This window comes from Dendropsophus ebraccatus, chromosome 2 (assembly GCF_027789765.1).
Source record: "Dendropsophus ebraccatus isolate aDenEbr1 chromosome 2, aDenEbr1.pat, whole genome shotgun sequence".
Classification (NCBI taxonomy): Eukaryota; Metazoa; Chordata; class Amphibia; order Anura; family Hylidae; genus Dendropsophus; species Dendropsophus ebraccatus.
In genome coordinates, this window is record NC_091455.1 from 28674368 (window position 1) to 28806227 (window position 131860).

The 131860-nt window shown below is 43.1% G+C and overlaps 1 protein-coding gene across 3 annotated transcripts; it reads left to right on the forward strand.

Annotated features, from left to right (window-relative positions):
- The first annotated feature begins 2395 nt into the window (after positions 1-2395).
- Positions 2396-105534, forward strand: RSPO2 (R-spondin 2). 3 transcript variants are annotated; one of them, XM_069959858.1, is made up of 6 exons: positions 2396-2450; positions 20540-20772; positions 74009-74197; positions 80768-80911; positions 81035-81223; positions 104722-105534. In XM_069959858.1, exons 2-6 carry the CDS (start codon positions 20679-20681, stop codon positions 104832-104834), a joined length of 729 nt encoding a protein of 242 aa, XP_069815959.1. In that variant the 5' UTR covers positions 2396-2450; positions 20540-20678; the 3' UTR covers positions 104835-105534. The 3 variants fall into 3 exon arrangements, with proteins under 3 accessions (XP_069815959.1, XP_069815960.1, XP_069815958.1); XM_069959859.1 differs by lacking the exon at positions 2396-2450 and adding an exon at positions 16302-16359; XM_069959857.1 differs by lacking the exon at positions 2396-2450 and adding an exon at positions 19308-20256.
- The last annotated feature ends 26326 nt before the right edge of the window (positions 105535-131860 follow it).

The following is a 131860-nucleotide window of genomic DNA, read 5'->3' on the forward strand; positions in this document are numbered from 1 at the left end:
AGGAGACATCAGGTGTTCTCATAAATACAAAATCCAGACCACATTTATATTCGAACCAAGGATCCAGATGCTGCAGTTATAAGCTCTGAAAAGCCAGTAGAAGAATTTCACCCGATGTAGTGTGAAGAGATGTTTGTGCCTCCTTTAACATTCAAGGAGGCTGTCGGGAACATCCTGTGCTTAAAAAAAGCATCTGGAATGGCAAGAAGCCATCTTGGATAGGAGACTGGATCTGTTTTAGATAGATATGAAAGAAATTAATATTGTAGATTGGTACAGATAAACAAGCAGGCAGTTCCTCGGGAGGTTTCTTTTTGCTAAGTTTTGTGATTTGGGATGAGGGAGGCGGACAGAACTTTATGTACAAACAGTGGGTTCTAGGCCGGACCTGTCAAAGTATATACTCCAAAAATGTGGCAGGGAGGACGTCTGACCCATTGAATTGCAAAGAATTTCTCAGTGGGCCTTAAAAAGGTCAAGAAGTTGTAGAGATGCCCATACACAAAGGGGGAGATTTATTAAGAGTGGCGTACTCGGACACCAGTCTCAAATAAAGCCCCGCCTCCATTTCCTCAGATTTAGGATAACAGGCGTGGCCCTTTTGTCCATGCCGAACATTCATGAATGGGGGGTCATCTTCAAAAGCCTTGAAATTTGCCTTGGAGTAACCAAAGTGGACTATAGGCTCTGTCAGTAGGGAGGGGTCTTCTGCTCAGAAAACAGAACTGCTTTGTACGAGAGGAATCCTGAATAACAGAATCCCACTCCAATGGATCTAGCATGTCCGTCCATTAGTAAAATATGTGTGCCTAGTTGTGGTCTACCCTGACTGAAAAATGGCGCAGTCCCACGCAGCGACCCCCATCGCAACAACAATGGCGCCAGAGGGAGGAGCAACCCAGGCGCCCAGCAACCCCATGTGGCGGCCGTTGTTGTGGCAGCATGGTGTCTGGGGTGGTGTAGGTGCTGAAAAGCAAAAGCATCAGTGATAAGTATATGGATGTGCTACCATGCCTGTTTTTTCTCCTTATAATATTATTTTTTACCATCCTGTGTAGTACATATGTATCACCTGTTAGTGTCACTGTAGCTACTGTGATTGATTGACACAAGGCAAAAACTCTAGTGAAATGATTGACTGGACTAAAGAGATGAGCAAACTTTTAAAACTTCACTTCGTTAGGGTTTGCCGAACTTTGAAGAAAAGTTTTGGTGCTTCTGGACCAAACCTCAAATGAACCCCACTAAAACAGCTAAACGATTGCCGGCGTTTAGCTGTTATATTGTGGTTCAGCAAGTTTGCTCATCAATACTTACCTGTCTGTGCTCCCCTGTTGCCCCTCCCTTTACTTTCTGGCTGAGACGAGAGTGACAGCCAGCACAGTCAATTACTGGCCTCCGGGCAGTCAGTTCCTTCTCAGTCAGTCACTGATTGACTGAGTGGGCTGTCACTCTTGTCTCGACAGTGACAGCCTGCTCAACCAATCACTGGTGCTGTCCCATCTTAGTCAGTGATTGGCTGAGCGAACTGGGGGCAGCTGCGAGAGGGGGACACTGGAGAGCTGTAGGAGGATACAGGGGGAGCATGGACAGGTGAGCATACCATTTTTTTTCTTTTCTATGTGTATTAAATTGTGCGGCACAGGGTTCATTATTAACTTTGCAAATGGATTGTTTTGGTACTTTTGCAAAGTTCGTAATGAATCTCAGTTTGTGAAGTTTAGTTCGCTCATCTCTACTGATATCTACCAATGCAAGGGGTATACCCAAAAACTCATGATAATTTCATACAATGTATTGGTTCTAAATGGACTTGTGTGTAAAGGTCCGTGTGGACAAAAAAAGTTATGTATATGGAGGCTGTAAGGTGGCACATATCAATATGACATCGCCATGAAAAGCATTCTTCCTTCACACCTCTGCTCCTAGGACAGGGATGGGGAACCTTCGGCCCTCCAGCTGTTGCAAAACTACAATTTCCATCATGCCTGGACAGCCAAAGCTAAAGCTTTAGCTCCTAGCAGATAATACCTAAACAATATGGCGGGTGTTAGAGCAAGCTTGTGTATTACCATCAGGGCCGGGACAAAGGGTAGGCCAGGGTAGGCGATGGCCTAGGGCGCCATCTAGTGGTGAGTTACAGGGGGCGCAATTTCAATCTCCAAAAAAAAAAAAATTACTACAGGCTCCTGTACTCCTGGTGGCCTCAGAGTGCTGCCTCCCTGCTCACCTTCAGCATCCTCATGTCCTCCCACTCTCTCCCCTCCTGGGCAGGCAGTGTGAATATCCCCTCACCCCGAGCAGGATCATTGCTCTGCCCTGAAGATGGCCTGCAAGGACCTGCTAGGACCTTTCACCCGGACTACATAGGGCTCCGCCCCCTCCTCACCATGTGACCTCCTCCCTATCTGACTGCTGGAGGCCGTGCCGACTGCTGGGGCTGCTGTCTGGTGAGTTCACTGACTGACTCTCATCATCCTGTAGGTGTAGGGAGGCTGGGAGTGCTGGGAGAGGGAGGTCACCTAGGTCACAGGGCTGCCCCATATAACACTGCCCCATATCCCTGCACTGCTCCTCTATACACAGCACTTCCCATATTGTTCCCCAACCTGAGGGTCACCAGCTGCTCCAAAACTACAACAGTCACAGCATGATGGGAGTTGTAGTCCTGCCACAGCTTGGGACCCAGAGGTCGGTGAACACGTATAAGCTATGTATTATGTACAGACTAATCCTCCTGACACTGGTGCTTTATATCCTTATTGTATTGGGTCCTTGTACTGGGTCAGGCAGGATCAGTATATGATGTGTATATGGGGCTGTGACTGTGCTGTCATGGTATAGGGGAGGTGTATGGGGCAGGATCAGTATATGATGTGTATATGGGGCTGTGACTGTGCTGTCATGGTATAGGGGAGGTGTATGGGGCAGGATCAGTATATGATGTGTATATGTGACTGTGCTGTCATGGTATAGGGGAGGTGTATGTGGCAGGATCAGTATATGATGTGTATATGGCGCTGTGCTGTCATGGTATAGGGGAGGTGTATGTGGCAGGATCAGTATATGATGTGTATATGTGACTGTGCAGTCATGGTATAGGGGAGGTGTATGTGGCAGGATCAGTATATGCATACCTCCCAACTTTTGCAAAGAGCAAAGAGGGACATGTGCGCCGCGGTCCCCATAGCCACGCCCCCATAGCCACGCCCCCATAGCAAACCTCCATAGCCACGCCCCCATAGCAACCCTCCATAGCCACTCCCCTACAGTCACCACATGCTGCTGACTGAATAGTGCCCTATACAGTATCCAATCCCCCATTATAGTGCCCCACATAGTATACAATCCCCCATTATAGTGCCCCACATAGTAGCCAATCCCCCCATATAATGCCCCACATAGTAGCCAATCCCCCCATATAGTGCCCCACATAGTAGCCAATCCCCCCATATAGTGCCCCACATAGTAGCCAATCCCCATATAGTGCCCCACATAGTAGCCAATCCCCTCATATATGCCCCACATAGTAGCCAATGCCCCCATATAGTGCCCCACATAGTAGCCAATGCCCCCATATAGTGCCCCACATAGTAGCCAATGCCCCCATATAGTGCCCCACATAGTAGCCAATGCCCCCATATAGTGCCCCACTTATTATCCAATCCCCCATATAGTGCCCCACATAGTAGCCAATGCCCCCATATAGTGCCCCACATAGTAGCCAATCCCCCATATATGCCCACATAGTAGCCAATCCCCCCATATATGCCCCACATAGTATCCAATCCCCCATATATTAGCCAATCCCCATATAGTGCCCCACATAGTAGCCAATCCCCATATAGTGCCCCACATAGTAGCCAATCCTCCATATATGCCCCACATAGTAGCCAATGCACCCATATAGTGCCCCACATAGTAGCCAATCCCCCATATATGCCCCACATAGTAGCCAATCCCCCCATATAGTGCCCCACATAGTAGCCAATCCCCCATATAGTGCCCCACATATTATCCAATCCCCCCATATAGTAGCCAATCCCCCATATATGCCCCACATAGTAGCCAATGCCCCCATATAGTGCCCCACATAGTAGCTAATGCCCCCATATAGTGCCCCACATAGTAGCCAATGCCCCCATATAGTAGCCAATCCCCCATATAGTGCCCCACATAGTAGCCAATCCCCCCATATAGTGCCCCACATAGTAGCCAATCCCCCATATAGTGCCCCACAGAGTAGCAAATACCCCCCATTTGTGTGGCCCCAGCAGAAAAAACAATAAACCAGTAACTCACCTGTCCTCCGGTCCCAGCAGCTCCTCTCCCGGCAGAGCGCGCACTACCGTCATCCTCCGGGGCGGGCAGCGGGGTATACAGACACTGTGCCGGAAGTGATTCATATAGAGGCTGCAGGTCACTTCCGGTACAGTCAGTGTCTCTGTACCCCGCTGCCCGCCCCGGAGGATGACGGGAGTGCGCGCTCTGCCGGGAGAGGAGCTGATGGGACCGGAGGACAGGTGAGTTACTGGTTTATTGTTTTTTTCGCTGGGGCCACATATAATGCGGGACACTGGGGGCCGTTCCGGGACCGCGGGACAGCACCCCGAAAACGGGACTGTCCCGCGAAATCCGGGACGGTTGGGAGGTATGGTATATGATGTGTATATGGCGCTGTGACTGTGCTGTCATGGTATAGGGGAGGTGTATGTGGCAGGATCAGTATATGATGTGTATATGGCACTGTGCTGTCATGGTATAGGGGAGGTGTATGTGGCAGGATCAGTATATGATGTGTATATAGCACTGTGACTGTGCGGTCATGGTATAGGGGAGGTGTATGTGGCAGGATCAGTATATGATGTGTATTTGGCGCTGTGACTGTGCGGTCATGGTATAGGGGAGGTGTATGTGGCAGGATCAGTATATGATGTGTATATGGCGCTGTGACTGTGCTGTCATGGTATAGGGGAGGTGCAGTGGCGTAGCCACCGTGGTCGCGGGGGTCGCCGCCGCGACCGGGCCCGCCACAAGGGGGGCCCGCGGGGCCCCCCGATCAATCACTCTTGTGACCGCAAGCATTGTTTTGCTTGCGGTCACAAGAGTTTGGCTCCGTCTTTCCCCGGCTGCTGCGCGGCTGCCGGGGGTGTCGCGTCTTACCCCCGGCAGCGCGCGCATCCCAGAACTCCCTGCGCGCCTTGGGCCCTGACTTCCGGTTTCCGGCGCGCAGGGAGTTCTGGGATGCGCGCGCTGCCGGGGATAAGACGCGACACCCCCGGCAGCCGCGCAGCAGCCGGGGACAGACCAGGAGGAGTGAGAATCAACGTGGGAGCGCGATGTCAGGTGAGTTAAGTTTTTTTTTTTTTTTATCAGCCTGTACGGGTGGGGGGAAAGGAGGGGGCCATCTATGAGGGTGGGGGGAAAGAGGGGGCCATTTATGAGGGTGGGGGGAAAGAGGGGGGCCATCTATGAGGGTGGGGGGAAAGAGGGGCAATCTATGAGGGTGGGGGGAAGGAGGGGGCCATCTATGAGGGTGGGGGGAAGGAGGGGGCCATCTATGAGGGTGGGGGGAAGGAGGGGGCCATCTATGAGGGTGGGGGGAAGGAGGGGGCCATCTATGAGGGTGGGGGGAAAGAGGAGCAATCTATGAGGGTGGGGGGAAGGAGGGGGCCATCTATGAGGGTGGGGGGAAAGAGGGGCCATCTATGAGGGTGGGGGGAAAGAGGGGGGCCATCTATGAGGGTGGGGGGGGGAAGGGGACCATCTATAAGGGAGGGGGGAAAGAGGGGGGCCATCTATGAGGGTGGGGGGGGAAGGGGACCATCTATAAGGGAGGGAGGAAGGGGACCATCTATAAGGGAGGGAGGAAGGGGACCATCTATAAAGGGGGGGAAAGGGGACCATCTATAAGGGAGGGGGGGAAGGGGACCATCTATAAGGGAGGGGGGAAGGGGACCATCTATAAGGGAGGGGGGGAAGGGGACCATCTATAAGGGAGGGGGGGGAGGGGACCATCTATAAGGGAGGGGGGGGGAAGGGGACCATCTATAAGGGAGGGGGGGGGGAAGGGGACCATCTATAAGGGAGGGTGGGGGGAGAGGGGGCCATCTATAAGGGAGGGTGGGGGGAGAGGGGACCATCCATAAGGGAGGGTGAGGAGAGAGGGGGCCACCTATAAGGGAGGGGGTATAGGGGGCCATCTATAAGGGAGGGGGTAGAGGGGGCCATCTATAAGGGAGGGGGTAGAGGGGGCCATCTATAAGGGAGGGGGCCATCTATTTGGGGGGGCAACATAGGGGGAGAGGGAATACACAGAGGGGGGCATATATTATTAGGAGGTCACAGAGTCAGGGCTACCCACTAAATGAGGGTGTAAAGGGGACAGTACAGATGTGCAGTGTGTAGAGAGATGGAGATGGTGTCAGAGTGTGGAGCCTAATATGTCTGTCTGGCAGATTCTGTGGATTCGTGGCTCGGAGAAGTTCTCATAATGGCCCAGGACAGATGGAGAAGATGATGAAAAGGAAAGAACTCCGATCAGAAAAGACGTCTCCTGTGAGTCACCTGATATAACTGCACTGTAATGTATATGGTGTATAGAGCCTGTGTAGAGCTGGGGCCACCTCTATATGACTGGATGAGGTGATTTAGTGTACTGGATTTCGTCAGTAACAATATGGTGGTGATGGTAGTGGTTGTGGTGTGGCGGTAATGTTTCCTCCCTATATACTGGTATTACTGGTAATATTGGTCTCAGTATACAGGATTTGGTCGGTAACAGTATGGCGGTAATAGGTAATATCTGTCTTGGTGTGTGTGTGTATATATATATATATATATATATATATATATATATATACATACAGTGGTACCTGGGTTTAAGAGTAACTTCGTTTAAGAGCGTTTTGGTTTAAGAGCTCACAGTTTTTCAAAATTGTGACTTGGTTTAAGAACATTGCTTTGGTTTAAGAACTTCCTGTATTGGGTGGGAGCGCGAGTGGAGAAGGGGCATGGCCTGCATAGCGGGGTCTACAGCACTGTACTCTAAACACCTTCCAAATCATAGCAGATCCCCTTCAGGCTGGGGCTTACATCAGGGGACAGGACTGTGGGGGGGGGTAATCTCTCCATAGCTGTAACCCCTCTCTCCCCGGACAGAGAGTGCTGCATGTATGTGCCCACATCTGTACTGCTCATTCCTTCATGCTCCCTGCAGTCTCTGTCAGCCCTTGTGTTTCCCATCCTCTCCATTACTGTACAGTACAGAATAATAAATATATTTGGGGTGCGGAACCAATTGTCTGCATTTACATGATTTCTTATAGGAAAATTTGCTTTGGTTTAAGAGTGGATTTGGATTACAAGCACGGTCCTGGAACGAATTATGCTCATAATCCAAGGCACCACTGTGTGTATATATATATATATATATATATATATATATATATATACACACACACACACACAACAATAGCATCACTTGGTCGTGAAAGGAGGGGGGGGGGGGCCCAAGTTGGCCTCTCGCACCAGGGCCCAGGAGACATTAGCTACGCCCCTGGGGAGGTGTATGTGGCAGGATCAGTATATGATGTGTATATGGCACTGTGGCTGTCATGGTATAGGGGAGGTGTATGTGGTAGGATCAGTATATGATGTGTATATGGCGCTGTGCTGTCATGGTATAGGGAGGTGTATGTGGCAGGATCAGTATATGATGTGTATATGGCGCTGTGACTGTGATGTCATGGTATAGGGGAGGTGTATGTGGCAGGATCAGTATATGATGTGTATATGGCGCTGTGACTGTGCTGTCATGGTATAGGGAGGTGTATGTGGCAGGATCAGTATATGATGTGTATATGGCGCTGTGCTGTCATGGTATAGGGGAGGTGTATGTGGCAGGATCAGTATATGATGTGTATATGGCGCTGTGACTGTGATGTCATGGTATAGGGGAGGTGTATGTGGCAGGATCAGTATATGATGTGTATATGGAGCTGTGACTGTGCTGTCATGGTATAGGGGAGGTGTATGTGGTAGGATCAGTATATGATGTGTATATGTGACTGTGCTGTCATGGTATAGGGGAGGTGTATGTGGCAGGATCAGTATATGATGTGTATATGTGACTGTGCTGTCATGGTATAGGGGAGGTGTATGTGGCAGGATCAGTATATGATGTGTATATGTGACTGCTGTCATGGTATAGGGGAGGTGTATGTGGCAGGATCAGTTTATGATGTTTATATGGCGCTGTGCTGTCATGGTATAGGGGAGGTGTATGTGGTAGGATCAGTATATGATGTGTATATGGCGCTGTGCTGTCATGGTATAGGGGAGGTGTATGTGGCAGGATCAGTATATGATGTGTATATGGCGCTGTGACTGTGCTGTCATGGTATAGGGGAGGTGTATGTGGCAGGATCAGTATATGATGTGTATATGGCGCTGTGGCTGTGCTGTCATGGTATAGGGGAGGTGTATGTGGGAGGATCAGTATATGATGTGTATATGTGACTGTGCTGTCATGGTATAGGGGAGGTGTATGTGGTAGGATCAGTATATGATGTGTATATGGCGCTGTGACTGTGCTATCATGGTATAGGGGAGGTGTATGTGGCAGGATCAGTATATGATGTGTATATGGGGCTGTGACTGTGCTATCATGGTATAGGGGAGGTGTATGTGGCAGGATCAGTATATGGCGGCTCCTGTGCTGCATCATTTTCTCTGTTACTGAAGTCTGTAACGCTGTATATTCCTGTTATACCTATAGCACAATGTACGCCATCATTATACCCGAGGGGCCTGGTGTGTGACACCACTACATTCAGGTGGCATGCTGTGTTACAGTCAGGGGGTACAGTATACATGGTCCTGTTACAGTCAGGGGGTACAGTATACACGGTCCTGTTACATTCAGGGGGTACAGTATACATGGTCCTGTTACAGTCAGGGGGTACAGTATACATGGTCCTGATACATTCAGGGGGTACAGTATACATGGTCCTGTTACATTCAGGGGGTACAGTATACATGGTCCTGTTACATTCAGAGAGTGCAGTATACATGGTCCTGTTACATTCAGGGGGTACAGTATACATGGTCCTGTTACATTCAGGGGGTACAGTATACATGGTCCTGTTACATTCAGGGGGTACAGTATACATGGTCCTGTTACGGTCAGGGGGTACAGTATACAGGGTCCTGTTACATTCAGGGGGTACAGTATACATGGTCCTGTTACAGTCAGGGGGTACAGTATACACGGTCCTGTTACAGTCAGGGGGTACAGTATACATGGTCCTGTTACATTCAGGGGGTACGGTATACATGGTCCTGTTACAGTCAGGGGGTACAGTATACACGGTCCTGTTACAGTCAGGGGGTACAGTATACATGGTCCTGTTACATTCAGGGGGTACGGTATACATGGTCCTGTTACAGTCAGGGGGTACAGTATACACGGTCCTGTTACAGTCAGGGGGTACAGTATACATGGTCCTATTACATTCAGGGGGTACAGTATACATGGTCCTGTTACAGTCAGGGGGTACAGTATACATGGTCCTGTTACAGTCAGGGGGTACAGTATACATGGTCCTGTTACAGTAAGGGGTACAGTATACATGGTCCTGTTACAGTCAGGGGGTACAGTATACATGGTCCTGTTACAGTCAGGGGGTACAGTATACACGGTCCTGTTAAAGTCAGGGGGTACAGTATACATGGTCCTGTTACAGTCAGGGGGTACAGTATACATGGTCCTGTTACAGTAAGGGGGTACAGTATACATGGTCCTGTTACAGTCAGGGGGTACAGTATACATGGTCCTGTTACAGTCAGGGGGTACAGTATACACGGTCCTGTTACAGTCAGGGGGTACAGTATACATGGTCCTGTTACAGTAAGGGGTACAGTATACATGGTCCTGTTACAGTAAGGGGTACAGTATACACGGTCCTGTTACAGTCAGGGGGTACAGTATACATGACCCCCACATACAGTATAGCCTCATTTGTCTTCTCTGCCTAGGGCACCAAAACTCCTTGTCCCGGCCCTGATTACCATGAGGAGGTGCAGAGGCCCATAGCACTCATAAAGATGTTGTGTTACTTTTCAAGCCCCTTTTTACCTATAGCGGAAGATATATCAGACCTTGTTCAGAAGAACAGTGGACCAGCTGTTCATAGTAACCAATCAGATTCCAGCTTTCATTTTTAAAAACGAAAGCTGGAATCTGACTGGTTGCTATGGGCAACCACTCCACTGTTCACAGTGGTAAAAAGGGACTTAAAATGCATGCAAGTGTTTTCCTAACATCTTATCTCTATCAGATTCTTCAATAGAATTTTTTCATTTTTGAATGAAGTGAAACAGAAAAGTGCTGGTAAAAAACACAAAAACAAAAGAAAACATTATATACTATAGGGGAGATTTATCAACCATGGTGTAAAGTGAAACTGGCTCAGCCGCCCCTAGCAACCAATCAGATTCCACCTTTCATTTTCCAAAAAGTCTGTGAGAAATAAAATGTGGAATCTGATTGGTTGCTAGGGGCAACTGAGCCAGTTTCACTTTACACCATGTTTGATAAATCTCTCACATTATGTGTATGTGTGAACTGGGTCTTACACAGTTCTGTACACATGACTTCCAATGCATTTCTAGAAAAAAAAAAAAGATTGTAAAAAAAAAAAAAGTATTAAAAAATATACAGGATATTAATTGAAGAATTGGATGTAAAACTTCCCAGTGAGATCATATTGTATATGACAGTATATCTGCATGTCGCACACTTCCTGTCTGACAGCCCTGATATATAGAAGTAATAGGATTTAACACTCACAGTGTGTCAGCCTTACACGTAGCTATTACACGGGGAGGTGATGACGTACAGATCCTCTCAGGATCAGCCGCCTGTCACACAATCTCCTTGATACTAGACCCTCTAGTGGCTATAACATTACTCACAGCTATAGCAGTCTCCCGGCAGCCGCTCCTTCCTTGTGTAACAGCAGATTCCTTCCAAGATGTGAGAAAGTGACATTGTACAACTTGGTCATGTTTTACTCAGACGTCTGGGTTATTATTATTATTATTATTATTATTATTATTATTATATTAATTACAGGTCGTATCAGCTGAATTTATTATAATACTACTATAGTAAAGCCCCTTTATCTGTGTCCTGTTATTGGAGGGAATTTATCGATGATTTTCTGTGTAGGTTTTGGTGAAATTTTTTTTAATTTTTGCTAAACTTTTAGACTTTACTAGTGTTTTGTGCAAAAATTCACTTTTTCACTCCAGTTTTTTTTTTTTTTTAATAAAAGTATTCATCCCCATAGTATTCCCATAGTCTTATATTGGGAGAAACCTACCCCCGACCTCCCCAATCTTAGAAATTCCTATCAGTCATTAAGAGGAGCAGCTAATAATGCAATGGAGCGCGTGATCCGCCACTGGAACCAGGGAGGTAAGTGGTCGTCTTTTATTTCAGCCACCTCCTCAACGGTCCCCCCAAAAAAGTGCCCCCACGCTGGATAACCCCTTTAAGCGGACTTGCCGAACTGTTTGGGTCCTATAACATTCTCCGAACTAAAATGCTCGGTATTTGACTTCTGGAGGCTGGAGAAATTGTACGCTGCTCTAGGGAGTCTTGGAAAACATGGATACAGCCATAGGCCATCTTCACATTATGTATAACACCGGCCGTTCTGTGACCCGGCCAGATCACAGAACCACCAGTGTTACTGAAGATCATCCCAGCTAGTACTACAGTACCAGACGGATCATCTTCATTCCCCGCATCCGAATTCACTGCTGCACACAATGGAGCGTGCGGCCGGAGCCACACGCTCCATTGTGTGAACTGATATGTCTGTGCGGCCGCTATTCAATGAATAGCGGGCGCAGAAAACTGACATGTCAGTTTTTCGCGTGGCCGGATAAAATCCTGTCAGGAGCGTATATTATGTGTATACACTCTGACCGGCATTCCATTCATTCGCAGACAATGTATGGTTTGTATAAATCACGTCCGTTGTTGCAAATTGCTGTGATTTGTACAAACCATATGTTGTGTGAACATGGCCATACGCTGTATCTATGTTTCCTGGCAGCCTTATGGCGACATCCAACTCCTCCAGCCACCAGAAGTCAAATGTCGAGTTGTTGGGTTTAGAGCAGTGCTTCTCAATTCCAGTCCTCAGGCCTCACCAACAGGTCATGTTTTAAGGATATCCCATACAAAGAACATAATGATAATACCTGATGCACTGAGTATAATTATATCACCTATGGAATACTAAGGAAATCCTCAAAACACGATCTGTTGGTGAGGCCCGAGGACTAAAATTGAGAAGCACTGGTTTAGAGAATGTTGCCGAACCCAAACAGTTCATCACGTCCACTCAACACTTATTGTATCTAATGAAATCAGTGTGGTTGTGTTGTGACCGGCAGATAAATTGTCTCATCTCTAGTCACAACAATCACTTTTATTGGTACAATATAGCGGTATGACATGGCAATATTCGGCCAGACAATCGTTATTGTGGACAAAATCTCCATATTGCTGTAGCCTCAGAAAAATTACAAACTTACTATTTAAAACACAAAATATATGCAGCTCAAGTCATGCAAGTCAGTTTTTGGCACATTTTCACTAGTAAATCTTCTCATTGGGGGGACATTTATGAAACTGAAGGACGGGCATACGCCAGGGAGAGGGTGCAGATCTTATTTTAGTATTTACCACAATATGAATTTTTTTGGCAACCATGGTACCATAATATTTTTTTTCTTCTTGCTCAAGTACAGAATGTTCTAGGTATTTGGGTATGGTGGTTCCACTACAAGACTCTGTAAATGAAACATAAAAAGCAGCCCCCCCCCCCTAGTCCCAAAAATGCTAGTAATATCTATGGAATTCATATAATATGCATGGAAAGTTGCAGAAAAACAACTATGTGTGAAGGAGGCTTAAAGGGTTTTATGACATGTCAATCAGGTCAGACATAAACCTGAGAACAGTAGGAGTTTTGACCTTAAGCAGCTGTTCTGATCATGGTTGACAATTCTGAGCAGTCACTTCTATTGAAATGAATGGAAATGTAAGAGTAAGGCCTCATTCACACCTTCCTTAGGGCACCCGTAAATGTGGACCTGCAATTATAAACGGCGCTATGGACCCATTTATTTGAATGGCCCCGTTCACATGTTACGGGGCCGTGATCTGTATGTCTGTTGAGTAACTAGTGTCTATTGAATGGGTCCATGAATTGCAGCTATCCGTAGTGTGGTCCGTCATAGTGGGCGTACTGCGGAATGTGCGAATGAGGCCTGAGGGGTGTAATAGAGAGCCAGTACAGCCTCATATGAACCCCCAGTCTCCTAGATTAACAATCTGACTTTTATCACACATCTAAATATTACCTCTAATGTATACTGCTCTACAACCCCACCACATGGAACAAAATACTTAACTATGATAGATAGATAGATAGATAGATAGATAGATAGATAGATAGATAGATAGGAGATAGATAGATAGATAGATAGATAGGAGATAGATAGATAGATAGATAGATAGATAGATAGATAGGAGATAGATAGATAGATAGATAGATAGGAGATAGATAGATAGATAGATAGATAGGAGATAGATAGATAGGAGATAGATAGATAGATAGATAGATAGATAGATAGATAGATAGGAGATAGATAGATAGATAGATAGATAGATAAATTCAAAAATATCGCAGCACACCTCAATTGCAATTGAAAAAAGTGGTTTATTCACCCATGTAAGGAAATGCAACGTTTCAGCTCAAGCGATATGAGCCTTTCTCAAGCAGTGAACACACACCCCTCGGTGGGGGGATTTTATACACAGCAAGCCAGTAAACAATTAGTGATAATAAAGTGCAAAAATAGTGCAAAATTATACATATCGTGTATATAAGCGCATCCTGCGTTAATATATCATTGTCATCTATTATATGTCAAATTACAAACTCAGTGTATAATCAGTGTATGCTGGCACCCCTATACTATATATCCGAAGTGCTGCTTTTTTCTTTGTTTATTAGATAGATAGATAGATAGATAGATAGATAGATAGATAGATAGATAGATAGATAGATAGGAGATAGATAGATAGATAGATAGATAGGATATAGATGGATAGGAGATATTGTACATAGATGTGAGAAAGAGATATCATCTGTCTTTAATCTATCTCCTCTCTATCTTCTTGTATCTATTACTCTTCCTCTTCTATCTATCTCCTATCAGATAGATAGATAGATAGATAGATAGATAGATAGGAGATAGATAGATAGATAGATAGATAGATAGATAGATAGATAGATAGGAGATAGATAGATAGATAGATAGATAGATAGATAGATAGATAGATAGATAGGAGATAGATAGATAGATAGATAGATAGGATATAGATGGATAGGAGATATTGTACATAGATGTGAGAAAGAGATATCATCTGTCTTTAATCTATCTCCTCTCTATCTTCTTGTATCTATTACTCTTCCTCTTCTATCTATCTCCTATCAGATAGATAGATAGATAGATAGATAGATAGATAGATAGATAGATAGGAGATAGATAGATAGATAGATAGATAGATAGATAGATTATCTATCTAACAATCTATCAATCAGGTTTGGGGCTCTGCTATTAGAAGACATAGCCAACAGCTAGTCTCATAGGCAGACATGGCTTTTTCGGGCGATATATAGGATAGCGGGTTGCACACTAGTAGCAGGGTGGATAAATGATTGAGTCTTTTGTGCTGCAGGTGCATAAAGTGCTTGTTTATTGTACAGAGATTCAATTAGCTTCACAGACCATAATACAGTCTTTTGCCTGACGTTTCGGTGTTGTCTACACCTTTGTCAGGGGTCTGTGTTCTGTGTATCCATGTGAATCCTGGCGTAGTGGGGCGGCACTGTACATGGCTGTTCCTGCAGTCTGAGCTGCTAGTGGCCGGCGATCTGGGTCGCAAGATTAGCTTTTTCGGGCCCTATTATTCACACTCATTCGACAGATTATCGCTCCATGCAATAAAGACAATAATCAGCTGATTAAATGATCATCGGCTAATCATTGTGTTGTTTATTTCAGCCTATAGGGGGCACAGAAAGTGCACATGGGGTTTGGTGATGCTCCTTTGAGACCACCAACACTACCGCTGACCATATCATACTTCTGGGGTCCCCGTTACATAGTTTCCCACTTTGTGTGATCCCACTTTGTGTGATCCCACTTTGTGTGACTCCCCCTGATGTACTATACGGAAGGGGAAACTCTTTAATCCGGCATTAAGTGAAGTAAAGTTTCTCCCCCTCTTTAAGAAGTCCTCTTTGCATCTTCTCGGGGATGAGGTAAGATCCAATTTTACATAGTGATATCACCTAATCAATTCTGGACAAATGCTGACTGCATCACTGGAGCGATCAAAATCTAATGTTCTGTAATATATCTAATATATTTAACTACTCCAGAACAAACCCCTTCAGCTTCCAAATGAGCCTCCTTTCTCCTGCGCAGCGTCCATTAGATTTCCTCTCAGTGGCCCGGGATTGAGGAAACAAGCAGATTACACCACCCCGAGCCTTTGTCATGCTCTATAAACTTAATTCATTAACATCCACCTCTTAAAGAAGTCCCCGAATGCTCCTTAAAGGCTGAGATGTTGATGTGGCGGCCATGGTTTCCTTACTTATTTACCTACCAGTGTCTGCCGCTTTGTCTTGCAGGGAGGTTGCTATTTTCATGTTAATCAAATTATACAACCAGACACAATCTGCAGCTCATTTACATCAGAAAAATAGCCACTTAAAGGCTTTGCCTATGTAAACAGCGCCCCCTCCTCCTCAACAGGGGGGTCCGGGATCCTCAATGCCATGGTCATGCTGAGAATTGTAGTACTACCCCCACTGCAAGGACCTGGAAATACTAATTTATTACTTGTCTGCCTCTATAACTTTCTCTTAAAGGGGTTAGCCAGCGAAAATCTTTTTCTTTTAAATCAACTGATAAGAGAAAGTTATACAGATTTATAATTTACTTCTATTAAAAAATCTCAAGCCTTCCCATACTTATTAGCTACTATATGTCCTGCAGGAAATGTTTTATTTTCAGTCTGACACAATGCTCTCTGCTGCCATCTCTGGATGAGACAGGAACTCTGTCTCGGTTTTCTGTGAATCCCCATAGAAAACCTCTTCTGCTCTGGACAGTTCCTGTCTCGGCCAGAGATGTCAGCAGAGAGCACTGTCAGACTGAAAACCAAACACCATTTCCTGCAGGACATATAGTAACTAATAAGTATGGGAAGGCTTGAGATTTTTTAATAGAAGTAAATTACAAATCTATATAACCTTCTGACACAAGTTAATTTGAAAGAAAAAGATTTTCGCTGGACAACCCCTTTAAAGGGGTCATCTTGTCATAGTCAGAAGTCATCCGTATAGCCACAAGTGGAACAGAATGGAGTGGAGACTTTTCTCAGGGGTTGTTGAACAAACCACTGCCCCAATGCTCAGAAAGTCATTGTATGCAAAGATATATATGATTGTAATGTCTATGTACCTAATGATCGATATGATTGTAATGTCTGGGTACCTAATGATCGATACGAGCAGAATGTTATGGTGCATTTACACAGACAGATTTAGCTGGCAGATTTTTGAAGCCAAAGCCAGGAACAGAGTATAAACAGAGAACAGGTCATACAGGAAAGACTGAGATTTTCCTGGCTTTCCTGGCTTTGGCTTTAAAAATCTGTCAGATAAATCTGTCTGTGTAAACGCACCATTATTGTATCTAATGATTGATGCGCTTAAAATGTCATTTGTGTCCGATGATCAATATGATTCTAATATTATTGTATCTAATTATTGATACGCTTGAAATGTCAGTGCCCAATGATCGTGAAGATTGCAGTTTTATTGTATGTAATGATTGATATGATTGTCGCATCATTGTATGTATAGCGATAGGATTATAATGTCAGGAGATATATCAAAAATGGTGTACAGTGAAACTGGCTCAGTTGCCCCTAGCAACCAATCAGATTCCACCTTTCATTTTCCAAAGAGTCTGTGAGGAATGAAAGGTGGAATCTGATTGGTTGCTAGGGGCAACTGAGCCAGTTTCACTTTACACCATGTTTGATAAATCTCCCCCATAATGTCTCTAATGGTTGATATGTGATTACTTGATTGTAATGTCGTTGTTTCTAGAGATGAGCAAATATACAGTAATAACGAAGCAAAGTGCTTCCCTATCTTGACAATCCACTCCATCAGCCTGTTTCCATTTATCTCACTGCCGTTCCGTGCCGCCCCTCCCCGGGTGCTTGGAAAAGCTAGATCCAGTCCTGGGAAACTTCTCCCAGTTAGTTCCCAGGACTAGATTTAGCTCTTCCCATCACCTGGGGAGGGGCGGCACGGAGCGGCAGTCAGTTATTGTGCATTTTCACGCACAGATTTATCTGACAGATTTTTGAAGCCAAAGCCAGGAACAGACTATAAACAGAGAACAGGTCATAAAGGAAAGACTGAGATTTCTCCTCTTTTACAATGCATTCCTGGCTTTGGCTTAAAAAATCTGTCAGATAAATCTGTGCGTGTAAACGCACCATAAGGCAGCGAGATGAGAAGCGGATTGCAGAGATAGGGAAGCGCTTCACTTCATTATTACTGTAAATTCGTATCTAGTCGTATCTAATGATGGAGAAGATCAAAACTTTTAGTGCCAGCGACCAACCAGTGTCCTAATGTGATGATAATAAACTCTTGTACATGGATGTCCAGAGATTGGCGGGGCATGCTGAAACTTCTAGTGCCACAATAATTAGGGGGGAACACATGCTGCCCACCATCTTACTCCCATACCAGCAGGCACTGATAGGGTTACTATATGCTGCGGTATCAGAGAGAGGCAGACACTGGTACAATCTAGTACACATTAGCTCAAACCACAAAGGCTGAGGGATTCTATAACAGGCAGCTAGCCTGCATGGATGCAAGGCATGCTGGGACTTGTAGTCCTTAACTGGTGATGATCAGACTTGTTAGGACCTTTAGTCCAAAGCAAGCAATTAAAGGGTTAAACAAACCGCAGTTATAAGGTAAAGCCATAAAAGCAGTCCTTGCATGACACATCAATGGCCATGGGAAGCGATGCAGCACAGGGCGTGCTGGGACATTTAGTTCTTACTAAGTCATTTGAGGGTTAAAGTATACCATGGGGCCATAGACATGACTTATGGATGGGCATGGGAAGCAATGGAGTCCTATCAGGACAGACAGATGGACATAGGGCATGCTGGGACCTGCAGTCCTGTTTTTATGTGAATTTTCCGTATACCATACAGGTATAGTTGGGTAGACATAGAAACACCTATAGCAGGGGTAGGGAACCTTGGCTCTCCAGCTGTTATAAAACTACAACTCCCATCATGCATGGACAGCCAAAGCTAAAGATTTGGCTGTCCAAGCATGATGGGAGTTGTAGTTTTGCAACAGCTGGAGAGCCAAGGTTCCCTACTCCTGGCATATAGGATGGGGCAGGACATGCTGTCCATTTAGACCTTATCAAGCAATTAGAGGGTTAAAATAAAGTGCAATGATGATATAGAGCCATGGGCATGGGAGGAATGGATGGGCATGGGAGGAATGGATGGGCATGGGAGGCAAGGCAGTAGTATCAGGACAGACAGATGGGCATGGGAAGCAAGGGCTAGGAACTTTAGTCCTTACCAAGCAATTAAAGGGTTAAAATAAAGTGCACTTATAATATAGAGCCATAGACAAGGGAGGAATGGATAGGCATGGAAAGCAAGCTAGGACCTTTAAAGGGTTAAAATAAACTCTGTAATTTCAACATAGAAGCATAGATAGACCTGGTGTAGGATGGACAAAGGGCATGCTGAGACCTGTAGTACAACACGGAGACAGGGCAGATGAGTATTTTATCCCAGGGGTTTATAGGGTTAAAACATGCAGATATGACATGACTTGTGCCAGGATAGGTGGGCTGCTCACAGACAGGTTGTGCTGGGACATTTAGTACTACATTGTCAGTGGAGCCCTGAACTCTGCCTGATGCCAGCAGCTATAGGGTTAATGTAGAAATGCAGGAGCAGATTGGTGAGAAGTTGTGCGGAGCAGTGGAGATGTGTAGGTGAGCATGCTGTGTGCACAGTGTGCTGGACTCAGGGAGGGGAGGAGGGGAGCAGGAGGAGGATCACTCTGCAGGGCATTGCTTTATTTAGGACTCCTGGATGCTGTGTGTGCGGAGGACCAGAGGACTACATACACTCCTGGAGCATCAGCCTGCAGACCACCAGCTCCTCCACAGCCTGCAGCACCAGGACAAGACTGGAGCCTGTGCTGAGGACCAACACTCATCCCTGACTGATCCCACACCACCTATCCCTGACCTGATCCCACACACCACTCATCCCTGACCTGATCCCACACCACCTATCCCTGACCTGATCCCACACACCACTCATCCCTGACCTGATCCCACACCACCTATCCCTGACCTGATCCCACACACCACTCATCCCTGACTGATCCCACACCACCTATCCCTGGCTGATCCCACACCACCTATCCCTGACTGATCCCACACCACCTATCCCTGACCTGGTCCCACACACCACTCATCCCTGACTGATCCCACACCACCTATCCCTGACCTGGTCCCACACACCACTCATCCCTGACTGATCCCACACCACCTATCCCTGACCCCACACACCACCTATCCCTGACCTGATCCCACACACCACTCATCCCTGACCTGATCCCACTCATCCCTGACTGATCCCACACCACCTAACCCTGACCTGATCCCACACACCACCTAACCCTGACCTGATCCCACTCACCACCTATACCTGACCTGATCCCACACATCCCTGCCTGGTCCCACACCACCTATCCCTGACCTGATCCCGCACACCACTCACCCCTGACTGATCCCACTCACCACCTATCCCTGACCTGATTATACACCACCTCAGCTCTGCTACTCTGGATGGGAATGGTCAAGATCCCAATGAGGTTCACCCCAGCAAGCCTCATAGCCAGGATTCCTCCTTACTAAACCAAGCACTGGATCCCAGCTGATCTGCAAACTTTCAGCACCCTCCAACTTACCTGATTGGGATCTGATGTGGAGATAATTGACCCCCCCTGACACAAGAAGGTGAGTTGAGACTTTTCCTTTAGTGCAAATGTCGCAGGTGCTAATCCATTTACCTGGCTGTGATCACACCTTTGTAATAGATCTGAAAAGAATATACTTGCAATTAAAAACCTTAAAGGTGTGAACACACCCTAATGGGCTCCTCTCTAGTCAGGAAAACAGAGGCTGGGAATAGACTTATTTATTTAGTAATTTTTTTTTTTTAGAACTTTTTTTTTTTTTATAAAAAAATAAAATTATATATATAATTAATAATAATATATTATTCATTTTGTATTTACAGGCTGTACCGGTTAATCCTGGAGATGGAAGTTTGGATGAGGGACTGGACCCTGTGCCCACTTCTCAGTGTCTAAAATCTTCACCTTGAGGACTAATCTATTGTATTTATTAGTATTTTTTTGCTTTGATCACCTGCACAAATGCAATTCAGACTCTTCTCATTTGTTCTTATCATCCTGAACTGTGTGGATTACAGCCACTGCCAAGCCAACCGCTGGAGAAGGAGCAAAAGAGGTCAGTGCTGGGGGCAGCATTGGGGATGGGGGGTGAGCACTTGATCTAACATGGTTATGTGATAATAGACAGACAGACTCTCAAGCTGTTGCAAAACTACAACCCCCATCATGCCCTGACTTAACAGCTCAGCTCTGCTACATCGGCATTTTTATATAGGACCGTAGAGTTGTCCAGCTGTTGCAAAACTACAACCCCCATCATGCCCTGACAGCCTTCGGCTGTCACGGCATGATGGGGCTTGTAGTTTTGCAAGCCTGGACAACTCTGCAGTCCTATATAAAATTGCTGATGTAGCAGAGCTGAGCTGTTAAGTCTACACATCTGGCACAGTGTTAGATGATGCCATCTGTAATACACTTGTAGGTATGTCGATAGTGAACGCTGTGTCCTTAGAGGAAAGTGCATTTCTCTGTTGGGACAATAGGCGGAGTAATGCTATACGGTAACATGGTTTATAGTGGGAATGCACTTGTATCACTGCTCTTTCCTGATATTGTACAAGTTGCTATTCAGATCATTGCAATATTGTATTTTATGCAAGATTACAGGTGGGTTGTATAAATATATATATTTTTGGCTTCTTCGTCATTTGAGGAATCCTGTATACCTTCATAGGGGATGTAATATTTTCTTATAGACCAAACATAAAATATAATGTCCATCATATATATATATTATAGCCTGATATACACAACACATGCGAGTAGCTGAGCTTGCTTGTTTTGGGCTGTGTTCACATGTTTGTGTAAAATTGAAAAAACAAACAACAAAGCGTGACACGGCATTAGATGTTTTAAGGGGTTTGCCAGCAGTCCCATGTAAAAACATAAATGGCATCCCAGTAAGTTTTGACAAGTGGCATACTTGGCTCTGCTACATCCGAATGAGTATTATTTATTTATTATTGTGGGATGAGGGAAACCATATCCCATGTAGAGACCACAGAATGCATCCAGTCTTGATCTCTGGGAAAATGTAGTATTTTCTCTCTCTCTACCAAACCCCATTAGATCATACATGTGCGAGTATGAAAAACCTGGTGCGTATTAACTACAGGTGGTTGTATGTGGGGGGTTATAGATTGTGGGGGGTGCGCACAGCCAGTGATGGGGTTACAGATAAAGGCTGGGTTCACACTATGTATATTTGAGGCTGTATTTGTGAGGCTGTATAGCAACCAAAACCAGGAGTGGATTGAAAACACAGAAAGGCTCTGTTCACATAATGTTGTAATTGAGTGGATGGCCATCATTTAATGGCAAATATTTGCTGTTATTTTAAAACAACGGCTGTGGTATTGAAATAATGGCCGTTATTTACTGTTATATGGCGGACATCCACTCAATTTCAACATTGTGTGAACAGATCCTTTCTGTGTTTTCAATCCACTCCTGGTTTTGGTTGCTATGAGGACCTGACATGAGGACCAAATACAGCCTCAAATATACATAGTGTGAACCCAGCCATATAGCGTATTCATAGAGATAAGGGGGCAGACTTGGTTCCTGTGATCATGATTGATCTGGAAAACTAGGGAGCCCTGTCCTTTCATTCTTGGAGGAGAGCCGGACGCATACATTTGTTTTCCATTTACAATGAACAGGAGACTAAGGGTGCGTTTACACAGAAAGACTTATCTGACAGATTTTGGAAGCCAAAGCCAGGAATGGATTTGAAAAGAGGATAGATTCCAGTCTTTCCTTTATGACCTGATCCCTGTTTATAGTCTGTTCCTGGTTTTGGCTTCAAAGATCTGTCAGATAATTCTGTCTGTGTAAACGCACCATTAGAAAGAGCAAAGTTATGTGGTTGGATGTTTCCTAATTCCCATGAACTTAATGGAAAAGTGCTTGAGACTGATACCAGGCATCACCGTCTTCAGCGTTGGGGAGGATCTTCGAGGTTTTGCTCCCACCAATGGGACCATTGTGCCATATTTTATGCTATAGAAGTATATTATAGTAAGCTCTTTTCAACATGGGGTTAATTGTCAGTGCAACTGGTAAGTTCTTCCTGGAAACCAATCAGACCTGTTGGATTGTTGTAGATTTTTGGATCAGTCAGCTCACTGGTTGTAGACTATTCACCATCTAAGAAAAATTCTGTAGCTAAATCCAATGAGAGTCCACATAGTCCATTGTTTTTTATCACCCAAAACTGGCCCCAGTTGCCCTTTGGGGTTTCATTGTGTCTTCTCTATCTCTATGGATCTAGTTCTTTACTCTTTAACCCTTTGTCTTGTTCTTCTTGCTAACCCTAGAATACGCAATATTCTAAGAAACCCCACTGGCTATTCCTAGAACTAGTGCTGAAGTTCTTGGCTCTTGTATGGAGCTCACAGACTCACAGCTTCAACTGAGGGGAATAAAAACCCTCCAAAAACTCAAATTCATAGAAGTAACATGATCCAATATTGCATTGCTGTGGTTATTAGGAGAGACCCCGGAGTGCTCTCCTAGTGGTGGTCCCCATTAGTACGTGTAGATTGCCTGGACTGGTGGCCAATACAGTCATTTTCGATTATTGTGTTACTATTCTTTTTCCCGTCTTGCGATAGTCACCTGCTAAATCTAATAAACTGAAATGAATGCAAGTTCCTCTATTGGGTTTCTGTGGTTGGCTTCTTGGACGACGGTAGTAAAAAGTGTTAAGGCACTACTAATAAATCCTGCATAAAACTCTTCGTCAGGTTGGGACCATGTCAAGGAGTTGGCTATAATATCGTATTTGAGTTTAACTGTTTGCATCATGGATGTAATACCCAGGACCCCACCTGGTTCTCCCGAATTGCCTATGGGTCACCTAAGTTTGGAATACATTCTCCTCTAAAAAGTGATGGTAGCACGTGTGCCTCTTGACTGTAGATGGCGTATGGAAATAGTATAAAAATAAAATATCTGCTTGGGTGGTCATTGTTACTGATCTCTCACGAGTGAAGTGTTCCTGGGTTGGAGAAGCAGCGTGTTCGCGTGGTGTTCCTGACAAACTCGACGTGAGCCCGCTGCTGGGAATATTGTTGCAGGGAATGGGGTCATTAATCTCAATGACCAAAGCCCCTGCCGGTCAGAGGAGCAGGGCTTCAGATCTCTATGCTATACACCTCCCTTATCCCGATAGCAGAACAAGCATTTTATCCACTGGTCCATAGACCTAGATGGTTGGGGATAGACTATTGTAGTAGCAGGATGGTGGACTTGGATATATTTAGCTAGAGATAAGGATGTGGTAGAAGAACATTCTCAAAGGGCTTGTCCAGTTTAGAAAATCCATTATTGTATATTCTTTTAGAAAATAATTGGGTGGATCCTCTGTCCAGCATCCCCATCTCTTAGCTAGAAAGGACAGTGGTTACAAAGAGCGTCTCTTGCTCTGGAGGACCTGTCCTGTCCTGCATTACACAGACAACTCATTGACTTGAATGGACACGGTGTAGTGTTTAATTTCTCCTGTGGGGGTGCTGCAGGGAAACTGAACACCTACTACCAGGTTCACCACAGATTACAGGAGGTCCTAATAGGGAGGGGAGTTATGTGTTCAGCATATTGTCAAAGTAGCCTTCTGACAAGTGGAGATTGTCCCCTTCAAATGCCATGTATCACCTAAGTTTTCTTGTAAGGATTAGAATCAGATACTAAAACATGATCTTTCCTTCTAATCAGTTTTTATTTTCTGACTGTAATTTTTTATTTTACTTTTTATACATTGTTATGGGGGCTGCCATCTTGCCTGAGCTGTTTTTAACAGCATTTGGTGGCATGCTGTACAGCAAGACTCATGGACATAGATGAGAATAGACGGAGTCTGTCTCCTAGAGATGAATGTAAAACATTACTGAGCGCACTCTGTGACCTTTAAAGAGGTCATTCCATATGAAGTTGCTATTGTCTCCTCTATCTACTGGTGTCACATGTTGCTGCAATGCTGCACATATCACTTTAGAGCAGCCTCCTCTTATTACCACAGACACAATAGGAAGTCTCAGCTTCGTTTTAGCCTCAATGGTGAGAATGAAAACTGCAAGTTTCAGAATTATTTTTTAAGAAAAATGGGGGGAGGGAAATTGCGTTTTGATAGCACAGCTATACCTCCTGAGTCACCTACAGAATACACATGGGTAGTCTTGCAACTGTAGACGGAGCACAGGCTCCTTATTATAGGAGCAGTGAAGGTGATCTGGTATTCTTGAGATCTAGTCCGTCTCGATAGACCTCGCTCCTATGTAAACGTCACTCTTGGCGTAAGACCATGACTAATTCGATCGATACTAACATATGTTAACACCCAATAAATGGAGATGCTAAATATTTCCAGCATGGGAAGAGTTAATAGATCGAAGCTCCTCCTTCAAATTTCACAGCCAATAACCATAAACTCATCTCTCGGAAGTCACCAGGGAGAACAAATTGAAGAATTGTTGAACAAAGCAAGGTATGTTCTCTATACGGGTCCGTCCATAAGCGACAATAAACCTTTTGTCTTGGGAATAGCCTACAAGGAATCCAAACCCAGCTAGGCATCAATATGGATATATCTTAAAGGGTTTATTTGGTTACAGTGTTATAATCTGATAGGATTGTATAGAGAATAACTGTGTGTTTATTCTGCATGGGAATTCTTTGTTCCTTTCCTCCATTAAAGTCTCTCTTGCAGCTTTTAAGCCTCGGTTCTGACTCTACGTTGAGTCTCGTAGATTTTTTTTTTTTTGGCTAATGTGTTCAGTCTGCTGGCTTTGAGCTGCAATGGAACAATGATTTACAATATTAATAATGGAGCTGCGTAAGATTTTGTAATGTCTTGTGCTGTGTAGGTTGTAATAATGCAGCATCAGTTGACTCTTTGGGGTTTTGGCGATGAAGTAAAACCATTAGGTTGCTAATCTTTCTGGCAGGGACGAATGCTTTAAATAATGATGTCTGAGGTTTATAGGGTGAAGCAGAGATCAGTGGTTGTTATATCGGGGGGGGGACAGCTTCTGGGGATCTCGATACATTGTGGTCACATGATGTGCTATGAATCGGTTGAGGAAACTTTCTAGAGCAGTGTTTCTCAACTCCAGTCCTCAAGACCACCAACGGGTACAACGAACAGCTGTTACTGGTGCACTGACTATAATCATATCACCTGTGAAATCCTCAAAACATGACCTGTTGGTTTGGTGGGTCATTCGGCATTTAGTACCATTGGCTGACAGTTTAATTCAACCCTAAGGAGTCCTGGAAAACATGGATATAGCCATAGGCATCCAACTTCGTCAACCACCGGTATTCAAATGCCAAACGATTGCTCTCGAGCATGCTTAAGTTGCGCTCATCTCTATTTGATAGGTTTCCATGTTTGGTCTTACCACTACTTGTATGATGGAAGTCTTTGCAGTCTAGACAACCTATAAGTAGGAACTATTATCTCTACCATTGGGTAACAATCTTCAGTTTATTATTCCCTTCCAACTGAGATTTGCAAACTCAGAAAATTAGGGACCTGTGCTGAAACACAACCCTCCATGGCCACCAGCTGATCTCAGAGGAGGAGAACAACCAGTTCTGGGACTAGATTATTGCTTTGCGTGTAGCCAAAAGGAGTCCTAGTTTAGAAGTTACCAGACATCAGTTCTATCCACTTTCCTTTACCCATATGGTTCTACAGTCTAGTGACCTTGGTCTTGTTCTGACAATAATTTGGTTTACAAGCCCTCCTATATGAGACTTAGAGGGGTTATCGAGCGCATACAAAACAAGACCACTTTCTTCCAGAGACAACATGACTCTTGTCTCTAATTCAGGTGTGGTTTGAAATTAAGCTCCATAAATGTTATAGAGTAGAAAAACCCACAACCAAACTGGAAACAAGAGTGGGACTGTCTCTAGAAGAAAGTGGCCATGTTCTTGTAGTGATGGATAACCCCTTTAAAACTCATGGTTAGGATTGGGTGTTAAATATTTGTAGAGGGATTTTTTTCAACAGGAAAACTTTTTGCCCAGGGTTGCTGTTATGAATAAGGATCTCCTAGTATTACCGGAGGCTGACTAAGTTGGATGCAGCCCTAGGGAGTCCTGGAAAACATGGGTACAGCCATAGGCCGTAGGCTGTATCCATGTTTTTTAGGACTCTCTAGGGCTGCATCCAACTTCACCTATTGACATTCAAATGCCGAATGTTCTGACTCTAGTATGCTTCAGTTCCAATCATCTCTAGTATTATACTTTGTATCTGAGTGTGCATGGATACTTCTATTGGTAAGGAGGATGGTAACACCCAGTTGTCAATTTATTCATATCTTTCCTGTGGGTATAAGTGTTTTTTTTTTTTTTTTGCCCCATGGGAAATATGTGAAGTTACTGTTGCCCCATTAGATATATATGTAGTTCCTAGAACAGACATGTCAATATAGCAGTCATGTCATGTCATTGGGGCAATCCTATGTGGCTTCTTCTAGCCCTGTAGGCTTTCATTGATTGACGAGAGTGTCGCTGTTTCTGGAAAAAAGCTGGTTTTTCTAAGAGTCCTATTCCTCTAAGTGTGTTTTTTTTTTTTTTTTTTTTTTACATTTTACATTTAACAATAAACTATCTTACACCACCGCTATGGAGAATGTCCTGAAATTGTTCACCCAATTACACATAAGGATGATTGTTACTTATGATCGTTCTTGTGGTCGTCCTGTTGTTGCTACTGTGACCGAACGTCTTATTACACCAAATGTTCTATTAAGCGACCAACGATTTCTCGTTGGTCGTTTAATCGTTGTCTGCTATTACACAAAACTATTATTATTCAATTGTGAACGGTCTAATGATTTTTCGAATGATAATCCTCCCGTGAAATAGCCTAGATTCAGGCTTTTTCTGGACTTCTAATAGAAGGGCTATGGTATTGGGTATATTTGATAAATAGAATACACTGTTCTTTCCATAGGAAACCCTAGGACTTGGACTAAAGAGGAACATATTATTCCAGTTGGTTTTAACTAGTCGATATGATCCATACAAGGCCAGCCAAAAACTCCATCACACAGTTTTGATAAACAAGACCCTATGTGCTTATTTCTTTAAGAGAAAACCAAAAATGTGGGTTGCCGGTCCAAAATGTTCTAATCTAACGTGTCCCAATGAAAGGAGCTCTTACACAGTTGTTTTCTATATGGTGTTATATGTCGACTTTTTACCCTGCATCTGGATATGAACTTTTTATATATATTATTATTTTTTTTTTTTTCCAGAAAGCATGTTCAATATGTCTTTCAACCAACATCTAATTGTAGGACTGTTATTGCTAACAAGATCATTACATACCTGCGCTTTAAACTTTATTTATTTTTTTTCGGGCTTACCATAAACCTTGCACTACTTACACGTACCGACCTCTCGTAAAATGCCCCAGCAAAATGGTTTAAACTTTTAAGGTCTTGTAAATTTTTGAGTAACTAAAACATTAGATTATAAAGTGGGTTTTATTTTGAAGTTGTTCCAACAGATGTTTTCTAGAATTCTTAACTTTTTTTTTTTTTTCTTCTTTTTCCCTGGCTTGAATTTGATTGCAAATGCTTAAAAGTGACCTGACAATCTGTGCCAACAAAGGGTATACTGTGTCTTTAATTAAATGTGGAACTACTTAAAGTGCTGGCTAGACGGTGAAGGGTGATAGATGCTTTAGTGCCCAGCTTAAGTATTTGTATTGTGAGTGAGAGAAATGAATAGAGATCTAACCCAACTTGTGTGAATTGTCCCATTTACAATAACCTAAGCTGGTTTTAATTGATCTCCTACCACACTGAACAAGTGGATTAACCACAGGAGCATGGGTTGAATCTGCTCAATGGTGGACATTTGATTACTTGCGAAAAGCCCCTCAATATTTATGGTAAGCACATTCACTGGTGGATATACACTGTCAACATTTTCTCTTCTCATTTTGTGTAAATCCCCCTACTTGGTTTCCTTCCTTTCATAGGAGTTATTAGAAACTTTTTCTTTGACGGACCTTTAGGGAATAAAAGTATTCCAACGGAAGACAATTTAATTTTGTAGGGATTGTAGCCATTGTGACTGTGATCAAAACATTTTACTTGTTTTCGATCTTGGGCATAGAATAGATATAACTTGTAAAGTGCAATAATTCTTCTTCTTCTCCCCCACCCCCCAACAACATTGAGGGATCAGTCCGAGTATTTTGAAAATCCAGCAACTGGAAAGGCAGGGGGGAATTTTATAACAAGTACGCACTTAACTTTCCCAGTGCCCGCAGTGAGTAGCGGAACCCCTGCCGGAAGGCATCTTCCCCCGATTTGTGATGACGTCATGACTCGCGCTGGGGGGGGGGAGGGGATTGCTTGTCCCAGCTGACTGGATGAGCAGCCAGTCCATCAGCTGGGCCATGATGTGTACACCCCGGAGATCCTGGAGCTCCGTGGGGGTCCCAAGGTCGGTCCTGCCATTTGGTTTATATTTGTTATCAGGTTCACCTCCCGCCCCTGCCGGCTGCCGGATTTTCAAAATGCCTAGACTTCTTTTTTTAGGGCTATATTCAGCTTTCTAGGTTCACAATTTTCAGATAATTTGGAGCCTTTTCTATAGAAATGTGTTTTCTCTGTTATATGGACACAAAATACTTATAGCCAAGAAATGTTTATTTCAAAATGGGACATGTTTTAGGTAGTTTATGGCACAAAATAAGTATATGCTATGGGCACATAAAAGGACGTGAAATTTAAAGAGGTTTTTGGAGCCAACACTTGTCGCTCTGCACAATTTAGGACTGAAAGCAATGTGCCATTCAGTAACATGATGCTGCCACTATACTGTGAAGTTTAACTTTCATTAAAGTGTATGGGAGCTGAGCTGCAGTAATCTGGTGCCACCACTCTACAATGAATAGCACATGGCTACTGGTTAACTGTGTAGTGCAGGCTGACGATCAGGCTAGATCATCAAAAATACAACCACCTTTTAGGCCATAAAATAGCCATTTTTATGGCCTAGAAAATAGCCCAATTTGCTGTGGGCGAATATTCACCAACATAACCGTAGAGTGAGCAGTGTAACACCAGACACCACTGGACGCCCTAACTGAACACACAGGGAACTAATATACTATGATACGGACACAAAAAAGACCTCTAAAACTGGTCTCATAAAGCTCATCACAAACTTCTTTTTTTCTAGTACTGTTAATTGAGTTAAAAAATGTAGGGTAATTTAGGACAAACTATATGTCCAAATTTGTCAACTACAATCTACAAATGAGCTAGCAATATAGCTTGGAACTTGTCTTTGTGAAGTAATGCTGAACTTATCATTGACAGCATAAAAGAAAACCAGGTCCCCAGCATTTGTTTCATTTTAAAGTTATCATTTTTGAGAGTGGTTCCTTTGTTCTGTCCTGGAAACCTACTAGCTCCAGGGTTACCAGCTATGGTTTCTTGACGTCACATCATGACTGGTATAGATTCACCATTATTTTTATTTTAGAGATTAGTGAACTTGCCGAAACCCCCTCGCACAAACCCAAATGATCGGGATCCGAATACTGATCATTCGAGTTCCTGTGGACCCAAACTTTCGGCAAGTTTGCTTATCTCTAATACTTTTATTTTTATAAAGAAGACTTAGAGCATTGGAGCCATGTGAAAGCATTGAAATGCTTGGTGTGTGGCAGGTGCTCTCACATAGTTAGGGCCCTATTACATGGAGAGACAATCGGCTGAACCAGGTCAATTCAGCCGATTATCACTCCGTGTAACAGAGGCAACGATCAACTGGTGAAACAATCATCGGTTGATCGTTTCTTTAGGTCCAGACCAAAAATTATTGGATGTCGGGCGTGCATCACTATGTGTAATAGCAATGCGCGTCCGACGTCCTGCTAGCTTTGGGTCGCTCCTGGCACTGTCTGAAGTGACAAACCATTCAGCCAATCACTAGGCAGCACCGCGGATTTACTGATTGGCCTGTGATATCATACAGTGCCAGGAGCGGGCCCCAGCTACCGGGGAGTCAGGGAGCATGGAGAGGTATGTAAAAGTTTATTTTATTACAAGGGTTGCACGGACATTGCTAACTATGTCCCTGCAGTCCTCGATGCCCGATAAACGGCAGTGTATGGGCTCAGTAAACGAGTGCAAGGCCAGCATACTGACAAATCCATGTTTTTTGTGACAATGGCCTGCTCTGATTTACATTTAGATCATTTTTTTTCCATTATGTTTGGTGTTTCCAAAAATGTGGACATGTTTAATACCCTCAGATTGGTCTACTTTGTTGATCTATAACTTGTAGTCAAATTATCTTGGTTTTATAATGCAAACTGGGATTGCAGGAGCTGAAATGGGTAATGTCAGGATTGCTCCCTTGGCTTGATAAACTTGTCCACATGTTTCTGGACATGTTATAATTACACTATAAAGCATGAAGGCTGTGGGTCACATTCTGAAACTAAAAGGTTGTCTTGCCCATGGCTATATGGAATCATAGTACCCCTGTGTAGTCTTATTGTCATGGGCAGGTCTTTGCGGTGTCAAAAATGAAAACATCCTTTCTCCTGAAGTAGGTTGGCTTCGCCTTATTTTGACTCCTTTAGGGATAACTTTACTTTCTCCTTTTTAAAGTATTCCAGCGTGGGGTTGCAGGTGTTATTCCCAGAGTCAGCTGGGATCGATCTTATCAGCTTGGATGCTTTGGCTTTCCAGGCATCATGGGAATTTTAGTTTTGCCATAGTTGAAGGCTGAAGGTTCCCCATCCCTGACCTACATGGAGGCACAGTCCTTGAACACTTTTCTGTTCCACCAAGCATAAACATCAACAGGTAGTACCGGTGGTGGAGTGCTGACCGTTGCAAAGTTAGCAGGTGTTCTGAGCAAGTTTCTGATGTTATACATCCTTACGGTGACAGAAATCACACCGATTGGCTCCTGGGGGCAGAAGTGTTCCAGAACAGACCAGAGGTCCACTAACATTTCAGATCGCATAGAGGTCCTTGACAAACTGTTGCCTTCTTGGACTAAAGGAACATAGCTGGCATTTATCTTCAATACTGCAGAAGTGAGTTGTCACTCAGGCCAAGAAGAAGTTGGTACACTGGGTGGTTATTGAAGATCCTTGCAGGAACCGAACTTGCAAGGCCTACTCTTGACTTCAAACTGGTCCAGGACACACTTAGCAATGTATAAATTATTGAAACCATGATGCCTCACCTGCACAAGCTGTGTGGCAATTCACACCGTTCCTAAAGAATCTAAAACCTGATAGACTGGTGCACACTGATGCCATCTGTCTATGGAGATGTGCAAAACTTGAGCACGCTAACGTTCTGCATTTGATTACCAGGGGCTGAAGAAGTTGGATGCTGCCTGGAAAACATGGATACAGCAATAGGCCATTGGCTGTATCCATTCTTTCAAGGGCTCCCCATGGCTGCATCCAACTTCTTCAGCCACTGCTAATCAATTGCAGAAAGTTAGAGTTTGCGTGAGGTTTGGTCATCTCTATCTGCTCATCTGCAGTTGTGCAGCTCATGTAAAATGCTTGGGACGGTGCAGACACTTATCCTTAGTTGCAGCCTCCATGATGACGTGCTTACCAGCATTCTGTGCTTATCTTGTAAAGGACAGGTCTGTGAGAAGTGGAACCTAGGAAGGACATAACATGACATTTGTGTAGAGTGAATATAAAACATTCCTAGAATCCTGCCGCTCGCTCTACAACATCTGCTAATGTTTAAATAATCACTGTGGGGCATCGGCCGCAAAAAAAATTCTCTGGCGTTCTCGGCTCTATTACATGATCTCAGCTGTGGTATAATAGAATTTTCTTAATGAAATAAAAAACTTGGCTTAAGTCCTGTCTTTAACTCAGTAGAAATCAATTGCATCCAGGCTGAAATGGAAATCAGATCGATCATTTCACTTCATTTAATGTTTTACTTTAAAACCAATTTAACAAGATGCATAAATGGCTTTCAGATCCCGCGTTAATGTCTCGGTAGACAGAGTGGCCCGTGTAATAAACAGTCCAATCACAGACTCTTTTATTAAGTTGTAGAGCGGAGGCTGTACCAATTAGCTTCAGTAAAACCCTGAATTACTGCACATTATTATGGAAAGCCCTCCTAAGTTTTCTATGGAAGAGAAACCTAGTTTGAATCCCTTGTAGTTAGGTGGATGCATGGAACCGAGAAGAAAAACAAATAAAGAGAAAAAAATAGTTAAAAACCTACTTTTTGTCAGTGTACAAGACAAGAAATCTGGGTTCAATCTTTGTTGCCCCTATCATTAGTTGGTGATGGTTTGAGGGTCGTGGCTAAAGGGGTGTAGCCAAACGGTTCTGCCTTCTGCTTACATCTGCCAATAGAACTTTGAACATGAACCAAGAAGTTTGGTTGGTTCATGTGTGTCCAAACCAAACCTTAAATGTACCACTAAAATGGCTAAATAAGTGCTGCCTTTAGGTGTTTTAGTATGGTTCAGCACATTCGCTCTTTAATACTTGGCTGTCTGTGCTCTACCGGTGTCCTCCTTCTTTGGTCTCCGATGTCTCCCAAAGCATCCTCAGCCAATAGCTGACTAAGATGGGACAGTGCTACGGCCAGTCATTGGTTGAGCGGGCTGTCACTCCCAAGACAATATTGACAGCTTTCTAAGCCAATCACTGGCTGCTGTGCTGTCCCGTCTCAGCCGGTGATTGCCTGGGCAGGCTGGAGACACCAGAAACCGGTAGTAGAATACCAGGGCAGCTCGGACAGGTGAGCTTACACCCCCCTTTTTTTTTTTAATGTGTGTTAAATTTTGCAGTTGCCATCTTTACAAACTCATTACAAACTTTTCTAAAAATTCAGTTCAGTACCAAACCGAAAAAGATCTTAATGAATCTCTGCTTGTCAGGTTTGGTTCGCCCATCTCTGTGCCCTAGCGCTTACTCAGGTAGTCTTGCAACATAGACATTCCAAGATGAGAGGGGATGGGTACATGTTGCGAGCATGGCGCATGCTTGTGACTGGCAGCTGCCCCCTCTCATCTCGAAAGGTATACCTGCCAAGACAAGCAAAGAGAGATGAAGCAAATGCTAGGAAGAAGATCCGGTTAAACCTTTCTGGCTTCCCAGACAACCCCATTAACTTTTTTATTTTATTTTATATAATGCCACTTATTTATGTGTCATTTTTGGGGCTATAGAGCCAGTTACTAGTTTTTTTTTTTTAAATTCTAGTATCAAGTCACATTAGTTTCCACTTGCAAAAGTTAATATTGCAGTATACATGTCCGCCAAGTCCATTTACAAAGTCAGAACATGGACCCATATTTACTATGCCTGATGTGCTAGAATTTTGCAACCAAACTGTGTGAACAACGTCCACCACTACCTGGTGTAAACTAGAACTCGGTAGTGCAGACTTTGACTAGACAGTCTCCAGATTTATTAATCAGCCTGAGCCATTGTAATAAATCTGGCCCATCTGAAGTCCGTCCAAGTTTGTACTGTCTAAGAACGAGACAGTTTTAATAAATTCCTGTAAAGTCAAAATTTTTACATGTTATTCACAATGCCTGACAGCTAATGGTACACATAATGTTGGATTGTTCTGTGAAAGATGGGTTTTCAGCATTTCCAATGGAGCATTGGAAGCCTCTGTTAATGTGCTGCCCGGCTCGCTCGCAGGGCTGTCTGTTTGCTCGGGCCCCTCTCAGCTGATTTACTGCACAGTGACTGCTACGGTTTGCAAGTCGGAATGTTTGCTTGCTCTCAGAAGCCACAGCGGAGGATCTGTCCAGAGATATATAGTCCAAATGGGTGTAAGCTAAACCCTGTCTTTGCTATATATAGTCATGCAAACATCAATTTATATAGATTTTTTTTTTTTCTATCTTCTGCATAGATTTACATTGCATGTCTTCATATTAAAGTGTTTCTGAAAAGACCATTTGGCTTCAGGGCCTTTCATCTGATTCTATGTATAATATGACAAGGAGAAATCTATACGCCAGACGTTTTCCTCACACCTCGAAAGTTGGCCTCTTGTAGAGGTATTGGGTTTATTTTTAGGGGGTAGTAAAAATGGAAGAATTCTGAATGTGTGTGTCTTTAAAGTGTTAATACTGCATGGCTACTGAGGACCTTCCTTTTTTTTTTTTTTTTTTTTGGGTTGGGGGGGGGGGGGGGGTGATGTGTGAAGGACCCCTCAACTTTGCTTACACCAAATCTGTTTTCACTGTCACTTTTAGAGTCTATATAGGATGGATGACAACTTCACGTTTTTGTTATTTTTTTTTTTTTTTTTTTTAAATCTCCTCAGCATCTAAGATAAGTGAGAAGTACCTCTGTGCCCAGGGCTGTTGGCAGTTCTTCCTTTTGTGGTGGCCTCATGGGTTGCACTAGCCCTGTAACCCTCTTGTAGTCTGATACTCTCTTGTACCTTTTAATAGAGATGAGCAAATCGTTCATCCAAATGAAGCAGATCACTTTGTTTGATTAACGCTCCGCTCATCATGCCGCCAGCCTTTCAGCGCTTCTCCGCTCCCTGCTGCTGGGGAGAGGCTGGATCCAATCCTGGGAAACTGGGAGAGGTTTCCCAGGATTGGATCCAGCTTTTCCTGGCATCATGGGAGTAGTGACAGGGAGCGGAGCAACTCTGAAAGGCCGGTGGCATGATGAGGGGAGACTGGACCTGGATTTCAAGTAAGGATAGCTTTATTTTAAAGCATGATAAAAAAAGAGATTTGTTATTTACTTCTATTACACAACTTAAAATCTTTCAGTACTGTATTTCCTGCAGGAAGTGGTGTATTCTTTCCAGTCTGGAGGGCAGGAGAGGTTTTCTATGGGGATTTGCTCCTGCTCTGGACAGTTCCTGACATGGACAGAGATGGCAGCAGAGAGCACTGTGTCAGACTGTAGAGAATACACCACTTCCTGCAGGACATACAGCAGTCAAAGTAAATTACAAATTTCTTGCACGCTCTGACACCTGTTGATTTAAGAAAAAAAAATCCCTGGAGTACCTCTCTAATTTTAAACATTTTTTTTATACCGAATTCCATGTTGATTGGATTTGGACAGTTATAACGACAATGACACTTAAGCTTCTCTCAAGGTGATTGATGTAATAAAGAGTTGAAGCATAGAAGTTGTGTTGACTTGTATCCGAAGCATAAAAAGGTAGCTACATAGGATCTATCTACCTTCTCTATTTGATTGTCAGGAAGTGTTATGTTTTGTCCCTTTTTTTTTTTTTTTTTTTTTAGAAGAATTTTTTTTTTTTGTGTGTATGATTTTGGTTATTTGGGGCACTTCAAAAAGATTTTGTCCAAAGTGACACCCCACATAAGGCCAACCCTATTGGCCAGTAAGACTGAAATTTTGCCATATTGGAAAGGGTCATGCTTTTGCTTTGACGGGAGGCTTCAGCCAGCAATGTCTACTCCATATGGCTACTTTGAAGTCCCAATCACCCTTAAACTATGTAATTTGTGTAGATTGTTTTGTTTCTAAGGGGAAAAATCCTAAATGGGTGCCTAGATGTAACCAACTTTCTTATGAGTGCTGGCAGGTAAATGGTGTTAAGTGGGACAGCATGTTCTCAATAGCTCTTATTACACAGTTGAGACAAACTATTGCGTTATGTCTATGGCTGGCACTCTCGAATAAATGTTCTTGCAAGTGTTGGCGGAACAACTGGTCATGCACCAGCAGACTTTTCTCTACCCACTTTAACGGGTTGGTCAGATCTGCCTTTTTCCGGAAACCACACCACGTCTGTCTATGGACTTTCACTGGACAATCAGTTCAGCGGTCCAGGGTGAAATTCTCTACCATAGACAGTCTATAGATGGACATGGTGCAGTTTCTGGACCACCTTTTAAAGTGGATATCAGAGCATATAAAATTCCTTAAAGGGATGTCTTTTCCAAGATCTCCTTAGTTCTCTTAGTTGGCTGAATATAGACTTTCCAACAAGAGTTTTTTTTGGCTGCAACAGAGCAGAGGAGAAGGGTCCCTGCCATAGTTAACGTGGTCGAAATAATACATTGTGAAGGGCTCGAGACTTAAGCCTGCCACTGTGGAAAGTAAATGGCAGCTGGACAAACATTGTTGTTGTGAGTTAATACCGAAAGCCTAAAGTGTCTTTCTTTTTCTTCTCGCATGTAATTAATCTTGATTATTGTTGTATGGCTGGATTTTCCCACAAACAAGATCCCTACAACCAATTACAGTCGGATACTACTGCTGTGGCAGATAAAGCATGGGTTTTATTTGCTTCCAGATGTACGTTACAAGATTTTATTAGAAGTGTGTGTGTTTCCAGCCAAGAGCCAGAGCAGGTTTGGAAACCCATGTGTTGCTCTCTAATGACGTCATGAAAACAGGACTCCTAATCTACAGCTTGGATATTTATAAAGTAGCAAACAATTATTTTTTGAATTTAACTTTAAAGACTGCTCTTGAGGGTTTTACTACTTGTGAAGAGCGCCAACTGGCATAGGGTGCAAATTATCAACCAGAAACCGCTCATGCCACCTGTAGGTAGCTACCCTATAAGTCAATTTTCCACCCATCTAGGATCCTCTCGAAACCTGACTAGGGATTTTTCCAAGCCAAAAACCCTATCTGTAGGCAACTTTTTTTTGTTTTTGTGGGGGTGGTTGTACCCATTGTTGCTACATAGCAGAATACTTGGTCGGTAAAAAAAACAATGACTTATCTGCCTTAAAGGAACTTCTAATTTTTATTGGAGGCAGCCATTACCCTCTGTACTCATACAGGACAAAAAAATTGATCCTCAAAACCTTTCTGCAGATGGCTTTCTCTTGGCTTTCAATGCTATTTAATAGGTATGACATTTACTTAGGCCTTATTCACATGTCCTGTAAAGTTGTTCTTAATTGCGGATCCGCATGTCAACTTGTAACACAATGATTTATATTGGGCTATTCACAGTCCATTTTAATTTTGATCCGTAATTCGTTCCGTTAAAAAAAAACAAAAAAACCCAAAAACAAACATGTCCTAGTGTGGATTGTTTCTGTGGTATGGTTTACCAATAGAAGTCTATAGGATCCGTATTTTTTACGAACGTCAGGGATGTCACATACGTGTCATCTGTAAAAAAACACTGATCACATCTATGCAAACTAGTACCGTTCACGTGATACGGAAACAGATGCAATTACAGATGATTTTCTACTGATCACAGAGAAAAAATAGCGGGAGGTTTTGCGGCCCAGAAAAATCACTGTGAAACGTGTGAATGAGGCCTTACAAAGTAACTACCTGTAGCAAAACTGGTTTTCCCTCTAATTTATTTGCACTTGATGGTGGATGAAGAAGAATGTTTGTAGGTAAAAATCTGGAGCAACATTATTTACACTTTTATTCAACCTCCGACCTCTTGTGATTGGGGAGGGGTCTGACTGCAGCCCACCAGTAACTAGAAGAAAAAGACAGAGGCCGTCGGCTGTTAGCTTTGTCCCTTTTTGTACAGATGACTAGCAGTAATACACTTTTTTTGATTTTATAATTTTTTTTCCCCTTTTTCTTTTTTTTCTTAACTTTTTAAGGAAAGTTCCCAGAACAATTTATGTACACATTGTGCCATACCGAGCATAGGGGATAAACGGAATCTACCATAGGAATGAATGTATGCAGATAGCGGGAGGGAAGTCATTAATGACAAATGTCTGTTTGCTTTACTGGGGAAATGCAATTAAACTACTCAGTGTAGAGCGAGCGTGTCTCAGGAAATGAGTAAGGTAGTGTTGGTATAATAGAGATGACAGAGATATGAATCTGAATTGCTGCTATCACTCTAATAGGCTCTCCTGATTATTGGTCTATGATTACTGTTGTTTAGTCTGGCATTATGTGTCACTGGCAAGAGGAAAATGTACACACTGCTGTATTCAAAGCTTCTTTTTGGGGAAATGAGGAGGGGGTTAATAGTCTGTGCTCTATGTAAAATTTTTAATTATAAGGCTGGGTTCACACTACGTATATATCAGTCAGTATTGTGGTCCTCATAGCAACCAAAACCAGGAGTGGATTGAAAACACAGAAAGGCTCTGTTCACACAATGTTGAAATTGAGTGGATGGCCGTCATTTAATGGCAAATATTTGCTGTTATCTTAAAACAACGGCTGTTTTATTGAAATAATGGCAGTTATTTACTGTTATATGGCGGCCATCCACTCAATTTCAACATTGTGTGAACAGAGCCTTTCTGTGTTTTCAATCCACTCCTGGTTTTGGTTGCTATGAGGACCTGACATGAGGACCAAATACTGCCTGAAATATACTGTGTGTGAACCCAGCCTAAAGGTTGTATGCTTCTGATGATCCCTTCTGTTAAAAGAGAAGTCCAGGCAGATCTCCTTTTTTTTTTTCCATGGGAGTAGGAAGATAAAAGAAGTAACATCCTCTGACCTCCCTGCTCCAGCGTTGGTTGCCGCATACTGCCAATCCGGTCCCTGGCCGTTCCTGGTCTGCGTGGGGTCCTGAGAAGTGACGTGTTAGGTCCGCTCAGCGTCTGAGGCGGGACACCGCTGTAGCTGCTGACTGGATGAGCGGACCTAAAAGGAAGGACCTGGAGAATTGGGCCAAGTACTAGATCAGCAGTATACGGCTACCAGCGCTGGAGCCGGGGAGGCAAGAGCATGTTGTTTCTTTTATCCTCCCCTTCTCAGACACTTGTGAAAAAGAGGTCTGCTTGGACACCTTCTTTATATTTTCACTCATTTATAATATAGGGTTACAGGAACATAGGAGATGGGGGTGAATACCACTGAAGTCCTAGAAGTTGGACATAGCAATGTTGGACATTTGGTGATAATGGCCATAGAGTTCATGTAATAGGGCAAAGATCTAGGGCAATTTATTCTTATTGTTATATTTGAGTCGGGAAGGAAGCAATTGGCCTCTGTCTCATGAGGGTTTTGCCTTACTCTGGATCAACACATTAGTGTTATAGGTTCACCTTGATGGACCCTTGTCTCTTATTAATGATGAGGTTATAATTCTGGATGATGTGTCTGGCCGTAGATAAAAGAATGGTAAGAGTATGTTTACAGAACCTTGTCTTTTGGCCATTTTTGGCTGACCAACATTTGCAGGCCAAAAATGTGGCAGAAAAGAGTTGTATGGACATAGCCTAAAGCAAGTCCAGGATCACTGACTGATTACTTACACTTACACTTCTACTTCGACTTTCGGCGGATAGCGGAATGCGCCAGCCTATAGAATGGTGTCTATAGAGCCGCGGAAAGGCACGCGGACATACTGCGGAACTCCGCTGAGTTTATCCGCGAGAATTCCGTAGTGTGAACCCACCCTTAGCGGGCAATTGCTCAGATGGCCCATGACATTGCAGCTGGAAGAGCAGCGTATGTGACATACCCAGTTTCCAGCTGAAGATGACAGCCGGCGGCTGTCAGTAGGAGCCAGGAGCGGCGCAATGGAGACGTAGGGGTGGGTGAGTTTACTTGTTTGTTATTTTCTCACGCCCCTTGCCTGTCTGCCATTTTTATTTTCTTGGGGCTTTAAGCCAACATTGTTTAATGTCATACAAAGCATGAGGCCTCTTAAACTATTGTCTTGTTATTAGTAATCATTTTGCTAGGTATCTTGCCATGTCGACCTGCATTATCTCTTCCATCAGTGATGTCAACTCTGGAATACAATCATTTCCCAGCATTTAGGGTGAAGTTTCTAGTCTTTTTGATATTTCCCCAATAGCCAAATAAACATTTAGTCTCTGTTGGGTCTCCATATATTTCACATTATACAAACCTAGATTTACTAGGCTGGCCTCCTCTAAAGATATTGAGTAGGTTGAAAAACACTGACTAAGAGGGTTCCTCTCCAACTCAAGGCAAGTACCACCCAAGTGATGAGATATTCCTACAGAGTACCCCCAAGGAAGTGATCAGTGGTAAATGTTGATTAAATAAGGCCATTGGTAGCTGTCTACTTCCCGTCACAAAAAAGTAAATAAACGTTAAGTAAGAACTTGGTGGAAGTTCTTGGATCATAATTTGTTGTAATTTCATATTACATTATTTTTTTTCTTCTGGCTTAGTACCTTGCAGTATCCCTCCGCTTCTCATTTTCCAGTCATTCTTGCTTAATTGTTTTTAATCCAAACGTCTCTTATCTTGATCGCCCGATAATGATTTCATCTGTTTATTTTACCTGGCTCCCAGTTGGAGTTTGTGTACATTGAGGCTATGTAAGTATCTATAAAACTACAAGTTATCTCTATCCATCAAGGCTGTTATTTCAGGCAATTAATTGTTCCCAGAAAAACCATGTTCAGCAAGAACAGGAATGACTGCTCTTAAATAGAAACTTTATATGCTTTCTCAGAAGGATGACTCTTGGGTTGTATAATCTTGGAGAGGGGGCCAGAAAGATAATGACTGCTATGATACCATTTCAATCTACCCTTGGACCTGAACTAATCCCTAATTGTGTCAAATACATTATGTCACATTGATACATTCGTTGTATGCATAGTTTGCCCCATTTTTATCATCTTGTAAAGTCAACCTGGGACATTAAGAAATTTTCCCACAAACCATTAAGATTCTGTGTGGATTCTATGTTTTTATAAGAAACAGATGAAATGGTAGCCAATTATTTTTTGGGATACATAGATACTATTAGAACCGCTTCCCCCCAGCTGCCTGACGTACAACAACTAAGGAGCAGCATTGCCATTGTCAAGTGCCTTGCCATTTTAGCAAAAGCAGTCTACTTCATGTACACCAATGATGTCACCAAAAATCCTCAGTCCTCGGCTTAACCGCCATGACACTCCTAGATAAAATTACCATTAATTCATACTTTGGGATAGCCACGAAAGCTCAGCCTGTTCAAAATCTATCAGTTAAAAATGGTCCACCATCACTTCTCTGCATCTTTCACCAGTTTTGCCAATTGCAACATCAAAGCTGTGACTGGTTACACCTAAGTCCACTTTCATTTAGAATTTTCTTAAGGCCTAAATATAAAGTTTCATACTAAAATCACATTCATTAAAAAAAATAAAATTTCCAACTCTTAAAGTATCATTCTCTAGCACTCAGGCGATGGAACAACCCCCTGTGGAAGAAACCATGTAGAGAACCATGGCTGATGTATTGCCTGTAACTGACAAAGTGCCTTAACCTTTTTCAAGGTATTTTTTTTATTTAACTGCACTATAGAGAAAATGCAGATAAGTAAAGTCTTCAATAATACATAATCAATGTAAACAGGGTAATCTGTCAAATAACAAATCTGATAAACAGTTGCACTTTAAGGTAATGTAACTTCCATTTCCTCTAGTAAGAGGAAAGTAAATTACACCTTTTCACACAGCCCCCGCCTCTAAAAGAGTGACCACGTATAGGCCATAACTCCTACTGTAGCTCTAAGTCATGTCTGCCTTCTTTTCATACTCTGTTTTTTTTATTATGCATAGGAACACTAATAATCTGCATTCACATGTGTTGCAGGAGGTAAAAGTCTCTATTAAAGCAGCGGAGACTAAAATAACTGCAAGCATTGCCAATCTGCTGCTCTCTAAAGCCAGAAAGAAACCATTGGGCATTAAATAAAAACCTGAACTTTGAGGAAGGGAAAACTCAAGTTCACATGTGACTAATTCACATGTGGGTTTTGCTTTGCAAAGAGTGAATCCAAGGCAAAATTCTATAGGTTATGTGCTACATATAGAACTTACAGGGAATGTCCTAGATCCGGTCCTGATAAATTCAACTTGTCACTTGCACTGTATATAATTACAACAATGTAGCCTATAGTGAAAGCGATAACATTTTATTCGATCCACCTTACCCCAATTCTGGTAACTATTAGGTAGCGAAATATCCTATATCCAGCTTTCGGCTTGGTATATCCTTACCTCCACATATCCCCTTTAGTCTAATCTGGTTTGTCTTCACATTTTTCATTCCTAAAATGAACGCTCGGGAGTGTAATTTGATGTTCAGTTACTGAAATGCATTAGTTTCTGCTACTTAAACCTATCTAGAAGGCTTAAGGACTGGAGGAAGGAAAATATTTGAGGAGATCAGCGGTACGCTGTAGAATAGAAGCATCGTCACCTGAAAAGGATTACTGCACGCTAAAGCCTGACCTGAGCAAAGCTCTCCGTCTACGGTTTGTCTTGTGTCCAGATCAGTTGCCGCTCAGTTTTCCACAAGCTTAAGAGTCTCAGATGTAGCCCCCTTATCGATTGCATCAGTTGGTAAACAGTTTCTGTAAGTCTCTTGGCCTCATTCAGATCTCCTATTGCAAATACTAGCTGGACCTCATGGACCTTTTAGCCTAAGGTTAACTTATGCTTCTATAGGAGGGAATTTGATATTTGTTCGTTCTCTGATATCGGTCTATTGTAGGAACCGCTCGTTATCAGATGGAATAATCCAATAATGGAGTGGGTAGAGCCAATGTACTGAGGTTGGGGAACGTCCCTGGTCTATTATGTCAGCTGGAGCCATTATGTAGAAAGATATTTGTTAACTGGAAAAGTGCATTTAGAACAATGGTCAAACACTAGGATTATTAAAGGGGTAGTGCGGCGCTGAAAAATTATTCACAGAATAACACACATTACAAAGTTATACAACTTTGTAATGTATGTTATGTCTCCGAATCGCCCCCTTCCAGTGTCCCACCACCCCCGCCCGTGTACCCTGAAGTGTTGGTGCATTATACATTACCTGATCCGTGTCGCGCATGTCCTCCATCTTGTGCCAAATGTCATCTTTGGCCGGCTGGCCGAATTGCTGCCGCCGTCCTCCCTCCGCCGCGTCATAACTGTGCTCAGCCGCGATTGGCTGGGCACAGTTATGCTCAGCCAGTCGCGGCTGAGCACAGTTATGACGCCGCGGAGGGAGGAAGGCGGCAGCGATTCGGCCAGCCGAAGATGACGTTTGACACAAGATGGAGGACATGCGCGACATGGATCAGGTAATGTATAATGCACCAACACTTCCGGGTACACGGGCGGGGGTGGTGGGACACTGGAAGGGGGCGATTCACAGACATAACATACATTACAAAGTTGTATAACTTTGTAATGTGTTTTATTCTGTGAATAATTTTTAGCGCTGCACTACCCCTTTTAAGGTTCATGATAAAATCCATAGCGTGATTGACCAGGCTTATTGCACATAGGGACACAGTGCATGAGGTAAGAGTACGGGTACTATTACATGGTCCGACGGGGGCCTGATAACTGTAAACTAGCGCCAATCTGCTACATGGGCCTTTTACATGCCCTGATAACTGTTTAACAAGGGCTGCATGGACATGGACCGATGTCCTTGCAGCCCTTGCTTAAACTGCATAAATTACCTATCCATGGTCCAGAGCACCTCTTGCGGTCCGCTTTTCCCCTGGTCCTGCGCGCTGCAGCTTCAGAGCTACCTTTCTTAGCTGACAGGCCGCTCAGCCAATCACTGGCCATGGCGGTCCTGGCCAGTGATTGGCTGACTGCTAAGACTGGCCGCTCTGAAGCTTCAGCACGTGGGACCCGGGGAGAAGTAGAGTGCAGGAGGAGCCCTGGACTTTGGATAGGTACACCGTCAGACACACGTAGCGATGCGCAGTCGGTGCCCGACAATTATAGGTTCAAACCTATATCCATGAACAGCCAATGATCGTTGTCATTGGCTGATTGTCGTGTTTATCACACAAAATGATAATCGTCTGGATTGGGCTGATTTATTGTTTTGTGTAATAGGGCCCTATCACTTCCTATACTGTATGGGGGAGGGATAAGATAATAAAATATTTGCTTAGACAGCACACATGGTGCGAGACACATCATAAGTAATACGTATAGTGTTCCTTCAGTACAGGCGTCAGCTCTTACGTAAATCTCTGCTGACGAAGACTGAGCTCATGTGTGGCTGCTAATAGCAGAAGGAGCAGCAGTCGAGCATTGGGCAGTGACATTGATTGTTGTTGTAATAAAGTTGGACAATATTGGTGTTATAATGGGACTTATTTTGAGGGTTGATGTGAAATGGCAGCATAGATAGAGAAGAGCAAATGAGAAGTTTTCTGAGAACATAATGCATGGGTCACCTGTCACTCTCTCTAAAAACAAAGCAAAAAATTATTATTTTTTTTTTTAAGTAAGATAGAATGAGGAGGAAAAAAAGTGCATGACTTTTAGCATTTTTCCCGTTCTGTGTGCAATCATGTAGACTGACTTTGGGAGTTATGTCTTGGTCACATGGCACAGCTGGGAGAGTACATGCTTAGAGTGTACTTTTTCCGACACATTCTAGCAATTGCTTGGGGTCCGAACACACACTCTCAAAGATTTTAAAAAAAACTTGTCACAGATGAATGCCAAAAGTTGGGTTAGGGTCTAGAACAGTGTTTCTTAACTCCAGTCCTCAAGACCCACCAACAAGTCATGTTTTGAGCATTTCACAGGTGATATAATTATAGTCAGTGCACCAGTAATTGCCACAACTGTTCGTTGTATGGGATATCCGCAAAACATGACCAGTTGGTGGTGGGACTGGAGTTGAGAAACACCGGTCTAGAACAAGCTGGGAGATGCATTTAATGCAGAAGACAGACTCTATACTCTATGGAGCCTATCTCCTGCAGGCGAAAAGAACTACTCCCCAGTCTTTCTCGGTGAGGGTCTTGGCCCCCAAACAAAACTTTTTACTCTCTATGACTTGTCAAAAGTAACGCTTCACTAACAGGCAAGGCGAGAATTGTTTTGCACACTTCTATAACAATAAATTGAATGTTCTCAGTAGTTTGTTTAAAGGGAATCGGTCTTCGGTTTTAAGCTAACAAAAATGCTGAAAGTCCCATAAAGAGGCTGGGGTCTTACATGACCAAGATAAACAATGTTTTATGTCCTGGCTGCAAGAAATGTCAGAGGTGAGCTCTGCTTTCACAAAATGAAAGCTTCTTCATATCTGATAACTCTAGAAGACCAGTAGAGCTGTCAATCATAGTGGAGGGAGGGACTGAGATATTGCTCTATGCACAGATAAGCCCACCTCCTTGACACTTATGCCTATGATAACCAAGGCATAAAACTACTACTTCCACTACTCTTCCTGACATTCTTTTTGGACTTTCAGCAGTTTTGGTGGCCTAAATTCTGAGGACTAAGATATTCTCCTCTAGATTTTCCATGATCGACAGCAGTGACGGCTTATGGTAAGCTGTTAGTAAGTTGGCAACAAAAATATCAGTCAAAAACATCATGGGACACTGTTGACAAGCAGTGTCGGACATATCCACAATCAACATTTCTATAAGAAGCTTACACTGTATTGTTTACATCAGCTTAAAGGAGAAGTCCAGGTTCAGCCACCTCCTCAAAAGAGTCGGAGAGGAGGTGGCTGAACATAAGTGTGCACCTACCTCCCCAGCTCCAGGGCTGGGATACATAGTCCTTTTCTCCAGTTCTGGTCCCCTGGCTGCTTCCTGGTCTTAGTGGGGACATTGGTCAGGACCGCTCAGCTACCCCTGGCTTTTTAAAAAAAAAAAAAAAAAAAAAAGAAAGAGCCTAGACTTTATTTATTTTTTAGACTAAAATACAAAAAGTTGACTATGTGAAAACCGTCAGAAGAATACCATATGGTTTTTGTCACAAGGTCCTTTGAGCCGAGCTGTGACACTTTTGGGATTACCATTTTCGTAAAATATATGGACATCCAGCGTCAAACGCACTGATTGATTTTGGTAAACGCTCATCAGGTGCAAAAATAGATATAGATGCAATGAGTCTTCTCTGTAACAAAGTAGAGTTCATAGCTGTCTGAAGTGTGTGTCAAAATCCATATGTTGGGAACATGAGGTATGACTTGTAATGTGTATGACACATGATGTGAATTACATTAGTACATGGCATTTGACAGCTGCGGGGAACACATATAGCTGATTTGTTGTCCTCTAGTGCTTGATAAATCTCACCCTTTGACTTCCAGACAGGAGACCTTTTACGTTGAAATACTACAGTTGTTTTATAGCCTTTTTGTATGTGTTTTTCACCGTGTCTTGGGATGGTTATAGGGGTTTTGATGGGTCTGTGAATCGAGCTAAGCAGTATAACATACAAACGTAAAACAGATGTTAAGGGGAATATTGTAGTTTGCAGATATTTACATATATATCTCGAGATCTTCTGGGCTTTTGCGATAAGTTGATGTTTAGAAAGTGGGTTTGAGGAGGAAAGGAATGAAGATGATGACTAATGAACTTGAAGGCAAGAGTATATGAATAACACAGATGTGCTTTACCCAATCTGTCATTGGGGAAGTTTTTATGGCTGTTTCTTTGTGGGGTGACTTTTTTTTACTTTTGCAGGAAAAGATCTTATGGGAATATAATTGGTGACTATTGTCTATCACTGAGCTACTGTGCCACCAAAAACACTATTCATGAGTGTTTATTGAGCACCTATGTGCTGTTATGATGTATCTTTTATAGATCACTTTTTGGCTATGTTCACACACTGTATTATTTGGCCTGTTAATGGCCGCCTTTTAGGACAGACAGCATTTTGAGGCCAAGTAACAGCCATGATCTCATAATGATGGCTATTATTGATGGGAATTGTATTTATGCAACAGCTGGAAGACTGACTGTTCCCCATGCCTGATTTATACAATCCTTGCCATCATTATAAAATAACGGCCATTATTTGGGTTCGAAATGCTGTCCGTCCTAAAAGACTGCCATCAAACGGCCCAAAAATACAGTGTGTGAACATAGTAGAGGAGCTTTTCGATCATAACGGGGGAAAAAAATAAAACTGGCTCCTGTTAATCACGAGAATGCCCCTTCTCCAAATCTGGATATCATGTTTGAGGAAAAGACTATGGTATTGGTGCTACAACCTTCTGTTCACCATTAGGGTATGTGCACACTAAGAAATTCAGGGGGATTACCCGCCGCGGATTCCGCCACTCGCCCCCTCCCGCGCTTCTCTGTCTGTGCCATAGACTCCATTCTATGCACAGGCAGATTCTGATAGAATGATAGGATGGAGTCTATGGCACAGGCGGAGATGCACGTGGGCGAGCTGCAGAATCCGCGGCTAGTGATCCGCCCGGGTTTTGTAGTGTGCACATACCGATACAGTGGTTCAGATACATTATGTCCCTGCTAGAGATGAGTGCAACTCAAGCATGCTCGAATTTATTTGAAAACATGGATCTAGCCTATGGCCTATGTCTGTATCCACAGCCCTACAGCTACATCCAACTATATCCACCGATAATCAAAGTTGTGCTCTTTCTTGTATCTTTTATAGAAAAACACTTTACAGATGGAGTCAGCCAGCCTACACCATGAATAGTTTGGTATGCTTAAATAATTGCAAGTCTTCTTAATATAAGGCTATTATGTTCCCACTGCGGCCGTAGTTTTGAGGACAATGCCTTATTTGCAATGGGATCCCAGCCGGAGCGTACACACATTGTATACGCTCCGGTCGGGATCCTATGTGGCGCCGGAAAAAACTGACCATGAATTCCGGCCGCAGAAAGCCCTGTCAGTTCACACAGTGAAGCAAGCGGCTCCGGCGGCTTGCTTCACTGTGGGCTATGGGAAGCTCTGATGCGGGCGCGTGCTGATGCCGGGGTCACGGAATGGACGATCTGATACGTAATGTGAACATAGCCTAAAGCTGCAAAAAACAAAAAAATTCCCAGTGTGTGCATGTGCGCGCGCAGTGTCTAACTCAATCAATGACTTTGCTGGACATGAAAAATTCTCCTTGTTTCTAAGACTTCAGCTATTGATTACATAACATCATTTATATTTCTTTGGGGAAACTCCTTTTAAGGGGAATGTGTCACCTAAATGTTCTTTTACTGATTAGAATCACATACTAAAACTTATTATTTTTCTGTTTCTATTTTCTGACTTAAATTTTTTATTTATTTCCCTATTTGTATATTGTTATGGAGGCTGCCATATTGCCTGGGCTGTTTTTTAACAGCATTTAGTAACCTGCTGTCAGGATGGTATCTTTGCGGAGCGTCATGCGTCCCTCTGCTCATGCTGTGCGGCCGAGAAGGTGCTGATTTTCTTGCATTCTGTTTCTGTGTTTTGTTTTGTAGTGTGTGAAGACTGGTTATTTGCTCACCTTGAGAGACACACCCGACTTTACCTGCTGAGTTCTGTCTGGCCATGTCAGGGTTAATCTGTGTTTTGGTTCTGCTGTGACTGACAGGTCTTCCTGCCAGTGGATCTGTTTTGTTCTCAGCTGTCTGTGCTTGGAGTTCAGGGGGATGGTCCAATTATGTTCTGGATCAGAACCCTGGCCTCCTATATAACTACCTCAGTCTGGGATATCTTTGCCGGATATTGAGCTTGTCTCTGCCTGGTTCTGTGTTTCTATTCTTGCTCTGTTGATTCTGACCCTGCTTTGCCTTTTCTGACCATTCTTGTTTGCTGCCTGCCCCTGACCATACTGCCTGTATATTGACTTTGCCTTCGGATTGTGATTTTGTACTTTTGCTGCCCGTTTGTTGTGACCCGGACTGTTGACCATTCGTTATTGTGTTTTGTCTGTCTGTCTTGTCCTTGTGTCCCACCTAGCCAGCGCAGGGACTGCCGCCCAGTTGCTCGCCGCCATTTTAGGGCGGATTGTGGCAAATAGGTAGAGGACAGTGGGCGGGGCTGAGCTTAGGGCTCACTGTTTGTCTTGTCCTGCTGTCCGGTTCCTAACACCTGCTTTACAGCAAGACTCATGGACATAGATGACAATATACAATCTGTCCCCTTAAAATGAATGTGACCTTTGAAGCTGTGATTTTCTTGATGCTATCTACCTACTGGTAGCTGCAATGCTGTACAGATCACCTTACAGCAGCCTCCTCTTATCACTACAGACACAACAGGTAGTCTCAGCTTAGTTTTAGCCCCAGTAGTGAGACTAAAAACTGCAAGATTTCCGGATTATGTTATTATATAAATCGAAAAATTAGAAAAAAGTCACTAAAAATTCTTAAATATGTATCACATAAAAACATTATTTAAACAGTAAGTAATTTTCAGATGACACATTCCCTTTAAATTGTATTATCCCAGGCTATAAAAAGTTATTATTTACTCCCCTCTCCTGAACCTTCACTTTCACGTTAGGGTCAACACACTCTTCCAATATTTTTCCTCTTCTGTCAGATGCTTTACCTCCCCAGCTTGCTGCCATCAGGAGACGGGCCCCCATTGTCTTTGTTAGCCTACGTCAAAAGGGGATACTAAACGTTGCAGAAAGACCTAAAAAACTACACCTAAAACGAGCCAAAAATTTTTATATTCTTTTATTTTCTGTATGGCTTTTTTCTGTGTGTATAGTTTACCCCACAGCCTTAGGCTTTTTTTTTTTTTTTTTTTAACTCTCTATTACTTTAACTTGAATTGCTTCCAGTTACAAAAACCCTGCCTGTATTATATACATTTTAACATTTTATCTTAATTTCCATTATAGAAAGAAATGTATAACAGCACTTTAATGGCTGACAGATGTTTGGGCTTCACTTTGGGCAAACTTTCCAATAACTTAAAATTTCATTTTTTGGGGGAATTCTATTAAAAATAAAGTTCCATAACATTTCACAAATCATTTCACTTTATTCAAAGGAGGAAATATAAGCTGTGTAGCTAATGGTTCACATTCTATTCAGCATTAGCATACTTTTCTGATGATGAAAATCGCTGTGTAGAATTGAAACCTTTCACTCTCGTGTATGAATTTTCTGTGGGGCTTCGGGGTCAAATCAGCACAAGTACCTTTTAATGATTTCCCCCTTCCCGAGTATATAAAAGTTTTGGCGTTTTTGTTAAGTAGCTTTTCATTTTTTTGTAATTTCCCTGCATATATAATGGATAACGAGTTTAAAGGATAATATAATTTTCACGTGTGTCATGGCGCTTTTAAGGAGCTTATATGAAAATTAAAAAATTTTTTTTTTTTTTTAAATATTTTACATTATATTATAATATTATACTTTTTATAAACATTGGTTGTGTTACTAACCTCAAGCTCCACCTTTACAGATTCCTTAAAGGGTTTGACCGCTGTATGAACCCCCAATAACCGCCTGTAATCTGTGATTGAACTTTGCACTAATAGTGGTCCTAAGTGTCCCTGGTAGATGGCAAGTCTGTACTCTGCTATCCAGGGGTGTAGCTAGGATTCACGGGGCCCCGTAGCAAAAAACTGTAAGGGCCCCCCTCCCCTTTGCACAACACAAAGCACTATATATATATATATATATATATATATATATATATATACTCGGTAATGTGGCCAAAAAATTAAATCTCTTGTGACCAGAGGCAAAATCCTGCCTCCAGCTACAGAAGTTACTGGCAGAGCAGAGAGCCAATGGTTGCTCGTTCTGTCAGCCCACTGTATTTAAACTATAAGGACCCATTAGGAGCCCTTATGGTTAAATACATACTGCAGGAGCAGACTACCTTCTGCTTAACCCCCCATGTACTGCAATGTGTGAGTGACCCAATGTTCTCTTACGTGCTGCAACACACACAGACAAAAAAAAAGTTCAAAAGGAAGACAAGGAGATCTGTTTTACTGCTCCTGCATTGATAACCCCTGACCTTTTTGGATAGAGCTCTGCACATTTTCCAACTTGATTGCAGCAGCCGGAGAACAGAGGTGAGGGGTTATCAGAGCAGTGAAGCAGAGGTCACCTTGTTCTCTGTCTATTAATTCCTTTTTTTTTTGTGTTGCAGCGTGTAAGTGAACACTGGGTCACCTATACACTGCAGTACATAAGGGGGTTAAGCAGAAAGACACAGGACAGCTCTTACTTTCCCTGTGCATCCCTGGGCCTCCCTCCCCCACGGGCCCCATAGCAGCTGCCTACCTTGCCTCTTTGGTAGCTATGCCACTGCTGCTATCTTCAACAGTCTCACCGATTTTTGAATGGACTAGCAATGTACCTACTCACCTCCCTTTTTCTTATGATCAGTGGGGGTCAGAGCCCAATGCTTCAGAGACAGGAAGCACAATATAGGTGACGTGTAGTCCTAAAGGGAAAACCATTTAACTATTATGTGGATGATATCAGTATGGCAGGTGCAGGAAGATGATATCAGTATGGCAGGTGCATGAAGAGAGTACGGCATAGCCATAGATGGTGGTAGGGGGCTCAGTCTCGAGGTGTGACATTAACTTTCTTAGGTCACACTAGTAGGTCACGTCACTTGTTGGTGCAAGCCTTCGCCCGTCATTGCCATGCCCCACTCCTTCCTATATTATTTTAAGCTTTTCTAGTGAGGTGCAATATAGTGTAGGTTATGGAACAGTGTTGCCCACTAGAGATAAACAAACCTTTTTAACTCGCTTTGGTTCTTCCAACCTCGAACGCTTGGCATTTGATTACTGGTGGCTGATGAAGTTGCAGGGAGCTCTAAGGAGTCCTGGAAAACATGGATACAGTCATAGGCTGCATCCATTTTTTTTCCAGGCAACCTTAGAGCTGCATTTAACTCCTTCAGCCAGCGTTATTCAAGTACAGAGTGTTCCAGTTTGGAAGAACCCAAACGTGCTAGAGGTTTGCTCATCTCTATTGCCCACAATACTGTGCACAGTCCCTTATTGTGCTTTGGTTACTGGCCGTAGCCAAAAGCCATAAGCCTAGATCCAATACAGCGGCATGTAATCGGATATGAGCTTAAAAATATCCTGACTTCTTTACTACGGGTTTACTACTAGAATATTTTTGTGGTAAAGACTAAAAACTACTTTTTGCTCACTGGTTCAACACAACTGGTGTGGCCTGCTAAACATCTTCATAGAAAGGGGAACATATAATTTTTTCTCCTCTAACATTAAATGACTTTTGCTAGAGTCCATCTGGGATTCACTAGTGTTGGTGTTTTTGTTTTGTTTTTTGTAAAATTTTGAATGACCCTATACCACATAATGGAATAAATTGCCGCTTCCACTATATACAACTAGGACTATAATTGTTTTTTTTTTTCCCCCCTTCAATATTTTTCTTCATTAATGACAAGTTACATGTGTTAATGATCTGGAACCTTGATCGTGTGGTTGTCATAATTTCTGTGGATTTTCATCGAGGATTCAGTATTGCAAATGCACTGCAATAAGTGTGCTGGAAAAAAAGGAATTTGTGCAAATGAGACTGAAAAAAAAATACATATACTGCAGAATATATCTCAGAAGTCTTTTGCACTTAAATGGGCACTATGCAAACTTGTGATGCCTCCACATGTCAAGTTTTTACAGTGACAGGTAATTTTATGTGCTTAATGATTACAGATGGGAACTAAGAGACCTTTTCCAATTTAACAGGAAAAAGTCTGCACAGAGCCTTAGGGTCTTATTACACGGAGCGATAATCTGCAGAATTAGACTGATTTGGCAGATTATTGCGCCATGTAATAATGACAATGATTAGCTGATTGCATTTTTTGGTCCTGACCAGGGGCGGATTAACTTTACCATAGGCCCTGGCTGTTCACCAAGCCTGGGCCCCCCCCCCACCCCACTGTAACTATGGCAGCACTAGCCTGGCGTTCATAGTACAGAATAGATAATGTCATGATGTCCAGATTTGTGCAAAATTGCTATTAAAAAAAACAGATTTTTTTGCAAATCATGGCGGAAGTGTAGCCAGGAGACAGTACACCACTGAAAGTATAAGTCTTTTTGGGTGGTCATGGGCCCCCCAGGAGCTCAGGGCCCCGGGCTGCCGCCCGGAAGCCCCTGTTGTAATCCACTACTGGTCCTGACCTAAATAATGATAATGATAATCGCTTAGTGTAATAAAAGGCAACGATCAGCCGACATGCACGATGTCGGCTGATCATTGTCTTTTAGCGTCTTTCAACATGTTGAAAGACTAAAGACAACGATAGTAACAATCTGCATGCTGTGTAATAGGAGGAGCGGCTGCAGCAGACCTCCCCGTGGCCCCCCCACTTACCCGCTTGCTGGTGTCTAATAGTGCCGGCAGCGAGTGGGGAATGAGGAGTAAGCGAGCACTGATGTGACAGATCGGCGCTTGCTTGCTCCCTCCGATCACCCAGCACACATAGACAAAAAGTTTCCGGAAACTGTAGTCCAGTGAGCATAGAGAATCTTTCTGAAGCCAGTGACTCCCTGCTTGGCATCAGCTGCAGCGTTCACTGCACACAATGCTCCCCGTTCAGGGGTTACCCATAAATCCATCAACATTGCTTTTCTGTAACTCTATAAATAGTAATTGGGCTGTGACAACCTCTCATTTGTTTCCAGGAAAAAAACCCTCTAAAATAGATGAGCTGCTATTGTTGTATGAAATGGTAGCTTTATACATTGCGATAATTCTTACGGTCTGAGTAATTACGATTTGGAGCTTTTCAGCATTACAGTGTGTAAACCTTCCCGTCGACTTGTTTGGATAGTGAGCCGCTACACACCGAAAACCACCTATATTTAGATTTCTACAAGTCTACGCAGTCATGTGGATCACACAATCCAATAACTCAGTTCCCAGATGTTTAACCCCTTAGATGCTGCAGTCACTTAGAGGACCTGCAAAGCTGCGATTCTAGTATGCCCTAAGGCCGCTGTCATACGGTAGCATTTTGTATCGGTATATGTCAGCACATGGAATACTGTAATGATTACCCCCTCTTCTGTGTGTGTGTTATGTCTTACATATACTCACTGCAATGCTGTCATCTAAGTGACCCGGGGCAGTGCCTCGCTTAATGAATTCTAGCAGTATTGCAATATATTAGAGCTTTAGACCTTTTTCTGGTATTTCAAACAAAGAACGGGGATTGGGGGGGGGGGGGAAGAAACCCCACCATATCCAGAGAGCATGGAGCACTCTTTATATACACTGTTAAATCCTTCCTTCACGAGCTATGTGCTGCAGACATCAAAGGTAGGAAGTCCGGTATGGTAAGCCAGCTTGAAGGGTGCTAATTCCCCGGGGTTAATGGGATTTTCCTGCAAGACAAGGTGACATGTCACATAGCTAGTAATGTCCGACACTGGTTGGAAGAGCATGACCAAGACTTCCCAGTACAGTCCTGACCCTCCCCACCACCACTTCTTGAACCCAACTGATCATCTGTGTGACTACATTAGCCAATTTTTTGGCTACATGGATGTCTGGCTCTTATGCAACAGGTTCTATAGACTGTTTGTTTGTTTTTACAATTGGTGGTTGGGGTTCAGTCTTGAGTTGTAGATTTCACTTTTTTAGGTTGCACTAAATTGTCACTTCATTGTCAGTGTAAGCCGTCTCCAGTAGAGATGCTGGAGTAGCATGCTCGAGTCGATCCGAACCCGAACTTTCGGCATTTGATTAGCGGTGGCTGCTGAAGTTGGATAAAGCCCTAAGGCTATGTGGAAATCATGGATATAGTCATTGGCTGTATCCATGTTTTCCAGACAACCTTAGAGCTTTATCCAAGTAAAGCAGCCCCAGCTAATACAGAATGTTCGGGTTCGGATCGACTCAAACCCGAACCCGGTTCGCTCATCTCTAGTCTCCAGTCATTGCCATGCCCCACACCTTCCCATGATGCATTTGGCTTGTTTGGCTGGGAAAAGAACAGGATATTAACTCTTCCTCTGCTGATTGCATATGACACTGTCTTCTTTCATACTGCTAATGCATGTGGATGGTGTAGAGATGCCTCAGGCTTTCTACATACACTTAGAATAGTTCCTTCCCAAAACTAGCCCAAACCCTAGAGCCAGTTCATGTTCTGAACATACGGAAACAGGGGTTTGTTAATTGAGTAGGGAACATGGCATAAAGAAAAGAGGAGTAGAGCAAGAATAGAACAAGGTAGTTTTCAGGGCCTATCCAGGTATCCATTGGACCAAGTCTGGCTCTTGCAAGGAACTTTTGAGGATGCACTGTGTACTTGCTATGCCCTGTCCTGAAGGGCAATAAAAAGTAATGCTGGGTTTGTCTGAAAGGCTGCAGAAGAAAAGGTCAGAGAGTAACATTTTGGCCGCTCGCTCCATAGTGTTCAGTGGGGAGTTCTGATGCGGGCGCTCACGGATGTGCCCGCATCTGAACCCTGCAGCCCTAAAGGTCATCTTGCCGGTACTGCAGTACCGACCGGGATGATCTTTTCGGGGACTGGACGTTCTGTGACCTGGCTGGGTCACTGAACGGCCGGTCTCTTATTTTGTGTGAACATAGCCTTAAACTGTTGCGGACGTCTTTTTTGGGTTCAGACTCTTCTTTTACCACCGTGAGCCAACTGGTGTGCATCTGGCGACCTGTTAGGGCCCTATTCCATGGGACGATTATCGTTCAGATAATCGTTAACTGCTATTCAAACAAAAGATTATCGTTTAGATTCAAACAATTTAATGATAAACAACCGAACGAGAAACCGTTGTTCGTTTAATAATACCTGGACCTATTTTTATCGTTACTCGCATATCGTTCGCATTGAATAAGACGTTGTTCGGTCGCTTGCAGCAGTGGCGAACGTAATAGTGACGACAAGACGACCGCAAGAATGATCATAAGTAACGATTATCGTTCCATGTAAACGGGTGAATGATTTCAGGTCTTTCGCAATAGCAGTCGTTTGGATCGTTTATCGTTAACTAGTATGCGAACGATAATCGTCCCGTGGAATAGGGCCCTTACACTCAAAATCTCAGCAAATACCTCGACACCAAGTGACTTCAATGGGTTATTATAATTGCAAAATTAGATTAAACACCACAAGTGTATTCTTTCTAGCCTGACACAGTGCTCTCTGCCGCCACCTCTGTCCGTGTCGGGAACTGTCCAGAGAGGTTTTCTTTGGGGATTTGCTACTGCTCTTGACAGTTCCTAACATGGACAGAGGTGACAGCAGAGAGCGCTGTGTCAGACTGGAGACACTACACCACTTCCTGCCGGACTTACAACAGCTGATAAGTACTGGAAGACTTGATATATATTTAAGTGGAAATAATTTACAAATGTGTATATCTTTCTGACACCTATTGATTTGGAGAAAAAAATTCTTCACTGGAGTATCCCTTTTAAAGGGAGTTGTGTGCCACCTTTCCCTTTTACAGTGTTTTATGGATTAATGGGTGGTGCATGATAGAAATCTGGCCCTTTTATAAAACTAACATTAATTTGCCTTTGGGAGGAGGAGGAGGAGGAAATTAGTTCCGAGTTGGTAAACGGGGGTTATGGGCAATGAAGTGGGCAATAGTGTTCAGAAATTATAAGATGAAATGACCGATGGGGACCAGTCCGGTCCGTGTGGAAATGAAGGGTACCCATGCCCCCATAGTGCACCATCATGGTCCTCTGCCAGGCTCCTGAAGCTCCTGATCATGTGATGACATGGCCCCTGCTCAGAAATCCCTGCTCAGCCAATCAGTGACTTAGGCGGGACACCACTGCAGTCCCTACTGGCTGAACATGTAGTTCCTATAGGGCTGTGATGAGAGAGGAACTTGGGAGATTCAGTATCCTGAATATAATAAAGAGAGTGGAAAGTAGGGATTCTTTACTGGACGAGCAGTGAGAATATGTAACTCTGCAATGAAGGGTAACTCATAAAACATATAGTAAAATGGGTCTAATCTTTGACCTCTCTGCCAGTCTAGAGATCAAATTGGTCCCTTTGACGCTTTTTCTTCATAATAGCCATCTGTGCCATCTGAGGACTATGTTGAGACGACCTTTTTTTTAGGTCCACCTTCTGGTACTTGGATTCTCTTTTCTATGTGTTTTTCATGGCATATACTGAACAAGATGTTCGAAAGAGGATGGCTACAGATTGATGTGCTTGCTTTCTGAAGATTTGTTGGCTATACATCTCGACATATACACCACAGCTGAAGCTTTTCTACCGCATTAACATGGTAAACAGCCCATCGATTTCAGTGGGTGCCAATTAATGCTTAAAGGGAATGTGTCATCAGAAAGTGACCTACTGTTTAAATAATAATTTTATGTTTAAACATATTTTTTTTTTTTTATTCTCCCGTGAAATAGGAGGCAACGATTAGCCGACATTGTTCATGCTGCCACGTGGAATAGCGGCGGCAGCGAGCGGGGTACGAGGAGCAATCGAGCACTAATAGCGCTCATTTGCTCCTCACTGTCGGCCCATGTAATAGGGGCTTTAGCTGAGACTTCCTGTTGTGTCTGTGGTGATAAGAGGAGGCTGCTGTAAAGTGATCTGTACAGCACTGCAGTGACATCAGTAGATAGAGGAGACAATAGCAGCTCCCTGTGGAATGACCCTTTCAAAGGTCACAGAGCATGCTCAGTAATGTTTTACATTCATCTCAAGTCTGTCTATTTCTGTCTATGTTCTGTTGTCTTGTTAACAGCATTTGGTGACATGCTTTTCAGCAACAGCCCAGGCAATATGGCAGCCCCCATAAACATGTACAAAAAGTGAAATAAAACAATTAAAGTCAGAAAATAGAAACAAATTAGAATAAAAAAACAGTATCTGACTCTAAAGGTTATGTGTCATCCGTAAATGTTCTTTTACGGATTTAAAGTGTATCGGTCATTATTAAAAAAAAACAACAAAAAAAAACTTTTGGAATGTTACAGACACATGCCAGAAGTTTTGATCGGTCCGGGTCTAAGGGCCCTATTACACAGGACGGTTATCGTGCGAAAAATCGTTATATCGTTGGAATTTAATCGTTGGCTGTAATTCCACATTGGTTTGCTCAAGTTCCCATTTATTCACTAATCGTTCAGTGTAATTGCACAATGTCCATTGTTTTGCTGGGAATAGAAGGAATAAATGATTTTAGTAACTATCACTGTGATCGTTACTAACGACTACTGTCTGTGTAATACGGTGAACGATTTCAGGTTAACGCTAAATGATCTTGTTTGCGCTCGTTTATCGTTAGTCGTTAATCATTAAAAATCGCTCAGTGTAATAGTACCCTAGGTGGTCAGACTCCCAGTTCGCTCCCCGCATTGTGAGCCAAAAAAAAGTGAGCCTGACTCAACACGTGACATGCTTAGCGCAGTCTTCTCTTGCCTCGTGCTAGTGATACTCTTCCCCCATCCCCTGCAGGGGCTAGAATGATATCAGACCCAAAGTTTGAGGGACCAGAGTAAAGGAGTATCACTTATTTATATATTTTTTTTAATTGAACCCCCAGCAATGTATTAATATTTTTTTTTGTACCTGAATAACGCTTTATAATATTTCCCTGTGATGGCACTGCTGCAAAAGTGAACGTTAGTTGCAATTTTTTCCCATTGATTTCAGCTATTTATTGGAGGTCTCTGTAGGGATCACTTTTGATTCTCTTATTGTAATGAGACTCCTCTAACAAGTAGGAATTATCCAAAATGGAGAACCCCCTTTAAGAGTACTATTAGACGGGCCGATAGGGGCCCGATAATAAATGTAAACAAGCTCCGGCTGGAATGGCACTCGTTTACAGGGCCTATTAAACAACCCATAATCGTTTAACAAGGGCTGCAGGGACATCGTTACCGATGTCCTTGCAGCCCTTGCTCAACTGGTATACATTACCTCAGCTGGGTCCAGGGCTCCTCCTGCTCCTCTTCTTCCTGGGTCCTGCGCGCTGCAGCTTCAGAGCAGTCTGTCTTAGGGCCCTATTCCACAGTAACGATAATTTTCCGGATAGGCCCCATTTGGCCCGATTCGGCCGATTATTGTTCGGTGAAATAGAGAGAACGATCAGCCGATGATCGTGTCATTGGCTGATCGTTCATTTAGGGCCAGACCTAAAATCATCGTTCCCCCACCATCGCTACGGTTGAATAGCGGTGCACGGCGGGCAACCGACAATTTGACAAGCAGCAGCATCATACATTACCTGTCCAGGCTTCTTCTCCGCGCTGTCTTCATCCCCGGGCACGCTCTATCTTCAGAATGGCCGTGGAATAGGCCCAGTAAACGAGCAGCGATCTAGCAGATCGCCGCTCATTTACATTGTTGATCGGGCCCTCCTCGGCACGTGGGATAGGACCCTTAGCTGACAGGCCACTCAGCCAATCAATTGCCGCGGTGGTCCCGGCCTGTGATTGGCTGAGCAGCTAAGACAGACCACTGTGAAGCTGCAGCGCGCGGGACCTGGGGAGAAGAGGAGCAGGAGGAGCCCTGGACCATGGATAGTTAATGTATTCTTTTGCAAATCGTTAGCCGCCGGCCGCGCACCACTATTGCATGTAGCGGTGCACGGTCGGTGGCCAACAATTATAGGTCTGAACTTATATCAACGATCAGCTGATGACCATCGGCTGATCGTTGTGTTTATTACACGGAACGATAATCGTCCGGATCCATCGGCATTAAATTTTTAGGTACGTTGACAACCTTCCACTGATTCTCCAGCTGATGTAAGTGTTCTTCTTTCAGCTTGCCCTGACAGACACCCCTTAGGGAACCTTCCTATAAATGAATGAATGCATCTCTGACTCCCCATATAGAACTTTTCCCAGCTTTGGGAGTATACATGCAGAGTCCAAAGTAAAGAACAAGGTCAATTGGATACTTTTTCCCTCTATTTACCTTAACTATTAGTTGTTTTTTTTTTGCCTATTTTTATTGTGTTTTTTTTTTTTCTTTTTTAGTTAGGATCAGAGCTCTACATCAAAGCCGCACTATAAACATTCTGCAGTTATTGAACCTTAAGGCTGTAGTTTAGATCTAAACACTCCAATTACTCACATTCTTGTTTAACATTTTATTACTGTGCAAGTAATCATGAGAAATTGTCACACGTCCAAAGTGTACAACGCTGCGTAAATGAAGAGAAAAGGCTGCAAATAGGGGTTAAACATGTCATTTAAAGAACCTATGATTCTTTTTTTTTTTTTTTTTTTTTTTGAAGTGAAAAATTCTCCCCAGCAGCAGCATAGACTTCAGGTAATGAATGTTCTCCGCACCATTCACACACACTTAAGTCATGTCATCTCCCTTATTGCTGTCTTCTTTGCTAGACTATTGTACTCGCAGGCATTCATTTGCTATGATTTATTATTTTTCAACTGAACATCAGAAACTGACAAAGTTCAAAGCATATCTGACTGTCTAATTGCAGATTACATTGGATAAGTAGGACTTCACATGTCTGTATTGCCGGCCCGGGCTGTGTATATAGGGCCCACGAGCTGTGTCATAAATGACTATTGGGATTCTGAATTTCTAGTGTAACTAGGATGTAGATAGATCATAGTATTCCTCCCCCTCTAAATATCTATATAATAATTTTTGTATTTGTTTTTTAAATGTTAGAAATGTAAACACTTTAAACTTGGGGATATTTTTGAAAATATGTAAATTTAATTATAATAGGCTATTAATTACCCGTCATTTAAATGTACTGTATTTTCCGGCGTATAAGACGACTGGGCATATAAGAAGACCCCTGAAAATCATCTTAAAAGTCAGGGGTTGTCTTATATGGCGGAAAGAGTTAACCCCTGCCTGACTGCAGCAGGGTTTGCTAGCTGGAGCCCTGCTGTGGTCATTAATAGGCTAACTGAAGTTAAACAATTAAAAAAAAAAAAATCAAACCAACTCACCTGTGATCCGTTCCCATCAGCCGCACATCTCTTGTTGTGTTCCTGGCGCAGGCAGTGTGATGCACAATGTCTGCGCCGGAGGTCCTCGAAGCTCTCCCGGCAGCCGAGCGTCTCATTGGAGAAGCTCTGAGACGATCGGCTGGCAGAAGAGCTTTGGGAGAAAGACAGAGGCTTCAGGGACTTCCGGCGGGGACACTTGGCTGCTGGGAGAGCTTCGGGGACCTCTGGCACAAGCAGTGTCTCAGCATCACACTCTCTGCGCCGGAAACATGACTGGAGACGTGCGGCTGCCGGGAACGGGTCACACGTGAGTTGAATTGTTTATTTTTTTTATTGTGGTCCCCGCATGCGATGGGGATGCGTACATGTATTTAACTAGATACGCAATTTTATAGTACGTGTTGGAAAAAATTATCCATTTTGGGGAGGGTCCATGGTAAAATCTGTATATCACACATTTGGCTTTTACTACTGATTTGCTAAAAGGGTAGGATACCCTTTCACGGGTCCCATTCCGTGCCCTACTTTTCATCTGCCGCCACCACCGCACTGCTGCTCCTGCACTTTCTGCCCCCCTTCCTGCTGTTCTCTCATTCTTTTTCCAGCTTGGCACCATCCATTCCTCAACATGCTGAAACTGATCAGTGTATGATATCTGTGTATCACCTATATAATACCACAAAAATTCTTCATTGCCTGACTTAGAACCTGCCACCTGCCTCACCACTTTTCATTTTGCATCTTACACTGTTGATGAGGTTAAATAAGAGACAAGTCCATCAAGTTTCACCTACGAGGCAGATGTCCTGTGCTCCACACCTGGGGAAAAAATGCCTTCTCGACTCCAAATAGGCCATAAATCCCCGCATCAACATCCTATGATCAAAATCTAGTACCTTCTTATAACTTATAATATATTTTTAATAATATATAATTGAAATATATTATCAAGAAAAGCATCCGGGCTTTCCTTGGACTGATTGAGTCAGCTATTATACATTATGTGGCAGAAAACTTCATAGTCTCCCGCTTCTTACAGTAAAAAATCTGCCCTGCGGGACAAATCATGCCCATGGTGCCATTATTTTTGGCCCGCCAGGCAATTCAGAGTTTGAATTACATCTTGCCCGCCATGGCTACTATATAAGAGACTATGGAGGAGGGCTGGCTACTATTTGAGACTATGGGGAGGCCTAGCTACTATATGCGACTATGGGTGAGGGCTGAATACTAAATGAGACTATGGGGGAGGCCTAGCTACTATATGAGACTACTTGACAGGGCTGGCTACTATATAAGAGACTATGGGGGAGGGATGGCTACTATATGAGACTACAGGGGAGGACTGTCTACTATATAAGAGACTATGGAGGAGGGCTGGCTACTATATGAGACTACAGGGGAGGGAGGGCTGGCTACTATATGAGACCACAGGGGAGGGCTGGTTACTATAAAAGAGACTTTTGAGGAGGGCTGGCTACTTTATAAGAGAATATGGGTAGGACTAGCTACTATTTGAGACTATTGGTGAGGGCTGGCTACTATATGAGACTACAAGGGAGGGTTGGTTACTATGAGACTACAGGGGAGGGCTGGCTACTATATGATACTATTTGGGAGGGCTGGCTACTATATGGGACACTTGGGGTACTGGTTACTATTAAGGCACTATTACGACTGGCTAATATGTGGGGCAATTTTGGTTGGGTTGGCTACAAGATGGGGCAATATTGGAGGGGTTGGCTATTACACGGGTTTGGGTTTAATCTTATCATATCAATTTATCAAGTCACAGCACTGGGCGACGCACACACCCCATGCTCTTCTGACTGTGCCAGGACCACCAAATTCACGCTTCAATAATTATCAAGGTTGGCCAGCGACTTTGTCCAATTTTTTTTTTTTTGCCCACTGTGTATTTGAGTTTGACACCCCTGACCTAGAAAATACTTGGGGTCCTTTTAGACAAAGTGATTTTTAGTGATTAACGATAAACAATCGCAAACAAGAGCTACCTGAAATCGTCCAACATATTACGCAGAACGATAGTAAGTAGTTAAGATCGTTACTATCTGATCCCAGCAATAGAGCAAATGATGTGGATTTCCACTGAACGATTAGCGAACGACTAATGATTTCGGTGTCTGCACAAAATCAACAACACATTGTTGGCCGGTAAATGTTGCCTACATTTACACCAAACGATTATCATTTAAATTGCAACGTTCTAACCATTTTTCGCACGATAATCGTCCCGTGTAATAGAGCCCTTCTGAGTGTGGCCAAAAGCCAAGTCAGTCCAGTAGCACAAAATGTCCACACCCATAACCTTGTTGTAAACAGTAGTGGGTCTGGTTGAGTAGAGCGTTCTTCAAGGGGTAACCCACCCACTTAACCCCTGTCTATATCCAAGCCACCACCTGTATTGCTTAGAATTTGGCGCTGTATTTTATAGCTGTGCTTTCTCCAATTCTTCATTCCAAATATTAAGTGACTGCTTTTTTGTTCTATAACATGAATATTACAAATGAACAAAGATCAAACAATACAGGGAAAGGAAATTATTTTCCTAAGTGAAACTTCTATATAAAATGTTATATCTAAATTACTTTTGCAATTTTAAACATTTATTTGCTGTAAATTCATTTCATGTGTGTCTGGCATGTGAAGTGTTTATATGCAATATGAAACTGTAAAGTCAAGTTCCCCCTTTTGATTAGTTTTACAGTGTTTCCTCACTAGAGGTTTTTGGTAATGTTCTGGTTGTTGTGGTCTAGCAGTCATCCTTAGACTCTGGCAGGGTTAGGACCTCCAGCAGGACCTGATATAGATGCACAGCATTTTTGTGGATTTTTATTACATTTTTTTTTTTAACCTACAGTGTGGTCTTTACGAAGTATTTTCCCCATTGCCTTAAAGGAGAAGTCCGGACCTGTCAAAAATCTGACAGGCGGCGGGGGAAAGAGAGAAAATAAAAAACAACCTTTGTTTACCTTTACCTGGTCCACAATGAGCAGCGTAACCGGCCCTGGACCCCACCAAAAGACCTCTTTTCTCGTGTTGTGATGACATCACTATTCGGGGAAGAATGCTCATCCCGGCTGATGGACAAGCCCGCTCAGGCCAATCCATCAGCTGGGTCATGACGTTGGCTCTGGTGGAAATCCTGGAGCCCCGTGGAGCAGCAATCCAGTGCTGGAGAAGCATGGGGAGAATTGAGGTGGTGTAGATTTTGTATGTCCCCCTTAACCCCCGCCCCTGCTGTTAGTAAAATTTTGCCCCTGGCCAAATTTCTCCTTTAAACACAAGATCTATGTGATTTACAGGCAGCATTATGTACGGTGTCAATTTTGCTGCAATTGTGGTGAGTTTTGGCTTGTTGAGTTGTTGCCAATTGCCCCCTGGGCCAAAATAAGTGAGGAACAACGTTTCCTATAAGAAGATGTCCACCATTTTAGATTAATTGTTTTAAGAGTATTTCTATGGCTTAGGTAATCAATGCCGATATATTACAGGGTTATCTTAAAGGTGTAGTTTTCTGGATAAATATAATAAATATCCATATGCTTCTTTGTGCCCAAAACAAGCACATCTTACTTACCTCCCCCACCTCCTGCCACATCTTTCCTTCCAATATTGTTCTACTCCTGTAGCGATTGGCAGAGCAGAATCAGAACAATATTGGAGAGAAAAGCAAAGGACTGGAGGGAGAGGTGGTGTGTATTTTTATTTATTTATTTTTTTAAAGCTAGCTTCACTTGATGTAAAAATGACGTCTGTCTTTAATAATAACGACCATTATTGCGCAAATAACTGACGTTAATTTTTAAACACTGCCATCATCTAGCCTTTAGACAGATTTTTAGGTGGATTCCACCTAAAATGGGATTTCCACACCCCTGCTCACACAGTTGGATGTAGCCCTAGGAAGTTGGATGCAGCCCTAGGGAGCACTAGAAAACATTGATACAGCTCATGGCTGTATCCTTTTTTTCCCCAGACAGCCTCAGGACTGCATCTAACTTCAGTCAATGGTATTCAAATACCGAACAATCGGACTCAAGCACGCTCCATTTCCGCTCCTCTCTAATGGCATCTAAAAAGCCTGTATTGGTCTGCATGTTACAGAGCGTGGCTGAATTACGAAGGGCAAGTGTGAAGGCAAATCATAAGAAGAAGCTCTGTGAAGATAATTAGCAAACTGGGAATGGTGGAAGATTCCAGCTCCGAGGCCAGCATCAGTATGTATGCGGCTCAGAATAAGTACTAGATAAGTTATGTGTTTTACCGAGTATTTATAGAATACTAAAAAGTTGAATAAACTTTGCAAAGGGCTATTTACTTAAAAGCAAGAAGAGACTGTCTCGCGATCTATGATAGTATTTGTATTATGTACAGCAAGAGACTTATTACAGACTATACCTAGGAATGAAGTCGTAATCCACCAGCAAAATGGATTGCAAGTCGGAGAGTGTTTACTGGAGGCTCTAACCCTAGTGTTAAAGCTGCGGCACACAGAATTGTATATGGTAATCCCATACAGTCTGCCAAGACCTACAGGGCTCTCAGGTTAAGAGGTAAATGTCGATTAATGTAAACAGAGTTTTATCCAGCAGAGAGCCCTGCATGGAGGCGGCCTCTGTTACCGCAGCTGTCACTATAGTGTTAAATCCCACACATGAAGGGAAAGCATCCTTGCATCTGTTAATGTGCAATCACATGCTTTCTGGACATTGGTCGGGATTAGCTCTGTCTCTTGGCCAGAAGCGGTATAGTCTTCTAGGGAAGTAAGAACATTATCTGGGAAGGACCTGGGTCACGCCTAAAGGTTTCAGGATAATGTTCATGTGACGTCTTCCTGATCAGTGTACGAGTCTGAGAAGTGAATGATCCATCGTAAGTTCATTCTAGGAAATGGATTCTGCCTGGAATCTATATAAATAGTCAAGGACGCCTCGTAAAGGGATATTCCCAACAACTGGCAGACGCACATCGATCAGTTTATTATGTCCTATACTTGGGACAGAGGATAACCTTTGGAGTTGGGCATAGAAGTTCTCTATATAAGGAGCCTTATAAAGTGGGGAGGTGCTTTTAATAATGAACTGTATAAAGTAGTCCTCCCCCAGAAGGAAGAGGGCTTGCTCTCTGTTGTCACCTAAAGGTAGCATCCCTACAAGTAAATGCTTGTCCCCTTTGAGGGTATGTGCATGTTTTGGAACTTGGGCGAAAAATTCAAGCGTATTCCATGCAATGGTCTCTGCTTCAAGTTGCGCCTGTCCCATAGACTCGATGATATCTTAAAGCTCAATCTGCTGTCTGACATATCGGTTCTTTGGGTGGATGGTGGATAAAGGCTCAGAATATCATTAAGTCTATAGGACAGGCGCAACTTCAAGCGGAGACTGCTGCGCGGACTCTGCTTGAGATCCCCCCCCCCCCCCCCAAGTTCCGTAGTGTTCACTTACCCTTAATGTGCCTTAAAACCTGAGTGGGGGCTATTACCCAAGCCAGAATTTTCTCCAGAAGGAAGAGTTGCCAAAAGTAGGCAGCTGTTATATGTAGCCTATCCATCGCAGCCAGAGGTGAGATGCAGTCGGTTTGATCAAATCTGGTATTATACAGCTGGATCACTGAACTAGATGGCCAATGTTTGCAGATTGGTGGGCCTATAATTTTAGTCCCACTGAGTCCAGCTAAGTGGGTTATCTGCAGGAGACAAATGAAGGGCGCTTCCTAGTGTAGCAGATTCCAACAGAAACATGGTGTGAATAGGTTTCAGTTGAAACACACACCTATTGGGGTTGTACAAATACTAGGCACAATGCTAAGGTACACTTTGAAGGGGTCAATGAAGCTCATGAAGGTTCACCATCGGGGGATTCTGTGATGTGTTTTCGCGACCTGGGCTGAACTTATCAAAGTTCAGCAGCCCCCGCTAATCAAATGCCGATCGTTTGGGTTTGGATCGACCCGGTTCGCTCATCTCTAGTCCTTACCTGTTGTCTTTTGTGTGGCCTTTCGGCCCATTTCTGCATCAGGGAATGGGCACAGCTCTTGTCTCTCCTTACCCCTGGCCCATACCAGACCCCAGATTCCTACAAGGGTTCAAGGGTTTATCTAGCGCTACAAAAACATGGCAATTTTCTTCCAGAGACAGCACCACTCTTTCTTCAGTTTGGGTTTAGGTTTTATAAGGGTCTATTTACACAGAAAGGTTATCTGACTATAGATTATCTGCCAAAGATTTGAAGCCAAAGCCAGAAACAGATTGTAAACAGAGATCAGGTCATAAAGGAAAGCCTAAGATTTCTCCTCTTTTCCTCTTTTCGAATCCATTTCTGGCTTTGGCTTCAAACCTTTGGCAGATCTGTCAGATAATCTTTCTGTGTAAATGGACCCTTATGCTACATTTACACGTAACGGTTATCGTACGAATTTGCACGATAACGATCGAATTCGAACGATAATCGTACGTGAAAACACAGCGAACGATCAATCGAGAAACGAGAAATCGTTCATTTTGATCTTTCAACATGTTATCAAATTGTTGTTCGCACAAAATTCGCCGATCGTTCCGTGTAAACAGTCGTCGCGCGATAGTCCAGCCCCCCGCTCGCAGCCCGGCCCCCCGCTCATCCGCAGCCCCCTGCGCCGGGCTCGATCCAAACCCACGCCGTCGCCGCTCTGATCGCCACCCCCGCTGCTCCGATCACCCCTCCCCCCCCCATCGCCGCTCCGATCGCCCCCCCCCGCGAGCATACGTTACCTGCTCCGCGTAGCAGGTCTTCGACATCCCCGGCTCCCCTCTTCAGTGCACTGATTGACTGAAGAGGTGAGCCGGGAATTTCAAACGGCTCCTCTTCAGCCAATCAGTGCTCCTCTTCAGCACTGATTGGCTGAAGAGGAGCTGTTTGAAATTCCCGGCTCACCTCTTCAGCCAATCAGTGCACTGAAGAGCGTAGCCGGGGATGTCTAAGACCTGCTACGCGGAGCAGGTAACGTATCCTCGCGGACGGGCCGGCGGTGGCGATCGTAGCGGCGGGGGGGGGTTGGCGATCGGAACGGTGGCGGCGGGGGGGTGGCGATCGGAACGGCGGCGGGGGTGGCGATAGGAGCGGCGGGGGGGTGGCGTTCGGGGCGGCGCAGGGGGCTGCGGATGAGCGGGGGGCCAGGCTGCAGGCACGCGATCGCAAAACTATTTTTCCTTACGATATATTGTACCGTCTAAATGCTGATCGTTATGAAAAAAAATCGTTACTCCGACATCGTTAATCGTATGATCGGGCCAATTATTGTTTCGTGTAAACGCAGCATAACTCCGTTCCATTAAATGGAGCTTAATTGCAAACCACACCTGAACTGGAGACAAGAGTGGTGCTGCCTCTGGAAGAAGGTGGCCATGTTTTTGTAGCACTGGATAACCGCTTTTAATATAAAGACTTTTTAATTGAAATCAAATACATAAAGAATTTGAATTCATTTATATTCATTGTAATATAAACCATCTTCATGGGGGTGCAATATACATAAACTTTAAGTGAAGAATAATGGAAAAATCTGGTCTTTATAAAAGTGTGATCACGTGGAGAAATGTTATTGTCTCTCTACATACATCTAGACCATTAACAAATGTGTTGGATCAAACCATTTTTTCCACCACCTTCCGACCTGCCATTGCCCTGATAGCCTCTGCTACTCACTAAGATGTTGTAGACCTGAAAAGCGGGATTGAAGTGTCTTGTGATAACATAGCCATCTGCCTGTGAATAGCCTCTCCAGCAAGGCCTGGCATCGTGTGTCTTCTCCACCTTTGATTCCCGCTGTGTTCTGAGGCCACTTTGATATACAGTACCATTGTCAGGCTTTCTTTATCCCGTTCCCTTACTTGAAGAATTGTATTTTTCTTGCCACCTCCATGCGGCAGATGGATGTTTTTGAAGTGGACAAATCAAGACAATATTTTGATAAAATGGAGAAGTAATTTCATTGACAGCGACATCTGTTCTGTCCTGTCCCCAGCCAGTGGCTTTTTATGTACTGTAAATGAGTGCAACAAGATGCCTTACAGTGATCCCTATACCAGATCTACCCCGTGTTATATTGTGTTACACTGTATTTATGACCCTGACAGTATTGTACATATGGCAGAAGAATTTTGTTTTCCCTAAAGTGAGAAGAGAATAAAATAGGGTAGTATAAAGCAAGCTATAATTTATGAATCTATGCGGAAAAATATCCAATTTTTCAAAAATTGTTTCTCATTATAAAATTATGAGCCGGTAGCAGGCAATAGATGTAATATTACAGATTTGGATCTATAATCTGGCCCTGTGCATGAACCCTTTTATAGAAGTATTGGCAAAAAAGATTTTCTTAGTCTGGGTTGGAAAGTTTTTAGATGGCTAGTATGGCTAATAGAGATGAGCAAACCTTGAGCATGCTTGGGTATGTCCGAACCAGAGCTTGCAGCATTTATTTACCGGTGGATAAAGACGTTGGATGCAGCACTAGGGAGTTCTGGAAAACCTGGATACAGCCTGGACAGCCAAATCCGAAGCTTTAGCTGTCCGGCCTGATGGAAATTGTGGTTTTGGAACAGCTGGAGGGATGCAGCTTGGAGACCCATGGTCTATGGTCTTAGGGCTGCATCAAAGTACTTCAGCCAGCGGTAATCAAATGCCGCACGCTCTGGTTTAGACGAACCCAAGCGTGCTCAAGGTTCGCTCATCTCTAATTTTTAATATTGCAGTTCGGCTATGGTGGTCACTGGCAGTGTTGAGTGGAGTGGCTGAACCAGGTTCGGCAATGTTCGCCCTATGGATGTATCCATGTTTTCCAGGACTCCCTAGGGTAGAATCTAACCCCTGTAGCCTTGGGGAGTCAAATGCTGAGCGTTTGGGTTCTGCAATGTTCTCTGAACCCTAACAGTTTGGCCTCTCCACTCAACACAAGTCACTGGTATTCCTTAGGTATAAGAGACTTCCTGTATCTTGTTCAGAAGGTCCATTCTCCAAGATTTTGGCATTTAATTTGCTTTCAATGACATAGACCTTTTGTGTGTATGTGAGACCCTAAGAAACTGACTGAGACCTCTTCGAGGACAGGGACTGATGTGAGTTTGTACTGTATGTAGAGATGTAGGGATATGTTGGCACTATATTTGGTGGAGAACAGCTCTATTTGTTGGAGAGTTGGTTTTTTTTTTCCATGTTTTATTAGGCAGTGAGTTTTTTTTTTTTTTTTTTTGATGTTTTTGACCTGACAGGACATCCAGAAGCTTATCTGTGAGGAGTAGTGGTAAACGGACTTGCCGAATTGTCCATGTTTGGCAACATTCTTTGAACCTGAAGGCTCAGCGTTTGACTCCTGGTGTCTGGGGAAGTTGCATGCCCCAGGGCTGCCAGAAAAGTGCTGTCCAGGACTAGGATGGCACTAAACTTATCTAGACGCCAGCAGTCAAGTTCCATGCATTTTGGCTCAGAGAATGTTGCCAAACCTGAACAGTTCAGCAAGTCCACTCAACACTAGAAAGGAGCCTTATGAGGTGCAACTTCATGGGTACATCTGATTTTATAGTCTGGCCCTACATATACATGCAGCAAAGGCTCTGCCCAGCATACACGAGTCCTTAATGGAGAGTAGGCTGCTGCAAGACATCTCTGCTTATCCCCTCCGAGAACAAAAAGAATAGGGTAAGTTAAAATCCAACATGGCTGAGCCTTCTCTCTGTTAACATAGGGCCCTGATTCCATTGACATTGTGAGGTTTTGATGACCTCTGTATAGTCTGCTATAGACTGAACCTGTCTGCTTAATAAGCATATTGTGCATTGCGCAAGTCGAACCCCTGATTTAGGCGAGTCTATGCCACGGACTGGGCCGCCATGACCTCTAATGCTTGTATGGCTAACCATGAGATGTTTTTCTAACAGATTTCATCAGGTCAAGTTTGTGCAATATTCATCACATGCTGTTTTATTGAATGGTGTCTCTTGAAAATATCACATATGTGCCTACAGCCCTGGTTTGGGCAGAAACTGGTCTACAAAAGGGGCATAGTTTATGCAGCTTCTGCCAAAATGTGGGCAATATGAGCCATTTCCAGTGGCTGAATTTAAAGGGTTTATCCAGGGTTAGAAAAAAATGACTGCATTCTTTGAAAAAACAGTGCCACACCTGTATTCAGGTTGTGTGTGGTATTATAACTCAACGCCATTCACGTCAATTTTTTAATCCTGGATAACCCCTTGAAATGTCACTTTATTTTGATCACGGAGGGTATAAGACATGGGAGAATAAACTTGGCTCTGCTATATCTATATCCTTTTTACAGTGAGATGTGTGTTTAAGTTTACTGTTCTTCCCAGTTCAGCTCTATTGTTCCCTTCATGTAATCTCTTCTGCCGCGATCGTACAAGGGCAGAAAGCACAAAACACCTTTTTAAATAGGAGTGAAAATCAATATGTGTATTGGTATGGAGATTCAGAGGGAAACTGTATCTCCTCAAATGGATTTCTGCCTTGGATTAAATACATGATGTCATCGTAATGGACTTATGGAAATGTAGAACATATAACTCAATTCCAGGAGCTTTCTACATATTTCCCCAATACCTATTGGAAAAATTTTTAAAAAGGGGAAATGTATACGCACAACTGGGGATTGTGGGTAATGGAGTCATGCGGGATAGAGACGACCCGTGGCTTTGTTTACGTCTCTGTGGAAGGTTTTCTGTATGGCTCGTTGGCATAATGTGCATTATAAATGCAATTGAAGAAGAGATTTATCAAATGCGGTTGAGCGGCGTTTGTCATGGCACGACTCATGGAGATATTGTGATACGGAATTGATTATATTGTGTTAAGCTTGGATATTGATCAATGAGATGACAAATTCAACTCTGCTACATTTAGTTGTGTTTGAAAATTTTACGTGCTGATGTTTTAACCTCAAAGACTAGAGAGCTATTTGGTTACTCTTTCCTACTGTAAAGTCTGATTGCCGTTTCATTTATTTCCCCTCCCCCCCCTCCCTGTAGTTTGGAATAGCCCTGTACCCCTGTATTTGTCACTAGGCTGGTGAGCTCACTAGTAACACTTGACATCAAAGGCCACTAGCAGCCTCCTGACACTGTGCAGCGATCTGTAGTCCCTATGGGCTCCTGTCACATAAACAGCAGGCAGGACAGCATAATATTTCTTCTAAGTCTAAAACTTTGTTCTTTAATATAGTGAGGGTTCAACATTTTGTGTTTATGTGAAGTGTTTTCTTTTTGCCATCTAGAAAAATATGGTGAACACACTGATAGACGGCCTTCTCCAGGCAGTGATATTCAAATGCTGATCGTTCAGGGTTATGCAAACCCAAACTTTCGGCAGGTTTGCGTATCTCTTGTGGTAACACTTTAAATGTTCTGGAACTTTCTCAACAGTCAAATGGTTACAAGTCACCAGTAGCCTCACATACAACTGGGGTCAGCGTTGCCCTAACACAAACCTCTAAAGTGTGCTCCAGTTTGTCATAGGCACATAAGTCTGTCTACCGTTAGCCCTATTCCTTGGATCCCATTCCACTACCCCTATTTAGTTGAGTACACCACAACCCTAAACCTGCCAGGCCATACTACAGTTTCTTAGGGCAGCCAGCTTTCTGCTACATGCTGGGGTGCTGTCCATCCTGGATCCAATTGTAGCTTCCCGCAGCACTGAATCTAGCACCACCCAACACATCTCCGTCTGATGTCTCGCATAGCTCCAACAGAATTCCCAGAACTGACCCCTCTCCAGGACTGGCCATGTGCTTATGCCACCTCAGTGACAACCTGCAAAAAAGCTCTGCAAGCTGTCTCTTCCCATGACTAAGACTACCCAGCCTTTCTACCCTAAAGTGGATACAGTTATTACGCAAATCACTTTTTTGCTCCTCAATATCCTTTTGACTTTCTTTTCCTTATGGGGCTCTCAAAAGAACACAAGAAGACTAACCAAGCACCTTCTCTATAGTTGGTCCCATTGTTGCCTCCAGCCCACCTCTTGTCTTGTGGTGGACAAGCCGCTCTGACTGTCGGTACATCGGTGCTCTGCCAATAAACAAGTCCTAAGCCATTGAAAGACAGGCCCAGGCCAAGCAATTCTCCAAGGGTAGTTATAGGTCTTCCTGACATCATGTAGACATCACCTATGTCTCCCTTGTATCTCCTTCTCTCTCGCCCCCCCCATAAGTGGTGTGGTACAGTACTTCATCTTGACCATATCCATAGTCTCCTCTTGGCTTGACAGAGGCCAACCGAGTATCCTCTTGACCTTTGTCAGGTTATGCATTGGCAAGTTTCTTTCACTATACTTTCCTATAGAGTGGCCCATCACAAGTCTAAAATGTATTATAGAATATACTTTTTTTTTGCATTTTTGCCTTCTATAATCTGAAATTTATGATCATACTAGACAACGTTCTGCGACCACAATTGTTCCATATATGAAAGGCACTTAGCATTTCTATCTACAATAAAGAAAGATATGTGTGTGGCAGGATATTTGCGGTGATGTTAATATTCCCCAGACCTAGTACAATAAAGTTTATATATAGAAATTACTCCGAAATGATTGCTGCCTATAAATCGGCATGGTATAAGTGAATATAATGCAGCGCTGTTCTCGCCTGGTCGTCTAACCTGACTGCACATTTTATTTTACAGCCAGTTATGGATCTAATCCAATATGCAAAGGTTGTCTGTCCTGTTCGAAAGACAACGGGTGTATCCGCTGCCAACCAAAACTGTTCTTCTTTCTGCGAAGAGAAGGGATGAGGCAGTACGGAGAGTGTCTGCACTCCTGTCCTCCTGGATACTATGGACTCCGAGCACCAGACATGAACAGATGTTCAAGTAAGCCTATTTATTTCCCACCTTCCTGTTTCATCTGATGTGGGTGGGGACTGGTCAAGCGTTTTCTCCACCATATATCATGCTACGTCATTGCTTGTAAGTGTGCCATCTACATGTCCTATGCTTTTTGCTTAGTCCACCCCCCCCCATCCGTAGGTGGCCATGTTGGACAGACTTTTTCAGGTATTGTTGGTATGAATTGGAGTCAGTTGACCCCACAGTTGATTGGTGACATTACCATGACTTTGAGGAATTGTGAGGACATCTTCCATCCTTCAATGAGATAATGTTAAGACCATGTAATGAATGTATTATAAATTAGTAAGTTGGTTTGATCCTTTTTGGCTCCTTGCTTAAGGCCCTTTCTTTAAAAAACGTCCCTTCAATACACAACATAAAGAACACAACACAATACAGTGTCTTTCCAAGCAACTGTAAAGGAAGGTGTTCACATGATCTGCAGAGCCCATACAGAGTACCAACTGTACAGCAAGTGGCCTTGGAGACTGCCTACCCCTTGTCATGACAACATCTTAAAGGGTTTATCCAGCGCTACAAAAACATGGCTAGTACTTTTCCCCCTCTCTTGTCTCCAGGTCAGGTGTGGTTTGCAATTAAGCTCCATTTACTTCAATGGAACAGAGTTTGAAACCCCATCCAATCTGGAGACAAGAGAGGGGGAAAAGTGGGCATGTTTTTGAAGCGCTGGATAACCCCTTTAAAGACTTCTCAATGCTGCTCTCATAACTTGATGCCCATCAAACGAAACCCTTTTCTCTTCTCATGGAAGCAAGTAATGATTATCTCTTGTTGTGGTCAAACACAACGTTCCACAATCTATTCTATCCATACAAAATGTTAAATTGCCAATAAATCTCATTACATCGGTTCAGTGGGGGAGAAGCCACTGATAATACCCCCCCCCCAGAGCTATGTCAAAGGGCACTCACCCAGTCAGCCAGTACTCTGCTTTATTAAAAGGAAATGTATCACCCATAGAGATGAGCGAGTATCGAAAAATACTCAACTTGAGTACTCGATATGATACTCGAGTGCTTGATTCGAGTAATGAGCCCTATTAAAATCAATGGGACACAAGTATTTAACCAAGAGCCCCCTGTGCAGCAGAGCGGAGGGTACTTGGCTAAATTGAAAGTGACAGTCTGACCCCAAGGGGTTTAACTTAACCTCTGAGGGCAAGACTGTGCTCTGTTAGGGGGTGGATCTATATATTTCTCTCCTCGCTGTCATGGGAGTGTGACTGGGATGTATCCTAGGGACAGAAAAATGCATGAGAGCCTAATAGCCCTTCCCCCCCCCCCAACACCAGTGCTTATTTTCTGTCCCAGTAGCGCAGGACCGCGAGAGATGGAATGTGCGTGAAGGTGAGGAGAGATCTCCCCTGAAGATTTAAAAAAAAACTTAATTTTAACCGGCTTGCTTCTTTTCTTTATGCCGATGATCTTCAGGGCCTCGGTAGGTGGTCCCATCGCCCTCTCCGGGGGACCTCGCACCATCTCAAGATTGCAGCAGAACCCGTATCTATGGATGAGGCAACATTTTTTAGATTGTTTTCATATGAACAGGTGTCAAAAAGTTATACAGATTTATCAATGACTTCTATTCAAAAACCTCAAGATACCATGCCAGACTACTGTTGGGGGCGCTGCAGTCTACTGTATTATGACCATATTGCTGTTATAGAGAGTGTTCCAGACTACATTGGGGGTGCCATGGTGGCACATATCATAGAGGCCCCATAGGAGTACTTGGAGAAAGGGAGCCCATCCCATTTCCACTGATGATGAATACCTTCTTCAGGGGGATTGCATTAGTAACTAGCAAAGAAGGGGGTCACTTGTCCAAGATCCTTGTAAATAGGAGGAACCAAAACTAGGCACCGGTCCCTGTCTCTTTAATGCTTAACACTAAGGTCTATATAGTCAAATATATATATATATATATATATATATATATATATATATATATTTATTTTTTTTTTAAATAGGGGGCGCTATAGGTAACATGGACAAAATTATATTATGCGTCCAAAATGATGCAAGTGTAAATTGGATTTCGTTGGCATGAATTGCTCATCCCGTAAATCCAAATTTTGTTGTATCCTACCAGTGATTTAGACGGTATTAGTAGGTTCAGTTGTTGCTAGACATCCCAGACGGAGTCATAAAAAACCCTCTTAATGTCACTTTGTTTCAATCATCTTAACCAATCCTCTTTGATGTGACTGCAAGTTTAGCATAGTTTACTAATCCCGCCTTTGTTGAGCCCCGTGCGTTAACACATCATTTATGTAATTTGCTTGTAAATTGTCCGTATTTTTGACTCTATCATTTCGGCTGACCTTTCAGCAAATTATTGCTGATTATTTGTGTCAAAGTTGTTCCATGTAAACCCGAGTGTTATTAGGATTAGGAGAAGAAACGTTACGAGCTGGCGAGATGAGATGGGGGTGGGGGGAAGATGGAACGGATTGACTTGCCGAACTGAAAATAATAAAAATATATAACTCATTAAAGTGACACTTCACCTGAATAGTATTAACAGTATAACAGGGCTTTAGGTGATTTTCATTGTTAAAGGGGTACTCTGGGGTGCCTCTTCTCTGCTGGTATCAGAAAGTTATAAAGATTTGTCATTTTATTTCTATAAAAAAAAATCTGAACACTTCCAGTATTTATCAGCTGCTGGATGTCCTGCAGGAAGTGCTGTGTTCTTTCTAGTCTGCCACCTCTGTCCAACGCAATAACAAATCCCCATAGAAAACCATTCTTACTCTAGACAGTTCCTGACATGGACAGAGGTGGCAGCAGAGAGCACAATGTCACCGCTTGCTGCAGGGCATATAGCAGCTGATAAGTACTGAAATACTTGAAATTGTTTTAATAAAAATAAATTACAACTTTGTATAACTTTCTGACACCACTTGATTTGATTTTTTTCCTCCGAAGTACCCCCTTTTTTTTAATTAAAAAAAGAGGTTGTATAAGGTTAGAAAAGCAGGGGTGCTTTCTTTTAGATTGGTGACACGTGTGTGTGTGTGTATGTATATGTTATATATTGTACTCCATTGAAGTGAATAGGGCACCATCCACAAATTGTACATGGTCTAGAACAGCTTTTAACAGATAGCAGCTATGCGTATTTAAAGGTGTTATTCAGGCCTAGAAAAACATGGCTTCTTTCCTCCAGAAACAGCACCTCTCCTGTCTTTTTAGTTTGGGTGTGGCTTTGCAGCTCAGTGAAATAAATGGAGCTGAATTGTAATACCACACACAACCTGCAACAGGGGGTGGTGCTATTTCCCCAACAAAGTAATTGTGCTTTTTCTAATCCTGGACAACCCTTTTAAACATCTCTTCATGGCAACGTGACTAGTAGGTCGCTCTCCCTTTCTGATGCGTCGTCAGGACCTGACCCTAACCTACTAACTAGAGAAGAAAAAACTTTTCAAAAGTTTGGTTTGGTGGGTTTGCCGAACTGTAATGTAAAGTTCGGGTTTTTCCGAACCAAACTTTAAACCTCACTAAAAGAGCTATTGCAGTTATTTAGCTATTTTAATGTGGTTCAACGTTCACTAATCTATACTTTGCCGCTGTCCTCCTTCTCCAGTCTCCTCTTCAGTGCCGGCTCAGAAAATCACTGGCCGTGGGTGCTGTCAGTCCCGGTAAAGCATTGATTGGCTAAGCAGGCTGTCACCCTCGTCTCAGAAGTCTGCTCAGCCAGTCACTGGCTGCCTTGAATAGGACAGCACCGCAGCCAGTGATTGGCTGAGCGCTCTAGAGACAAGAGTGACAGCTTGCTCAGCCAATTACTGGCTGCTGCGTTGTCCCGTCTCAGTCAGTGATTGACTGAAGGGACTGAAGCCTCAGAAGACCCAGAGGAGGACACCAGGGGAGTGTGGACAGTTAAGAAAACCCTTTTCTGTTTGTTTTTTGGTGTGTGGCTGCCATCTTGCCAAACTTGTTCCGAACTTTGCAAAAAGTTTGGTCTGGTAAGGAATCAATTTTTTTGCAAAGTTTGGAACGAATCTGGGTTTAGAACGCTCAACTCACTCCTCTCTACTACCAACTTCCCCGTGCCAAAATGGCATCTACTGCTTGTTAATGCCTCCTCACATGCAATGCAATCATGTATCTACCCAGTACTATATTAGCTGCATCGGCTATAGCTAGTATTATTCTAATATGTTATTATAGGTTGTATTAGCCTTTAATGCTGATTTATTTACTCACCACTTAGATCAGTCCAGGTTAGTCAATTGTAAAGTACTGTCAGAGGTCCCATACTTAATAGCTGCTGTATGTCCTGCAGGAAATGTTTTCTTTTCAGTCTGACACAGTGCTCTCTGCTGACATCTCTGGCCAAGACAGGAACTCTGTCTCTGTTTTAAATGAATCCCCATAGAAAACCTCTCCTGCTCTAGACAGGCCAGAGGTGTCAGCAGAGAGCACTGTGTCAGTCAGACTGAAAATAAAACAGTTCCTGCAGGACATACAGCAATGGGAAGACTTGAGATTTTTTTTAAATAAAAATAAATTACAAATCTATCTAACTTTCTGACACCAGAGTTGAAAGATTTGAATTTTTGCTGGACAACCCCTTTAAAACCGTAGTGGTTTAGTCCCTCCGTAGGGCACCATGCCTGACCTAAAATACAAGTGTAGTGCAAGTGAAGAACAAAGGTTCCTTTACAGCTATCACGCATCGCCCATAGACTTCCCTGCTGACCTTGAATGCTTGATATTTATATATTTCAAGAGTTTTTTTTTTAATACATATATATATATAAAGTTGGAAAAAGCCCCAGGGAGCTCACAAATGGTTATTTCAGAAGTTCTGTATTTCTCCGACACAATGAGACCGGAATGATTTATGCAATTGACCAGAGGAGCAAGTATTGTGCCATACGAAATGAGTTCCAAATGCACAACGCTGTAACTCCATATGTCTGCTGATAGTTTGCATTGATGGCGAATATAGTGTTTCAGAAATGAAGCACATATTCCCCATAATGTAGCTGATTTATAATGTGTGCGCCCATTGTTCCTCCCAGTATAAAGTTATACTGCTGTTCAGACAATTGCTCCCTCCCCCATCCATTAGGAGATCCATAAGGACGGGATTTTTTTTTCTACTTACTATATTTTCTACATACAGTATTATGCTATGACTTTTGTTGAACCCGGTGTTTATGTTGTATTTTTCCTTTTAAATTGTTTTTTTACTATCCATGCCCCCAAAAAGTTATATAGTTTAAAAATGTTACAAAAATTTTTATATTTTTTTTCTATATTAACTGAGGTCTCTTACTGCACCCTGTGATGTCAGGGGTGTCGACAGCAACTGTGTGTTGTCTATAGTAAATCTCCTTAAAAAATACTGTAAACTTTTTTAGTATGTGATTGATTGATTTATTTATGTTTGGAGCCAATACAACACACTTTTGTAGGTGTCTCAAGTTTTTCTTCAAATATTTTTGGAAAAAGCTTTTGTGTTTTTTTTTTTTTTTTTTTTTTTTCTTTTTTTGGGATGAACTGATTCTGATGTAAGGGTGCGTTCACACGCACAGGATCCGCAGCAGATTTGATGGTGCAGATTTGATGCTGTGTTCAGTTATTTAGATGAGATCTGCTGCGGATCTGGTAGGTGTGAACGTACCCTAAAGGTGGATGGGAATGTGGGTTGTGATTATTTATTTATTCATTCATTAATTCATTCATTCATTTTAGTGGTGGTGAAGCAACTTTTTTTTTTTTTTTTTTTTTTTTAAAGGGGTTATCAAGTGCTACAAAAACATGGCCATTTTCCCCCACTGTTGTTTCCAGTTCAGGTGCGGTTTGCAATTAAGCTCCATTTACTTCAATGGAACTGAGTTTCAAAACCCCTCCCAAGCTGGAGACAACAGTAGGGGGAAAGTGGCCATGTTTTTGTAGCGCTGGATAACCCCTTTAAAGAATTTTTTTTTTCTCAAAAGTATTTTGATACATGTTTATGAAGTAGATAAAAAATGCAGCAGAATGGTTGCGTGTGTGAACACACCAAAGGGAATTTTCTAACTGTTAAGATTAATTTAAATTTCTTCTATTCTGATGATTCTTGGAGACCTCTACAAGACCATTGGATTGGGCAGTTGAAATCCAACATGTGTGATCTTTTTGTCACCTTACTGCTGGGATTGGGAACCTTCGACCCTCCAGCTGTTGCAAAACTACAATTCCCATCATGCCCGGACAGCCGAAGCAAAGCTCTACTACATGACCTTCGTTTTTTGTTTTTTTTTTGTAATAAACTGATTCTGATGTAAGGGTGCGTTCACATGTACAGGATCCGCAGCAGATTTGATGGTGCAGATTTGATGCTGTGTTCAGTTATTGAGATGAGATCGGATCCGCAGCAGATAATCCGCTGCGGGTCCGGTATGTGTGAACATACCCCAAAGGTGGATGGTAATGTGGGTTGTGATTCTTTACTACATGACCTATGATAAAGGTCCCTGTAGTCTATATCCCTATAAAAGTACACTTTGTAATACACCTCTTTCTGTTCTAGGGTGCAGAATCGAGAATTGTGACTCTTGCTTTAGTAGAGATTTTTGCACTAAGTGCAAACCAGGATTTTATTCTCACAAGGGGCGTTGTTTTGAGGAATGTCCAGAGGGATTTGCCCCGTTGGATGACACCATGGAGTGTGTAGGTGAGTGCAGGTTTTCTTACTATCCGAGGTGGCTGCATATGAATCTCCTTGGCTGGTCAGGTCTTTGGGACTTCATTCCATAATAACATTCTTAATCCTTTGTTTGTTCTTTACATCCTCCAGATGGGTGTGAGGTGGGACCATGGAGCGAATGGGGAACCTGCAGTAGAAATAACAAAACGTGTGGGTTTAAGTGGGGCCTGGAGACGAGGACCCGACAGATTGTAAAGAAGCCAGCAAAAGACACCATCCCATGTCCAACCATTGCTGAGTCTAGAAGATGTAAAATGGCAGTACGACACTGTCCTGGAGGTAAGAGAGGAGTGTCTTGATAATTCCCCCCCCCCCCCCCAAATTAACTGGTTTCAGAAAGTTATATAGATTGACTTCTATTTAAAAATATCAAGTCTTCCAGTACTTATCAGCTGCTGTATGTCCTGCAGGAAGTAATGTATTGTTTCCAGTCTGACACAGTGCTCTCTGCTGCCACCTCTGTCCATGTCAGGAACTGTCCAGAGCAGTAGCAAATCCCCATAGAAAACCTCTCCTGCGCTGGACAGTTCCTGACATGGACAGAGGTGGCAGCAGAGAGCACTGTGTCAGACTGAAAAGAAAACCACACTTCCTGCAGGACGTACAGCAGCTGAGAAGTATGGGAAGACTTGAGATTTTTTAAATAGAAGTAAATTACAAATCTACATAACTTTCTGTCACCAGTTAATTTGAAAGAAAATGATTTTCGCTGAATAACCACTTTGTTTCTTCCTTCCATTAGATAGGGTGGGTAGATATTGCTTTCTTCTGTGTGTTGAGTCCAGTGAGGGAGTTCTGAAGGATTCCCCATGTCTCGGTTCTAATCTTTGTATGCGGATATAGTTGCAGTGTTGACTTTGTAAATGCACAATCACGTTGGAGGTTTAGACTCCCGTCAGCAGACTTGTCTCCATCACCAGATCCTTTTTCTGTGGTTGCTGGCAATACCACTGCAGTTTCCTTTCTTCTTCTTCACCTGTTTTATGTCCAAGTTGTCTCGTCTCTGCGCTGCCTGGAATATTGGGATGGATCAGTTGCGTTCTAAATTGGGAAAAATGAATACTAACTGTACAAACTAAATTCTGCCTTTATGTAACAATCAGCAAAAAATGTATTAAAGGGGAACTTTGTAGGATTTATTTTTTTCATCTACTGGTGTCAGAAAGTTATACAGCTTTGTAAATTACTTCTATTAAAAAAACAAAACTTAATCCTTCCAGTACTTATCAGCTGCTGTATGCCCTGCAGGAAGGGTTGTATTCTTTCCATTCTGACACTGTGCTATCTGCTGCCCCCTCTGTCCATGTCAGGAACTGTCCAGAGCAGCAACAAATTCCCATAGAAAACCTCTCCTGCTCTGGACAGTTCCTGACATGGACAGCGGTGGCAGCAGAGAGCACTGTGTCAGACTGGAAAGAAAACACCACTTGGACCACATTCAGTAGAAGTAATTTGCAAACCTGCATAACTTTCTGACACTAGATAGTTAATAATAAAAATAATAAGATTTTATTTTCTTTGGTCAGGAGTACCCTTTCAAACTTCTGAAAAGTCAATTTTTTTTGTTAGCACAGGTCATTGAAGTGGGGCCCCCAGAGACAGCTAGAACTCCAGGAACCCCAAGTTCTCATCTTGACCGCTGCCTTAAAAAAAGGGGGAAAAAAAAATCTTTTACATTTGCATGGCAGCAGTAAGGGGCGAGATGGTTGTCAGCAATACAAGCATTTTCAGACAGTTGTCTACCATACAGCAGGGTATGTATGTGCAGGGCCAGCCTTAAAGAGTCATCGTCATTAACCCCTTCACGTCCACGATACGGCTATATACATTCCGGCTGCCAATGCCCTGTACAGCAGGAATATATATGTAAGTTTGTTGCTATGAAGGGGTTTTAATTTGTGTGGCAATGCTTCAATGCGATCAGTGCCACACACATCAGTGTCCCCAGAGCCTGGCATAATGACAGCAAATGGTCATAGCGATCGCGATCTGTACCTTCGGATAGCTGCTTTTAATCCAAGCTCTGTCCTGGGGTCCGTTCGGCAGGTGATGCAGTTATCGTCCTAAAAAACAACTTTTAAACTTGCAGCCCCGCGCCCAATGGGCGTGGCCTAGATTGTGTATGCATTAGGCTGGCACAACCTCTCTGTCCCTCCTCATCATTAGGAATGCTCCAGGCAGATTGCCTACTATTCCCCACCTGTGTCAGCACGGCACATGGGCTGGATTGTTAAGGCACCTGTGCAATGTTTAGCATGTAGAAAATGTTCCAGTGGCATTCCTAATGATGAAGAGTGTGGGGAGGAGGGACAGAGGGTTGGTGCAAAATTAGGGCACAGATACTCCAAGCCACAGCCGTTGGGCACGGGGCTGCAAGTTTAAAAGTATTTTTTTAGGACAATAACTGCATCACCTGCTGAACGTACCCCAGGACAGATCTTGGATTAAAAGCAGCTATCCGAAGGTACAAGCAGTTTGGGGGGGGGGGGGGGGTCAGATTGTGGATACAGAGTTGCTTTAAAGAAGTCCGTGAGAGGATAAGCTCCTGTCACTGACTGATCGGGACCCTCGCAGCATGGCTTAGCTTAGCATACTATGGCATAGCACTCATCAGTAAATGCAACTTAATAATTGCATATTCAGCTGTTTAAAAAAAAAGTGTAAACAAAAAAGTTTTAAAAATATTATAAAACCCCTTATAAAATAAACCCTGATAAGTTTTTAAATTACCTCCTTTCCCATTATAAAAATATGTAAAAAAAAAATTATATAAACATATTAGATATCATGGCATGCGGAATTGTCCGATCTATTAAAAGATAACAATATTACTATATTCCCGCATGGTGAACAGCGTAAACGAAAAGAGTAAAAAAAAAAAACAAAAAAAACAGGATTGCTGTGTGGTTTTTATTTTTTTATTATATAGCAGAAAAAAAATTATAAAAAGCGGTCAGAATTTTTCTTTTACACTAGTCAGATACCAATACAAACGAGAGATCATGGCTCAAAAAATGACACCCCAACCAGGCCCGTAGGTGGAAAAATAAAAGCGCTATGGCTCTTAGAAGACAAGGAGGAGATGGCTGCTCATCGTGACCTGATCAGGAGAAACTGGGCAACTTCTTCCCTGTAGATAGGGGGCAGCACCCTGATAATGCCACAGTACCAAATCATCTGTCAGTCATCACTAGTCATACCTACGTTGGTGAAAATCCCTCATGGACTACTTCCTTGCCATAAATGCCTGTCCTCTACAATTATTCTCACACTAGATTAACATACTTGAAGAGATTTTGTTTTCATGTATGACAAGATCAAAAGCATGCGCCTTCTGTCCGCTAACATTTTTACAATTCCTCTCGACTGCAATGTCTATATTTCTCTATTTTTTTTTTTTTTTAAGTTTGACACATATATAATTCATTGAAGAAAAAACATTTTGGCCTCTCCATAGACTTCCCATAAGATTAGCCGATAAGGGACTGCCAAAAAGCTAGGGCAGTGCTCACAGCTAGATCATAAATGGGATGGTTGGTTGGAAAAGATTTTTGTATGCAGAACACATTTCTGATATAACAAAAAAATCTAAATTATTTTTCCTCTTACATACTGTTTAGTTTATCTACCATAGGGCAAGACACATGGCTGTAGAAGAGATTCAATCCGTTACTGATCTGCTTTCATTACTGTGAAACTGTCATCTTGGCTTCTGACAGCCACCACTAGGGGGAGCTCACTGCATACATAGTTAAAAACAGGCTTCCCTGAGTAGGAGAAACCAGGGTTGTAGGAACTAATGAATCTTTCACTCCTTTGTTTAACCAGGTTTCTGGTGGCAAAGGTCTTTCCTCCAGACCTCCTGAGCTGACACAGTAATAAGTGAGTTGCATTTAGGATTAATGATGGTAGTATCACCTGAGACACTCCCTTTTTAGTTTTATGGTCTTTTATGGTGATGTGAAATAACAGGCCGAATATCGGCAGAATAAATAATTCACATTGAGTGCTTAGCTCAAGTAACAAACTCCATTGAAATCAATGGGAGATGCAAGCATTTAACCAGGTGTCGGGCGGGGATAGGAGGGGGAGATAGGGGTTAGCTGGTTGACCTTCAGTGTGTCTTGCATTTAGCTATTGCATTTTTTCGTTTTAATTTTTGTATATTTTGTCCTTTTTTTTTTTTTAAGGGAAGTGGAAACGAAATTATACAAAAATATTAGGATTAGTAATACACCGTTTCGGAGCTCCTGGCAATATATCGCTGTGTCAGTACAGTAGCACGAATATTTAAACAGCACACAGTACCACAAGGTGTTCGGTGCTCAAGGCTGATCAACTCGTATCCAGTCAGTTTCCGATTTCTGTACTGCAATTCCCAGTTGTGGGGTGCAGATCTTCCTCAGATATGGACCAATCCAAGCTGCCTTTTAGACTAGATTACACCTCCCCTAAACCCCTCTCTCTACAATATTCTTTACTCCACCCCCAAACCCCCCAAATTCCTCTGAAAAAGGGCTGCAGTTTTGGGTGAATAGGAACATAGCACAGTATAACCTACAACTCTTCAACTATATCAACTCTTTACAATAGAAAACACTTTAAAGTATAAAAATGTTTCCAAAAATTACAGACCTAGTGGCCTAGTGGGACACTACGCATTGAGCTCCGACACGTGGTCCCCACTCCTTTAGCTGCCAGGGCATTATGGGAGTTGTAATTATTCGAAGCTATTCCTCCTTGTCTAGCGAGGTTAAAAAAGTTTCTAAAACAAATTTTGGTGACCGGCAAGTTTGATGCATTTTGATAAATAGACCTTTAATGCCTTTATCGACTTCCATAAAGCAGAGTTCTTGAAAATTCTGAAATGAAAATCCAACCTATTAGAAAATGGTCTGGTTATATATAATAGGATGATTAAACTCTGAAAGTGGACAACCCCTTTAAAAATTGAATGCTGTTGCGGTACTGATAAAGTTTTTAGTATGTAAATCCATCCTTATTTTCCTTCTCAAATATTATTTTTGAAAAATAAACCGATGTGTCACGGTGAAATCCTCTACTTGGAACCCAAGATTCGAACCAGACTTCACTAATTCCATCCTGGTCATTTTTCCTGCATGTCAGTCCGCTTACAAATTGTGCTAATCCCTCTTCTCCTCTGCACGTCGCATCCTTCATATTAATACTCGCTCAAAGCCCGACAGTGTGACTTTTTTTTTTTTTTTTTGTCTGTAGGAAGGATTATTAATGCAATACATATTTAGATACATTCTTTGTAAGTATCATAATGTGGAAAGGCGAAATGCTGACAGATCGTATAAATAGTGTGTAATGCCTTCAGCATGAGCCCCATGAAGGCCTATAACGTCAAATGTTATGGATTAGGAAGCTGCACGGCATGAAATAGGCTAGATATTTACTCCGGTACGCGATTTGAATATAGTCTTCTAATGCTTCTATTGGTCATAGAAACAATGGCGTAAACGTGGTAAGAATAATCAGAGCTCAGACCTTGGCGACTGAAGCGATGTCAGGAATGTGGAAAATTCTTTCAAATTCCACAACTTAATCCAAAAAGAAAAATGTCAATTGGATTCAACCAGCAATTAATGCCAATCATTTTCTAATCAATTCCTAACTATCACTGATTAAATTTAAAGGGGAACTATTAGCAGGTTAGAGGAATCTAACCTGCTTATATGTCCCTATTGCACAGAAGACGCTGAGGAGGAAGGTATGTCTCTTACCTACCTCCTGTGCGCCGTTCCGGTGAGTCATGTGCTCCACGGTCTGGGAAGACCTTAAGGAGCGCTGGGGCACCCTTTAGTAGCCCTGCCCGTCCCCATATCCCCAATCCGAATCTTTCTAATGATTATGAATCGAGCGGGCCAGCTGGGGGTGGGTCGGATCGTGCTATGGAGGTAGCCAGTGCTCCAAATGGGTGCCCCAGTGCTCCTAACTGTCTCACCGGATCGTGCAGTACGCAGCTAACATGCCATTGGTAGGGCCAGTAAGATGTAGGGGGAATCTTAAGGTAGATATCTACAGAGATGACTGTGTGGTTATTTCTCATGGTGACCATCTAGACCCTCAACAGGGTTGTCTGTGTTTAGAAGCTGATGAAGGTGATGTTACAGGACAGCTTCATAAAAGTGACTGAGGCCAAGATATAATATCAGGCTAGGTCCATAGACAGGAGTGGTGGTGTTTGTGGGGGGGGCAGGACTGTCCAATTATTGAATATTGGACAACCCCATTAAAGTACATGACACATGGATTTCAGTATGGCCCCACAAAAATACTTATATATTGGCGCAGCCACCATATTAAAGGTTTATTCTTATCTCATTATGTTACCCCCTATAAACAGCTAAAACGCCAACAATCTTTGGATTGGGGCAAAGATTGGCCCCATAATTAAAGGAGAATATACACTTATTACAGGAAATGCACATAAAGTGCTTTTTTCCCTGCACTTACTACTGCGTCAAGGCTTCACTTCCTGGATAACATGGTGATGTCACTTCCTGGATAACATGGTGATGTCAGGACCCAACTCCCAGAGCTGTGTGGGCTGTGGCTGCTGGAGAGGATGATGGCAGATGGATGCTCAGTGTCCCTCCAGTGCCCTGTGTCCCTCAGTGTCCCCCTGCCATCATCCTCTCCCAACAGCCACAGCCCGCACAGCTCTGGGAGTCAGGTCATGACATCACCATTTTATCCAGGAAGTGACATCACCATTTTATCCAGGAAGTGAAGCCTTGATGCAGTAATAAGTGTATATTGGTCATTTGTATAACATTTAGAAAAAAAAAACAATAATTTAATAAAATTAAGGGAGCACATTACATATGTATGGTCACTAGTCTGTTCATTGTCTAATGGGTCATTGAATGTATCCAAGTTTGTTCCTCAGAATGTTCAGCAGCCCTATAGGAAATGAATGGAATGCTGGCTACACACACAGTGCAGTCCATTCTGGAGAAAATTATATCTTCATTCTAAGGATTATTGGGGGCCCCAGGGGTCAGGCCTTCACCGACCAGCTAGATAACTTAATGTGTTAGGCATATCCTTCAAGATATGGGTGTTTACTAATACTGTCCAATTCTTAGCCAGTACAAACTTAGCCTTTGACCATAAAATTTTCAGTTTTTCTTGCGTAATAAATTGAATTACATGTAATGTATCTATTGAAGACCTTTCCCGAATGTTGACAATTCCACATCGACGATTGGCTTTGATTACTTGTTCTGTCGGTCTCTGGTGATGGTTGTACACTATGTAATAGAGAACCGAATGCTTCAAGGTTAAAAATCCATACACTTCAGAATGTGCAAAATCTCACTCTAAGGCCACTCTACCGAAGGCTCAACACCATTGTTGGAACAGTCTTATTTGAAGAATTTGGCAAAGGTCCACAGACCTGCAGGGGGCCTACACATTTATATTGGGTATAAAATCTCATGTTACACCAGTAAAGAAGAACAGATGTGCTATTCTTAGAAATATCTATAGAAAAACTTAAGGTCACTGACAGGTTAGAAAAAGAGAAACTGATCCCTGAAAAAGATTGCACAATAGAGATGATAGCCCTTGTCTTGTTTTCAGATGACACAATTATTTTCTTCCCTCCGGGAAAAAAATATCCAGTGATTATTACTTTTCCTAACAGGTAAAATTGTGTTACTTGGTTTTTTAGATATGTTACTTATAGTTCTGGTACGAGGGCCCCAACGGCAATGCTACACTTGGGAGCCACAAAATTGCCAAAAAGGTAGTGCTTCATATTTTGCGGCTTGCTTGATTTTATATATCTTTTTTTTTTTTTTTTTTTTTTGAGCATTATCTATCATCTAGTAGTAGAGGTGATACTAAAAGTGTGAATGTCATTTATGTCAAAAGTTCTGGTCAATCAGTTCTTGGGTGTTCAGATCCCCACCGATTGCTAGAACAGGGGTGTCAAACTCTGGTCCTTCAGCTGTTGCAAAACTACAATTCCCATCATGCCTGGACAGCCAAGGCTTTAGTTTTGCTTGATGCAGAATACTGATTATGTAACAACTAGTGTTGAGTGGACCTGTCAAACAGATCGGGTTCGGCAAAGTTCCCTGAATCCGAATGCTTGGCATTTAATTTCCCGTAGCTGCAGAAGTTAGATGCTGCCCTAGGGAGTCCTGGAAAACAGGGATACAGCAATAGGCCCTAGGGCGGCATCTGACTCCTGCAGCTGTGGGGAATAAGATGCCAAGTGTTCATGTTTGAAGAATGTTGCTGGACCTGAACAGTTTGTCAGGTCCGCTCAACACTGGTAATAAGTCTATGGAGCCCGTCTGCTGCAACAAGATTGGGATAGAAGCCCTCAGCTTAATGCCTATTGTGACTTGTTTGAGTGAATGGAGGGGGGGTCCTGAACACTTTGACATGATTTGTTTAAAGCTTTTGGCATGTCCCAACACAAACTGATAATGGGCCAGGTTATAAATAGGGACAACTCACCTGGGCACAAAGCGCCCTGCCAAACTACCCAGACCCAACAGGAGTTCCCAAAGGTCAGATCAGTAAGGGCCTTGAAGAAACTTCCCATGGCCATGATGACCACTGATTGGCAGAGTAGGAACAGCAATTGCTCCAATTAGGATAAGCAAAAAGATACTAGTAAGGTCTGAAATGCTTAAAGTGACTCTGTACCCATAATTTGACCCCCTCCCCCCCCCCCCCAAACCACTTGTACCTTCGGATAGCAACTTATTTCAAGATCTGTCCTGTTCGGCAGGTGATGCAGTTATTGTCCTATAAAACAACTTTTAAACTTGCAGCCCTGTGTCAAATTGGCATGGCCTAGAGAGTGTGTGCCCTAGGATTGCACCGCCTCTCCGTCCCTCCTCCCCACCCTCCTCTACATTAAGAATGCCCCTGGGCAGGATTTTTGCTATTCATCACCTGTCTGAACACTGCACAGGTGCCTTAACCATCCAGTTCATATGCAGTGTTTAGACAAGTGATGAATAGGAGAAATTGTTCTAGGGGCATTCCTAATGGCGAAGAGGGTGGGGAGGAGGGACGGAGAGGCGTCACAGTCCTAGGGTATGGGTAATCTAGGCCACGCCAGTTTGACACAGGGCAATAACCGCATCACCTGCCGAACCAACCTCGGGACAGATATTGGATTAAAAGCAGCTATCCAACGGTACAAGCGGTTTGGAGAGGGGGAAGGGGGAGATTGTGGGTCCAGAGTCACTTTAACTTGCAACAAGTAAGATAAGATACTTAACTCTCAAAAGGCAACAACTCTATAATACACATAGATAAGATGGCAGATTAGGCTGGGTTTACATTCATCTGGCGATTTTTTTTTTTTTTTTTTTTTTTTTTTTTTTTTTTTTTTTCTTCCCCCTGGCGTTTCCCTCCAGCGCAGTAGAAAAAGGAAGAGGGGAATGAACTGATTCTATTCATTTGAATGGGACAGTTTAAAGCATCCGGTGTGCTTATAGTGCTGCCGGATATGCTGTTTGTCAGAATATGGTTTGCAGCATTCTGTTATACAGCCTGTCCGTTGATGGGGGGTGAAAAAGGGTAGAAAACCGGATGACAACTGAACCTTTTTGGCATCAGTTGTGTTCAGTTTCCGAAAAGACAAAAAAAAAAACAAAAAAAACTGAAACTGATGCAACTGATAATTGTTAAACCAGTCCTTAGTGAAGGAAAGCATTGTTCGGATTTTGGAATTTTTTATTTTTTTTTTTGGAAGAAAGCTGTGCCATGTTTTTGTAAGCCTGGATAACCCATTTAATACACCTTATGGGATGTACAGTAAAAATACTATAGGTCGGTTGCAAATGGGGTTAGAAGTGTAGAAATATCAATAATAGATGAGAGCAGATGACTTCATTCATATCTGCTGTAGTAAAATAAAAAAGAAAGTCTTGTTATGGTCTTGCTATCCTGGAGTGCTTCACATTGCTTATTGATGACTGATCGTCACTTATAATAAATACAGACATCAATGTACGTCAGTTTCCGGCAATGTGACTCATGGTCTTTAAGTGTCATAAGGGTCTGTAGGTTAGGTCATCGTCATCTGATACATTAGAGGAAAGTTGTATGATTTCTTTTTATTTTTCTAACTGTAAGGGGCAAATAGGCCTTTGTAAGGTAGAACGGATTCCTATATATTAACATGAGGAGGCAATGGATTTTATCCTATATAAGCCAATCTTCACGTTCCGAAAAGCCACATTTTATTAGCATATGTGATGCATCCCAGTAGAAGAATTTTTTTTTAATTTAAAGGGGTAGTCCAAGATAAAACAACTGGATAGACTATCAATAATTGATTGTGAGGTGTCTACATCCGACTTCCCAGCGGATCAGCTACACTGGGAATGGAGCCGGAAGCAGTCGTATTGCACACTTGACTTCCGTTATAGTGAATAGGAGCTAAGGTACATCAACACCGCTGCTACGCAGAGAACGGCGCCAGCTGCTTCTGGTTCAATTCTCACTGTAGAGTGCCAACAACTGGTCGGTGGGGTTGTTGGGTGTCAACATTTTCGACAATCAACTATTGATAGTTTATCATAGCTAAAACAGTTAATCAGGCTATTAGGAATGAGCAAATAAGTCCAATAATTCAGACCAAATTCATATTAAATTGTATCCCACTCATACAGGCAATGTTTCACACATGACCTTTCCAGACAATCGGCAATCTTTCAAATTGGACCAGATCAAGTTCACTGCCAATATGTTCAATTTGGCCTGAATTACTGCACATTCTCTCGGGTTCTAATAAAACTAATTGACCGTCAATTTGATTTGATCTTAAATTTTTGTTCTAATTTTTGAAAGTTTGCCAGATGTCTGGGAATGTTATGTATGAACCGATTTCCTAGGAATGTGTCCAAGTTGAATCCATTTGATCTGAATTACTGGAAATTAGTTCATCTGTGTTTTTGACCCTTTATTTTTGCGTTCCAGAAAAGTTTTTTTTTTAGAAAAGAAGGGGCATAGCTAAAATGCATCTGAATTATAATTTATTATTATTATGCACTATTTTGTGGTGCTGTGTAGATATACAATGTTTATCATGTCATCTAGTAAGGTGTGTTGATTATTTTTATCTTAATTTTTTTTCCCCAAACCGTTTTGTAAAATTTTGTGCCCTTCTGCCCAGTGACTTGATGTCTTTTATGATGCTATCATCATTTTTTTTTCTTTTTTTTAATATGTTAGTGCACATTACCACTATTGGTTATTTTATAACATATTTGTCTTCCCTTTCTATGTGTGTTTTTTTTTTTTTTTTTCGGCGTGGATAAATAACCCCATTGTTAAGCGCTGCTGTTTGTTGTTCTTAACATGTTCTGACTGCTCGGTTCATAGAGGTTAATTTGTCAACATTATGTTCTTGCAGTGTAGTATTGCAGATGTTTTTCTTACATGATCCTTTGACAGGCTTCTGTGCTATTAGAAACACAAGACTGGTCATTCTCAAGGATCCCCCGAGACCAGTCTCTGCTGGATGTCATTTAGACAGGAACATATCCTGTAGCAAGTCTGTGGAAGTTACAATGTAATGTGACCAGTGGTCTATGGTGTGTCAAATGGACTAAGGGCTTGGATTGAGAAGTTCAAGAAAAGGTCATAACCTTGCAGGACCTTTCGGCTTTTGAGATCTCAGACATGTGGCAAAATGATCTTGGTCTTTCAGTGTCATAACATTCGCTCAGTCCTCAATGGTAACTGATAGGGTTGGAAATGTCTGACCTTGCGGGCTTATTAGCAGCAATAAACTTGTGTTCTTATTGGTAGTGTTACATTTTCTACACAAATACAGACGCAACAATTAGGAAAGACAGCTTAATGGTGACGTCTCTGATGGCTGACCACACTTGGAGATGACTCTAATGTTTCCTACCATCAGAATTACTCAGCGTCACGCAAGATTTACAATAGTGAGTAAATTCTTTACCCTCCTAGAAAAGGGGGGTTGTGACCAACGCATTTCAACCACAAAGGTCAATGAGGCGTATTTCCATTTGTGGTGAGTGTCTGTGATAGGAGTTTTACTCTGCGTCCCAAGAATATAAAGGTAGGTCTTAACTAGAGATGAGCGAACCGGGTTCGGGTTCGAGTCCACCCGAACGATCGGCATTTGATTAGCTGGGGCTGCTGACCTTGGATAAAGCTCTAAGGTTGTCTGGAAAACATGGATACAGCCAATGACTATATCCATGATTTCCACATAGCCTTAGGGCTTTATCCAACTTCAGCAGCCACCGCTAATCAAATGCCGAAAGTTCGGGTTCGGATCGACTCGAGCATGCTCCAGGGTCGCTCATCTCTAGTCTCAACCCAACTTGGGCCTTAGCTCCAGCTACTGCCACACACTATTCCTTATGCCAACTCATTTCGACCCATACGTAGGGTCCTATTGGATGAAGTAATTTTTGTTTTCACCAATATACAATCACACACCGATAGTCATTAGTTATGATCGTTACTAAGATCGGTTACTCCTTCTGATACCAGCAAAAGAAAGAACAATGTGGAATTAAATATAGGATTAGCAAATATTTAGCAAACGATTAACGATCATTTTAGGATCAGCTAAAAAGATTAGATCAATGACATATTTAATGATTTTTCAATCGTTGATTGCATACACACGGAATTATTATCGTTTAAATTCAAACAATATAATTATTTTCACATGTTAATCTTCCTGTGTAATAGGGCCCTTACACCGGTCAGCTTATCAAGTAGACTCAGTCCCTCGGGCACCCACCTTTACATCCACTAAGCTGTTAGCACCTATCCAGGTCATGGTATCTATTGGCAGATTAAGGCCTAGTTCCCAGCCACTCAGCCTTTGCCCCCACCATCTTGCTTTGGTGACAAGTAGTGTTAAGCAAGTGTCAGAAAAGTGTTCAGGTTCCGGCGATCCCAGCATCTGGAGAAATTTGGAGGCCATCCCAGGGAGCCTGGAAAAACATTGATATATTCATAAACCAAAGGCTGTATCCATGTTTTTCTGGCAGCTTCATGGCAGCAACCAATTGCTGAATGCCAAATGTCTTGGAGAGGCCGAACCTGGACACTTTTCTAACATTTGCTAAACACTACCCATGCAAGCCATGCAAGCTATCCACCCCCACGGTGAAGATCCTTTTAGCCTGTCCCAAATGCACCTACATAACTGGTCAGCTCACTGTCCTCCTCTGACATGACACAGGCTTTGCCAGAAAAAACTTTTTAGGTATACCACATGGCACACTGCCTCCATTTGTAATGTAAACTACACCACAACTAGCAGGCATACCATCACTTTCAGACCCCTTCCTATGTGTGCTGGTGGTCAGTCACTGCAGCCTTGCTTATTTCTCAGAATGTGGACGAGCTGTGGTGCTATTTGTGCAAGAAAGTAGCTATGTGTTTCCTAATCTTGAATCCTGGGTGCAGGCTTGTAACTCAGTTCTATTGAAGTGAATGGAGCTTTTTTCATTTTTTGAACATCTTTTTTTATTTTTTTGAAATCAACAAAAGGGCTTACATGTCTCAATATGAGACCGTCCACAACTTGCATCCAAAAGACAAGAAAATTACCCACAACCACCCACCCTCCCTCTCCCCCCTTCTGAGAGAGAGAGAAAAAAAACAAACAAAAAAAACCCCATAATTAATTCACAGCCTAAAAAACTGGAGCTTAATTGCAAACCACACCTGAACTGGAGACAAGAGTCATGCTGTCTCTGGAAGATAGTGGCCATGTTTTTGTAACAGTAGATAACCCCTTTAAGGGAGCCAGTGCAACTCTCCGGAGATGGCAGTAAAGTGCATAGCCACATGCTTCTTCCATCTTGTTCTTATGATCGGTGGAGGTCTAAGCACTCAGACCCCGACTGATCAAAACATTTTGTTTCATGACAAATACACATAAAAAAATAAGCTGCGTATTGATACATGCAACATATATTAACATAAAAGAGGCAAACAACCGAGCAAAGTGTCTATTCAAAGAAACATCCAGTCTCTATTACCTGCAGGGGGGAAAGAACAAAAGAAACATGATGTTTACCCCCCCTTACATGATTTCCTGAAGGAAAAGCGATCTCATGTTGACACAATTCATTGTGGTGGTTCTCCCCTGCAAAACATTATAATCCCAGATATAGTAAGGGTTTTTTTAACTACTACCCCCAGCGCTGCTTTATTATTGATATAGCAGAGATAAAATGAGAAGTTCTGTCATTTGGAGCTGCATCAGTTGTATTAGTCGGCCCTGCTGCTTCTGTATGTGAAAATGCACTTTGGTTTGTACATTTGTTATAGGCCATATATGAATATAATAGCATACTACACCCAGGGCCCACTCCGGGTTTTGGGGGCCAGAGCCTCAGTGGGCCCCTTATCTGTCCACTATGCACCCATATTCCACACATTATGCACAATCACTTGAGACGACACTGACTGACACTCCGAATCCAACTCACAGCACTTACAGCTCAGTCTTTCCCCTCTTCCTCTCTGTCGGGCTGCTGTCCACACTGTAAGGTGGAGAACCTTCGGGTCATGTGATTAGGTCCTTCCCCTTTTCTCTCTCTGTGAAGGTCCTGCTCAATCTCCTGTGTCTTCTGATGTTCATCCTACTCACCCTGCACTACAGTGATCAGGCTGATCATTAGAAAACTGGGCCTCTCTCCCTCTCTGGGCCCCGACACTGTGGCCCCCTGGTAATACCTGTGCTGATGCCGGCCCTGACTACACCGCAAAAAGAGGCGTATAGTAGTGGTGAGTGTGGCTCACTAGGGAAAACTGGGACGCATGTTAAGTTAGATAGAAGCCAGGAACAGGGGAAAAAAAAATCTCTTTTTCATGGATAATTGGAAGGTGATGACACCCTTTAAGGTACACTGCTTCTGTATGTATTGTGATTTTTAGGCCTGAAGGACAATGATGTATTTAATGTCTGCTCCTGGGTGGGATAGAAAGACCATCTAAATAAGTCTATGAGTAGCTCTGTTTAGGTAGTTACTAGTACACTGTAACATAAATCATTATATGTTCTAAAAGGGAATCTGTCACTAGGTTAATTTCAGCTTAAACGAGGGCAGCATAACCTAGTGATACACCAATCTGTTCAGCATTTGTATTACATCATTTTGTTCAACCGTTCTCCTAATATGCAGGAGAATAGGATTCTTGCCACACCCCTTCCCCTTGTCCTTTTTCCGCTGATTAACAAGTGACTGCCTATACACAGCATAGATAGATAACTGCCAATCAGCAGCTGGTGGGCGGAGTTTTCTGCTTCTCATGAATATCCAGGACTACTGGGCTCATGCACATAACGGAGAGGACTACTTATTATCTATGTTATTCAGTAGGATATCTCCAAATCAGCTGCACAGAACAATGTAAGTGATACATCATTCTGTTCAGCTTCTCTGTCACTAGTTTATGCTACCCTGAGATAGGACACCATACACCTACAGGCTTTCAAATATAGATGTGGCAGAGTTGTGCTTGTTAATGAACCGAACTGTTCATTGTCTACTGTGATATTTCATGGAGTTACTGTGGTTCCGTCGCTTATATTAACAATATATATGCAAATATACTTTAGTTGGCAACTATAACACAGGACAGATTACACCAACGCATTTCGGGCCCAAACATGTAAACTGTAGGTCAGGACAATCTGGGATGTCCATTATTATGGTCACTTAGTCTAAGACTACACAGTAATGTATGTTGCACCCCAAGAATTGTGTGGCATAGCAGCTGATGTAAGTGACTGGCTGTGAATTCTGGGATCATTTTCTGGCTGTCGGGTTACGGTTGAGGCCAATTGACCCTATTCACTTACATTAGTTGCAACACCGCTCAATCCTTGGAGTGTGATACTGCGATCTTTGGCTGTAAGACCCACAATGTGACTAAGGGTCCTACTAGCAATTTTTAACGATAAAGGATTGCAAACAAGATCATTTATCTTTAACCTAAAACCGTTGACCTTATTATACATAATGATAGTCATTAGTTACGATTGTTACCTGATCCCAGCAAATGAAGGAACGATGTGGAATTACACTGAACGATTAGTGAACGAATGCGGAATCACAGCAAAGGATTAACTATGATTTTGGTGTCGGCACCAAAGGAACGATGAACGATTTCTCGTCATCTGCATTAATACAAAATGATTATTTAAATTCAAACGGTGTAACGATAATTTGCACGATAATTGTCCTGTGTAATAGGAATAGCCTGACTATGTGTTCTCTGCAATCTTCTATATAAAGATGACAGTCTGGGCATTGCCATGTGATCAGCATTACCAGGCTTTATCAGATCATATATGACCGAAAAACAACTGAAATAGAGCCTGGTAATGCTGATCACATGATGAAGCCCGGACCGTCATCATTTTATACAAAATTGCAAAGAAGATATGATCAATTGGGCTCTAATCATATAAAGTATGTTCCGAAATAAATGGTATTTTGCAGGATATATTGTTGCAAAACGTGCAAATGCTGCCTGGGGTGTATGTAGATTTATGAGCAGGACTACATGTGTCTCTATAGCTTTGCCTTTTTTAGCTTTTTCTTTTTTAGTGTGTGCCTTTAAGGCCTAACATGAAAAGTTGAGCGCATGCCAAGGTCATTTAAAGTCACATCTTGTAGGTATTTGGTAAAATATTAATGAAGTGATTGATATCTTACATATCACAATCTCTCTGGCGATGCACACACATCATATTCTGCTGCCTCTGCTGACAAAGTTGTTGTTTTTTTTTTTCCATACGAAAATGTGGTATTAAATGAACTGTCTGCGAGTGGCCGGCACTAATATATATATATATATATATATATATATATATATATAATACTGTATATTCTGTATTGTGTAAGATATTTTCAGATGATGTAGAACCTGACTTGCTCTTCTTGGCATCTCTTACTTTTTCATGATTTTGCTGTTTTTTTTTTAAATCTCATTTTCCTAATACTTGCCAATGGAAGTGATTATGATTTTATTATCTGTCCCAAATGTGTCAGCAACCACTTCAAGTTGGTCAGTATAGAGGGAGGAATGATCTGCAGGCAGAATAACACCCCTGTTGCACTATGTAGGTACTTTGTAAAAGTAGTCACTCCCTTTAAAATGCCAAAAGTTCCAAAAAATGTACGCTTCCCATTCATATCTATGTGGGGTAGAGGTGGGATCCATGATGCTTAGTTGGTGGAGTTGTAAAGTACCTTTCACCTTTTTGGGAACAGGGTTTACCGTTGTTTAATAGGGCTACTGGATAATTTTATTGAATGGACCCCAGTTTACTATCTTTAGACTAAGGGTCCTATTAGACAAAGCAATCTTTAACGATAAACTATTGCAAACGAGAGCTACCTGAAATTGTTCCCTATATTACACAGAACGATAGTTGTTACTAGGGATGGTCCGAACCTGCCGAGGTTCTGGTTCGTATGATACCGAACGCTTGGCAGCAGATTCCCGCTGTCTGCCCGCTCCGTGGAGCGGGTGGATCCAGCGGGAGTAACGCCTGGAAAACTGGGATACAGCCTATGGCTATGGCTGTATCCCAGTTTTCAAGGCGGTCCTCTGGCTGGATCCGCCCGCTCCACGGAGCGGGCAGACAGCGGGAATCATTACCGAGGGTTCGGGTTCGTACGAACCCGAACCGAACTCTGTTCGGACCATCCCTAGTTGTTACTAATGATTGTAACTACGACCATTTACTCTATTGGAGCAAAAGTTGGGGCCAGGGTCGTGACGTGATGTGTCAACCCTTTCTGGTTCAAGCTCCTCATTGCCAAGAAATATAACTCTTTAATGGCATGTGCAGTATAGAGTTTATGCCCATGTAATTATGGGAGGACAGTTTGGCACATCTATTCATACCTGTATGTTCACACTGAGCTGCGACAGGGTCTCTATGACATGTCAGTTCTTTGAGCGGAGAGGTGCGGAGACGCACAAGGCCTCCCATTCAAAGACATAGCAGGAGGGATTTGGTTCCCAGCGGAATCTTAGCGCCGAATCCATAAATTCAAAGGTTTTATTCGTCTTGTCAAAAGCCTTGAACATCTCTACTCTTGGATGCTATCTGGTGACCTGCAGCACTTCTATCATTCATTAGTTTCTCAAAGGTTAGCAAGGTTTTCGTCATAAGGCCCTCTAACTATAGTGCTTTATTATTAGTACTGGGGAAGAGAGACTTCATGGTCCCTTCAGGTTTCTTGGCCTAGTACAACATACCCTCTGCCCCCCCCATAGCTATGCCCCATAGTGCACTCCATTCTCCTGATCATTGGAGCTCCCAGTGGTTGGACTCTCACTGATCAGCTTGTTATCCCTATATTGGGTATTGGTGATGACTTTTGGGGATGGGAATACCCCTTTAAGAGCCAAAAGACTAAGAAAATGAAGCTGTCTACCTTGGTACCAAGCTCTGAAGTGCTGTTCTTTGCTGCCTTTTTTTTTTTTTATTATTACGATTATGTAAAACCTTTAAATCATCTGTTATCGGTCTTCTAAACTCTTGGCTCGTGTAAGGAGAGAAGATGAAATAATTTTGTTTTGGCCAAAGGTGATATTTGGCACTCATGATAATATCTATAATAATGGACACATTTTGTGAGATTCCATTCATTCTCGCGGGGGTTATAGAACATTCCTGTACAAGTGCTGAATCTATTAGTCTTTACACGGACCAGTACTGTGACGGGCAAGGGTTTCCTTACCAGAGGATGATGGGATTTGTAGTTCAAAGCCCGAAGTACATTGCACATGTTCATCGGAGACTCATTGACATGATAACTTGTAATAAATGTGTTAAAAAATAAAAAAAGACTTCTGGCAGCTAGATCTTGCCAGTGGTGCGGATCACTTATATACCCTATTGACCCCTCACTAATGTCGTCAAGAGTTTAGAGCCTCCGGTGCTGGGCAGCAGCCCAACAGATTTGGGCTCTATATGGCAATTCTATAGGAAAAACTATATATCCATTAGGACTTTGGGAGAGTCTCCTAATGAATCATTACCTTGGGCAACACCTTTTTTATTGCCGTTTCCCTTTTGAAGACTCTGCCAGAAGGATTCGGCCCCATGGGTAGGTGCGATGCTGTTTCTCAAAGCAAATGCTTTTGTTTCTCTAATCCCAGACGGCCCTTTTAATTAAAATAAATGCTAATGAAGGAATGCAAGCCAAAAACTGGTTGTGGTGTAGTCCTTTAAATAGTGTTTTTTTTCCCCCTCCCCTTTAAAATCTTTTAACTTTTGCTTCTGTTTTTCATCTCTGACACTATTCAAACATCATTTTATTAGTGTATCTTGACTCCTCTGTGAGGTTAAGGCTAAGGCCTTAGCCCCATGTTACACCAGGCTGTGGTTTGAGTAGCCGCTACCCTACGTTATTTGCCATTACCCTCCTTTCATATCAAATTGGGAACTTATATGAAAAATCCAGCATGGGGACAAAGTCAACTTTTTGCTGTGGGACTTTAATTGTTCCCCACATGCAGCCAACTGGTTTTCCTGGAAAACCTAGATCTGGATTCTAGTTTTGAGCGGGGCTGTCGAACTGTTTGGGTTTGTCAATGTTCACCAAACCCTTTGACTTCTGGTGCCTGGAGAATTAGGAGTCCTGGAAAACATGGGAACAGCCATAAGCTGTATCCATGTTTTTTTTGGCAGCCGTAGAGCGACATCTATTTTCTCCATACTCTGGTAGTCAAATGCCAAGCATTCGGGTTTGGAGAATTTGGCAATTCTGCTCAACACTACTGGCTTCTATAGCCACAATGTAAACCAAAAAAAATTTCCCAGTCATATGAGGTTTCTGCTACACTACCAAAAAAAAAGAGGGAAGAAACACCTCATTTACCTGAAAAGTTAGGCTATGTTCACACAACGTGAACGAATGGCCGATCTCTGCACAGATCATCCGGCTGGTACTGCAGTACCAGCCAGATAATCTTTATGGCTGTAGTGTTCTCCCCATAGGACACAATGAAGCAAGCGGCTGGAGCCGCTCGCTTCATTGTGTGAACTGACAGGGTTTCCTACGGCCGCAATTCAGTGAATTGTGGCTGCAGAAAACTGATATGTCCGTTCTTTGCGGCACCGCACGGGATCCCGGCCGGAGCGTATATGATGTGTATACGCTCCGCCCGGGATCCTGTAGAACAATAGGCTATGTTCCCCTCCGCACAAAGTACGGCCGTTGTTGCCGATGGCCTACTTTTACGCTGTGTGAACATAGCCTAATACTGTTCACATATCTCCAGCGATCTGGAGCTATCCCAGATAGGAAAGAGGGATTAAAAAAGTTGAATCCAGTGCTCAGTGGGCTCCAATGAGGCACTATGCCAGACCTACGGATCATAACATGGTTGTGTCAGACTGTATAATGCTTTTCAATCCAGTGCAGATTCTTAGACATATGAGAACCCTTAGGGCCCTGTTACAAGGAGCGATAATCGGCGAGCGAAAACCGATCGGTGTAGCAATCAGCTGATGATCGTTTCTTTAGGGCCAAACCTAAAATCATCGGGCACCGACCGCACATCGCTATGTGTAATAGCGATGCCCGGCTGACAGCTGACGATTCTACAAACAGTAAAGATTACCCATCCATGCTTCAGGGCTCCTCCTGCGGTCTGCTTCCTCTCTGGTCCCGCACGCTGCAGCTTCAGAGCGGTCCGCTCTGAGGCTGCAGGCTGTGGGAACGGGGAGGAAGCAGACCGCAGGAGGAGCCCTGGAACATGGATGGGTAATGTGTACTGTTTGGGCAAGGGCTGCAAGGACATTGGTAACAATGTCCATGCAGCCCTTGCTTATCGGCCGTGTAATAGGCCCAGTAAACGATTGCTGATCTAGCAGATTGGCACTTGTTTAAAGTATTCATCGGGCCCCTTTAATAGGACCCTTAGTCTAGGTGTGCATATTTGTGTTCACCTATGGTATATATTTGTGGAGGCAGGATGGAGACCTTCTGTGGACATGATGTGTACACATTGGACTATATTAGGTGTTCTTAGCCACCCTATTAATGACAGCGATTGGTGTTTGATAGGAGTTTACTTGAGCGTCGGACATGTAAGGCTGAACAAATGATCACTTGATCGGTCGTGTAGACCTTTTCTACAATCAGCTGTTGGCTGCACATCCCTGACATGGGGACATATGTGGCCGAGTGGATAAACAAGCATTTGTCGTTCATCATCTGATCAAACCCTGTATTCACAATTTTTCCATGTAATATGGCCCATACTTTAGAGGTACTAAATGCTACACAATATAACTAAACATTGGTTAAATAATCCTATTTATCCTTTGAATTTGAGGGAAATACCATGGATTGTTCTTATCTGAAGAAACTACAGTGCAAGATGAGCACAAATAATCTTAGCTATAGCCTCTTTAAATGCATGTACGTTCCTAATGGAGCCTAATCTAATTTCTTACATTGAAATCAAATCTTCTTGGCGCCAGATTCTCTACGTGCACTTATATTGCTTTCTTGACCAAACAGAAAAATATATATTTTTTTCTTCCCATCAGTTTTTATAGCCCACAAAACTGTACTGGAAGATTTAGCCTTCCCTCTGTTACATACAGGTGCAAGTGACTATATTGTATTGGTAATATTCATTATAAAAGTAGTGTTATGCCTTAAAGGGAACTTGTCACATTGAAAATACAGTTTAATCTGCAGACATCATGTTATAGAGGAGGAGAAGCTGAGCAGATTGATATAGCATTTTATATGAAAAGATTCAGGGTAACTATATGGACATGTACATAGATTTTGGTGCAGGACCGCCCACTTGACTAATTATTCCAGAATGAGCAGAGATGTACATGAATAAATGACAAGTTATCCTGAAAATTTTCTTAAAAAACTATATATATAAAACTGTTCAACACTTCCTGCTATATAATATGATTTCACTGTGTTTAGACAAGATCCCTTTAAATATGGAATCACATATCAGGTCAATGAAATGATGTACTTAAAGGGGTTATGCCACAATAAAAAAAAATTGACTGGTTTCAATAGGATAGGGGGTAACCAGTTGGTCAGTGAGGGTCCCAGCCCTCAAACCAATACAATGAAGCTAGGGATAGGAATACCTGGTGCACCACCACACATGGGGTCATCAGTGTAAGCGTATCAATGTACAGCACTAGACAAAATACCTTGGTCATGTGTTTTTCATTCAGACTGCAAAACTATGGTTTGTGATTTAATGGATTATGTTATAAAGAACGGCTTCATTAAAATATTAACTGCATCCAGATTTTTGGCCGACATTGCCGATCGCCTGGGATTACAATCACTAATATGTTGCAGTTACGGCTGTGATTAGAGCCCATGTTTCATGACTCCGATCAGAATATTAAGGGATTTGGGTTAGTAAACTACTGTTCTGTGGCAGCATAATTACATCCAGCGGCAGCTTCACTTCCATTATGCATGGCACTGGTAGCTATACATGTAGCAGAGCTGAGTGTGTCGGCCAATTCCTGGAGCTGTCACAATGTACAAAGGGTTTAAAGGGTTTTCCCGCATAACCATTTTTAGTAAATTACATTGACTTGCCTAGAGAGAGAACTGTGAGCCCTCTCCTCAACTCGTTCATCACCTGGATAGACATTGGCATGATATGGTCTCTGTCACATTGCATTTCCCTCCATTCTTTTATTAGAGGGGCAATATGTGTATTCAACCATTGCACTATGGACACTATGGTCCCTTGTTCTCCTAATCAGTAGGGATGCAAGTGGCTGGACCCCCAGTGGTTATACACATCCTGTTGATATGTGAGAAGTCGCTATTATGGAAAACCCCTTTAAAAGCGAAGGAACCATCCCCAAAGTAACACACATACACAGGGCTTCTTCATAATGGCTTCATGTTGGGCAGAGGTTGACATGAGCCGCCTTGGACCCTGTACAGGAAATAATTTTCAACACCTTTTTATAGCTTTTAATTCCTCAAAGCCCTACCGCTTTTTGAGGTCAAATTTTTGTGTGTGGGTAGGCGTGTGACAATACTGCAAACAATGGGTGAATCACAGGTATACAATCCTCTAAGCTTAATAGACCTACAACATCTTCTATAAATCATGCTGCTAAATGTGTGGGGCCTAATTGCTCCACTCTGCAATCGATAATTGGGTTGAAGGGATTTTGCCATTTTAGACTCCCCACTAGAGGGAGCTGAGGAGTTTATTGTATACTGTTTATACATTGAATTCAGTGAAAACCCTGTACGCTAAAGCCCCTAAGATGGAGAATACAGACTGGTCTATATTTGTATCCGTTAATGGCGTATTACATCTCCTAGATTTGCACTCGTTTTCGAAGCCTGATAATCGTGGCCCTTTGCCTTAATGAGCGCACGGCCGCATGTCTGCCATTACCCGGGGATAATTGGCGGTTGACAACCAATTATTTGAGCGATGAGTCGATAAAGCAGTATTTACTGTTGTTGGCTATTCCTGCCCCGTTTTATGGCGCAATGGTTGCCTGATCTGACAGATAATCGGCCCCTTTAACAGGACCAGTTCTGACTGCTAGACCTATATTATGAATTGAATGATGATTCACCTTAATGGACAGGAGCAGTTCAGGGAATATATTGTCTGATTTGCTATAAATGAGGAACCCTGCTGATACTGTGAAGCGAGTTGTATATTTTTTATATATTAAAATATCCTAATGATGTCATCTTTTCCAGGAAAAAGAACAATGAAGAAGGACAAAAGGAACAAAAAGAAGAAAAAGAAGTTGCTTGAAAGAGCCCAGGAGCAACACAGTGTTTTTCTTGCCACAGACAGGACCAGTCAGTAAAGAGACTATTTTTTTTATTTTATTTTATTTTTCATTTGCTAAGTGCACAAAGGCTGCTACATGCTCTTGCACACAGACGAACTGCAGAATGGCTGCTTTACCGGTATGGGTTACTAATATTTTTGTGGACATATCACAAGCCTAGTTGTGTTATTTATACTTTTTTTAAATTTTGTTTTTATATTCCTCGTCTGAAATACGCCGACCGTTGGAAATACTGAGTTGAATCAGTGACCTGGTGTAGATGTGTCAAAGACTTTCCTGCTTTTTTTTTTTTAAATTAGTTTTTAATTCAGTGCCTACGATGGAAACCGCCAGTATTTTTTGGATTGGAACTATTAACAGGACGCCATGCAGCAAACAACAACAACAAAAAAAAACACATAAAAAAACAGACTTGTGTATATTTCTGTAAAGGAACAATACAAAGAAAAACCTAAACTGTTCGGTAGTAGAAATTTGAAAATTATTATTATTTTTTTTACGTTTATGGTTTCCATATTGTACATTTAAGACAATTGTATTTGAAATCTTTGTTTAGCTGATGTTGGTTCTCGGTGCCTATTATAACCAAACAGTTGTGTATTAAAACTGTTGACGCTAATATACAGTACTACAGCAGTGACTGCTTAATGTCCACAATGGCGCAGCAGTTAGACTTTGTACATAGTGCTGAGATGCTACATATAATAAACTTATTTACTGTGTACACACTATTGTCTTGCATTTATAGGTCAAGGGATAAATTGTATCCATGCATCCGCTGTAGAAAGCAAAGCTTTGAAAAATCAGTATACCCTGTTTCCCCGAAAATTAGACATTGTCTTTTTTTTTATTCATTTTTGCTCTGAAAGATGCGATATATGTCTTATTTTAGCGGAGGTGTTATTTTTCCACGAAAAAGAATTCAAACTCTCTCTCCCACCCCACCCCCGTCCTGTCTCTCCCCTCACTGTCCCATCAGTCCCGTCTTTCCCCTCACTGTCCCATCAGTCCTGTCTCTCCCCTCATTGTCCCATCAGTCCCGTCTCTCTCTCCTCACTGTCCCATCAGTCCTGTCTCTCTCCTCACTGTCCCATCAGTCCTGTCTCTCCCCTCCCTGTCCCATCAGTCCTGTCTCTCTCCTCACTGTCCCATCAGTCCTGTCTCTCCCCTCACTGTCCCATCAGTCCTGTCTCTCTCTCCTCACTGTCCCATCAGTCCTGTCTCTCCCCTCACTGTCCCATCAGTCCCGTCTCTCCCCTCACTGTCCCATCAGTCCCATCTCTCCCCTCACTGCCCCATCAGTCCTGTCTCTCTCTCCTCACTGTCCCATCAGTCCCGTCTCTCTCTCCTCACTGTCCCATCAGTCCCGTCTCTCTCCTCACTGTCCCATCAGTCCTGTCTCTCTCTCCTCACTGTCCCATCAGTCCTGTCTCTCCCCTCACTGTCCCATCAGTCCCGTCTCTCCCCTCACTGTCCCATCAGTCCCATCTCTCCCCTCACTGCCCCATCAGTCCTGTCTCTCTCTCCTCACTGTCCCATCAGTCCCGTCTCTCTCTCCTCACTGTCCCATCAGTCCTGTCTCTCTCTCCCTCACTGTCCCATCAGTCCTGTCTCTCTCTCCTCAATGTCCCATCAGTCCCGTCTCTCCTCTGTCTGGTTCCCCTCAGGGCTGGGTTGGGTTGCAGGATGTGACCTTGGGCGTGCGGCAGGATGTGGGGGCCATAGACCAGTGGTATGCCTGCGGCGTCAGCAGCAAGGGACTACAAGGGGCTGGTGCTGGAGGGTGGAGACAGGTTCCTTAGTTTAAAATAAGGCAACCCCCTCGAAAATATCATGTAAATCCTCCACTATGCCTTATTTTTGGAAGATGTCTTATTTTCGGAGAAACACGATAATAACGATAGTCAGAGATGACTAACTATTGGTCCATTGATCCTTTTCACACCATATCCAGCCTATACACTTGGATGGGACTGAGACGAAATACCAGAGTCTATCGGTGGGAGCGTTGCTCTCTTATCCAACTCCTGAAAGCCATGTATCTCATACAGCCTACGAATATCATGGCAACCAGTTGATGCCATAACAATAAAATGGTAAGTCGAAAGTCGAAATTTATTTGAATGCTCTTGTCTAACATTCACTACCCCCATAAGGACAATAATGTGTATGTGGCTTAGCTAAAAGTACCGTATTTTCCGTCGTATAAGATGACTTTTTAACCCCGAAAAATCTTCTTAGTAGTCGGGGGTCGTCTTATACGCCGGGTATAGTCACCCCATACGGTGGGGGAGCTAAAAAATGTCCGCATCTCCACCAAATGGGGCGACCACTATAAAAAAAAAAACCCAGTTAACTCACCTGTGACCCGTGGCGCCTGAAGTTCCCGAAGTTCTCCTCTATCTACTGGTGTCACATGCATTGCTGCAATGTCTGAAACAGATATTTCTAATCCAGTTAATCCAATAAATGTTTGATATCTGCTTAAAATTTAATATCTTACTTTAAAAGATTTTTTTTTTTAATTGATACTATAGGGATGGGGAACCAAAAATTACAACGGGGCCCAAAATTACAATGATGGAAATAGTTGTGTTGCACCAGCTGGAAGGCCAAATGTTCCCCATCCCTAGAATAGGGTGACCCAAGAAAGAAGTGGTTGTTTCTATTGTGTGGGGTAAGATATAAGAATATTGTAAAAACCAGGACTGGTCATAGTAAGCACACGGTCATCCTCCATCCTCATATCAATGTAAGGTATAATGCTGAGGAAAAAAAATTGCTGTCAAAGTAAACAAGGATGTTACTAATACTAATGAAGACTACCAGGGAATTACGATACAGTACTCTCCAAGCATTGGCACATTCATAACCACAGTAAACCCAAGTATGGGTCCTTTATATTTTGCCCATTTCTTGGGAGTACTATTAAACGGGCCAATGGGGTCCTGATCATAACTGTAAACGAGCGCCGATCTGCTAGATCAGTGCTAGTTTACTGGGCCTATTACATGGCCCAATAATCGTTTACCAAGGGCTGCGAAGACATCGTTGCCGATGTCCTTGAAGCCCTGGCTTAAACTGTATATATCACCTGTCCATGCTGCAGGGCTCCTCTTGCGCTCTGCTTCTTCCCAGTCCACGCACAGCAGCAGCAGTGATTGGCTGAGCGGCCTCTCAGCTGAGACGGGCCGCTCCGAAGCTGCAGCGCACGGGACTCAGGAAGGAGCAGACCACAAGAGGAGCCCTGGAGCATAGATGGGTAATGCATACTGTTTGCAAATCATCAGATGCCAGCCACGCATCGCTATTACACGTAGCAATGCGCGATTGGTGCCCGACGATTATAGGTTCAAACCTAAATCAAAGATCAGTCGATGATCGGCTTATCATACTGTCTATTACACGGAGCTATAATTGGCCAGATTGGGCCAATACGGCCGATTATCTTTCCGAGCAATAGGGCCCTTACAATGACCATTAGGCTATGTTCACACTACGTAAATTAACGGCCATTGTTTTTACCCCGCCGGACGTGTGCACCTGAAACTACGGGCATAGAAATATGGCCATACGCTCTAGCCGTGAAACTACGGCCGTTGTATAATTTTGCTTCCTAGCTTGTTTCTGAGCAGGATGAAACAAGTCATTTATTTGAAATACTGCGCCCAGCCCAATAAACCACACAATTTTTAAATCAAGTTTAATTTTGCAGAAATAAATATTCAGTGCGTGGCCGCATTGAAATCCACGGCCGTAGTAGTCATTTATTTCCGGCCGGTAATTTTCCATGTTCATTTTTCATGGAGCCGTGAAAACAACTGCCGTTGTCTGATATGTAGTGTGCATTGTACAACCTTAGTTCGTATATATTGCAGCCAAGGCATAAACCTCAAAACTACGGCCGTAGTTTTGCGGTTCGGACTGCGGCCATAGTTTTACGTAGTGTAACATAGACTTATACTGCAATACATCTCCTGTCCTGAATTCATATGTGCCCCACATGCAATGCTGCCCAGAAGGAATTTTATAAGGATCTAAAAACTATTCATAAACACTAAGAAACATCAGGTTTATGGGCAACAAAATCTTTGAAACTTGATTTAATAATTTTTTTTTTTCTTCTTCTTTTTGATGCCCATCTATGAGTCAAGGCTGGCTGGTCATATGGAATATGAGTCTGCTGCTGGGGATTAATTTACATTGACTTGAAAGATGAGGGAAAGCATTTCTCGTTCCTATATGATCATTATACAGAGACGTTTTTGCATCTGTTCCCAATATTTATCTTCGCGTCTTGCGTGCATTGTTTTCAGAAATCTCTTTAAATCCCGCAGCCGTCCTGCTGGAGATTGTTATCAGCTGTTCTCTTTTACAAGGCTGCACTTTGAGATTATTCTTATAGTCAATCAATGGCTTTCAGGCCAACATTCGATATGCTTCATAATACCACCTCAGTTATTTCGGCGTCAATGACGTCTTAATTTTCAAACATTTTTGGGGAACTCTTGCAGTTTTGCAATTATATAGATGGTTTTTATTTAGTCGTCATTTGTCGGTATCGTTTAAGGTAAGTAGGCTGAAAGCTATGGCTCTACTTAAATGGCTTTAGGCGTAAGTATGAACATGTGAAACGGCACAGACGTTCCTTTAAACTCATTATGAGCACATTCGCTTGCGTTTCAGGCAGATACATAAATAACATTGTTTCTGGAATCAAAATCGCTGGGTAGTCCGTGTCTAGCAATGTGCACTTTATGTAAGGTGCAAAGAGGGATCTGAGGTTGTGGTGCACAGTTATAGCGTAACTTCAATAAATATAATTTACAAGCTACATAAGACACCAGTGTAATAAATGGTACATAGTAGGTGATGCCCTTGTTAGGCTTGGTTCACACTGCGTCTTTGTGTCCATTTAAAGTAGGGGTGGGGAACCTTTTTCCTGTCGAGGGCCATTTGGGCATTAATAAAATTATTTGGGGGCCGCTGCGCTAAATGTTATATTGTGTATGGCAGTGAAGTAGCGTGGGTTGGCAGCACCTGGGGCAGGGCAAAGTATTGTTCCCCTAGTGCCCCTGCAATTGTAGTTAACACTCTGTGATGCCCCTGGTACCTCATGTAAATCCTCAGTGATACCCAGTAGCCAGAGTTAACCCCCAGTGAGGTCCTTGGTAGCTGTAGTTATCCCCTTATTGATGTCCCTGGTAGTCTAACTAACCCTTAGTAATGTCCCTGGTAGTCTAACTTATGGTCCTTTTACACGGAACGATTTATCGTTCGACTTTGCACGATAACTATCGAATTCGAACGATAATCGTACGTGTAAACGCAGCGAACGATCAAACGACAAGCGATAAATTGTTCATTTTGATCTTTCAACATGTTCACAAATCATCGTTGATCGTTCGCAAAAAATTTGCAGATCGTTCAGTGTAAACATTCTTTCAACGATTTCACCTGTGTGTGTGAGATAGGCTTAAACGATCGCAAAACGATCACATAGCGAATTTTCCGTACCATGTATCGTTCCGTCTAAACCCTGATCTTTATAAAAAAAAACATTGTTTATTCAAAATCGTTAATCGTGCGATCGGGCGAATTATCGCTCTGTGTAAAAGTACCATAACCCTCAGTGATGTCCCTGGTAACCATAGTGACCCCTTCCAACCAAGTGATGTTCCTGGTGGTCCTAGTTAACCCCCCCAGTGATGTCCCTGGTAGTCTAGTTAACCCCCCAGTGATGTTCTGGGTAGTCATAGTTAACCCCCCAGTGATGTTCCGGGTAGTCATAGTTAACCCCCAGTGATGTCCCTGGTAGTCTAGTTAACCCCCCAGTGATGTCCCCGGTAGTCTACTTAGCCTCCAGTATATGCATCAAATAAAAAAATAAACACCCCACTCACCTTTCCTCCGCTCCCACGCTGCACACGTCCTCTTCTCTCTCCTCTAGTCTGAGACGGTCTTCTCCTGCAGGCGGCGCACAATGAAATTGCATCATTGCACGTGGCCCACAGGAGAAAGAAGATGTGCACCGCTCTGGTAGGGATGGAGCCGGGACGCACAGCATACTGCTGTATCTGGCGGACGTCGTATTCACTGACACAGGAGGATGCTCTGCGAGTGGCCCACGTCACAGGAGTGCCCTGGGCCGCATTAGGAGGTCTCAGGGGCAGGTTGCATCCCGCGGGCCGGATGTTCCCCACCCCGGGTTTAACGTATACGTTTAAAGAACGTTTTTTTTTCTTTTTTTTTTTACGTACACAAAAATATGTTTGACCATGTTTTTCTATACAATAAGCTTAAAGCGCATGTACCATCGAGTACATAGCTTTATTTTATTTTTTACACATTACCCAATTGGCATCTGTGCAGGGATTCTGGTGGCGGCACTGTTCTTTTCCATTGCACCGGCTTGGTTCTATGCACTGGAGTAAGGCCTGGCACCCCCCAGTGTGATGATATCCCCTCCCCTATGCAACATGGCTCAATCAATGGGTTCCCGTGCCGATGCTGATCGGGTAATGTAAAAAAAAAAAAGGAAAAAGCGATGTACATTCACTTTAAATGTACTGAAACATTGAAATGGATGGAAAAATTCAATGTTACCACCAGAAGTTACATTCATTTTTTTTTCACATCAACTCTGCAGTGAATGTTCACCCTATACTATCTGCCTATGCTTTTGCCTTACAAAGGAGAGACGCCTTAAGGTGAATCTGTCAGCAGCAATTCATGTTCCAAACTGCTGACCTTGTTAGATAGCTGTTAGGTCAAGGAGACACATGTTACCTTTCATATATCCATTGGTGTTTCCAGGACATAGGAAAATGTTTTCATTGTCTGTTACAAAGAGTCCGCAGCTGCAGACAGAGCAGTGGTGTCAGTATGCACTGAGCTCTAGTATGCAATCACTGCGACCCGCGCCCGTACAGTCCCCTGTCTCAAATGGTCCTGCACAGACTTTTATTTTTCATGCAGGGAAGCTTCACACATTCAGTCAGTCAGTGCCTCAGGTCAGCTGTTTGCAAAACTAAAACAAATACAATGTTTCAAAACTCAGCTCTGTATGCTATGAACAAATGACAGGACTTCTCACTTATGACTTCTCACTTATGACAAGTCAGAGATCAGATATCACTTCATTTTGTTACCTGAATGATGCAAGCTAGCAATTGAAGTGAAACTCAAAGTGAATAGGGACTTGTAATACTTAACTACTGACATCTCAGAGATCAGACATCACACATTATTCGATCAGAAATCAGGTATAAGTAGTCAGAAGTCAGTTATCAATACTCAGAGAAATGATTCTTCACTCTGACTTCTGACTATGTCCTAATGTGGACACTGTACTTACGAGTAGGTTTACACACCCAAATACATTGCTGTCATTACTGCAAATGGCCATGATAAAGCCTAGCTTATCGTCATCTGCCTGGACTAACATAAAGGTGATCAATTCCTTTCTATCAGCATTGCTCATTGAATTAGCAGCACCAGGATACAAAGTATCGTAGATATGGAGGTCACAGCCAAGACCAGTCCCTGAAGCAGCACATCTGTCAATGGAGTTATTGTAGTAGCAACGGCCTCTGTATCTGACACCACGTGGCTCCACACAATAATTTCCCCATGTACTTACTTTCCCCAGTCCCATGTTAGGGCCTATCACGGCTGTGTGTCCTAATGTCACCAAGTGCAGTAGCAGAAGGGGGTGGGTTCTGGTTTCTGTGGCTTGCAATGGGGGCACTAGAGCTGGCAATTGTGAGAACTGAATAGGTCCTGACCTTTAAATAAAGTTGCCTGGACTAAAGTCTGAATAGTGTTGGTCTTTTAAATAAAATTTTCTGTTTTGAGGTCTGGTCTATTGTTTCAATGTATTCTAGGCTTTCATTGTATTTACCACAAAAACAAATCATAAAGTATACTATGGACAACTGCCCAGAACTTAATGGAAGGTAAGAAATAAGAGGGAAAGCCTCAATTTATATTTCAAGCATATTGTGGAAGCAGTGGACAGGCTCACAGATTTCAGATTCACAGCCAGGCTTTCCACCTCGGTCCTGCACATAGCACTAGCTAAGCATTATCCCCACTTCCTGTATTCTGTCTTGATTTTTCTGTTTCTGGAGACAGACATAGCCTAACAACATGCAGTCAACAGCAGATTTTGAAGTGAGACATCTATTGGCTAAGACTTTTTTTTTTCTGGGTAAGAAGTTATTCTAGCAAATGAAGTGATTCACACATACATTCAGAATAACATGAGCTTCCATATTGAGGGAAGTCAAAACTATATTCTTGAAAAATCCCAGCAAATAAAGCCTACTTCAGAGTTGCACAATAGAATAACCGGCACAGCAGCCTTCAATCTCTGGTACATATGGCATTGTATTACAGAAGCATTTTCCCCTAGAATGCCTCAGTAATATGACATGTGATTGGGCTGCCATTTACTAATGGATTCATATAGAACCTGACAGAATAAAGCTTTGCATGCCTCTATATGAAATCAGAAGCATATGGCGGTACAGTGGGGCCCCATAAAAATATATAGGGTCCATATTACAGGTATTTATGAGCTGTACTATCTGTATGTGTCCTTGCTTATATGATATACTAGAAAATGTACCAGGCGCTGCCCGGGTATAAAGTGTCAGTGTGTTAATTAGATTTGTTCTAAGGTGCCCAGGAGGCCAAGCTAAAGGTATTGTTTCATCTGAGTTAATCAGTGGAATTAGTGTATACCTGTAGTGCATAGTTGGAGGGGTTCTGTATACCCACAATGTATAGTTTTTAGGGGTCTCGCATATCTGTAGTGCATAGTTGGGGGGGCTGTATACCTATAGTGTAAAGTTGAGGGAGGTCCTGTATACCTGCAGTGTACAGTTGGTGAAGGTCCTGTATACCTGTACTGTATAGTTCGGGGGTCCTGTATACCTGTATTATATAGTTGGTGCTGTATACCTGCAATGTATAGTTGGTGTAGGTCTTGTATACCTGTAGTTTATAGTTTGAGGGTCCTGGATACCTGTAGTGTATAATTGGTGGAGGTCTTGTATACCTGTAGTATATAGTTCGGGGGTCCTGTATACCTGTAATAAATAGTTTGAGGGTCCTGTATAACTATAGTATAGAGTTGGTGGAGGTCCTGTATACCTGTAGTGTATAGTTTGGGGTCCTATATACCTGTAGTATATAGCTGGTGGAGTTCCTGTATACCTGTAGTATATTTGGGGTCCTGTATACTTGTAGTATAGAGTTGGTGAAGGTGCTGTATACCTGTAGTATATGGTTTTGAGGTCCTGTTTACCTGTAGTGTATAGTTTGGGGTCCTATATACCTGTAGTATATAGTTGGTGGAGTTCCTGTATACCTGAAGTATATAGTTGGTAGAGGTCCTGTATACCTGTAGTATATAGTTTTGGGGTCCTGTATACCCGTAGTGTAAAGTTTGGGGTCCTGTATACCTGTAGTATATAGTTTTGTGGAGGTCCCGTGCACTTGTGTATAGTTTTAAGGGTCCTGTATACCTGTAGTGTCCTGTATACCTGCAGGGTTGTATTTACCCGTATGGCAGTGTTATTCAGTCACAGTGTGTCGGTATTGGTCATGTCTGGTATGGGGTGTTATCCAGTCACAGTATGGCGGTATTGGTCAGGTCTGATATGATGGTGTTATCCAGTCACAGTATGGTGGTATTGGTCAGGACTGGTGTGGCGGTGTTACCCAGTCACAGTTTGCCGGTATTGGTCAGGTCTGGTATGGCAGTGTTATCCAGTCACAGTATGGCGGTATTGGTCAGGTCTGGTATGACAGTGTTATCCAGCACAGTATGGCGGTATTGGTCAGGTCTGGTATGGCAGTGTTATCCAGTCACAGTATGGCGGTATTGGTCAGGTCTGGTATGACAGTGTTATCCAGCACAGTATAGCGGTATTGGTCAGGTCTGGTGTGGCGGTGTTATCCATTCACAGTATGGCGGTATTGGTCAGGTCTTATATGACAGTGTTATCCAGTCACAGTATGGCGGTATTGGTCAGGTCTGGTGTGGCAGTGTTATCCAGTCACAGTATGGCGGTATTGGTCAGGTCTGGTATGACAGTGTTATCCAGCACAGTATAGCGGTATTGGTCAGGTCTGGTGTAGCAGTGTTACCCAGTCACAGTTTGGTATACCTGTTGTGCCCTGTATATACATGTACTGTATGGATGGAGTAGGGGGCCCTGTATATACATGTACTGTATAGATGGAGTAGGGGGCCCTGTATATACATGTACTGTATAGATGGAGTAGGGGGCCCTGTATATACATGTACTGTATAGATGGAGTAGGGGGTCCTGTATATACATGTACTGTATAGATGGAGTAGGGGGCCCTGTATATACATTGTGACAATCTGGGGGTTACTCACTTGCTGGGATCGCCATCTCCTGGGCCTGAGACGGTTGGCACATCACAAATTACAGTCCATTCAGCACTGTACGGTTTTATACTGACCTCAGTCAGCTTTATTTATCAGTTCAAAACAGAGGCCAGCAACACTTTGCAAAATAAAACAAACCTAGGCCGTCTAGCCACTGACTATAACACAGCTTCCCTAGCTGCACTCCTGAGCCTACTGCTCAATATCACCAGGTACACTGGTCTCACCCAGACTTCTTGTCTGCAGCTCCCATAGGCCTAGCACTGCCTGTGTTCTCCCACCCTGGGAGTCTTCACCTGGGAGCCCTCACCTGGGAAGCTCTGGAGTCTCTAATAGAGCTCCACCAGGTGGTTTCAGAGCCTCATTAGCTCTTAGGTTGGAGTGGAGTATACGGACCAGGAGCTCCACCTGAACTCCAATTCCCACTCCAGAGGCATAGAACTGCCTCTTACAGCCCCACCATGCCACATATCCTCCCCCCCTGACAAAGGCCGTAGGACTTGTCACTTTATTAACACCCCCTCCTGGGTCAAAGGTCCTACATTGGGGTAAGATGTGACACCATTCATGACTTATTTTCTTTTTCTGGGGACACACCACACACTTTTCATGAGGTTTTTGTTTTCCCCACATTTTCCATAACACAGAACCACCGCACCCCACTTTCTCACTTTCATTTCTTTCATGACCACGGCCATAAGTGGAGACATGCATTGGGTGGCCGTACTGAGAAACACTCTCGGCATACACACTGTCCTCACTCTCATATGCAATTTGGTTTCCCTTATTAGCAACATCCAGGTTGTTCCCCTCGGCAACATGAAACCTCTTACTTCCAGCTACATTGGATGGGACTGTATGAGTGACACTCGGCTCATTGGAGGGGACTGTATGAGTGACACTCGGCTCATTGGAGGGGACTGTATGAGTGACACTCGGCTCAGACCTTGCCTGACAGGTCTCACTACCTCTCACTTCAGACAGGGCAACAAACAGACTGCAGCCACTTTCAGTCTCCAAAGTGACAGTTTTCACACCAGCTCCTTCATGCACATCTGTGTACTGAGGACATGATTCCTCCAAAGTTACCTCTTCACCATTTATATCGGCCTCAGCAACTTCCCGACTCCCTGTAAGAGGTAATGTGTGACCCAACACAAGCTCTTCAGCCCGACCTTCTCTGGCCACCATCTCATCACTTGCTACTTGAGGCGTGTTCACATTAGCCACAGGAACAGCTTCTGGGACCTGACAAAGAAGGGACTCTATAACCATAAGTGGTGGCTGTTCTACTACTGTGTGACCATCATCACTAACCTCACTGGATGCTACTACTGTGTGGCCACCACTCAGGTCTATCTGGCTCTGCCGTGTAACACAGTCCTCCACACCAGGCTTACTGTCATAGACACAGGGGGCGCTCTCAGTCAAGCCACGTGCATACGGCTTCCTATCAGGCCAAGCACACCTGGCTATCTTCATGCAATATTTCTGTCTACAACCATGTTCACACTGGTCACTTTTTACCCTTCTTTTCTTTCTGTGATACTTGTTGGACAGCAGGCTAGCACAGCGGTGATGGAAAACCTTATTATAGCAGAACTTCTTGCCTTGCTCACTGGAAGGACGCAGTTTAGGTGTGAGAATACACAACACATTTTCACTATGTTTCTGTATCACATGCATTCTCACTGCAGCACTCTGGGAAAAACGTGCCCCCCACACCCAGCAGACACACCGCTTACTGTTACAGTCACTTCTCACATGCTGTTTGACTTTGTAGGTGACTCTCCTGGCATAATGCAAACCCATAGGCTTGTCAGTCTGCTTACCCTCCTTATCATCTACAGCAGATATCTGGTTGCCACTAGCAACCACATTGGCCTCACTTGACTCAGTAAAGGCCATCAAACTCTCCATATTGTTTTCAGCCACAGCACATTCATCCCATGCAATCTTCTCGTCATTACACATCATGACCTTTAGGGGCACACTAGAGCTAATCCCCTCTACTGCTTTTTCTGCTTTAGAGGTTAGTTCACACCCTGCATTCACTGGAACTAACTCTGTAGTACACCCATCATTTACCTCCTCAGGTTGTGTGACATAGTTATGGGATACATGCATGTTAGGCAGCAAATCTGACATTACATTACTGCTATCACCTAACTGCTGGGTGACATTACCGCTATCCCATAACTGCTGGGTGACATTACCGCTATCACATACCTGCGGGGTGACATTACCACTATCCCATAACTGCTGGGTGACATTACCGCTATCCCATAACTGCGGGGTGACATTTTCAACAAACATTGCATGCAATACATTTTTATCATTAAGTTCATCTGACATTTCAAGTCCATGTTCAGACTGTGCAATAACCTCATCAGGTATCAGGATGGTCTTGTCAGCCACAGGCTTCTTCTCCTCACTTGGTACCATCGCTGAACATTTGGACTTATTTTGGTCACAGTTCACACAGTCAGATGGTGAGGCTCCGCCCACTGGTACCTCTGGGACTTTTGTATATGGTTCTCCTGGCTCCTCCCCCTTAGGCAGTGGTATAGCACACTTTACAGGGGATTCTCCCTCCCACAACTGCCAGAAGTAAGGAAAGTCTCTGCCCAGTATGAACTCCACCTCAAGGTCCGCACAGACCTCCAGCACATGATTTACTGTTCCATAACATGTTTTAAAGTCAATTAGAATAGTCTTACCATACGGCTCTGGTCGACTCTTCACAAACAGTATAATGTCCGGGTGGATCCTGGACACCTCCTGGCGGCAATCCAGGTCAACCATTAGTGGGATTCCACCCACCAGCAATTCACAGGTTCTTGGTTTAAATCTCTCTGATCTCCTGACCAGAGGACAATGAGATGCACAGACACCCGCTCCCATGCACCTCCAACATGGCGCTCTCTGCTCAGCGACTGCCGCTTGCTGGTGCGGTTGGTTGCTCCTAGCAACAACATCATGGTGCCTCTGCAGAAGTGACTTTTTTACACTTGGGCATTTGGCAAAAGCACATCCAATTACACAACAGTCCACTCTCATACATCCCCAGTGCGGCTCTGGCTGGTTGCCCTTAGGGACGGCACCCTCACGCTTTTTATCTGGAGAATCAGACAAGGAAGCACCTGGGACCTTGGTACAGCAACCAGTGGGCTTGGACACCTGCACTGGTTAGCAGCCTCCTGCAGTGCAGTGCGGGTATTTGGACACCAGCTCTGTGTAGCAGTACATGCACTTTGTACAGAAGCTTTCTTATCCAATGTCCTTTGCAGTTGGGCCTCAACAGCCTCCCGCTCTGCTTCAAACTGTGCAGGGTTATGACCCATCTGTTTGGCCATGTCTTCACGACGCTTTATGTCCCACATGCGTCTGACAAAGTCCTCTGCTAGACCCATGGCAACAATATTCTTTATGCAGCAGAAACACCAGCTTTAAACATAAGCAATACTGGCCTTATCCAGACAACACAGTCTCTGTAGGTCTCTCTCCACAGAGACTCAATATCTCACAAGGCTTCCGGCCCTTTAAATCCAGCAGAAACACAGTCTCTGTATATCTCTTGCTCCACAGAGACACAACCTCTTATAAGGCTTCAGGCTCTTTAAATCCAGCCACAAACTTCATGTGCCATTTTCTTGCCCACAGCAATCCTCCACCATATGTGACAATCTGGGGGTTACTCACTTGCTGGGATCGCCATCTCCTGGGCCTGAGACGGTTGGCACATCACAAATTACAGTCCATTCAGCACTGTACGGTTTTATACTGACCTCAGTCAGCTTTATTTATCAGTTCAAAACAGAGGCCAGCAACACTTTGCAAAATAAAACAAACCTAGGCCGTCTAGCCACTGACTATAACACAGCTTCCCTAGCTGCACTCCTGAGCCTACTGCTCAATATCACCAGGTACACTGGTCTCACCCAGACTTCTTGTCTGCAGCTCCCATAGGCCTAGCACTGCCTGTGTTCTCCCACCCTGGGAGTCTTCACCTGGGAGCCCTCACCTGGGAAGCTCTGGAGTCTCTAATAGAGCTCCACCAGGTGGTTTCAGAGCCTCATTAGCTCTTAGGTTGGAGTGGAGTATACGGACCAGGAGCTCCACCTGAACTCCAATTCCCACTCCAGAGGCATAGAACTGCCTCTTACAGCCCCACCATGCCACAACATGTACTGTATAGATGGAGTAGGGGGTCCTGTATATACATGTACTGTATAGATGGAGTAGGGGGTCCTGTATATACATGTACTGTATAGATGGAGTAGGGGGTCCTGTATATGCATGTACTGTATAGATGGAGTAGGGGGTCCTGTATATGCATGTACTGTATAGATGGAGTAAGGGGTCCTGTATATGCATGTACTGTATAGATGGAGTAGGGGGTCCTGTATACATGTACTGTATAGATGGAGTAGGGGGTCCTGTATATACATGTCCTGTATAGATGGAGTAGGGGGCCCTGTATACATGTACTGTATAGATGGAGTAGGGGGTCCTGTATATACATGTCCTGTATAGTTGGAGTAGGGGGTCCTGTATACATGTACTGTATAGATGGAGTAGGGGTCCTGTATATACATATACTGTATAGATGGAGTAGGGGGTCCTGTATATATACGTGTACTGTATAGATGGAGTAGGGGGCTCCTGTATATACAGGTACTGTATAGATGGAGTAGGGGGTCCTGTATATACATGTACTGTATAGATGGAGTAGGGTGCCCTGTATATACATGTACTGTATAGATGGAGTAGGGGGTCCTGTATATACATGTCCTGTATAGATGGAGTAGGGGGCCCTGTATACATGTACTGTATAGATGGAGTAGGGGGCCCTGTATATACATGTCCTGTATAGTTGGAGTAGGGGGTCCTGTATACATGTACTGTATAGATGGAGTAGGGGTCCTGTATATACATGTACTGTATAGATGGAGTAGGGGGTCCTGTATATACATGTACTGTATAGATGGAGTAGGGGGTCCTGTATATACATGTACTGTATAGATGGAGTAGGGGGTCCTGTATATATGTACTGTATAGTTGGAGTAGGGGGTCCTGTATATACATGTACTGTATAGATGGAGTAGGGGGTCCTGTATATACATGTACTGTATAGATGGAGTAGGGGGCCCTGTATATACATGTACTGTATAGATGGAGTAGGGGGTCCTGTATATACATGTACTGTATAGATGGAGTAGGGGGCCCTGTATATACAGGTACTGTATAGATGGAGTAGGGGGTCCTGTATATATATGTAATGTATAGATGGAGTAGGGGGTCCTGTATACATGTACTGTATAGATGGAGTAGGGGGCCCTGTATATACATGTACTGTATAGATGGAGTAGGGGGTCCTGTATATACATGTACTGTATAGATGGAGTAGGAGGTCCTGTATACATGTACTGTATAGATGGAGTAGGGGGTCTACCAGTTATTACTGTGGATGTTGTGAGGCAGCTTCCCTAGCAACCATTGCTCCCTGTGAAAATGAAAGCAGTAATCCTATTGGTTGCTAAGGCTCCAGCTGCCGTGTCTGCTGCAGCTAATTATATCACCTGTGTGCAGTGAGGAGATTTTCCCATTCATCTCTATGGGGCGCCTCTCTTTCCCCTCCCCCTCCCCTCCTGTACATCTGGCGGGGACGGGACCTTCACAGTAACCTTCCCGGGCACCCAATGTATCTGTGTGCCAAATTTGGGGTCAAACGGTTCAGGCATTTGGAAGTCTATAGAGGACAGAGTCTATAGAGTAACCGTGGTCAACAGGCTGGGTTGTCAACAGGAGAGTCAATGCAGTACCAGGGATGAGACAGGTATCAGGCATGAGAAGGGTCATGGAAGGTGGCTTCAGAGGTAGGCCAGGCAAACCAGGCCGGCAAAAGGAGAGGCTCGTGGTACAGAGGGGGATCAGGCAGTAAGCATAATCCAAGGAACAGGCACAGGTAAGAATTCAGAGAGAATTGGCAAATTGGCTCAAGTAAGGAGGAGCAGGTGGATCTGGATGGGCAAATGTCAGCAGCACATGGAGACAAGCTACCTCTATAAATCCAGGGCAGTTGGCCACATGCATACCCTAATGGCAAGAGCCATCATTGCAGAAGGGACCAGGAGGACAGAATGAGGAGGAAGATGCTGGAAGACATGAGGATGAGCAGTTGCAGGACCAGCAGGAAACATAGGAGAGGAGCGGACAGGAGCACTGTGACAAGAAGCGGAACCCAAATGGAGTTGCAGCCGGTGAGTAATAGGACCCAACAATGTTAAACTGAGCTTTTGCGCCAGGCCTAATAGTCTTTGGTTATACCAGTTGGTGACTAGAGATGCCTAAGTAATAGGCTGAATCCCGGACTTCCAGGCCGTCCCTGGGCACTCTCCTCCTTCCGCATGGACCAGGAAGGCATCAGCAATCTAATGCGAAGGGTTCGGGAATGTTCGATCGAATCTAGGATTTTCCGAGGTTCGATCACCTCTATCGGTGACCAGACTGAAAACTGTTTTTGAATTTGTTTCCTTAATAGTCAAAATAATTAATATGAAAATAAATTATGGCCTTCCAATATCCACAGCCACCACCGGCGCAGTATAAGCAGATTTGTTTGTTGGCAGAAATGAGATTTACACTAAATGGAAACATGGAGTAAAGGTGACGGCAACGATTTTCCACAGTTAGTAAAACAATTAGCTGAAAACTATAAATAAACATAACCGGGTGCAAAATTCTTCACATCCTGTAGGCTCAATCCAGCCTATAGAGATTATACAGATACTCATCTCCAACACAGACCTGCCAACCACTGATAAGCACATGTTATAAACGCCATCTCAATATACGATTATCACACATAATTTTCCATAAAATGGAGAGACAAATGTGATTTTCCAATGTTGTTTAGAAGTTACAACACCATTCTGTCAGCTGATTGGAAAACTCTGAATAATAATCAGGTACAATATATAGTCGGCAGCATATGGACAAGAAAACACAACATACATGTCTAGAAGATCTCATTCCAAAACTCATGAACAGTAATACATAGTTGCTAACAGTCACGGTGCTGCCGGGACTGTGCCGATTCTGAGGAGACAGCCCTGGCAAAACCATGTCCCGGGAAGCTATGCCCCCGCCCCCTGCCAGCACGAGTGATGTTACTCATGGAGAGCAGGGAGAGGAGTCCCTGGGGGACTAGAGGAACCATAGAGGTGAGGTAAGTATAGCTTTTTTTTGTTTTAAATACAGATGAAGGGGGTAATGGTTTGATGATGATGTGACGGGGGATGCTGAAGGGCATAGTGGTATGATGATGTAGGGACAGGAGGAGGATGAAGGGGGTATTAGTATGATGATGGAGGGGCAGGAGGATGAAGGGGGTAGTAGTATGATATGGGGTGCAGCTGCATCATATGGGCACAAACTACCAGTACGTACAGTAAGTCAGTAGAGTGTTATCTCTGAGTCTCAGCCTGCTCTGAGTGAGGTGTGTAATATACTGGGGACCTAATACTGGGGTGTGTAATATACTGGAGACCTGATACTTGGATGTGTAATGCTCCTTTTGTGTTGTTCTGACTGTAAATTCTAACTGGAAAATTTTTAACCCATGCCTATGATAGGCCACACCCCACTGAGACCACACCCACAATAAGCCTTACCCCTTTTCACGGCTAAAGTGTTCCTGGGAAAAATTTCAAATGTTGGCAACTATGGTAATATGAAATCTGCAATTTAAGCGGAGAAAGGTTGCTACCTTCTTATTTAGAAATCTGCTAATAAAGATCATCATATAAAATCTATATAACGAAATGGCCGCCACTGCCGATATGTTCCCAAAGTGGGAACATAGACTAAAGTGCTTTGACCAAGATTAGAAAATGGCTGATTTCTTACAGAGACAAAACCTGTCAGAGGGTTGTGTCAGGCCTTGTAGCTCAACTCCATAGAAGTAAATGAGGCTGAACTGCAACATCATCAACTTGTAGGTAGGTGAAGAAGGCACCCATCTTGTTGTAATACTGGACAACCCCTTTAGAGAGACTCAGTCAGTAGGTTTATGCTGTCCTATCTTTGTCTGAACTAGTGACAGAGAAGCTGAACAGAATGATGTATAACTTACATTGTTCTGTGCAGCTGATTCAGAGATATCCTCCTGAATAACTTGGAAAATAAGAAGTCCTCTCCATTATGTGCATGAGCTCAGTAGTCCTGGATATTCATGAGAAGCAGAAAATTCCGCCCACTAGCTGCTGATTGGCAGTTATCTATACATGCCGTGTATAGGCAGTCAGCTGTCAATTAGCAGCTGTAGGGTGGGGGGAGGGGTGTGGCAGGAATCCTATTCTCCTGCATATTAGGAGAACGGCTGAACAGAATAATGAAAGTAAAAACCATACCAGAGGTTATTTAACAAACAGGAAATGCTAATTGGAATGGCAGCGGATTGGAGCAGGTAAATAATCTGTTTTTCAGCCTTGTTTAAGCCTAGCTACCTATGAAAAGTAATTCTCAGACAACCCTTTTAAGACCTCACTTACACTAGCAACTGAACGGTTTGCCCTGCTATTCCTTCTCTTTAATAAAACCATATGTTAACCTTCTACATTCTGTAGAGGACAAAATACATAGCAAATACATAAGATTGATCATGATCATATGCTTCAAAATTCTAGTGTTGATGTGTAGAAAAAGCTCTATTATTCTAAAGCTCACTTATACTAATGGGAACGAAATTGGTAGCTGGGCCCCCCGTCTATTATGTGCCATGTACAATACTGATGACTTGTAGCAGAAGAATCTTTGGGCCCCCTTAGGCCCCAGGGCCCCAGTGTAACAGCTATCTAATCACAGAATATAAACTTTTAGAGGGGTTTTCCTAACTGTCAAGGTATCCCTTGTAACTACCTGATTGCCAGGAGTCAGAGAGCTGGTGCCCCCCAAGATTTAGTCCTGCCTTGGCCACTAATTGGCTGAGCACACCTGACACGTCACGACCCGGGTCCCCACACAAACCAGGAAGCGGTCGGTAGGTGTCCACCGGTGCTGGAGATGGGGAGCCGAGAGCATGTTACTTCTTTCATCTGCCCTCCTCCCAGGCACTTGTGGAAAAAAAGAGGTCTGCCCAGCCTTCTCTTTTAAATACTCAAGTCTCCCATTGATCTCAATAGGGTTCGTTACTCGAGTCGAACACTCGAGCATTGAAAAATGCTCGACTTGCCTAATGAACATTTAAAGGGGTACTCCAGTATGAGAAAGTTGTACTTAAATGAAACGATCACCCCAAGATATAGAACTTTGTAATATAATGTTATTACCAATAGTTCTGAGCAACTGCTCAACCAGGAAGTACAGCCACAAAATACAGAACGAAGACCCCCAAAACTAATGGATTTTTGGAGTTTCAGAACTGGATCAGACAGATAAGCAATGCTATATGCTTCTACAGCTGTTTTTTTTTTTTACCATTAGCTGGAGTACCCCTTTAAGCATTTAAGTGTTTGCTCCCCACTATCCTAGAGCACTAGGGGGAGGGGTGATATTGTAGACCAGTGTATTAACATGAATTGGCAGCCAACACCAGGGAATAATATAACAAATTGGATACAAAAACACAAATTATTGCCCATCACCTATATAGTGTAGGCCAATACAACGTGAGCAATTAATATACTTGTACATTGCTGCGACATATGTTGGTGTTCTATACATACCATAAATATATTACAGATTGCAGTAAATATCTCCAGACTGTAAAAGATCTCCTGATGACATTGGTTTTCCTCTCTTGCTGGTTAATGTTTGGCTATAAACAGTAAATACATTTTATTCATGCCGCTAACCTTTCTCAATTTCTCTAAACATCTGTCCTCCGACCAGGTTTGGATGGTTTCCAGTCTGCTATTATATCACATTAGTAGTTTGGAGATGGTGGAGTATGACATTTACAAGCGACATACTGTACTAGCAAACGTAAATCAGTGTTCGTCAAAGTCACAAAAACAGCATAAAACCCATTGACGTTCATGTGATTCTAATCTAGGCATAAATATTTGCAGGATTATTGGTTCCCTGTATAGAACAATTATAATAATAATTCATTTTACAAGCTAACATATGACCCTAATATAAGTATGGGGGAGAGCTGACCTCAGGGGTGTATACCTACTTATAAAGGGGCACCAGTATCTTTTAAAACTAGGGCCCCGGTGTTAACCAAACCTGCCCATTTCAACAGGGCTGGCCAACCATTTGATGTTTATAGGGTGTGTGTGTGTGTGTGGGGGGGGGGGTTCCAACTCTCCTATATGTTGAATATTAACTACCATATAATGTTGTTGTTCAGAGAGAGAAGCTGCCACCACAAATTACCTTACCATGACATAGTGCCTAAGTATTTATACCGTATTCTTATTTTAAAAAATAGCTAAAAATATTAATAAATCTTCTATAAAGGGGACAAATAAAATGGTCAATGACCACTGCCCACTAACTGTATAATAGCATCATACCATTACTGCATACAAACACCTTAGATTGACCTACTTTACCCCATTACAGTGATGATATTGTGATTACAATGCAGGTACATCCAGTGACTCACAAGTGACTTCTCTTATGAACGTCATTAACTTTTGTCATATTTCCTATTTCCCAGACTGGTCACAACCCACAAATGTGACTCTGCACTGTAGATAGCCCTTTTTACGCCAATTGAATAAATAATAGTAATAATTATTTTTTTTTTTTTTAAAAACAACAACAAAAAAAATTACCTTTTTTTATGTTCCCACACTGCTGCAAGGAATCTATTTTCAGAGTCACAAACTCATTTGCTTTAACATGACCCACGGATAGATCGGCGCTGGCAAAGGGAAGCCACTGCCGCAGTCCATTTTTTGAACTGCGGCCCTGTTCCCGTGTATGGTGCCGTTCTATCCACGAGTACCGGGTCGGGCCGCTCCCAGTGGGAGGAATCCCCGCCACTCTATGACGCGTCTCCATTGATTCTAATGGAGCCGCGTCATAGGGGGGCGGGGGACTCCTGCCACTAGAGGCGGCCTGGCCCGTCTCCAGTGCTTCAGCCCCGGCCCGGTACCCGTGGATAGATCAGCACTGTACAGGGGAACCGGGCCATGGTTCAAAAAATGGACCGTGGCAACGGCTTCCTTGCGCTGGCGCCGATCTGTGGGACATGTTAAAGCGAATGTATCTGTTGATACATTCGCTTTACGGAATGTTAAAGGGGACCTGTGGACTATAAAACACTTGTTCCATCATAATCCATGTGGAGCCTCTGGACGGAAAAGTGTATTCCCCACTGTGGAAAAGAGTCCAGCAACCTGGTGTAAGTATTCATCACACGCCATGAGTAAGTAGCTATCTAAAACATGCTGGTTTTAAACAATTCCCTATGAATTGTGTTAACCTTTAAAACTGTTTTCAAATAAATATGGATGGATTTAAAAGAGGTAATATGGCTGGGAGACTATGGCTTATGCCTTCTGCTGCCTGGCACTTACTTTCCAAGATGGAAGATGTCAGGTGAATGCTGATCATCATTAGCCCTTATAGAATGGCCAATAGTCTAGTTCTGAATGGAGGTAGCAGTGTTGACCACCTCTAGGCCCCATATACCATATCTGAACTGACAGCTAGCTGACAAGAGGGCCCAGATAAAAAGTCCTCAAGCAGCAGCTTCATATTGATAATCATAGTGTAAGTTTCTTTAAGAGGACACATGTTCTGTGTAAGGAAAGCACCATCTTGTTGTATATTGTACCTGTCAAGATTAAGTGCCTCATCTGTACTGTAACCAGCACGCTTGCTGGCTGTAATATTGTATTTGAAAAGGAGAAAAAATGAACTATTTAAAACGAAAGTATTTCTTCAACCAACATATAAAAATTTTCATAAGACCTGATGGGTGTCACCGATCTGATTCTGATAGTACTGTAGTGCCGCCTGGTTGCCGAGATCTCCTCCATTTTTGGTGCATTGTACCCAGCACCTCCATTGTACCAATGTCTCCTCCCCTGGGTGACGCTGCACTTCTCTGTCCCGACTTCTCTATATGTCTATGAGCTCTGTCATCAGATCAGGGTATGAGTCCTACTCTGCAGGCTCATACTTCGATCTAAGCACATTTGAACAGATGGTCTGGTGGATGTTTATGACGAAGTTCTGGCTGCATCAATACCACTCCCAGATTATAGGTACCACCCACCCACCTATAATTTGGTAGCGATATTGATGCAGCCAGCACTTCTTCATAAACGTCCACCAGACTGTCTGTTCAAATATACTTAGAGCAGAGCCTGAGCAGTAGGGCTATGGAGAGCAGAAGGCGCGTCACGCAAGGGAGGATATGGATATGCAAAATAGAGCCCATGGAGCCTCAAAACACAGGAATAGCCAGGTATCCCTCCAGGAAGGACCCAGCCAAGGGGTGGCTCCTGTAGGGAAACCACCAAAACCACCATATTAAGTGGCCCTATAGGTCAATGTAATGACAAGTGAAAAACCAAGGCCAGGTATCCATCCACAGACATCTGTTTCGAGGTGTTGCCCCTCGTCAGGCCCTTTCTAGTGGGATATCTGGCTAGTCCTGTGTTTTGAGACTCTTAAATGATGCTCCATGGGCTTTTTTTTGCATATTCATATGTTCCAGGGAGCAATGCACCAAGGATTTCACTGTATTAAGCGCTTTAGCCGGCAGCCAACAGTGTCATCTTTGGCTGGTCTCCCTGAGATCAGTTTTCTGTATGATCCAGAGGAGGAAACATCTTTGCACTGGAGGCACTGGACCGACCTCCAGTGCACCAAAAGACTTAATTTGTATACACAGATAATGGAGGAGATCTCGGGAACAGGGTGGCAGTTCGAAAAGGTGAAGGCACCACCAGAATCTGCGTGCTGGTCCCATCAGGTCATATGAAAATTTTTTTTGTGTGGTACGTTCCTTTTTAAAATAAACTTTGCAATTTTTCTTCTTTTAAATAGCAACCACTCATAAAACATGTTACATCAAGTAGGGACCATGAGAGTCAGATACTATACAGCAGAATGCTGTAAAAACAGTCTCCCTTTGCATATTGATAAGTCAACAGTAAGGGGGAAGAGCAACTATATTTTTTAGACATTGCTTATTACCGGCACCTTAACCTCAAATGTAGGGATTTGGAGTGATTAGACCCTTAGATCACATCCTCAAATACTCAGGGTAAAATTTATGACAAAATGAAAAAAAATAAATAAAGAGAAACCTTCTTAGTAACCCGAGATAAAGAAAAAAAAGTTGACGGTAGAATTTATTGACTTGAACGTTTTTAGTACGTGTTTCATTTTCGCTTATGGCCGACACTCCATGCGTCCTCCTATACCTGACAGGATGAAGCAGTAAACCCGTTTATTAATGAGTCCATTCTGGTGAAGGAACAAACACCATGGCCGCTTCTACAGGAAGTTTACCGTCTGCGGGCCTTGATTTCATTACCGTCACCGAGAAGCAGGGGTCACTTTAAATCAACTCATTTTCTCCCACTAAGTACATAATTACAGATCGCTCCTCCGCGCTGATTGTTTAAAGATCAGTCTCGTGTGGATTAAAATTAAACAAACACAGATTTCCAATGATTTGTACAACTCCATCTATTTATTATTCTGCAAAGCTTCTGGGGTCCTTACTATGGGATATGGTTATTGTATCTTGTAGGCATTCCTGGGAATGACTGAGGAAAAAGTGCAACTCCCTTAAAGACTTGCACCAAGATTTCATATATTTATCTTGAAGATAAAAGGGCTGAACATAAAGTGTAAGGAATGGCTCCGGGGCAAATGTGGAGAAGGAGCCATTTAGTTTTTTTTTTTACCTTGTAATTACAGATAAACAGAAGTCACGTTTGTTTTGGAGAAGATCTGACAAATGGATTGTAAAATGATTCACTAGTAATGAATTTTTAGGGTTATTTTTGCATAATCAGATAATAGGGCGTAGCTACAAGGGGTCTGGTGAGAGAAGAGGTCCAAAGAGTTCCACTATGTAAATATACCCAGCTCTACATGGTAGGTGGGGTCCCTTTCAGACAAAAGGTCTCCATACACCTTATACTTTTGTTGGTTGTACCCTTTGCTTGCCAGTATAAGGTGTATGGCGCAAATACAAACAGACGATGGGGGATATGGGCCTGGCGTGATGGAAAATTACCACCCGACATCATTGTCTGTCTGACTGCAGCTTAATCCTCCCCTCCCCATAAAGAAGAAAGGATCACTTGCCCAATGCCGAACGTTCCTGTGTAGGGATGGTCCGAACCTGGTTCGGGTCGGGTTCGTACGAACCCGAACCCTCGGAAATGATTCCCACTGTCTGCCCTCTCCGTGGAAAGGGTGGATACAGCGGGAGGACCGCCTGGAAAACTGGGATACAGCCATAACCATAGGCTGTATCCCAGTTTTCCAGGCGGTCCTCCCGCTGTATCCACCCACTGCACGGAGCGGGCAGACAGCGGGAATCTGATGCCGAGCGTTCGGGTGCATACGAACCCGAACCTCTGCAGATTCGGACCATCCCTATTCCTGTGTATGGGGAGGACGGGGGCCAGACAGGAGAGATAACTGACGACCAAACATTTGTTAGGCCATCAGATATTGAAGGAGTATGTCTACCATATAGGGAACCTGTCATGCAGGAGGCCGAGGCAGAACCCATCCTACCCCCTAAAGGGAACCTGTCACCCCCGTGTCTCCCGGGACAGAGATATCCTTGTTGGAAGCCCGGCGCGCGCACTGCATAGATGAGCCCGATGCCCATAGAGAATGAATGGAGCTGTCATTCTCTATGGGCGTCGGACTTATCTCTGCAGCCCGCGCGCCGGGCTTCCAACAAACATATCTCCGTCTCGAGATCGGCTTGAGCGGGACTTGGCGAGATGGGGTAAGTATCCGGGGCTCTAGCGGGGGGTAGGGCGGCCTTCACCCCGGCACGGGGGGTTACAGGTTCCCTTTAATAAAGCTTTGGATGCTTACCCTCTTCTCCTGGGGATGGTCCGGATGTCAGTTCTGTTGCCGAGAAATCACCGACACCCGTGTTCGCGCTCATTTCACTAATGAGCATAGAGAAGTCCAACGTCAATAGGAAATCACTCCGAAGACGAGCGATTTCTTGGCAAAGGGACCTACATTGGGAGTGTCAAAAGGAGAAGAAGGTGAGTATCCAGAGCTTTATTAAGGGGGAGGATGGGTTCCTGTCTCCTGTGTGACAGGTTTCCTTTAAGGCTCCAAAACTTTACTCTAACTACAAGGAGTATTGCTGGCATCAGGCAGATTTTTGTTGCCCAGTTTTGCTCCTCAACTGCATCCACATCCTCCAGATGCAAATGCACTTGAGAAGCCTATAAGTCACTCCAACGTGATCCCAGTATTATTCATAGGCTGTTATATACGCCAATACATTTGTATTGTTTTACAACTATTCTATATTGCATATTTTTTTGTGGCACTGGGGAGCAAAACCTATACCTTAGGGCTCATACTTCTGATCTTTTTAGTTCTTAGTAATGCCCCTGGTAGCTACTAATACTTAAAGGAATTATCCTAATTTCCACCAAAAACCTAGAGAATAATGGGGATCCTGAGAATGAGTATTTGAGCTCCTCATTCCACCTGCTTACTCTCCATTACAATACTGTGGGACGTACCTGGACAGTAGCGCATGAGAGCAGAGATGAGTGTGACTCAAGTATGCTCAATTTGGATGACTCAGCATTTAAATACCGGTGGCTGGCGAAACTGGTATAAGCCTAAAAAATGGGTACAGCCTATGGCCTATGGCTGTATCTATGTTTTCCAGGACTCCCTAGGCTGCATCCAACTTCTGCAACTACCTGAGAGTGCTTGAGTTATGTTCATCTCTAGTACAGAGCTCCCAGGACTTCTCATCTCAGTATCAATGCGGAAATGCCTAAACAGCTATTGTTGGAAAAACATTTTAAAGTGTACCTCCACAGGCTCTCTGTGGCCACTATTCAATGTGTAGCAGCCACAAAAAACTGATATGTCAGTTTTTCCTTCAGCTGGATGGAATCACGGCCAGAGTGTATATTATGTGTATACGCTCAGACCAGAATTCCATTCATTCACAATAAATTTTAAAATAACTTTTACTTTCAATTTGGTTTCTAGAATGGTGCACGGACAGGCCATGGTCTACACTTCCAGACTCTCGTAACTAATCAATAGGATTTTACTCTCTATAGTAGCCATAGCCCAATGTAGTAGTAGTATTCGTAGGAATACCATTTTAATTACATGCCCAATGGAGCTACTTAGTTGCAGCAGGCAATAGCAAGGAGACATCTAAAAAATGACATCAGAAAAAGGCCCCCTCTGTTACCTGTGACGTGATAAGGGGGTACTGCACAGTTAAAGGGCATGTGTCACCTAGATTTTCTTTTACTGATTAGAGTCAGATACTAGGACAAGGGAAAGGAGGAGGAGGAAATAAGGTGGAGGCAGAACTGGAGGAAGACAGAAGCAGAGAGAATGCAGGGAAACCAGACGTAAAGTTTGGATTTCACTTGTAATGTTGGATTTATAGCTT

Bases quoted from the DNA above. Each gene is read 5' to 3' on its own strand.
- RSPO2 (XM_069959858.1), top strand. From the start codon at position 20,679: ATGCAATTCAGACTCTTCTCATTTGTTCTTATCATCCTGAACTGTGTG. The intron at 20,773-74,008 runs GTCAGTGCTGGG...TTTATTTTACAG, and splicing joins CTGGAGAAGGAGCAAAAGAG to CCAGTTATGGATCTAATCCA. The intron at 80,912-81,034 runs GTGAGTGCAGGT...TACATCCTCCAG, and splicing joins TGACACCATGGAGTGTGTAG to ATGGGTGTGAGGTGGGACCA.